Raw genomic sequence first — 144,179 nt, 5'->3', positions numbered from 1 at the left:
CCTCCCCACAAAAATTTTAATTAAAATGAACCATGAACCAAGTGTAACCTCCGCACAAAAATAATAATTAAATGAATTTTTAAATATTGTAACCTCAGAACAAAATTGGTTCCCATTCATAATCTCTGTGCAGAAATGCATTCACATTTAATGTACCCACAAAATTCTTTTCTCATTTAATGTTAAGTTCGAAACAGAAAAATTCCTAAACACCAAAAAAATAAAAAATTCAGTAACCTGGTAAATTTTATGACGACAGCAGCGCTGCGCCACGGCCCTGTACTCCGAATACAAAAAAAAAAAAAAAAAAAAAAAAAAAAAAAAAAAAAAAAAAAATTCTTACCTCAATAAAAACTGCGAATATATCTGCTCTTACCTAAAAAAATTTTTCGGCACAGTTCCGTACAATGCTGGCCTATGCTTTGTGATTCGTGAAAGGAATAATCATCCATTGGATATATTCTTTAAATAGAAATGAATGCTTTTTTTTTAAATTACTTTATATTATAAAAATTATTATTGGAGCATTTTTTAAAAGAAATTGATGACAGTTAACATACATTACTAGATATGTGCAAGGCTGCTTCTTTACCTTCTACAATAATACTCATCGTCCAGAGTCCCGACCAGAGCAGACTGCACACAAGCGCAGACACGCGCAGACTACTGCCGACTCACGCAGACTACTGCAGACTACTACAGACTACCCAAGACTAATGCCGACTAGCGACAAGCAACAACTAACTACATACTGCTCTCTGGTCAGAGACTATCCTATGCCTTGCCTGTTGCAGGCAGCGCATATAGCGCATACCTATTACAACGCATATAATCATTGAAGCAATCATTCCTCCTGCGCTCAATACTCGAACAGGAATTAACCCTAATAACTGGTACAATGAGGTATACCCTCTGCCATGTACCTCACGGTGATTGCAGAGTATATATGTAGATACAGGCAGATGTAGATGTGTTCGGAGGTAGATCCAACAGTGTTAGGTCTGATGTAGTGTCTGGGGAAACCTACACATACACGAAATAATGGGTTTACAACTGGATAACGATAGTTCCTCGAACATTATTTCCATCTGTTACATACATCTTTGATCTTTAAAGTACACTTCTTAGTTTGTCCATGTATGGATGAGGCTGATTCTGCAACTATTGTTAAGTTAATGAAAAACGACTGGAGAGGCTTTTCATTAATTTTAGACTATACGTTGTAATGGATCTTGCCTCCTCAGAATTTTCATACGTCAACTGAAATGTTCGATTCAATACAAACTTTTGCCAGACTTGGAATAATTTTCATACTTAAATTGTATATGCTACATCTGAAGATATTTTTGCATGTATTTGATTACCAAAACACTATTTTCCTCGTAATATAATTTTATTTTTCATATCGATCCATTTCGAAACATTGATTTTGAACCATGAAAATTAGTAACCACAATTGTCAACTTAAATGATCCAAGACCTACTTTACAGTAAAGACAATATTATTATGCTTCAGTTTTCATGCAATCAAAATTTCTGCTTTCATTTACAATTTTACCAATTTTATTATCCTCTATGAAGTCGATTGCTTACTATTACAGGAAGCTGCTATTTTTCCGATTGTCAAAATTTGCAACCTTTCTTATTAACTATTAGGCACATATATCTTTACATAAATAATTGTTTCGGGAAATTATTATGTAATTGATGTCTGAAAAGCAATTTTAGTTGAGACAGTCAAAATAATTCTAAATTGACTACTCCTGTTGTAGAAGTATGTGGAAGCTATGTTCGTAATACATATAGAAAATCTAGGCATAAAACATGCCAGTGTGGTTTCAGTGGCTATTGAGGTTATATGCGAAACAATCCCGAGGAATTACGTTCTTTGTCTTGTGTAGAACCATTACACAACGTTGGTTATGAACAAGTACAGTCGTAAAATGTGTTGTAAGATCTTGTAGATAAACGCAGATGACGATATAAAGCAACAGTATTTCAGCGACTTGTCATTAAAACACCTTGGACCAATAATTTTGAAAAGCTTGTACGGAAACAAAGAAGACACCCTAGAAAACGAGACAGCCGTAGCAAGGTAAATAGTATTTTTCTGCTAGTATATTGTATCACCCTTACTAAATTACAAAAACGTCGATTAAACTAGAGGCATAGTTCGTTCAACGTTGAAAATTTTTATTTCGGTGTATAAATAAAAATTCAAGTAAGGGAGGTAGCTTTATAACATCAAACTTTCTGTCATCAACGTAAGAGAGAGTGGAAATGGGTGTCAGCTATGTTCGGCGGTCATGGAGCGAGATATTGTGAGAATCAGTAAGCATAAAGATGTATTTAAGATAGTTAAAGTCTTCATACACACCCGCACAAGGTGTGGCTTTTGTCACTTGGATCTTATGGTTATAGCCACACTTACGTGGCGGAAAGTAAGCCACAATCGTCGTTGTGTTTGCAATTGCACCTGAATTTTCTGCCGCCCGATGACTGAAGACTGCATTTTCTGTAACACCATAGCGTTCCAAGTGCACTGTGTATGTGTTCTTGATGCACACATGGGAACTAAATCTTTCTTAAAATGACCTTGGGGAAAAAAGTTTATAATTTCAAATCTAATAGACTCACATCGATACTTTACAATGGACTCGTAATCTTTTCAGTAATAGCCGTAATTGTTATGAGGTTTCAATTTAAAAAAGCCATTCGTAGTGTCTGCATTTGGCCGCGCGGGATTAGCCAAGCGGACTAAGGCGCTGCAGTCATGGGCTGTGCGGCTGGTCCCGGCGGAGGTTCGAGTCCTCCCTCGGGTATGGGTGTGTGTGTTTGTCCTTAGGATAATTTAGGTTAAGTAGTGTGTAATCTAGTGACTGATCACCTTAGCAGTTAAGTCCTATAAGATTTCACACGCATTTGAACATTTTTTTGTCTGCATTTCCGAGCAGTCTTAGGCGCTGCTGTCATGGACTGTGCGGCTGGACCCAACGGAGGTTCGAGTCCTCCCTCGGGCATGGATGTGTGTGTTGGTGCTTAGGTTAACTTAGGTTAAGTAGTGCGTAAGCTTAGGGACTGAAGACCTTAGCAGTTAAGTCCCATAAGATTTCACACACATTTGAACATTTGTCTTCATTTAAAATGTATTTAATGGCTGCTTTACGCCTGTCTTACTTCAAGTCGTAAATTGCCGCATACAAAATGTGGCTAACATATCGAAGTTACTTTCGAAGCTCAAATCAGACTCTTACATGTTTCCAGTCTTAAATACACAGGTTTTTAATAGTGGAGGTATGCCATGCCACATTGCGCTCGAGGCTGCTGACACAGATTGTGAAAAAGCCATGGTATATGTACTACTAGCTTAGCGCTTGCTGCTTCGCTCATGTTGACTGTATGGTCTGCACAGATTGTGTTTTTGTTCTTCTTTAATAACATTTCTATATTGTTCACAAATTGCAACACCTTCTAAACTTTTCATGCTAATTAAGGCCATGGTCTTTCCCGAATGTACTTCTGATCAAATAGCGATTCCGGTAGCTGTAGTCCAAGGCCTTTGTTAATCATGCCTTTTGCGTTCTTATAGTGATGTTACAAGAGAAACTTTCATACCTAACACATATTTCTTTATATTTAACCGACAAGTGAAACCAGAATTGTCATAGATTTAGATTTAAAAAGATTTTAATACAAAGAAATATTTTTTTAAAGAATTTTCAACCTCTATTTCACCACTTTATGAGCTTAATTTCCAAACACAGTGCAACATATATGCTTTTTAATTTCTAACAGAGAAGCCAAATACAAATTTTCAAAGATTTAACATAAAAATGCTTCTATAATTAAATAATTTCATAAAACTTTTCAGACCCTATTTCCAAAAAAAAACCTCATATTTTTTAATTTCTTACCAAGAAGTCAAATACCGACTTTCATAGATGTATCTTTGAAAATGCTCTAGTAGTTCTTTATTAAAGATTTAGTTTCAAAAAAACTTTCACCCGCTACTTTACTCCCTTAGTGGTTGAATTTCCAAAAACGCTAACTCACGTATTTTTTATTTCTGACTGAGAAACCAAATACTGATTTTCGTAGTTCTAACTTCAAAATTGTCTTAGAAGTGACATATTTTCAAAAAGCTTTTAATGCCCTATTTCATCCCATCAGGAGTGGAATTTCGAATAATCCCTTCTTAAACGATACCTACAGTATAAGATCGAGTTCCTCTCCAATTTTCAAGTTTCTATCCTTAGCAGTTTGGACTGGGCGGTGATGAGCTGATGAATCAGTCTGGTCCCATTTCCTCCCCTAGGGGTTGAATTTACAAAAACAGTGAAACACATAGTGTTTTCCTTTCCAACAGAGAAGTCAAATACAAATTTTCTCAAATTTAACTTAAAAATGCTTCTATAATGAAATATTTCCATAAAAATTTTCGGCCCCGATTTCATTCCATTTGGGGTTGAGTTTCTAAAAACAGTGAAACATGTTTTTGTGCTTCCAACTGAGAAGCCAAATTCAAATTTTCATAGGTTTAGCTTTAAAAATGGTTACATAATAAATATTTCATGAAGCATTCCATCCCCTATTTCGCCCCCTTAAGGGTTAAATTCCAAAAACACTGAAACGTGATTTTTTTATTGCAACTGAGAAGCCAAACACCAATTTCCGTAGACGTAGCCTTAAAAGTACTTCAGAAGTCCTTCAGTAATGATATACACTGAAGCGCCAAAGAAACTGGTATATGCATTCATATTCAGATGCAGAGATATGTAAACAGGCAAAATACGGCGCTGCGGTTGCCAACGCCTACACAATACAAGCGTCAGCGCAGTTGTTAGATCGGTTAGTGCTGCTACTATGGCAGGTTATCAAAATTTAAGTGAGTTTGAACGTTTGGACACAGCATCTCTGAAGTAGCGATGAAGCGGTGATTTTCCCGTACGACCGTTTCACGAGTGTACCGTGAATATCAGGAATCCGGGAAAACATCAAATCTCGGACATCGCTGCGGTCGGGAAAAGATTCTGCAAGAACGGGACCAAAGACAACTGAAGAGAATAGTTCAACATGACAGAAGTGCAACCCTTGCGCAAATTGCTGCAGATTTCAATGCTGGACCATCAACAAGTGTCAGAGTCTGAACCATTAAACGAAATATAATCGATATGGGCTTTCGGAACCGAAGGCCCATTCGAGTATTCTTGATGACTGCACGACACAAAGGCTTACGCCTCGCCTGGGTCCGCCAACACCGACATTGGACTGTTGATGACTGGAAAGATGTTGCCTGGTCGGACGAGTCTTGTTTCACACTTGTATCGAGCGGATGGACGTGTACGGGTATGGAGTCAACCTCATGAATCCTACATATCATCAGGGGACTGTTCAAGCTGGTGGAGGCTCTGTAATGGTGTGGGGCGTGTGCAGTTGCAGTGATATGGGACCCCTGATACGTCTAGATACGATTCTGACAGGTGACACTTGCGTAAGCATCATGTCTAGTCAACTGCAACCATTCATGTCCATCGTGCACTCCGACGGACCTGGGCAATTCCAGCAAGACAATGCGACTCCTCGCAAGTCCAGAATTTCTACATAGTGGCTCCAGAAACACTCTTCTGAGTTTAAACACTTCCGCTGGTCATCAAACTTCCCGGACATGAACATTATTGAGCATATCTAGGATGCCTTACAACGTGCTGTCCAGAAGAGATCTATACCCGCTCGTATTCTTACGGATTTATGGACAGCCCTGCAGGATTTATGGTGTCAGTTCCCTCCAGCAATACGGTATTTCAGACATTAGTCAAGCCCATGCCAAGCCGTGTTGCGGCACTTAAGCAGATGTACCAGTTTCTTCGGCCCATCAGTGTATTTTCAAATAATTTTCGCCCACTATTTCACCTCATAGGGTTTTAATTTTCAAACATGGTGAAATACGTATTTCTTTATTTCTGACCGAGAAACCGAATACCAGTTTTCGTAGATCTATCTTCAAAATAGCCGTAGTAGCGACGTATTTTTAAAAAAATATATCATCCCCTATTTCACTCCCTTTGGAATGGAATTTAGAAAATTCCCTTCTTAAATAACGCCTACAGTATAAGATCAACACCCTCCCCAAATTTTAAGTTTCTGTCCTTAGCGGCTTGGGCTGGGCGATGATGAGTCGATTGGTCAGGACATTGCTGTTTATATGTATAGATATGACGGGTATTCATTCTTGTTATCTGCAGTGTGAAAGCTTTGTTACCAATCGGCACCTAATACTCGTAATTATTACTGGTAGTAACATTAACACCAGAGTATGCGTAGACGAGTTTAGTAAAGTAGATGCACACTATCTTATCTAAAAGGGAAAAATATTAAAAGATGAGAACATGTAGTGCTGTTCGTTTCTTTTATTAGAGTTGTTTTCACAAGATTCAGTTTCCGACGAACAAAAATTTAAAGTAATGTAAGGTAATGAACGGCCACTGAATTTCTAGACACTATCAATTCACGATGACTTGCATCACGTTTTCAATTTGGTTGAAACTTCAGTACACTAATTGTAGTTCATTCTAAAGTAAAGATGAAACTGTTTCCCTTCTACATAGACTTGTGCTAAGAACATACGTTTTACTACTGGTGTTTCTCTACATTTGTGTGCATATGCATCAACTTTTTAAAAAAAAAAATGTCTTCAGCATTTACTGATAACATTTTACGTTTGCCATTACTGTTTCCGATCTGCGGCCTAAACATCTGCCATATAAACGGGTCTGTCTTTCTGCGCTTCATAGCACAGTCGGTAGTATTAACTCATCTTTACAGTCACTAATTCACTACGCCACTTTTCCATACAAAACGGTATTTTCTGTCTCTGTATTCATCTCAACTGTCACGTTCTCAGGAATCACTCACAACGGTAATTATTCATTGTGACGGACAGGCCTTGTCGATGATGGGAAATTGGGATTCGCGCAACTTTTGTTTTTGAGGTAATTTCTATTATTTTTATGGAATAAAAATAACAGTCAGTTGTATGAATTGAGTCTCTCCAAATCGTGGAAACAGTGGAGGTCGAAAGACATGATCCTTTTGACCATCCTGTCAGAATGATGACAAATTTGAGACAGCATACATCGACAGCACATTATACCCAAACTGGAGTTGATAGCACTCCTCAAAAGAGGACAGTCTAAAAGTAAACTCTTCGCAGGTATAAAGGAAAAGAAGTTGTTTTATGTACGCAGGTACAAGGCGCTTGAGCATGACTAATCAGAAATGTTGCTTCCGTCAGCATCTGGAGATGGACTCACAAACTGAGGGTCATATGTGAGAATTCATAACACATAAAGCGATTGTTTTCCAATGGTATATATCTGCAGAAGATTTACGAGGGGTGTTTTTTAAGTAAGTACCGTTTTGAAATTTAAAAAAAAGACGTGCTAACAATATCTTAATAATTTTGTTTTTACATAAAAGCCTGTACCTTAATCTACTTTTCTACATAATTTCCGTCAATATTGAGGCACTTGTCATAACGTTGTACCAGTTTTTGAATACCCTCCTCATAGAAGTCTGCCGCCTGACTTGTTAACCACTGCATCACCGCTGTTTTGACTTCGTCATCGTCTTGAAGACGCTGACCGCCCAGGTCAGTGCATGAACAATTGGTAGTCACTGGGTGCAAGATCGGGGCTGTACGGAAGATGATCTAGAGTTTCCCATCGAGAAGATGTGATGAGATCTTTGGTCTGATTCACCACATGCGGACGGGCATTGTCTTGCAGCAAAACGATGCCCTTGCCCAACTTCCATGGACTATTGCTTTGATTCTGGTGTGACGTAGGCCACCCATGTTTCATCGCCCGTAACAATATGGTTTAAGAAATCATCACCGTCGTTGTGGTACCGCTCAAGGAAAGTCAATGCACTTTCTAAACGTTTGGTTTTGTGCACATCCTTCAACATTTTCGGTACCCAACGTGCGCACAATTTTCGGTAATTCAAGTGCTCGGTCACAATGCCATACAAAACACTACGAGAAACATTAAGAAAGTCATCCCTCAAGGAGGAAATCGTAAAGCGTCTCTTTTCTCCCACCTTATTGTCCACTTCCTGCACCAAACTTTCATTAATGACCGAAGGACGCCCACTCGGTTGTTCATTATGCACATTTGTGCGGCCATCTTTAAATGCTCTCACCCACTTTCTTACCATTCCATCACTCATTATGTTTTCTCCGTAAACTCCACAGATCTCACGATGAACATCGATAACTTTTAGGCCTTTAGCACTAAGAAATCTTATAACAGCCCGTATTTCACATTCGGCGGGACTCTACGATTATCGGAGGCATCTTAAACACTCAGTACACAACGTAAACAAGGAAAAATCAGACTTTAATGGCGTCAGTGCGTAGATTAGGTACAGGCTTTCATCTACAAATAAAATTATTGAGCTATCTTAGCACGTCTTTTTTTAAATTTCAAAACGGTACTTACTTTCTGATCGAAGTCTATATTTATTAATGGTGTCATTCCATTTACTGTGTGGAACTGTATATACTATGTTTTGTCAAAGTTTAATGAGAGCCCACTTGCAGAGAACCACTTAATGATTTTCTGAAACATATCGTTTACAATTTCATCAGGTAATTCTTGTCTGTTGGGTGTGATAGCTATACTTGTATCATCGGCAAAAGTACCAGCTTTGCATCTTCGTGAATATGGAATGGCAAGTCATTAATATACATTAAGAACAGCAGAGGACCCAAGACTGAACCTTGCGGCACCCCATTCCTGATTGTTCCCCAGTTTGAGAAATCACCAGTTTTTTGGATATTATGTGAACTGCTTATTTCAACTTTCTGCACTCTTCCAGTTAGGTATGATTTAAACCATTTGAGCGCTGTCCCATTCATACCACAGTACTTGAGCATATCTAAATATCTCATGACTTGTCATCTCAGTGAAGTTCAGCGAAGTAGGGCCACTCAGTTGAGGTGTGTCGAAATGGTTGCATATCACTCCGGCATCAAGGAATCAGTGAATAGCTGTTCTGTGCAGGGACACTTTTCAAAAAATGGCTCCAAGCACTAAGGGACGTAACATCTGAGGTCACCAGTCCCCTAGACTTAGAACTACTTAAACCTAACTAACCTAAGGACATCACACGCATCCATGCCCGATGCAGGATTCGATCCTGCGACCATAGCAGCAGCGCGGTTCCGGGCTGAAGCCCCTAGAACCGCTCGGCCGCAGCGGCCGGTAGGAATACTTTTAAAGTGCCCAATAAAGGTGGGCGAGTGTTTCTTGAACTGGGCCTGCTTAGAGGCACGCTTCCCCCTTTTATTCACGCATATGTCAGTGTCCCATCCCCCGCGTTCACGCCAGAGGATGCTGCGAAGTAGGAGGGCTGAAAAAGTATACACACCCTTTGCAGCTTCGTATCATGATCAGATTTCGTCGAATGGCTTTGAACGGTCTCTGTTCGTTCCGTCCTGTACACTGGAACAAAAATTGCAGTTACACTACCATCCAAAGGGCTGCAATCACTCTCAACGGGGTTGCAGGGCCACGATGTCCTTAGGAAAGAGAGAAATCGTCCGGGGAGTGTCAAAAATTGTCAAGACCGTCGTTCTGCTGATCATTGCAATACGAACTGTCGTTTTCGACAGCGAAATGTATGAGTTTCAATGCTCCAAGGGAGGGGATGCTTTCATTGAACCCTTTATGCCACCCTCTGACGTCTTTTCGTATAGAATTTAAGCGGCGGTGTGTTTGAAAAAATTTAGTCAGCCATGGGTGAGAAAACTGCATGATTTCAGTGGAGGGTTTCGCTGTTCAGACCTTCTTCGCAGATGCGCTAAGAGAAGGGGTGACATGTGGGTAAGAGAGGGTATGACGTCCGCGGTGGGACGGGGCAGAATTGTGGTGAAATTTGGTGCCAGTGTGACATCATTAACCCACCTTACACCTCACATCAACTTCTGAGCTTTGGCAATTTTTCGTTTGTGTCGATACCTTGCTATAAAAGCGTCGCCGAGCCCAACGGTGACGTAGTAGGGCGTAAGCTTTTGAACCATTACAGAGGAACGTTGTAGGTACCTCTGAGCCAAATGTAAACTTACGCGTCGCACTGGGAGACAGTCACGGAGTTCCGCAAAAGTGACCCTTAAATTGTGTTGCGCAGAGTAGATAGTATGTGTGAGTATATGTATAAAATTTATAAAACTTTTTTGAACACTACTGTAAATTTATTTTAATTCTAATCTCTTATTCAGAGGAAGTCTAACAGTCATGGTGACGTACACAAACTTTCAACATGTAATCGAGTCTGTGACGAAAGTAGAAGAAAACAGGACACGTGTATGAAGTGTACTTTGTAACTGCTAATTAATTACTGAAATAAATTTACACCGACCTTCGAAAAAGTTATAGAAATGAGCGATAAGCTACACACTGGACGAAATTTGTATGTTTTTCATCTGAAGTGTAGACTATAGCATCAAACATTTTTTTGACATCAATCTTTTTCTAGTGGTGCACTTTCGTAACTGTGTTTACTGTAACACATAATTTCGCTTTACACCCTCCATAGTCTCAAGAAACATTTTCGTTAGAGGCCATCTGATCCTGAGAACCGGTTATTTCGCCCTGTCAATACTATTTTACAACAGCATTGGGCGTGCACTCAACTTTCGTACTAACAAGGGGACCGTATGAACTTCCACTCATCGATATGAATCATATTGACAGCTTGTGTAGGGCATGATTTGGACTTCGACTTATGTAAATTGCAAGACGCAACTCTCAATCGCCGGCTTGTGCGGCCGAGCGGTTCTAGGCGCTTCAGTCTGGAACAGCACGACCGCTACGGTAGCAGGTTCGAATTCTGCCTCGGGCGTGGATGTGTGTGCTGTTCTTAGGTTAGTTAGGTTTAAGTAGTTCTAAGTTCTAGGGGACTGATGACCTCAGATGTTAAGTCCCATAGTGCTCAGAGCCATTTAAACTCTCAATCATTTTCGAGAAAATCGAGTCTGAACATTTTACGCATGCTTAAGCACTTCTTATGGTCGCTAGAAAGTAACAAGGATTCCGCAGCCAAGCGAGTAAGCGCTTACTTTCATGAGCGCGAGCACTAAGGATCATTCGCACATAATTCTAACAACAGACATGCGTGGTACACCGCGAAACTGTATGACGACCGAAAAACCGCTTACGAATGTAACCGAAGTTAATTTTCCAATAGACACATTGAAAAAAGTATGCACATCCAAATATTCGGCGTTCATAGCAGATGCTGTATATTGCAATAAGTATTGTTTCCCACGTTTAGATTATCAGTGTAGCCCTGATTCGTATAGTGCGCCGTAGTTCCACATTATACTTCCCACACATGCAGGAAAAATAATATAAATGAAATGAGGCATAATATAAATAAAATAAGGCAGGGACGTTCGAACCATGGACATTATGTTCCTGAAACTAATCGTTTAACACTTTTTTTCATTATTGTTCGTTGCATTTGGTTGGGCGGACGTCACGTAACATCCGTTCAGGTTCATCGTTGATTCATTTCTTTACTCAGTTTATTTAATTACAGATGGCAGCCAACCGTTTGGCCGAACACACTGAGCCACCGTGCCAGCGACGCTCGGCTACAGATTTCTTTTTTTGTTTTCAATGCAACCGTCATGGCAGCCAAAAGGAGGGTTGGGGACAAAGTGGGCATACGTTGAAATCCGACATCTGGCCACCATGTCCTGTCCCCTCCCCCAGGAAACAAAAGGAAAGTAGGAAACGTGTAGTAGAGGTATACCATGTTGAATACACCGGTTCTCGTCCGATCACCGAACTTAAGCAACATCGGGCCCGGTTAGTACTTGGATTGGTGACCGCCTGGGAACACCGGGTTATACGTTACAAAAAAAAAAAAAGAAAAAAAGGTGCTGTTGGCTCTATCTCATTTTTGCCTGGTTAGATGTAAGAGAGGGCCTGATGGCCCTAATCTTGCCAGGTTAAATAAATAAATAAAGGATATCAATGGGACGAGGTTACTCTTCTTTTATTTAATTTCTTTAACACCACAGAGTGTAGTAGGAAACCAACATCGCGAGCAGGAGGGAGCTGCAATTCGTCACACTCGGTGGTATTCGACGCAGAAGGACGGTCCAATGGCCAGGAATAACTCGTACGAAGAGTGTAAAATGCGTGGATCAACTCCTCACTGCAGTAACGCCCCATCTCCGGGGTGTGTTAAGAAAGACATTATAAAGAAAATTAGAGAAAAATTTTCTGTATTTGGAATTGCGGGTAGCTATACAATGTCGTTCATTAAGGAAGTGCCAAAAGTCAAGGATGTTTTACTCGCCATCAGCAATCAAATAGTGAATCTCGTGTCCACTTCACGGAGTTCGTCTTCGTTTGTGGGAAATATCCCAAGTGTGGAAAGAGGAGTAGGGGAGGAAATATCTGATGAGGAGTCGTATGGGTGATGAAGCCCAGCATCTGTCATAGCAAGTACCAGACGCCTATCGCCAATTCGCACACCAGGCGATGCTCGTCTGTGTCCAGTACATCACAGGTAACACATAACAGGGTGTCTGCAATGTGAATAACGTGAAGGCGTGATCAGCATACTTTCTTCCCATTGACTGTAAGGTACCACGCAGACAGGACGTCAGTGACAAGATAAGGAGCACACATCGATCACCTGATGACACACCAGTTGCTGCCCTCAAACACATTCAGTGACCCATTCTGCTGAAGGTAGCAATAGATCTCCTTCGTGGAAATCAAGTGCACTGGCAGAATCCCAAAAGGGTGACGGGATGTCCAAATGCTGGGTAGGAGCTAAGAGAGAGCATATGTAGGGGCATCCAGCAACAGGCTGGTAACACATGTGGGACAACGACACCACAGCACCATTTCAGTGCTGACGAAATTGGCTATACTTCTGTCAGGGACATGATAAAGCCTAAACCGCCCCTGCGATGTGGGAGAGTGAGGGTCTCGTACCTTATCTTGAGCAGCAAATGGTGGCAAATATATGACGTCAATGCCACTAACGTGTGGCCGGCCATGGATGGTGGAATGGGAAGTGTCTATGCCACGTGAGGGATACATAACGCCAGATATACATTAACATACTGCGTCCATTTCAGGAGATCGATGGCTCGTAAACGATGATCTAGCAGCTCTGCTTACAATTGAGACAGTAGGAGCCGGCATTGGAGGACAACCGTGTGCTGCAAATCACTTACGAAATCGAGTCCTAAGCATCAGATAGTAGGAGCTACAAGCAATGGAGCAGTGCTGTCCACCGAGCGAGGTGGCGCAGTGGTTAGACACTGGACTCGCATTTGGGAGGACGACGGTTCAATCACGCGTCCGGCCATCCTGATTTACGATTTCCGTGATTTCCCTAAATCACTCCAGGCAAATGCCGGGATGGTTCCTATCAAAGGGCATGGCCGGCTTCCTTCCTCATCCTTCCCTAAACCGATGAGACCGATGACCCCGCTGTCTCGTCTCCTTCCCCAAACAACCCAACCCAATCCCTAGCCTTCTACCTATAAACCGAAGTATAAACCAGTGCTGTCCTTAGGAAGTCCTGCACCTATAGCTATAGCGTTACCAGGAGCTTCACCATAGGTGGTAACCCATGCCAATGACTCCCTTACCTCAGCACCACTATGAAGAATGAGGACGAGATCGTACGCATAAGCAGCACAGCAAAATACACAGTCACCAAGTGATGTCCCAGACAGGCATCGGCAGAGGCTGCAGAGCAACGTTTCGATGGCGAAAGCAAACAACAATGCAGACAGCAGTTAGTCTTGACACACTGAACGATGAATCAAAATGGAAGGACTTAAGTGGCTATCGTAGAGTACACGGGACGTCACTCTGTGAAGGGGACACATTGCGATGTCGACTGTAGTATCGGGGTACCCCATATTCCTTTCCAGGTGGTCGAGATTGACCTCATCAAACACCTGGCTGAAGTCAAGAGGAGTCGAAATCTAGGTATACGACGAGTGTGAGCAAGAGAGATTATGTCTCGATAATGACAGAGGGCAGCGCAGACGTTATTGACACCTTCTGCAGAGGGGTGATCATGGGAAACTGTGTGCTGAGCCATCCATTTAAACCATGCAGCCAACAGCCATGTAAAGATCTTGGTGTCGCTGTTGACCAGTACAAGGGGCGATAAATGCATATCTGTGATGTACCTTGACACTTGTGGTTGATACTAAGGAAACCATTGAGAAAACCGTCTTGCATCTGCACGATAGGCGACATAGGATCCCGATAAATTTCCAGCCACACTGGCGCCAGAAGGGACGAAATGTTCGATAAAACTCTACTGAGAGGCCACCATGGCTGAGAACCCACCTGGATAGCATCAAAGACTTCATTCTCTGTTCGACAAGCAGATCCACCATTGCAGCCCCAGGAAATGAGCCAATAGAGAGTTGAGAGACCACCTTAATGTTGGCAGGGTGGTGACATTGTGCAGATGGAGCATAACATAATGTACATGAAGGTCAAACCTTATATTGCATTGGGTATCTAAGTACCGCCCATCATCAATCGTAAGAAAATCAGTCAAAGTCCTCTGATGGTGACACCTTTACACTATCATGCGGTACATAGGCAGATACTCCTGCCCTAACCCATTGCGTGTGCACACTCTGAACATAGCTCCTTGATAGCGAGGTCAAGAGAGGGCAGTGAGCTGTGCGTTGACATGATTCAGGATCACCTGATGCTGCTGTGAATATGGCATCATAGTATAATCCTAGAGAAGGGTCAAGTGAAGATCCTTGGTTAATCGCCACCACACCGCAACCTCCTTTCAGTAACTAATCAAGGCCTTGTGGAGGGTAGGCATTTCACAGAGGACCCACCAAGAGAGGGCAGACTGATATGCATTGCAATGTTGATGACAGGCTGTCTACGTGGTCTTGATCAGCTGCTGGCAGTTGGGTGAAGTAAGACAGATGTTGTTCAGCTTCAATGAACCCTGGCTGCACCACACCCTTTGATGGGAGAGATTGATGGCACAGATATATATGTGTCATGGTCAGAGAACACAATGAGCCACACTTCAGCAGCCTGCACCTCACCAACAATATCACGGGAGATATAAACAAGATAGAAGCAAATGGAGGAATGACTAGTGAAATGCCTAAACCCTGAATGATCGCCATAAACGTGCTCCTAAGAGTCCACTGGGTTGAGTGGCTGGACAATTGCTGCTAGCACTGTGTGTGGAAAGTGGTGTGGTAGTTGGTCTTTCGGGCCTGGGTGGAGTTGAAGTCGTCTCCCATGATCACGATATCTTGCTGACTAAGGAAAGAGGCGTGACCGCCTTGAAGAACAAAGTGGAACTTTTGTGGCGGCGACCCAAGTCTTTGATGATTCTAACGCCACCAAATGTGTGAGCCGTTCCTTCAGCAACCAGGAGGTAGGCAACTGCATCAGTGAGGATGCAGCCACATAAGATGATCACCACCCCACTACCAATAGGGGCAGTGTGGGAGACACATGCCATAAAACCATGGTAAGCATAAAAAGATGCAAAATGCACCTCCTGAAGGAGGGCAACTTCAACGTCAGGAGTATACAGCATTTCATGGATTAATGCCAGTTTATGGTTATGCAAATGGTATTGACACTGACCATGGCTATGTGATAAGTTTGAAAAGCTGCCCTCATCAGGAGGGTGTGTGATGCAAATACAGATGAAGCTTGGAGATCTCCTCGATAGACCCCTGTGCAAGGGCTCACCATTGTGACGGGGGAGAGAGCTGACCCAGCTAATGGGGATCCAGTGCCCTGCAGGCCTCCAGAATGTCTATCCTCAGCATCGATGTTGTCTGAACAAGAGACAGTTGTTTCATCAGGCCAGTTCAGTGGAACACTATCAGAGATTCAGGTTGCATCAGACACAGAATGGGGGAGTGGGACTGCAAAAGATGCAGGTGGGGGGAAGGCTGGTGTCTGTAGGTGGATGCTGACTGGAGATGGAGAGAGACATTGCAACTTCTTGTGCCAGGGCATCAGAGGATATCACATCATCTGTAGGGGAGTCATCATCCTGTGCACACGTCCAATGGAGATAGTCATCAGAAGGGGTTCGGCGGTGTCTCTTTCATTTCCTCGATGATTCTTACTTTCTAAGATGTTGTTCCGTGTCAGATGACTGATGGCTGTCATCCAACATGTGGCCAGACAGCAGAAAAGCAGAGATCTGTATGACTCCATGATCGACAACCATGAGGTCGGGACAGATGACTTATGTCTGCTGATGGCTATTGTTTGTTGGTACTGTCTCCTGGGGCAGTGTAGATGAGACTGGGAAAATGTCCATTGCATTGTCAAGAGTAGTTGACGCCGATGCCAACTGATTCAGAGTAAGTGCAGCAAGCAGTCCCGCCACAGACACGTAAGATAGAGGTAACACAGTGGGTGCCGTTGGAGGAGTGAGGTCTCCAATCTATGTCTGAACGAGTCAACGACAGAGACATTCAAGACAGATATGACTTTCCTGATGACAACCTGAACAAGTGCGCAGCTGGCTATTGTACAAGACAACAGTGCTGCAGTTGGCACTAACAAAGTAAGAAGGCATGTGATGCCTCAGTTTACTTTTTATCTGAGTGACACTACTGAGGATATTATAAGTTTCAAATCTCTTCCACGTTTCAACAACATGACTGACAACATTGCTGTAAGATTTGAGGGCAGCCACCACAGTGTCTAGCGGCACGTCAAACAGGAGCTGGAAAACCCTCAACGTGCAGAGGCCACAACCAGCATGATCAACCACGACAGCTCCTACATGGCAGTGAGAATATCGGAACTTGAGATCGTTGTGATGGGACCGCACAGCGCTTTATTCACCAGCTTTGTGTACACAGTGGTACTAAGGATAGGAAATTGAATTCCGAGAAGGTCTTGTGGCGGGAGATGCGTTTCATCCCATATAAACTGTTATAATACGCTTTTGGTCTTTCACGGTCCACAGGAAACATTAATTCATTCGTGTTTTGGTGACAGGAAGACGCCATGACGTAGACTCGTCCATTCGAGGGATTAGTGTTGGACACCGAATGGATCGTGGGACGGCGCCTGTTGTTTACGTCACAGAGGTGGCGCTGCTGCCTACCTGCGGTTGAAGTTTGGGTAGGAGTACGGCGGTTTACAATTGCGTGCTTCTTCCCCGAATTTTGCATGGAAGAAACAGTATTTATGGGTGGACGTCTGCTCCTGCGAGTGGTCAGACGGCGGTGGCCCAGAATCTTCCGCGGAGTCGGATGTGCTGTTGTTGTGCGGACGTGAAGGTGCCGGTAGTGCGGCGAGCTTGACAGACTTAGGTTTAGTGGGGCGTCCACGTTGGGGCCCTGGTTGTGGTTGGAAACTGGCGTAGCTGCCGGACTGCTGGGCACGGCGTTCACGTAGTAGAGTGGAGTAAGCGTTCGCATGCGTTCGCTATTTGATCTGTTTTCATAGGCGGAGATGGCCGTTTGGACAGACAGAGGCAGCTTTTCCGGTGAGCGTGGCGTCTGGCATGTCGCATTCACCAACAAGAAGTCGAAGGCATCGCCACAGCTGGGACGGAAATCTGTCGCCGAGGCGTTCTTCATAGACGAGCTGTCGAACGTTTTCTCTTCTTGTCTTGGAGACACGTTCCAGTATTGCTTGTTTAGCTGTAGCATATTTCTCGTTCGGAGGAGGTGACTTAACCAGGTCATAAATTAAGTCGACATGGTCGTGGAGGTGGTTCATGAGGCATGTGAAACGGGCATTGTCATCAAGTGCACAGACGCTGAAATTTTGCTCGATCAGGTTGAACCAGAATTCTGGGTGGGCAGGTTTGAATGCTGGAAGTTTCGGTAGATTCGACGAACTGGCGGTCGAAGAATGCAGGCAGCCGCTCGCGGATGCAAGAGTAGGCAAGTCAAAGTAAACTCTGCGTCGTGAGGGCGGTAGAGAGGAAGCAGACGTGCCGGCTGTGTTCCTAGTAGCTGGAGGGGAAGCAAAATCCGTTAGCAGGAAGCCCGGCGTGGAGCAAAGCGGGACCGGTTGTTGCGGTGGAAGGTCAAAGTGGTCACGGCGGTTGCTCGAAAGATTTTTATGCAATTGGTCCTCCACATCTGCAGCGAATTTGTCCATCACAGAGTCACAGATGAGCTTGATGGAACCTGATGCACTCAAATTACTGCACTGATGAACACTCGGAGTATCAGGTTGGCGAATGTCATTCACGTAGTGTGCCACCGGCGCGGAGTGATACAGATGTGGAGCTTGCACATTCAAAAAGGCGTCCTGTTGTGGAACATTATGAAAACTATGCTCCCCACTATTTACAGCACTTGCATTAAAGCTAGGTATCAGTGTGTAGTGGTTTCTTGTACTGCTGTGCAGCGAAAACTGAAGCACTTCAGGTCTAACAAAGCCGGAGTCGGAGATCGCCGGCATCATGTTCAAAACCACTGCAGCTGACGAGGCCCCTGGGTTCTCGAGGCTATAGGACTGAGGAATAGGACGTCGAGCACTGACTACAGCTGGCGTGCTTGAATTTAGTTGCTGTTGCTGGTGAAAGCCGGGCAGTGGCAGCATGTTGCAGAAGGCCATAGTGTAGCGGACAAAGGTCCATGTGAAACGTGGAAGCTGGCATTGTAGTCGCTTTGTACTCGGTTTGACGGATTATTCGAACTTCAGGGTCACCACTGAAGGAGCTATTAAGGTGGTAAGGTAATGACCACAGTTCTCTCTTCTAATCATCAATACTTTTATTACACGACAAACACACAGATCAAAGACTAGGTGGGAACTGAGGTCCCGGAAGTATACAAAAGCAAAGATCCACTTGAAGAAATAATACACATATCATGTTTTGGCCTATCGATCCGTGGATCGACACCACAGGCTTAAGTGATCAGTTACTAAGGAATTTGTTAACATTTATTATCTTTTCCAAAAAAATCATTTACTGTGTAAAAGTTTCAGTCCAAAAGAATTTTTTTAAAAGTTGTATGTGAAAACCCTTGCTATACCAGTCTTTTTTTAAAATTTCATCTGGTAGGTTATAATACATCCATACCCCAGTATGTAGGAACTTTTTTTGGTAACAAGTTTTTCTGGACTGAAACATAAGTAGGTCATACTGCTGTCTTGTTTCATAGCTATGAATGTGTTCATTTAATATTAATGGGCTGTCTTTGCATAATAGATAGGTTTTAATAAATGATATAATACTATAAGTATAAACAAGTTGAATGTCATAATGTGAAGTTTCTTGAAATGTTTCCTGCATGAGTCATTATATCTCAGAGTGCTTATTATAAGTATTACCTTGTTTTGCATTTTAAAGATATCTCTGTTGCAGGGTGAGTCTCCCCAGAATATAATCCCATACTGCAGTATAGAATGAAAATAAGAATAACATACTTATATGACTAATTTGGTGAATGATTTGCTTAATAACCTTACAGTTGACAGCTTATTTGAGAGATAAATGATATGTGTGTTTCACTTAAGTTTTTCTTCAAGCCATATACTAAGAAACTTAATGGTTCCCACACTGGAGAGCTCTTGGTTGTTTAAAAGCAAGTTGGAGATTTCTCATTTCTGAGATGAGAGGTTGAAACTTATGTGGTTGTTTTTTGCACATTTACGATGAGATTGAACTCATTGAACTATTCCCTCAGGAATGACATAAATGGCTTTTGATCGCTCAGCTTTGATTGCACCTGTTACCAGGATACTTGTTTCACCTGCAAAAAGTGTAGTATGCCCTCAAGTTAGCTTTGTGTCTATGTCATCAATACATAACAGAAACAGTATGGGTCCCAGGATTGAGTCTTGTCATACACCATATTTAACAGGAATTTCCTCAGAGGTGTGCACAATACACTGATGAATATTAGTACTCTTTAATTTCAAATTTTATTTCAATTTTTTTTCACTCTGTTTGACAGATATTATTCTAACACAGGTTTGCGGTTCCTCTCTCATGTTGTTTAGCAAACTTTCTATGGAATATGGTGTGGTCAATAACATCAAAAGCTTTAGACAAGTCTAAAAAAATACCAGTAGTAGTTTCTTTATTATATAATGATTTTAAGGTTGTGTTGAGATATGCTGTGGTTGTTATTTTAGCTTTTCTAAATCCATGTTGGTGCTCCAATATTAAGGAGAATCTATTAATGAAACTTTATAATCTGCTGTAAAACAATTTCTCAAATATTTTTGAAAACGTGTTGAGTTGTGCTACTGGTCTGAAATTTTTTGTGGAGTGGGGTAACTTTAGCAACCCTTAGGGGATCAAGAAAAAGTCCATTACTAAAGAATGCATTAATTATAACAGTTAATGGTTCTTTAATGTATTACCCACAATTCTTTACAATACAATCTGATATGTTGTCACTGCCACTAGAGTATTTATTTGTTAGTCTTTTTGTAACTGCAAGCACTTCAGTGTTTGAGGCATTGTGGAGAAACATTGATGCTTTTATGCTTTTCGTATTTGTTGGGCATTGAGTAGTGGCTCTATGGCAGTTCTTCTTTATCAGATTTTCAGCTATTGTACTGAAATAGTCATTAAAAGCATTTATGATTTTTTCTGGTTCTGATGTCAACTCGCCATTTAGATTCAGTTTCAAAAATTTGTTTATGGCATGGTGCTTGTTATTAGTTTCATTTTTCACAATTTTCCAAATGCCTTTCATTTTATTTTTAGATTCTGTTATTAATTTATCATTATATAATATTTTGTTTGCTGGATTTATCTTTTGTAGACAGTACAGTAAGACTTACAGTATGTCCTAAACACCTCATGTTGTTTCATGTAGTCCTTCAGGCAGCGCTCTTTTTGGCTAGAGATTTTTATCCCTTTTGTTACCCATGACTTTGTGCATTTGTTTACAGTTCTCCTTCAATTTAATGGAAACGCAATATTGAAATAGTGAAGAAGTGTTTTATGAAAGGAATTAAAAATGCTGTTAACATTTTTTTATATATCTCTCAGTCCTTACAAGATAATTAAAAACTCTTATTATTTCTTCATGAAACTACCTTTTCACTTTAGCTTTTATAGGACATTGCTTTTTGCGGTTTAAATTCGCTGCTAGCATCTGGTGTTCATGGTCACTCTAACCTGTGTTATGATTTCAGTTGAGTAGTATTGACTATCTAAGCTTATAAAGATCTGGTCAAGAGCTGATTTTGAGCTTTCAGTGATCCTTGTTGTGGTTTCAAGAGTTGGGGATAAGTGGAATGAATTAGTTATGTTTAGCAGTTGGTCTTTGCTTTTTCCATGTTTAAGGAAGTTGATATTAAAACCTCCACATATTAACAAAATTTTATTAATTGCATAAAATTTATTTAGTAGTGCATCAAGGGAGTGATTGAAAGTCTGAATATTTCCAGTGGGATATCTGAATGAGTTCACTATCAGTATGTCAGAGCCTTGCAAGACAATTAAGGAAAATTCAAAATCTTTTTCTGTTAGCATATTATTACACTTTGTGAGGCATTCGCAGTTCACATTCTTTATAACATAAATAACTGTACCACCTCCCTTACTTTGACTTCAACATGAGTAACTAGCTAGATTATATTCTCCAATTTATGTTTTGTTAGCCAATGCTCAGTGATACAGAGAACATCTAATTGTAAATCAGTTTTCAGGAATAGAGCTATGTCTAACAACTTACTAAACATTGACTGCTCATTATGGTATAATATTTTAAGAGGTACTAGTGTCTGTTTTCCATTGGGACAGATGACATTTTTATGTACTTTAGACTGTAGCTAAAGTTTTGGGGCACCACTCACCAAGTTCTCCTCTAATTGTATGTGGAACTTGGTTTAATTGCTATTTTTGGGCTAGATGCTGTTGCTGGTATCACATCTTGGTTTGGTCTTTGATAGTTTTGTTTTGCTGTGTCTTCTTTGAGCAGTGAAGATGGAGTATTGATCTTTCATGTGGTTCCTGGTCTTTCATTCATCATTGTCAAATTGGGTAAGTCAATTTTTGTTGTGGATTTTTCTTCTGTTTTTACTTCCATATTTGCTGAAAAGTCTTCACATTGTATGTTTGTTAGAGCTGGTGTTTGCAGATTGGTCTCTAATTCTATCTGTAAATGTCTACATAATTTCTCTTTGCCTTCTGTTCGTAAGTGAAGTCCATGCTTTTATAATTGCTTCTGCTAAGAAACATATTGATGTCCATTATCATAACATGCTCGTAATTTTTTGCAGTGCTCACTGAGAATTTGTTTGCAGCATAGTTTGTGTTGTTCAGTTTTTGCACATTTTACTGTATGGAACTGTGCACAAGATTACTTTTGTGTGGACTGTCTTTTGAAGAGACTCAGTTAGGGCACATTTCAAATCCTCAAATTTCTTTGTGACATTGTTTTGCCCATCTAGAATGATGACACTTTTTTTTCCTTGTTTGTGTGTGTGTGTGTGTGTGTGTGTGTGTGTGTGTGTGTGTGTGTGTGTGTGTGTGTATTCATTCATTCTCCCATCTATGTTACAAACAACAACCTTTAACAGAGTGTTAGGTTTTATAACAGAAGAGATGTAGTGTTTTGACTTTTGAAAACTGTTCATAATTTTAGCACAGTGATGTCCATGGCTGCCAGAAAGAATTAATACATTCTGACTCCTGTTTTCACCGTGTATCATTTTTTGGGGTGCTGGTCAACAGTTTCTTTCATAGTTTTCATTTGTATTAACACTGTTGCTTTTATCAGGGTATTTCATAACACAAAGACTTGAGACTGTTGGTGTAGTATTTTTGCTTCTAATCCCTTCATTCTGAGTTTCTTCCTCACTGTTTAGAGTTTTTGTAGGTTTTGTTTATAATGGTGCACTAGATATTTTATTTTGAAGTTTCATTCGATCACTCTTTTAAGTACGAATTGCTGATTACGTACTTATGATGCTCTCTTTTGAATGTTCAGTATCAGCTACACATTTAATATGTGGCATATTTTCACAGCAATGGCTGTATTTCTGTTTGGACATAACACACATCACACTTAGAGCCATTTCTTGGGTTAATACACCCACATCAAAAAAAGTTTTCATCACCCCAGTTCCCAGAACTCCTGAAGATAGACATTGAGTGTGGATATTGTATCACAGACACAGTCCCTTTCACTGTTCTGAGATGTCACTAACCCACCCAAAGATGTAAACAACCATGCATGGGCAGCGCCTATTAGACGGAGGGGGTCCAACAGCCGATCATTCCCAGTCATTCCACCAGAAAGGAGGTACATGGCTCATGTTGTCAGAAGTTCAACTGTGCCTAGATGGTGGTCAATACCGTGGATAGATCACATCCGTATTGTTACTTTGTGTCAGGAAGGGCTCTCAACAACGGAAGTGTCCAGGTGTCTTGGAGTGAACCAAAGCAATGTTGTTCAGACATGGAGTAGATACAGAGAGACAGGAACTGTCAGTGACATGCCTCGCTACTACTGCGGTGGATGACCGCTACCTATGGATTATGGCTCAGGGGAGCCCTGACTGCAATGCCACCATGTTGAATAATTCTTTTCATATAGCCTTAATGTTATGACTCAAACTGTGTGCAATAGGCTGCATGATGTGCAACTTCACTCCCAACGTAATTGGTGAGGTCCATTTTTGTAACCATGACACCAAGCTGTGCGGTACAGATGGGCCCAACAACATGCCACATGGACTGCTCAGGATTGGCATCATGTTCTCTTTACCAATGAGTGTCACATGTGCCTCCAAGTAGACAATTGTCAGAGACATGTCTGGAGGCAACCTGGTCAGGCTGAATGCCTTCGACACACTGTCCAACAAGTGCAGCAAGGTGGAGGTCCTCTGATGTTTTGGGGTGACATTATGTGGGGCTGATATACAACACTGGTGTTCATGGGAGGTGCCGTAATGACTGTACAGTACGTGAATGCCGTCCTCCGATTGATAGTGCAACCATATTGGGAGCATATTGGCAAGGCATTCGTTTTCATGGATGACAATTCGTGTCCATCTTGTGAATGACTTCCTTCAGGATATGACATTGCTGGACTGGAGTGGCCAGCATGTTCTCAAGACTTGAACCCTATTGAACATGCCTGGGATAAATTGAAAAGGGTTGTTTATGGATGACATGACCCACCAACCATTCTGACGGATCTACACTGAACCGCCATTGAGGAGTGGGACAATCTGGACCAACAGTGCCTTAATGAACTTGCGGATAGTATGGTCAACAAATACAGGCATGCATCAATGAAAGAGGATGTGCTATTGGGTATTAGAGGTACTGGTGTGTACAGCAATCTGGACCATCACCTCTGAAGGTCTCACTGGGTGGTGGTACAACATACAATGTGTGGTTTTCATGAGTAATAAAAAGGGTGGAAATGATGTTTATGTTGATCTCTATTCCAATTTTCTGTGCAGGTTCCAGAACTCTCAGAATCGAGGTGATGCAAAACATTTTTTTGATCTGTGTACATACCAGTAGTTAACTATTTCTAGACACTTTTTCCTGACACTTGATTGATGATATTACACACAGTGCATTTAAGATAACATCAAAAATTAATTTTTATGTATGTCATACATTTTTCACTCAGTTTACATTTATATTTCTAGAGCTAACACACTGACTGCCACGTTGTTACCTCTAAACACGTGACGGTGGAAGTATTAAGCAACTATCTGCACACAGAGTGACAGTACGCTGCACAAACTCACTGTTGTACAAGGACAAAGCCCATACTGTGAATTCAATCAAGGTGGAAGAGGAAGGTAAATATATGTCATTTGGCAGGAAACCAAATAAGATGTATAATTCTGAGAAACATAACACAGAAGCAAGATATTGCACGAGAAAAGTTCTTTAATTCTTAGAAGAATGAAAATATAATCAATATGGTGATTTACTTACTAAAATATGCTACATTATAGATAAATGACCATATATATTCATTAATATGATGTAACAAATTAAAATACTTCTTACCTATGTGGCAAGGTGAATACCTCATACCCACTGAACTTGAGCACCATCTTTGGGTATGTGGGAAGCTAGTGCTCTGTAGCAGAGGGACAGCAGGGATGAGAGCTGTGTGGCTTGTGTGGAGTCTTGGAGAGGATTGCACATGAAGCAAAGAGTACTTTTTTTAGGTTAGCAACATCAGCTTTTGTGGTGTGTACATGTTCCAGCAGCAGGTCCTGTGTGCTAGTGCTGTTGGTATAGAGCTCTGTGCCAGTTATTGCAGTGTGCCAGCTATTTAATGTGTAGTTTGAGTGAACATTTGCTCAGCTTGTTTGCCATGCTTAATTGAAAACAGAGCTTGGGATTTGCCACTACCTGTTTTAATGGTGAGTGTTCTTTGACATTTCTGTACCACTCATTTTGGCTGGTGGCTCTCATGTGTGCTGCACCAGTTTAATGATTATTGACTACTAGGTGCTTAATGATTATTGGCTAGTAAGTGCTCAACTCTCCTCTGCCCCGAATGTCTATTTCTCTCCTTTGTAGACAAGCTACTGGATCTATTATGGCTACTTCTTCTTAAGCTAAAAGGGAAATTACTCCAGGGAGATCAGTCTACATTCAAGTCTTTTCGGGTTATTCATGTATATTCTTTTAAAGGGTCTTGCAATCTGTATGTGTTGTTGTGTTGTTTTATTTTATTTTATTTTATTTTTTTACTAGAAGGAAGCTATCCTAGGTGGTAATAACAACCTTTATGCAGAAGCATTAGTGATTTGTAATTCTTGTCAAGTTTTAGTTAAAAGTTGCCTGAGTGATCCTTCGGATATACAGGAGTTCTTCTTACTTGTTAGCATTTTTAACTCACATTCTTTAGCCGAGCAATTCTTCATGATTGAGGTAATTGGTAGCAGATGCAATGTGTCATGAAAAGAGACCTTACATTGTTTGGTATACTTGGAATTTTTTTGGAGATTAATGTTTGTGTTTTGATGCTGTTAATTAGTCTTCTTGGCTTCTACTCTAGCCTTGAGTACAGTGATTTTTGATATGGGCCAACGAACTGTTGTTTTATCCCTGCTTTATTTAAGCGAGATTTTACGTATGTTTTAGTTGAATTAATGTTAACTTCAAGCCTGTCACCACGGATCAAGTCCCGAGCTTTACCTCGGAGTGAAATGTGCCATCCACAAGCTTGTACCCTGACCTAACATTTGGCCGATTCCTTGTAATTCATTGTGAGCTAAGGACCTTTTTTAAGGAAATTGCTTTGCTTGAAATTCTGGAAGCATTGTTACATTGGTAAGGAAAATTATCTTAGAATGATGATATGTAGCCTCATACTTTGCTGCCACGATAACACACTCACAATCTCTAATTTGTGACTACATGTATTCAGAATTGGTAGTGAAATAGTAACTGCAGGCTCTGAAAAAGTTTGCTACAATTCGTAGCAATCTGCACAAGATCTAGAAACTGATTGACAGTTGTTAGTCACAAGCCTTTATCCCAGAAAGCGTTACAAGCACTTGCTGAAACTGGAAGCATCGGTTTCTCAGCTGTGAATGTGGTGATTACATCTCTTAAAATAAACACATGTACACCATTTCCAACTAATACAATTATTATTAACTAAGAAATACAGATGCTTACATAAACAATGTCCAAGACAGGATTGAATAGGCTAGCTGAAACAGAAAGAAAAAATGTATCAAAGCGAGTGACAAACACGAAACTTCTTAGCAGATTAAAACCGTGTGCAGGACTGAGACTCGAACTCAGGACCTTGGCCTGTCACAGGCAATCTTAAAGGAACTTTCATATCAGCACACACTCTGCTGCAGTGTGAAATTTTTCATTCTGGAACAACTTGCAAAAATTTGGAGAACATTTTGTTGATTTTTATCACAATTACTGATATATATTAAGTTTGCCTTCTCTGGCTGTGCATTTAAATGTCATTTACTTACAGATTCTTAATAGCATTTGTGGTACAACATATATACAGCTTCATGATTCATTTGTCCCATCTGATTGAGGCAAAGATTTTTCTTTATAAAATTACTTGATGAAACCAAATGTTTCTTTGACTGTTTGGAGTGTCTGTGTAGGATGTGTATTTCATACTTAAAGCCACTTTTATACTCATGAGAGATAGGCTTCATGCATTTCACTCAATTTTAGTCTGTCCACTTAACGTACATTAGAAAGTAGCAAAAAAATTACTTCAAATATTTTTCTAGAAAGAGAAAAAAATTGAGGAATAGTACTTCATCATTTGAGTTAAAATGTAGTTCACTCATATTGGATTGTGGTGATGCTTGTACAGCTGAACCAGGAATCTCCAGGAAAGCTTTGCAGGACAATTGAGTTTGATACTTCCCGGTCACTTTGTGTAGGACTCCGGGAAGTTTCATTGATTGTACTGTATTTTTATTGATCCAGGCAATCATAGTATTGTACAGCTGTACATATGATATTGGACAGGTCAAGAGAACTATTTACAAGTAATTTTTACAAATTGATTTTTACATTATTTTGTAGCAAGGAAATTATCTGTCTTAAACAAAACAGTTAATACAAATATAGAATTGTACGGTTGTACATATCATATTGGACAGGTCAAGAGAACATATCTGCAAGTAATTTTTAATAAATTGATTTTACATTATTTTGTAATGAGGAAGTTAGCTATTTTTAACAAAACAGTAAATACAAATGTTGTATAGTAAAATACAAACAGCCAATACAAACGTAATAATAAAATAATCCAGTATATTTCATAGAAATGCACAGTATATAATAATCCAGTATATTTCATAGACAAGCACAGTATATAATTTTCAGACCTAATTGAACATTTATCATAAAATTGTTTACAATTTTAACCCCTTTCAAAAAAATAATCAACTGCATAAAAGCAATGGTCCAAGAGATATTTTTTTAACTTATGCGTGAAGGCTCGTGAATTCTTTGTTGCTTTGATTTCATTTGGTAAATTATCATAGATTTGTATCCCAACATTTAAAACACTTTTTGGTAGCAGGTAGTTCTGGACTGAATCATATGTAGGTCAGATTGCTGCCTTGTTGCATAGTTATGAATATCTCCATTGAATTTTAATGTGCAGTCATTGTTTAACAGGTATGATTTGACAAATGAGACAATATTATAAATGTAAGCAAAGGGCAGTGTCATAATGCCATTTGTTTTCAAATGTCGCCTGCATGATTCATTATGTCTTAGGTTACATATTATGCATATTGCCTTTTTTTGCATTTTGAAAATATATCTACCTCCAGGTGAGTTCCCCCAAAATATGATTCCATACTGTAATGTTGAGTGGAAGTAAGCGTAATATACATGTACGAGAACAGATTTTGTGATTGATTTTTTGAGTATCCTTAAAATGTAACACACAGTTGATAGCTTTTTTGAGATGTAATTTGTGAGTCTCCCACCTAAGATTTTCTTCAAGTCATATGCCAAGAAATTTGACAGAGTTGACGCACATAAGCTCTTGGCTATTTAGAGTCACATTGGGCATTTCTTGTCTATGGGATGATAGTCTGAAGTTGATGTACATTGTTTTCTGTATATTTTTAATCAGTTTATTCTCGTTGAACCATTAGCTGAGTGACGACATAAGTGGTTTAATTTTTTGGTTGTGGTCCTCTGTATCAGTACCTGTTATTAGTATACTCGTGTCATCAGAAAATAGTGTGGCATGTCCTGTAGCAAACTTCGTGCTTATGTCATCAATGTATAGCAGAAACAGTATGGGTCCCAGGATTGAGCCTTGTGGCACACCATATCTAATAGGCATTTTGTCAGAGGAGTGGATAGTAGATTGATGGGTGGTTGTATTCTTTTTTTTCAAAATTAATTTCAACTTTTTTGAAATCTATTTGATAGGTAAGATTCTAACCATTTGTTTGCAATTCCTCTTATACCTTTATTTGATAACTTCTTAAGGAGTATGGTATGGTCAATTACATCAAAGGCTTTGGACAAATCTAAAAAGATACCAGTAGTGATTTCCTTATTATCCAGTGCTTTTAAGGTTTTGTTGAGATCCTCATAAATAGCTGTGGTAGTTGTCTTTTGCTTTCTAAAACCACGCTGATATTTTGTTAATAAGGATAGTTTATTAGTAAAGTCTTACAATCTGGTGTAAAATAATTTTTCAAATAGTTTTGAGAATAAGCTGAGTTGTGCTATGGGCCTGTAATTGGCTACATCATTTTTAGGGCCCTTTTGTGAAGTGGGGTAATTTTAGAAGTCTTTAGTAGGTCAGGGCAAACTCCATTTGTAAAGGATGCATTTATTTTGTGGGTTAGGTGTTCTACAATGGATTCTCCACATTTCTTTACAATTAAATCAGGAATGTTGTTACTTCCATTGGAGTACTTATTCTTTAGTCCTTTTATAGCTGTAATTACTTCAGTATTGGAGACTTTGTGAAGAAACATTGATGCCTGTACTGGTATGGTTTCTATTAGTGTTTGGTGTTGAGTCTTTGGTCTGTGGCAGTTTTTCTTTATCAGGTTTTCTGCTATTTTGCTAAAATAGTCATTAAAACCATTTACTATTTTTTGGGGATCTGATGGGACTTCATCATTTAGGTTTAGTTTTAATGTTTTGTTTATAACATGCTGCTTACTGTTTGTTTCATTTTTTACAACTGTCCACAAGCCTTTTATTTTATTGTTGGATTCCTTTATAAATTTATCATTGCATAATTTTTTTGCTTGTTGGATTACTCTTCTGTAGATTGCAAAATAGGTCTTACAGTATGACCTAAACTGGTCATAGACTTCATGGTGTTTCATGTGATTTTTTAAGTCATTCTTTTTTTGGCTGGAAATCCTTATACCTTTTGTTACCCATGAGTTTGTGGGTTTGTTTCCGATTTTCCTGGATTTCAGTAGAAATGCAGTATTGAAGTGGCGGAGAAATGTTTCATGTAAGGAATTAAATATGTAGCTTACATCATTTTCTTTATAGACCTCTGCCCAGTTTTCAGACCTTGACAGATAGTTAAAAAGCCTTATATTATCATCATGAAATTGCCTTTGGATTTTAGTTATTGTGGGATATTGTCCTATGTAATTTAAATTCGCATCAATATTTGGGCTTCATGGTCACTGTAACCTGTGCTGATGACTTCAATTGAGTGGTGTAATTTGTCTGTGTTTATGAAAATCTGATCTAAAGCTGTTTTTGAATTTTTGTGATCCTGGTTGGTGTGTTTACAGTTGAGGGTAGGTTGAATGAATTTGTAATATTCAACAATTCATCTTTGTTTTTTCCAGGTGTGAGGAAGTCAATATTAAAATCTCCACTTATTAATATATTTTTGTTTAGTGAGTGAATTTTTGTGAGTAGTGCTTTGAGGGAGTGATTGAAGGTTTGAATGTTCCCATCAGAGGCTCTATATACATTTGGTATCAATAAGTTATAGTCTGTTAAGATAATTAAGGAGAATTCAAAGTCTGTTTCTATTTGCATATTATTGTACTTTGTGAGGCTTTTGTAGCTCAATTTTTTTTGACATAGATTGCTTTACCACCTCCCTTACTTTTGTTCCAACAAGAAAAACCGTTGTTGTTGTTGTTGTGGTCTTCAGTCCTGAGACTGGTTTGATGCAGCTCTCCATGCTACTCTATCCTGTGCAAGCTTTTTCATCTCCCAGTACCTACTGCAACCTACATCCTTCTGAATCTGCTTAGTGTATTTATCTCTTGGTCTCCCTCTACGATTTTTACCCTCCACGCTGCCCTCCAATACTAAATTGGTGATCCCTCGATGCCTCAGAACATGTCCTACCAACCGATCCCTTCTTCTGGTCAAGTTGTGCCACAAACTTCTCTTCTCCCCAATCCTATTCAATACTTCCTCATTAGTTATGTGATCTACCCATCTAATCTTCAGCATTCTTCTGTAGCACCACATTTCGAAAGCTTCTATTCTCTTCTTGTCCAAACTATTTATCGTCCATGTTTCACTTCCATACATGGCTACACTCCATACGAATACTTTCAGAAATGACTTCCTGACACTTAAATCAATACTGGATGTTAACAAATTTCTCTTCTTCAGAAACTCTTTCCTTGCCATTGCCAGCCTACATTTTATATCCTCTCTACTTCGACCATCATCAGTTGTTTTGCTCCCCAAATAGCAAAACTCCTTTACTACTTTAAGTGCCTCATTTCCTAATCTAATTCCCTCAGCATCACCCGACTTAATTAGACTACATTCCATTATCCTTGTTTTGCTTTTGTTGATGTTCATCTTATATCCTCCTTTCAAGACACTGTCCATTCCATTCAACTGCTCTTCCAAGTCCTTTGCTGTCTCTGACAGAATTACAATGTCATCGGCGAACCTCAAAGTTTTTATTTCTTCTCCATGAATTTTAATACCTACTCCAAATTTTTCTTTTGTTTCCTTTACTGCTTGCTCAATATACAGATTGAACAACATCGGGGAGAGGCTACAACCCTGTCTTACTCCCTTCCCAACCACTGCTTCCCTTTCATGTCCCTCGACTCTTATAACTGCCATCTGGTTTCTATACAAATTGTAAATAGCTTCTCGCTCCCTGTATTTTACCCCTGTCACCTTTAGAATTTGAAAGAGAGTATTCCAGTCAACATTGTCAAAAGCTTTCTCTAAGTCTACAAATGCTAGAAACGTAGGTTTGCCTTTCCTTAATCTTTCTTCTAAGATAAGTCGTAAGGTCAGTATTGCCTCACGTGTTCCAGTGTTTCTACGGAATCCAAACTGATCTTCCCCGAGGTTGGCTTCTACTAGTTTTTCCATTCGTCTGTAAAGAATTCGTGTTAGTATTTTGCAGCTGTGACTTATTAAGCTGATAGTTCGGTAATTTTCACATCTGTCAACACCTGCTTTCTTTGGGATTGGAATTATTATATTCTTCTTGAAGTCTGAGGGTATTTCGCCTGTTTCATACATCTTGCTCACCAGATGGTAGAGTTTTGTCAGGACTGGCTCTCCCACGGCCGTCAGTAGTTCCAATGGAATATTGTCTACTCCGGGGGCCTTGTTTCGACTCAGGTCTTTCAGTGCTCTGTCAAACTCTTCACGCAGTATCATATCTCCCATTTCATCTTCATCTACATCCTCTTCCATTTCCATAATATTGTCCTCAAGTACATCACCCTTGTATAGACCCTCTATATACTCCTTCCACCTTTCTGCTTTCCCTTCTTTGCTTAGAACTGGGTTTCCATCTGAGCTCTTGATATTCATATAAGTCGTTCTCTTATCTCCAAAGGTCTCTTTAATTTTCCTGTAGGTGGTATCTATCTTATCCCTAGTGAGATAGGCCTCTACATCCTTACATTTGTCCTCTAGCCATCCCTGCTTAGCCATTTTGCACTTCCTGATGATCTCATTTTTGAGACGTTTGTATTCCTTTTTGCCTGTTTCACTTACTGCATTTTTATATTTTCTCCTTTCATCAATTAAATTCAATATTTCTTCTGTTACCCAAGGATTTCTACTAGCCCTCGTCTTTTTACCTACTTGATCCTCTGCTGCCTTCACTACTTCATCCCTCAAAGCTACCCATTCTTCTTCTACTGTATTTATTTCCCCCATTCCTGTCAATTGCTCCCTTATGCTCTCCCTGAATCTCTGTACAACCTCTGGTTCTTTTAGTTTATCCAGGTCCCATCTCCTTAAATTCCCACCTTTTTGCAGTTTCTTCAGTTTTAATCTACAGGTCATAACCAGCTAGAGTGAATTTGCCAAGTGGCATTTTTTTAAATTTTGTCTTCTGTTAACCAGTGTTCAGTAACTTATTAAACATTGACTGCACATTATGGCGTAATATTTTAAAGGATAATAGTGACTGTTTTCCAATGGAATGATTTTTGACACCACTCGCTGGGTTTTCTTGCAGTTGTGGTTCATGAAGATTTTGCTCTGCATCTGTTTTCCTTTAGTTTGCTGCTAGCAGGGAGCTACTGGTGTTCTTGCCCATAAAAAATCCTGGCTGTAGGCTGGAGGTCTGCATTTTTGTGTTGAAGATCTTGTCACACTTTCCAGTGGTACTGATTTGGAGTGTGGTTGCACATTTTTTGCTGTCTCCACTTGGATGTCATGGGCTGACTGATTTGTGGCACTTGACGAGATTTTTGCATAGGATGTTGGTGGTGACTTGGTGCTGACTGTGGATACCTTCTTCTTTTCTAACACTGTTTCTAATGTTTTCCTTGATGATCCTGACTGCATATTCACTTTTGTTGTCGTTACTGATGGCTCTTCAGCTCCAGGTGTTGTTGGTTCAGCTGCAGTATTGCTCATTCTTCTGAGATTCTCCACCAAATTAGCTTCATTTGACCACAAATATGTTTGATGTCCTGGTGTAACACGTTTTATGGCACTTCTTGTTACGAGTGGACTTTTGATGGCATTCAGCAGATTAACACACGGTTTCTTTTTCCCATTTTTATGTAAATGAAGCCCATGGCTAGTGAAGTCTTTCCATTGGAGGAAGCTATTTACATCTAAAACTCTGATGTGTCCACTGTAAGATGCCTTCTGCATCAAGTAACTGTTCATTTGGTAGATTTTGCAGTTTTCATTTGGCATGTTATATCTATATGGTATTGTGCATAGAATTAGTTGGGTGTGCCTAGTTTTTGCGATGGTTTCATCTAGTGATGTCATAAAACCATGTTTTGATCCATTAATATTGTTTGCACCACCTAAGACCACAACATAATCATTTTGTCCTAGACTACACATTTTGTTTTGTATATTGCATGTTGTTTCTTTGAATATAGCATTTGGCTTTATCAAAGATTAAATTTATAGCTGGTTGTTGAAATTTCGTTCAGTACTTTTGCACAGTTCCTACCATGACTATCTGAAAGTAACAGTACCTGTTTTTTGTTATTTGTAAGGTGACTCATGTTCGTGTTTGTTTCAACTTACTACAGTCATTTTTCTTAACCATTTTTAAATTACACGAGAAGTGTTCCGAAGCACTTTGTAGGTAACCTTTGTTTACTGTTTCACATTTTTCATGTTCACTCTTCTTCAATGGAGCATCATTTCATTTGTTAGTACAAATATTTAACATGTCACTGTACAAATTTCGAACTTTTCCTTATGTTGCGGTGGTTTACATAGAAGAGACATATAAATGGGAATTATACTGATTTTATGTGTGAGTTACTTGTGTGCACAACAAAATGCATATCCCTAGTGTATTATTTATCTTTAATGATACTAGGCATTAAACTTTATTTTTGATATATTGGTTGATATGCATGTGATTCTCGTGAATGCAATAGAGGCTGTATTATCATTAGATAATTGCAGTGATTTCACACTGTCCATATATGTTGTTTACAAAGTACTGTACATAGCTCTTGAACTAGTTCATTCACTTGATAGCAGATAAAAGGAAAATAGCAAAACAGATGCTGTAGGCGGCATTGCCTTTATATATCATTCCATAGATTACAAAGCTATCTCCATTCACGCAGTTAAACTTCAGGAGTGCAGACTCCATGTCTAAGGCATTGTCAACAACTGGAATTAAAATACCTCAAAGACTGGTTTGTTGCTCATGCCACCATATTGCTAGTCAGTGGTAGTGCCCAAACTGCATGATACACTCGTAAAGCTTAGCACATGTACTTTTCAGCTGCAACTTTTGCTATAACATCAATTGTCTCTTGTATGGATGATGAGGACTCATCTCATGATCACCACACCATATTATATGTGTGCAAATGAACTTTACTGTTGCATAAAAAGTTCTCAGTTTACTTGCCGCATCAAATTTGGATAAAATCCCAAGCTTTTGATGACTACCTCCGTCATCTTCGTCATCGAAAGCTTGGGATTTTATCCAAATTTGACACGGCAAGTAAACCGAGAACTTTTTATGCACGGACTCCGTCGCGAAAGACTTCGTAGTCAGAACATTACTGTTATTTACAGAGGTCTATGCTTTACCAGTTACCTTGTTAGCTTTTCAAGTGCATTTTTGTATCGGTTGCTTGAAACTGACACCATCATAATTCCTCTCTGCATTGCCTTATTTGCACCAGTTACTGATGTTCTTAATGGTTTACATGTCATAACGATTTGCACATTTACAGATTGTCTGCATATCTCATTCTCATTTTACAGAAACATAATTTTTTTTCAGCTGGTGTTCTCATAAATTGTTCCTAATAGGGCAGAATCACTCAGTAATGTTTGGCAAGTCTCAGTATCAGAGATATGTAGTAAAATCGCTATACTCATATCTCCTTTGGTAAGGGAAAAGAATAATTTCATGAGTCTGAGACCTGTTTGACATTAATTTCAGACACAGCAGACAATCAGTTAGTTGGCTGGTTGATTTGGGAGGAGTGGACCAAACAGCTAGGTCATTAGTCCCATCAGATAAGGTAAGGCAGCAGAAGGAAGTTGGTTATACCTTTCAAAGGAATCATTCTGTCATTTGCCTGAAGCAACGTAGGGAAATCATGGAAAATCTAAATCAGGATAGCCAGACGTGTGTGTAAACTGTCGTCTTCCCAAATGCAATCTAGTATACTAACCATCCCACTTGGTTGGACAATTAGTTAAATCAAACCTTGTAGAGGATAATTGATTTTTCATTCCCTCTTACCCACTAGAATATGACAAAATTGCTTTTACTTCCATGCTCAATGGGCCATGCCCCTTGATTCTGATGCTCTTAATCAATACTTAACATAAGATCACAGTGGCCACACTATGCAAACATGTTCTTGTGACACATCAAATGCATGTTTTCACTTAAATGGAAGACTAGTCATCTATGCCCTAGCTCCTGTTACCACACCAACAGCATTTGCATATGGGTTAGATGTACAGTCTGGGGTACTTGCAGTCAAGGTGTTTCCTGTACATAACCAAAACTTATTGGGGCATTGTAATTTCTGTTCCCAATTTCTTAACATTATTAACTGAGCAGAAAATTATACTCACTGTAATTAGTACAGTTGCATTATTAAAGCCTATGCTCTCCCTATTTTATAGGTTCTGTCAATATATGCATTCAGTTATTGGAAATATCTCTTCAAGTCATGATAAGGATACAGACCTTTAATTTTCCTTGTAGTCCAATAGGCCAGTAGGTAATGTAAGCCACAGTATATTTAACATACCCACTGCATACTACTGTCAAAATTGGGGGCTTGAATGTGGCTGAAACTAGTTTGTTGAAATAGCCACTACAGGGCGAGTCTAATTTCTGACTTTTACAACATTCACAGTGGGATACTGATTATGCCAATGAGTGTGAACATCATGATTTACTTCAGGATTCTGCTGTGGATAAGTGTTTCCATTAAAGGTTATCTGATTTTGCTGACTGGAATGCAGCTGGTTCTTTGAATTACTTTGTGCTGCACTGAACTGTAGTGTGTTTTGAGCATTGGAATACCATGGATTACAGTTATTGTGATTATTCTAGGGGGTGTGCTCCATTATTTTTATAACCCAGATGGTGCCTATCATTAGTCCTTCATCTTCTCTTATGATTTGGGGAGTCAGTCTACATCTACATCTGCATTCTGGGGGTGTACTCCATTATTTTTATAGCGCAGATGGTGCCTGTCATCAGTCCTTCTCCTTCTGTTACGATTTGGAGAGTCAGTCTACATCTACATCTCCACTCTGCAAACCACTGTGAGGTGCATGGTAGAGGGAACACCCCATAGTACTAGTTAGCATGGTTTCTTCCTGTTCCATTCACATATGGAGTGTGGAAAGAATGATTGTTTAAATGCCTCTGTGCATGCAGTAATCATTCTAATCTTATCCTCATGACCCCTATGTGAGCAATATGTAGGTGGTTATAGTATATTCCTAGAGTAATAATTTAAAGGTGGTTCTTGAAATTTTGGTAATAGACTTTCTTGGGATACTTTACGTCTATCTTCCAGAGTCTTCCAATTCAGTTCCTTCAATATCTCTCTGACACTCTCCCAAGAATTAAAAAAGAACCTGTGACCATTCATGCATCCCTTCGTATATGTGCATACCCACCACCACATGACATCTGAGGCATTGGCAGTGAGGCAACAAATCCAGTATGAGCATTAGCTGATCAGTTGTGATTCTTGTCATACTGCTGACATGTCAGCACTTCCTGATTCATTCCATTCCCGTTCCTATGATTATTTCCATTGCTAATAGCCCTTCCAACTTCATTTATTAAATCAGTGGAGTAGAGTGCTCATTAAAAGTATTCCAATTTGGAGTCAAGTACCTGCACTAAATTTTCTGTAATGGGACTCACCAACTTGCCTTTCAGAACATAACAGATCCTATCTGCAACTCTTATTCAAATATTTCTCAAAATAATTCCTTAGGCTTCATAATCTAGGACTATATAATTCTGGATTAAGGCATTCTTTTCTCAGTTTTGTTGAGCACATTTTGACCAATACTTTGCCAAAAAGGCATTTTCAAATTTCTCATATGTGTGACAATGTTCTGCCGTTGTGATAGCCAATAGGGCGGCCCCATCCTGGACAAAACTTTTGATGAACTGAATCTTATGTGGGTCAGATACCATTTTAGGGATTATATTTGTAAAGTATTTAACAAAAAGAACACAATGTATGGTTTTCTTTTCTAGTATGAATACCTAAATTGTCTATGTTTGAGGAGATTTTCCTCCAATAAGACAGATAAAAGGGTGGGTCCTCACACGAAACTCCTACTGGTATAGTTTTGTGGTAATTGTCTACTGAAATGCCACGTTTAAGAAATGGTTAATGCAGGAGAATCATATAAACATACTGTCATTTGACCATTGCACACAGTCTCGTACAGATGACACAGTAATAAGCATCCCTGGCATAGAGAAACAAATGAAAGGGTTGAAACGAAATAAGTCACCAGGTCCAGATAGAAGCCCAATTTCTTTTTACAAAAAGTACTCTATGGCTTTGGCTCCTTACTTATTTTGCATTTATTGTGAATGTCTTGACCAATGTAAAGTACCAATTGATTGGTAAAAAACACAGGTAACTTCTGTATATAATAAGAATAAAAGAACAGACCCACAAAATTACAGACAAATATCCTTAACATCAATTTGCTGCAGAATTGTAGATCATATTCTGAGTTTGAACATAATAAATCTCCTACAGACCAAAAAGCTCTTACCTATGAATCAGCACAGCTTTAAAAAGCATTGCTCATGTGAAACCCAGCTTGGTCTTGGTCTTTTCTCACATGATATACTGCAAACTTTGGATGAAGGGAAACAGGCTGATTCTGTATTTCTTGATTTTCGGAAAGCATTTAACATGGTACCCCACAGCAGATTGTTAATGTAGGTATGTGCTTATGAAATTGGCTCCCAGATATGTGACTGGCTCAAAGACTTCGTAAGTGATGGAACCCAGATTGTAGTCCTTGTCAGTGAGTGTTCATCGCAGGCAGGGCTAGCATCAGGTGTGACCCAGGGAAGTGTGATAGGACCATTATCATTTTCGATATACATAAATGATCTGGCAGGCAGGGTGGGCAGCATTCTGTGGTTGTTCATTGATGATGCTGTGGTTTAAAGGTGCTGAAATAAGTGTCTGTAGGTTTATAAAAAACCACATTTCTAATTGGTGTTATGAATGCCAGCTGGCTATTAATTTAGAAAAATATAAGTTAATGTGGTTGAGTAGGAAAAACAAACCCACAATGTTTGGATACAGCAGTAGTAATGTCTTGCTTGACACACTCATGTGTTTAAATATCTGGGTGTAACATTGAAAAGCATGTGAAGATTGTGGTAGAGAAGGTGCATGGTGAACTTCAGTTTATTGGGAGAATTTTAGGAAAGTATGGTTCATCTGTAAAGGAGACTGCATACAGTATGCTAGTGCAACCTATTCTTGAGTACTGCTCAAGTGTTTGGATCCACACCAGGTTGGGTTGAAAGAAGACAATGAAGAAATTCAAAGGTGAGCTGCTAGGTTTGTTACCAGTAGGTTCAATCAGCATGAAAGTGTTACAAATATACACTGTGAGCTCAAGTGGGAATTCCTGGAGAGAATAAGACATTAATTTCAAAGAACATTACTGAGATAGTTTAGAGAATTGGCATTTGAAGCTGACTGCAGAACGATCCTACTGCTGCCATCATGCATTTCAGATAGGGACCATGAATATAAGATACAAGAAATTAGGGCTGATACTGAGGTACACAATCACTTTTCCCTCACTCTATCTGCAAGTGGAACAGGAAAGGAAATGACCAGTTGTGATACAGGGTACGCTCTCCCACACATCATACAGTGGCTTGCAGAGTATGTAGATGTAGATGTATCTGAACATTCATCATCAATGCATGCATTGTTTTGCAATATAGGACTATGATAGTCGTCAAAGGCTCCATCTGCTTGAGCTATATGTGATGTGTTATCACCAATTTGACCTTTTACGATATTTAATTCCTTTCCACAGAATCAATTTGACCAGTTAATTTATCTTGAATCTCATGTTGCCGTTTGGGCAGTTACTGAATCAACATTTTCCTCATGGAACTAAGTTAGCTCTTGACAGCTTGCACATGGTATGCTGTTCAGCATGTACCTCTGTGACACTCCAATCTTTCACTTTCCTTAGCTCTAGTTCAAATTTTTCAATAATTTTATTACCCTATTCTTTTAGAAGTTCCTCTATTTTGCTCTCTGTCTCAGCTGATAGACTTTTTATGCACAATGCTACTTGTTTCACTGTGAGCTTTAGTCTATTTTACTCTAGTTGCCAAGTGTTAAGACTTTCAGACACATCTTTTACCTTTTCAGGAAGGTCCATGATGGTTTCCTGTAAGCCTAATATTTCACTATTTATGTGATCCAAATTGGATATTAACACTTCTGTTACATGGTTAACCACTTAATTGTTTCAGGTGCATCAGTTTTATTCAAGCTTGAACTTTGGACTTTGTAGTGAAATAAGAGCTGCAGGCTCTGAAAAAGTTTGCTACCATTAGTAGCAACCTGCAGGAGATCTAGAAAAAGTTCAGCAAGCCATTATCTGGAAAGTGTTACATGTACATACAGAAACTGGAGCTCCCATTTCTCAGCTGTGAAAATGGTTATTATTACTCTTAAAGTAAATGTGTGTACACCATTTCCAGTTATTCCAGGTATTATTAACTAAGAACTACAAATGCTTACATAAATATTGGTTAAGGCAGGAGAGAGTAGGCAACCTGAAGCAGATGGAAAAAAAGTATCAAAATAAGTGATGAACAACTTACAAAAATTAAGAGATAATGTTTTGTTGATTTTAACACAATTACTGATATGCGTTAAGTTTGTCTTCTTTGGCCATGCATATAAAAGGTCACTTAATTACAGATTCTTAATAACATTTATAATACAAAATAATCGTTTGATATAACCTTTCATACTTCACTAAAAAGAGCACTTGATGTGAATTTTTCATAAAAGTATCACTCATTCATCTTTTGCATAAAATACTTCTATATCTAATATTTGCTGGCTGTATTTCTTTTTTCCAGTTTATATCATCTGATAAGTTTGCTGAAAACTGGTGTCTGGTTGGTCACAGTTTATCTTGGATACTGCTCATCAGCTGCTCAGAAAATAGATATCATGCAGCTGAGTAATAATGATGAACCTATTCATGTCATGGATACCAGCACAAATGTTTGGAGCACCATAAAGGACATTGCAGACTCAGGAGTATGTAGTAAAGTCCACTTAAATTAAATTTATTTTATTGTTCTCCTCACAAATAAACTGCATTCATTTCATATTTCTCTACATTAAACACAATTTACTGACTGCCTAACATTGTCCTACATGTTTTTTCCCCCTTAGCTACAGGAGGACCCATTCTGTGTTTGTGATGTTAGTGACATAATAAAGAAACACGAGGAATGGATAGTTAAACTGCCAAGAATCCAGCCATTCTATGGTATGTTTCAGTCAGTTTTTCAATCAGAGAATTGAGTGTTTCTTAGTAAATGTAAAATGTTTCCCCTAAGGATTATATTTTCACACATTGAATAACTTTTGACTACTTTATTTCTCTAAACTCAATCTATAAAAATTTTAATAACTTACATTTTTACAATTTTTTATGAAATTTTCAACAATCTCTGCTACTTTTACAGCAGTGAAATGCAATGACAGTCTGAATGTGATCAGAGTGCTGGCTGCACTTGGAACTTGCTTTGACTGTGCTTCAGAGGTGAGTGGTTTCATATCATTTAACTCTTGTGAGAGTGCTGTATCAGATATGTTATACTCATCAATAATAACTTCTGTAATTACTGCATTAATAACTCTGTTCACAACCAGAGAACTAGATCTACACTGGACTTAAAATACATATACCAAGAAAGAATAAGTATAAAACTCAGAACTGCTTTTCTACCAAGGAATAAAATTGTACAATAAATTTCCCGAGGAGATTAGACAGATTACTGGAACAAGCAGTGCATTCTGTACAGTAAAGGATGACTTGGATAACACAGACCAGGAATTTGGTGAAAATGTAAAACAAGTGAAAACAACAACATCAATAGCAGTAGTAATTTACTAATATTAAAAATAAGATAAAACATTTTACTACACACTTTCACTCTATAATGTTTTTACTTTCATTTCTTTCCTTTGAAACCCTTTATCAAAGCTCTGCAGTTGATATGCTAACACCTTACCATATTTTTGAGATCAATGTCTCACTCATTAGGGGAGGATGCTGACTCAGTTTATCAAGCAAGCGAAAAGAAAGTTACAGTACTGAAACTGGAAACCATGGTGTCAAGTTTTTGATGTCAGCTGTTGGAGTATGAAGTAATGCGTATTTAGTGACTGTAGTGTCTGTGGTGATTGGTATTGAGTAATGAACAAGTAGTGAAGCACTAAATTTTATCTTATGAAATAAATTCTTTGCAATAATATCCAAACAGAACACATTAGAGATAAACTGAATGAGTTTGCATTCAGGAGAATGGAAGCTCCAGTCTCCATTTGGCATACCTGATTTAAGTTTTCCATGGTTTCCCTAAATTACTTTCTTTTTTATGTATTTATTTTCTTGTTTTGGCATCTGAGCAGGACTCATACAGCCATCATAATACATAGAATGGATAAAACATTGAAGGGCAACATACACATTGCATTTAATACATTTGCACAACATCATAAACATAGAATTACAGTCGTATCATATTAGAAGTTGAGCTGCTTTTTCATCAAAAAGGCATATAAAAGGCAATATGTTCTCTGGCCTTTCAAGCAGAGTTGTATCATAACACATGTCGGCAAGCAGCAATCAATGGTGGTCAGATGTTGTAGAAGGTATCTTGTACTGTTGAATCTGTTTATGCAGCCAAAAAAAGATGTTATTGACTTCCTCTTCTTTGCCACAATGCGAATATAACCAGACCAGTACAGTATAGATGGTTCCTGAACCAGCCATAGTGAATGTGAGGCATCTTATAGTGTTTGTGAGACTTCTGGAGCATTGATTTTTCTTGTACCTGAAGTTAGGAAACAGCACCATGTTCTCTTTTGCATAATCATATTTGGAGATCAATTCCTATTCTGTGTTCCTTGACTCTCTGATTTTTGGTTTAATAATGTTTCAAAGGTCTGGATCTGATAATTCCATGTGTCTCCCCACTCTGCCACAGACAGCTTATTTGTGTAACATGTCTACTGTTTTATTGCAAGATATGCCAAAGTTCCCTTTTACCCAGCTCTTGGTAACTTGCTGATACCTACTTGTGATCTGTAACATCAGATTCTGATGTCATATGCTATTAGATGATTCGATCTTCCACTGTGCAGATGTCTTAATAGTTCCAGAGGTGATCAGGAGTCAGAAAGGATAATAAGCTCAGCACTCAAGTACCTATTGGCATATTAAAGAGCTCAACGAATAGCCAAAAGCTCCACTGTCATAATTGTGAGTTTGTTAGTGAGCTGGGATTTCATTCCAATATGGCAGCTGTTATGCCAGTAAGCACAACCACATCCATCTTCATTTTTTGAAGCATAGGTGTAGATGAATTTTGTATTCTTATTTTTGGAGAGATACTCCATCAAATTGCATTTATCTGGATAACTACAGCCAAAGTCAATGTCAAAAACAACTTGTGGATCCAATACAAAGGTGCAGTAGTCTGTTTCAGAGCAGAGTAATTATTGTGCAGACATGCTTCATTTGAGAAATTGACTAGTATCCATGTATGCAGCAATAAGAGGAGTAAGACTTTGTTGAGCTAGTACCTGGATGCATAACACAATCCTTGTAAGGTATAGATGTCATGTACTAAATGGTCTTGTGCAAAATTGTGACTGTTTGAATAAAAATTTCGTATGTAGGTATTCATGACATAGATGTAGGGGAGGGTTATTTGCTTCAACCAAACATCTACATCTACGATGTATGCCACAAGCCACCTCATAGTGCATGACGAAGGGTATTTTTGTTACCACTAAATGATCACCCCCCTTCCCTCTTCTACTCGGAATGTGGGAAGATTGATTATCAGTAAGCCTCTGTATTAGCTCTAATTTCTTGAATATTCCTGCTTCTGCTCCTATAGTTTCATGAATTCCGATAGGTGGCAGTGCTATATGTAGTCTTGAAAGTGGCATCTGTAGTGAAGGTGCGAGAGCTGTCATTGTAATTCCTTTGATGAAAAACCAGAGCATTTAAGATATTAGTAGGTGCTTGCAGAAAGTCTACAGAGAGCTAGAAGTGAAAAAAAGCACAGTAAGTCATTGAGCGAGGCGTCTGACATCATCACAAAGAGGTCATGCAAACCGATCCATTTTCCTGTGTGCTGGCTGGCTGCACACAGATGTGACTCCTGCAGTGGAATTCAGTGTGTTTGTTACCCATAAAATGCAAACAAACTTCTCTTTTTCTGTGATAATGCAAGGCCTCACAAAACTCTGAAATGTGTGAAATCTTATGGTACTTATCACACAATTCTGCACAACTGAGAGGAGCTCATAAAACTTTATTGGACTGTTCTTCCTCATACACCCTACAGTTCAGACCTTGCATTTTCCAGCTTCCATCTCTTTGGCCCATTGAAGGATGCACTCCACAGTAAGCAGTACATGGAAAGGTTATTGATGCAACAGTGTATTGGCTCTATTGTTGCCCAGTAGAATCGTACCTTCATGGCATATAGGCCCTCCCAGTAAGGTGGGTAAAGCTGGCACATTGACAGAGATCGTGTTGAAAACAGATGTTTTGTAGCCTAAAGAGTGGGAAATAATATGGTGTATTGGAATTTTGAATAAAACCAACCTGCTTTCACAAAAAAAGTGTGTTGCATTACTTATTGAATGCTCCTCCTAGTTGTAAAGTAGTGGATTGCTTTTCCTTTGTGTGCACAATATATTGCATTTATTTATGTTTAAGGCCAATTACCAGAGCCCGCACCATTCATAAATCTTTTTCAGGTCTTCTGTAAATCGATACTGCCTTCTGGCATCACTGTTTTCTTATAGGCAACTGTATAATCTGCAAACAATCTTAAAGGGCTTCTGAAACTTCCTTCTAGATAATTTATCTACATTGTAAACAGTAGAATTCCTATCACACTTCCTTTCGGTACTCTGTAAATTACCTTCACATCTATTGATTTCCTTCTGTTAAGAGTAATGTCTTGAGTTCTACCTGTAGGGGTGTCTTGTACCCAATTGCAAATCGGTCCAATACTCTGTGAGTTTTTTTTTCTTTTTTTTTTCATTAATTAAACAGCTTTGCTGGATGGGGTCAAATGCCTTCTTGAAGTCAAGGAACATGGCATTAGCGTGAGTGCTGTGCCTACAGTGCTGCAGTACTATGAAGTTTGGTGAAGAGTAGAACTGAAGACTTGCTGAGTGGTATATCAAAACCATTTTTAACCAAACCACTTTTCACCAAACCACTTTTCACCATTTATGTGTGTAGGCTAGACATAGCTTGATCTGTATACAGCAGGCCGCTAAGAAAGGCACCATTTGTTGAATATATATGCAGGTCATAAGCATATTGTAAAACTGTTAGTGCTTTTTGTGACAGATTACTATTTGTCATTTTCAGCCCTGAATAATGATTTCCACTTCTTACTACCAGTGATCAATTGGAATGTAAGTTGTAAACCTCTCTCATATGTAAAAAGTATTAGAGTGCTCTTCTGACAACAATGACAATACATATGTTTACATGCCGAAGCTTGTAGTTATATGACGAGAGAAATACATTCAGTTTAACAATTCAAATTCTGGTACTTATCTGGTTGGTGCACCTATCTGCTTCTACCTCCTCCAGCTGTTTTCAAAAGTTTGGTGGTGGGTCATTTAATTATCAAACTGGACAAAAGGTGTTTTCCATTTGACCTATCAGTCACAGTTTAAAAAAACACAGCTTGTTGTGCAACATTGCCAAGTGTCAGCACATAACAGGCTATTATATTCCTCCACTGATGTCTCTCTCTGACCAACTGACAAAGCACTTTATCCTTCTTTGTACACAAAAACAGATGCTTTTTTATATGTGGTAATGCCACATTTACTAGTCAGTTCAACAATTTTATTTTAGTAATTATTTTGGAATTATATGATTGTTTGGTTAGTTGTATTTCGTTTTAATAAAGCAGATAACCGAAAACATATGAACAATTGACATTTTTATGTCTTTGATTTGGTCATTTATTGATCTTTGAACTGATGTGTAATAGAGGTGATTTAGAAATTTAAACACTGTTGTTCAAAAATGCCTTTTGTTTGCATGCACCAATAAACATTTAAATAAAGTTAGAACCCATTCTACGTTTCCTTTGAACATAAATGCAAAAATTGTAGAGAAATTATTTCACAGAGATATGGCATTTTCTATTGTGTGATTAAATTGGTTTAATTATAATGTGGATTATGTCTCCTTGCACTGACAAAGTTGTTAGTGTCTTTTTGTATACCTCTTTTGCCTAAATTTGGAAATTTAGTCATTATGTAAAAAAAAAAAAAAATGGTGTGGTATCGATCTCTTCATCAATGATAAAGGAGATTTTTCCAAAGGCTTGTTTCATTATAACAAGGATAAGTTTGCTCACAAAGCTGTTAGGAATATATTGCCACTGCATTTTGGCAGCAAGCATCAATAAGGTGACATTATAATGTGTTGTTTATGTCAGTAAAAACTGCAGTGACATATCCATTGAGATTGATACTTATCTGAATATCATTTACTAATTTTATTACTGTTCTGTTCATGCAAAGTCCTCTCCAAAAAACCAAAATTTATTTTGAGGAATAAGTTGTGTTGGTCATACCAACTCTCAAGTCTATTTTTCTACATCCTTTCCAGCATTTTTTGTACACAGCTCAGAACTGTTACGGTCTATATGAGGTTGCTTCATTAGGTAGTTTATCGTGTTTTCCTATTGACACTATTTGCAATTCTGAAATTTTATTTTTGCATAGATCCACAGCCTCAATGTGTTTTGAGAATGAAAAAATCTCCCAAGTGGGCTGTATTCTACAGCCTGCTTGGATCATGTTTTCATTCTCAAAACTATTTGTGATGTGTTCCATTTGAGGATATTAGTTCCTTTACTCCAAGTGTTATTAAAAATGCTACAAAGATGGTTCCTTTCTTTCTGTGCTAAAGAAGGGAGTGCATAGTAATTTATACGATCAGTTCATGAGGCACAACTTTTTCCAGATAAGAGGACTGTGTTGAGATTCATAACAGTAAAGCTTTCATTCAGGAAATAGTTTCCTGCCTCATCAATGTATTGTTCAACTGGGTCTGATGCCAAATGTTTCAAGAAGTGATCCACTAACTTGTTTGGAAGCACTGGTGTACTATTGTTGCTCCAGGTTCTATGTACATGTTTAATTTGTTGCCAGATGGTAAAGCTTGGTATGTCTTCATTAAGACTGTTTATCTATGCAGATTTCTTCTTATTTTTGAATAGTCGCTTTACTTTCACATGAAATCAATTGGAATTTATGTAATTTTCTTCTGAAGCGTGCCTTCTGCATAATTACATTGCTTCCTTTCATTCCAGCAATCAGGACTGATGGCCTTTGCAGTATGGTCCCTTCAACCCCCACAAACCAACCAACCATTCCAGCAATTATTGCATTTCTCATCCCACCATACTGAAATGTTTTGGTTTTTGGAAGAATGGCTTTGTTTTGTGCAATAGATACCATTGCAGCTTCTTCAACAGAAGACATAAAATTCATGTAGTCTGTTCTTGTTTTTCCACATTCTGGAAATGTCTATATCTTTTCTCAAAGCATATTAGTGCACTTGTTCCAGTCTACTTTCTGACTATTCCACTTGCAGGCTGGCTGTATTAAACCATGTATTATCCCTATGTAACACCTGAGAGTGGTGGGAAGGTGATCAGATCCAGGAGGTTCTGTAATTATCTCCCATGTGACACCTAATGTATATATACAGTGCTCAGTTGTTGGTTCAGTGCAGTTATCCTCATTGGGGAACCATCATTGAAAATGATTACATTATCTTCATTGAAAATCTCTGCTATCATTTTACCAACACTGTTTTCTTGATCTGAGCCCCAAGTGGGGTGATGAGCATTAAAATTGCCTAATATTATCTGTGTAACTGGATAGATCAGAAATCTACTGATTAAGTGGCAGCAGGAGAACACGCATATAAAAATATTAAAGTCTGCCATCCTTTAGAGCCAGTGGCTTCTTTTTCTGGCCGGAGGTTTGAAGGGGAAGGAAGAGGAATGAAGATAAAGGACTGGTGACATTTAGGAAAAGAGGTCTCAGGCACAGAACCCTATATCAAGGGAGACTTAAAGGAAACAATGAGAAGGAAAGACTGAATTCTACTCTACACATCCAACCCTCCTCTCTTACAATGATGAATTCTGTCACATATTGCATCTATTCCTTTTGAAAACATGATCTTGCACTATCCTAACAAAGGTTCTACATTCTGTTTCTTGAAATATGCTTGTCCCTGGAAGTTATTCCCAATGCCCTAACATTGAACGTCCCTATCTGTGGATGTAATTCTGCTCTACAATCAGTCTTTCCTTCTCATCCTGCACAGTTAGTCTCCTCTGACCTGAGGTTCTGAGCATCTTTTCTGAACTTAACCCCTTTTTTGTACACCTCATCAGTCCTTTTCCTTTGCCGCTATTCCTTCCCCTTCAACCTTTCTGCCAAAGGAAGGAACCATTGGCTCTAAAAGACTGCAAACTTTAATAGCTTCTTACATGCCTTTCCTGCCACCACTTGGTGAGTAAATTTTTTATCCATCCAGTTACAATATAAACTGTAAATTGTCATTACATTTATTTCATTGCTGTTCGAATACAGTGTAGCTGCAGCAGTTTGAAATGGTAACTTTTGTCTCTCATATCACTGAATTTTATATAGTTATCCCTTTGTTTATGAGAAGTGCACTCTCCCCATATTCACCATTTCTGACACCCTCAATCTCATTAAATGCAGGAAACAGAAATGGTTCCTTCGGCAGCAACTATGTTTCAGATATCTGGTTGGTGTGTAAGATATGTAGGAAGCTGTGTTTGTTTCTTTTAATGAAATGAGCATTCCAGCATCCTATATTCTTAACGTATCCTGTCATGTTTGAGATCCAGGCTCAGTAGTAATTCTGTGATGAATTCTTTTATGTCATTGTTGTTTGATTCTGCATATGGCCTACTGTCTAACTTCTTAATACATTTATTACCATATTGTATGCTATATTCTTAACGTATCCTGCCATGTTTGAGATCCAGGCTCAGTAGTAATTATGTGATGAACTCTTTTAGTCAGTGTTGTTTGATTCTGCATATGGGCTACTGTTTAACTTCTTACTACATTTATTACTATACTGTAAATTGTTTTGATTAAGCCATTCTGAATTTCTAAGCCATCTTGAAGCTACTGGTGCTGTGGTGGATATGGGTTGTTTCCCATCAGAATTATATGAACTCTGTTTGGCATCCATTATCTGGTACTGAATGTTCTCTTCATATGCAGTTCTCTGCAGCACTGTTACTGTTTCTGTCTGGGCACTATTTGCTTCATTATTGCATCTTGACTTGTTAAAAATGTGACGTCTTTCACTGGTATATGTAGCTGACATTGGTAAAACATGTGGTGTCTGTTGTAGCAGCTGACTCACTTCATTATTGCCTCTTGGATTATTACAACTGTGATGCCTTTGACTTGTATATGTAGCTGACATCAGTAAAACATCGTATCTGTTGAAGGGGCTGACTTGTGGAAAAACTGTTCATTTCATTTTGTGGTTCATGGTGTCCATATGCATCAGGTGACTAGCTGCACATGGCTGAAAGTGAACAAATGTCTGAGAAGGCACCAAGTTCCCCATGACTGTGCCTACATACATTATGAAATTTGCTTCTGAAGCCATTGAAAGGTCATGAAAAAGGCCAGAGGATATTTTTTCTTATTTAGTTCCAATAGAACTTGTTTATGTGGTGATACTTTGCTTACCGTACAGAGATTCTTCACTGAAGCCCACATAAGCATTTGTTAAATACCTGTAGTCAGAAAAATGGTTCTTTATTATCTTATACACTGCCATATCAAAAAGTTTTCAGAACACAGGAAGGAGGAAGATGAGTATATTGCTTGTGTTGTGTGTGTGCGTGTGTGTGTGTGTGTGTGTGTGTGTGTGTGTGTGTGTGTGTGTGTGTGTGTAACAAGGCCTTGGCACTTAGTTTGAAATACCATCACTGATCATAGCCACAGGAGTTGTTGGTTTTCAGTTATTTAATGCTTTTGTGGTCTCTTCAGCGGTTGATTTAGTAAGATTGAAGTATGCTGATGGAGTATGCAGTACCTATCTCAGTAAATGCAACAGATCTGAATTACTAACTGCTCTCATTAACACAACAGATATTAGTTGGGGCAAGTTATTTTAAATGCACAAACTTTGGTACATTCATCACTCAGTAGCTGTCATTTTATGGTTGCAGCTCAACAGTGGTGTGTTACTGACCTATGTTTATCTGGAAAAGTTTGCACAGTTCAGTGTTCTCTGCCCTGCACTGACCTCATCAGATTGTTCTTCTCTTTCCTGAATTTTCATGGATTGGAAGTTTGTGGCTGAAAATAGTTGATAGGATTATTGTAAGATTTTTGAATTAAACAATGGAAACTCCAGGTTAGGACAGAACAGGACAGGAATAGGACAGATTGTTGCTCACCATATAACATGACCTGCTGAATTGGAGACAGTGCAACAAAAATCCTGTTACACATGCAGTTATTGGCCAAAGCCTTCCTCAGAAAAGAAAACATACAAACATTCACACAAGCAAGCACTCACTGACAGCTAAGACAGGTCAGGTGCTGGCAGTGGTGGCCAAGTATGTGTGAGGTGTGCTTGCTTGTGTGAATTTTAAATTAGCTGTACAAGTTAATGCAATTACATAGGAGTAGTGGCAGAATCCCACTCATAATAAATTATGACAAATTCTGTAATTGCCCTGGAAATGGAAATGAGCGTTTGGCGTCATTGGCCGGGAGGCCCCTCGCGGGGCAGGTCCGGCCGCCATATCGCCGGTCTTATTACATTCGGCGCCACATTGGGCGACCTGCACGCTGGATGGGGATGAAATGATGATGAACACAACACAACACCCAGTCCCTGAGCGGAGAAAATCTCCGACCCAGCCGGGAATCGAACCCGGGCCCAGAGGACGGCAATCCGTCACGCTGACCACTCAGCTACTGGGGCGGACTGTAATTGCCCTAATCAACATACATAAAGATAATCAAATAAATTACTGTTCTTTAATGTTGCAACAATTCTTATATGATTTTGTCCATTCATCACAGTTTCTGATGGTACATTTATATGACATATTTAATATTGTAATGAATGATAATTTTGAAACTTCTTGACAGATTAAAACTGGGTGCTGGACCAAGACTTGAACTCGTGCTTGGGTAGCTCAGATGGTAGAGCACTTGCCTGCGAAAGGCAAAGATCCCGAGTTCGAGTCTCAGTACGGCACACAGTTTTATTCTGTCAAGAAGTTTCATATCAGTGCACACTCCACTGCAGAGTGATAATTTCATTCTGGAATGATAATTTTGTTTGTCATTTCATGTTCTTGATAAGACTGGCTTCATAACACATTATAAATGTATTCCATTCATTGTTTTGTTGTGGATGGTGTAACTCAGAATTTTAGCAGTTCTTGATGAAATTTGCCAGAGGTCATTACCAGCAGTTTTGAGACAGTTTATCAATATTCTGACTGTAAATTGATATAACTTCTTCATGTTGTTGTTGTTGTTGTGGTCTTCAGTCCTGAGACTGGTTTGATGCAGCTCTCCATGCTACTCTATCCTGTGCAAGCTTTTTCATCTCCCAGTACCTACTGCAACCTACATCCTTCTGAATCTGCTTAGTGTATTTATCTCTTGGTCTCCCTCTACGATTTTTACCCTCCACGCTGCCCTCCAATACTAAATTGGTGATCCCTCGATGCCTCAGAACATGTCCTACCAACCGATCCCTTCTTCTGGTCAAGTTGTGCCACAAACTTCTCTTCTCCCCAATCCTATTCAATACTTCCTCATTAGTTATGTGATCTACCCATCTAATCTTCAGCATTCTTCTGTAGCACCACATTTCGAAAGCTTCTATTCTCTTCTTGTCCAAACTATTTATCGTCCATGTTTCACTTCCATACATGGCTACACTCCATACGAATACTTTCAGAAATGACTTCCTGACACTTAAATCAATACTGGATGTTAACAAATTTCTCTTCTTCAGAAACTCTTTCCTTGCCATTGCCAGCCTACATTTTATATCCTCTCTACTTCGACCATCATCAGTTGTTTTGCTCCCCAAATAGCAAAACTCCTTTACTACTTTAAGTGCCTCATTTCCTAATCTAATTCCCTCAGCATCACCCGACTTAATTAGACTACATTCCATTATCCTTGTTTTGCTTTTGTTGATGTTCATCTTATATCCTCCTTTCAAGACACTGTCCATTCCATTCAACTGCTCTTCCAAGTCCTTTGCTGTCTCTGACAGAATTACAATGTCATCGGCGAACCTCAAAGTTTTTATTTCTTCTCCATGAATTTTAATACCTACTCCGAATTTTTCTTTTGTTTCCTTTACTGCTTGCTCAATATACAGATTGAACAACATCGGGTAGAGGCTACAACCCTGTCTTACTCCCTTCCCAACCACTGCTTCCCTTTCATGTCCCTCGACTCTTATAGCTGCTATCTGGTTTCTGTACAAATTGTAAATAGCCTTTCGCTCCCTGTATTTTACCCCTGCCACCTTTAGAATTTGAAAGAGAGTATTCCAGTCAACATTGTCAAAAGCTTTCTCTAAGTCTACAAATGCTAGAAACGTAGGTTTGCCTTTTCTTAATCTTTCTTCTAAGATAAGTCGTAACGTCAGTATTGCCTCACGTGTTCCAGTGTTTCTACGGAATCCAAACTGATCTTCCCCGAGGTTGTCTTCTACTAGTTTTTCCATTCGTCTGTAAAGAATTCATGTTAGTATTTTGCAGCTGTGACTTATTAAGCTGATAGTTCGGTAATTTTCACATCTGTCAACACCTGCTTTCTTTGGGATTGGAATTATTATATTCTTCTTGAAGTCTGAGGGTATTTCGCCTGTTTCATACATCTTGCTCACCAGATGGTAGAGTTTTGTCAGGACTGGCTCTCCCACAGCCGTCAGTAGTTCCAATGGAATATTGTCTACTCCGGGGGCCTTGTTTCGACTCAGGTCTTTCAGTGCTCTGTCAAACTCTTCACGCAGTATCGTATCTCCCATTTCATCTTCATCTACATCCTCTTCCATTTCCATAATATTGTCCTCAAGTACATCGCCCTTGTATAGACCCTCTATATACTCCTTCCACCTTTCTGCTTTCCTTTCTTTGCTTAGAACTGGGTTTCCATCTGAGCTCTTGATATTCATACAAGTCGTTCTCTTATCTCCAAAGGTCTCTTTAATTTTCCTGTAGGCGGTATCTACCTTACCCCTAGTGAGATAGGCCTCTACATCCTTACATTTGTCCTCTAGCCATCCCTGCTTAGCCATTTTGCACTTCCTGTCGATCTCATTTTTGAGACGTTTGTATTCCTTTTTGCCTGTTTCACTTACTGCATTTTTATATTTTCTCCTTTCATCAATTAAATTCAATATTTCTTCTGTTACCCAAGGATTTCTACTAGCCCTCGTCTTTTTACCTACTTGATCCTCTGCTGCCTTCACTACTTCATCCCTCAAAGCTACCCATTCTTCTTCTACTGTATTTATTTCCCCCATTCCAGTCAATTGCTCCCTTATGCTCTCCCTGAATCTGTGTACAACCTCTGGTTCTTTTAGTTTATCCAGGTCCCATCTCCTTAAATTCCCACCTTTTTGCAGTTTCTTCAGTTTTAATCTACAGGTCATAACCAATAGATTGTGGTCACAGTCCACATCTGCCCCTGGAAATGTCTTACAATTTAAAACCTGGTTCCTAAATCTCTGTCTTACCATTATATAATCTATCTGATACCTTTTAATATCTCCTGGGTTCTTCCATGTATACAACCTTCTTTCATGATTCTTAAACCAAGTGTTAGTTATGATTATGTTGTGCTCTGTGCAAAATTCTACCAGGCGGCTTCCTCTTTCATTTCTGTCCCCCAATCCATATTCACCTACTATGTTTCCTTCTCTCCCTTTTCCTACACTCTTATAACTGCCATCTGGTTTCTGTACAAATTGTAAATAGCCTTTCGCTCCCTGTATTTTACCCCTGCCACTTCTTCATATATTCACATAAAAATATCTACGGAGGAGAGACTTTCATGAGAATGGCTTTCAAAAACTCTAATGAGACTGTCCCAATGTGACTCCAAGCATGGTGCCTTAAATAATATTTTAACAGTTGAATGCCTAACATGTCATTATTGAAACAAAACAGTTATCATATTACAATAAATAATTCATGAGTGTGTTGAAATCAAGTAGACATTAACTAACAGAATTCCAAATCCCATCTTCTCTGATTAGAATCTCATCAATTGTACAAATATTTTACATAAAATTATATAAGATTACATTTGTCAATTTTTTTTCTGATAATTTTTAAAATGCTGCTGGTTAACATTGTCCAAGGAATACTAACAACAAAATAATAATTATAATATACATGTTGTTGTTGTTGTCTTCAGTCCTGAGACTGGTTTGATGCAGCTCTCCATGCTACTCTATTCTGTGCAAGGTTTTTCATCTCCCCGTACTTACTGCAACCTACATCCTTCTGAATCTGCTTAGCGTATTCATCTCTTGGTCTCCCTCTACGATTTTTACCCTCCATGCTGCCCTCCAATGCTAAATTTGCGATCCCTTGATGCCTCAGAACATGTCCTACCAGCTGGTCCCTTCTTCTTGTCAAGTTGTGCCACAAACTCCTCTTCTCCCCAATCCTATTCAATACTTCCTCATTAGTTATGTGGTCTACCCATCTAATCTTCTGCATTCTTCTGTAGCACCACATTTCGAAAGCTTCTATTCTCTTCTTGTCCAAACTATTTATCATCCATGTTTCACTTCCATACATGGCTACAATCCATACAAATACTTTCAGAAACGACTTCCTGGCACTTAAATCTATACTCGATGTTAACAAATTTCTCTTCTTCAGAAGCGCTTTCCTTGCCATTGCCAGTCTACATTTTATATCCTCTCTACTTTGACCATCGTCAGTTATTTTGCTCCCCAAATAGCAAAACTCCATTACTACTTTAAGTGTCTCATTTCCTAATCTAATTCCCTCAGCATCACCTGACTTAATTTGACTACATTCCATTATCCTCGTTTTGCTTTTGTTGATGTTCATCTTATATCCTCCTTTCAAGACACTGTCCATTCTGTTCAACAGCTCTTCCAAGTCCTTTGCTGTCTCTCACAGAATTACAATGTCGTCGGCGAACCTCAACGTTTTTATTTCTTCTCCGTGGACTTTAATACCTACTCCAAAATTTTCTGTTGTTTCCTTTACTGCTTGCTCAATATACAGATTGAATAACATCGGGGACAGGCTACAACCCTGTCTCACTCCCTTCTCAACTGCTGCTTCCCTTTCATGCCCCTCGACTCTTATAACTGCCATCTGGTTTCTGTACAAATTGTAAATAGCCTTTCGCTCCCTGTATTTTACCCCTGCCACCTTTAGAATTTGAAAGAGAGTATTCCAGTCAACTTTGTCAAATGCTTTCTCTAAGTCTACAGATGTAGGTTTTCCTTTCCTTAATCTGTTTTCTAAGGTAAGTTGTAGGGTCAGAATAGCCTTGCGTGTTCCAACATTTCTACGGAATCCAAACTGATCTTCCCCAAGGTTTGCTTCTACCAGTTTTTCCATTCATCTGTAAAGAATTCGTGTTAGTATTTTGCAGCTGTAACTTATTAAACTGATAGTTCGGTAATTTTCACATCTGTCAACACCTGCTTTCTTTGGGATTGGAATAAGTATATTATTCTTGAAGTCTGAGGGTATTTTGCCTGTCTCAGACATCTTGCTCACCAGATGTCAGGACTGGCTCTTCCAAGGCCGTCAGTATTTCTAATGGAATGTTGTCTAATCCTGGGGATTTGTTTTGACTTAGGTCTTTCAGTGCTCTGTCAAACTCTTCACGCACTATCGTATCTCCCAGTTCATCTTCATCTACATCCTCTTCCATTTCTATAATATTGTCCTCAAGTACATCACCCTTGTATAGACCCTCTATATACTCCTTCCACCTTTCTGCTTTCCCTTCTTTGCTTAGAACTGGGTTTCCATCTGAGCTATTGATATTCATACAAGTGGCTCTCTTTCTCCAAAGGTCTCTTTAATTTTCCTGTAGGCAGTATCTATCTTACCCCTTGTGCAATAAGCCTCTATATCCTTACATTTTTCCTCTAGCCATCCCTGCTTAGCCATTTTGAACTTCCTGTCGATCTCATTTTTGAGACGTTTGTATTCCTTTTTGCGTGCTTCATTTACTGTGTTTTTATATTTTCTCCTTTCATCAGTTAAATTCAGTATCTCTTCCATTACCGAAGGATTTCTACTAGCCCTTGTCTTTTTACCTACTTGATCCTCTGCTGCCTTCACTATTTCATTCCTCAAAGCTACCCATTCATCTTCTACTGTATTTCTTTCCCCCATTCCTGTCAATTGTTCCCTTATGCTCATCCTGAAACTCTGTACAACCTCTGGTTTAGTCAGTTTTCCAGGTCCCATCTCCTTAAATTGCCACCTTTTTTCAGTTTCTTCAGTTTTAATCTACAGTTCATAACCAATAGATTGTGGTTAGAGTCCACATCTGCCCCAGGAAATGTCTTACAATTTAAAACCTGGTTCCTAAATCTCTGTCTTACCACTACCAGACGGCTTCTTCTTTCATTTCTCTCCCCCAATCCATATTCACCCACTATGTTACCTTCTCTCCCTTTTCCTACTCTTAAATTCCAGTCACCCATGACTATTAAATTTTCGTCTCCCTTCACTACCTTAATAATTTCTTTTATCTCATCATACATTTCATCAATTTCTTCATCATCTGCAGAGCTAGTTGGCATATAAACTTGTACTACTGTAGTAGTCATGGGATTCGTGTCTATCTTGGCCACAATGCGTTCACTATGCTGTTGGTAGTAGCTTACCTGCATTCCTATTTTTTAATTCATTATTAAACCTACTCCTGCATTACCCCTATTTGATTTTGTATTTATAACCCAGTATTCATCTGACCAAAAGTCTTGTTCCTCCTGCCACCAAACTTCACTAATTCCCACTGTATCTAACTTTAACCTATCCATTTCCCTTTTTAAGTTTTCTAACCTGCCTGCCCGATTAAGGGATCTGACATTCCACGCTCCGATCCGGAGAATGCGTTTTCTTTGTCTTGATAACGACGTCCTCTTGAGTAGTCCCTGCCCGGAGATCCGAATTGGGGACTATTTCACCTCCGGAATATTTTACCCAAGAGGACACCATCATCATTTAACCATACAGTAAAGCTGCATGCCCTCGGGAAAAATTACGGCTGTAGTTTCCCCTTGCTTTCAGCCGTTCGCAGTACCAGCACAGCAAGGCCGTTTTGGTTAGTGTTACAAGTCAATCATCCAGACTGTTGCCCCTGCAGCTACTGAAAAGACTGCTGCCCCTCTTCAGGAACCACACGTTTGTCTGGCCTCTCAACAGATACCCCTCCGTTGTGGTTGCACCTACGGTACCGCTATCTGTATCGCTGAGGCACGCAAGCCTCCCCACTAACGTCAAGGTCCAGGGTTCATGGGGGTAGGATAATATACATACAAAGTACATTTCACTGAACAGCTGCTCTTTACAGTGGAAACATTATGAGATTAAATATCAGCAATGTTTACATCCTCACGATGACCACATGTTTTCAGCATCAGTTAATTTCATAATTATATTACTTATTTGATCTCCTCAACACGGATCTTTGGAATGAAAAACTAATCTAATCTAATCTAGTTACTTAGACAAGAAGAATTATAAACATTACCATCAGTACCAGAAAATCCAGGATGGAATGCAATGATATTACAAAAAGGATAGTTTGCACTCACCATATGGCGGAAATGCTTAGTCACAGATACGCACAACAACAGAAAATGGGCTTTCGGCCAACAAGGCCTTCCTCAGAAATAGAAAACACACACACACACACACACACACACACACACACAGACTACTGAATCTGGCTGCTAAGGCCACACTGAAAGCAGCAGTGCATAATGAGAGAGGCAACTGGGTGGTGGGGGTAAGGAGGAGGCTGTGGCGAGGAGGGGAAGGGATAGCAATGGGCGGTTGGGGATGGTAAAATGCTGATTCTTGGAGCATACAGGGATGAGGTGGAGAGAGGTTAGGGCAGCTAGCTGCTGTCAGTAGGTTAGACAGAGGGCGGGGATGGGGTGAGGGGTGGAAAAGGATAGAAGTAAATAGACTGTGGGTCTGTTAGTGGAATAGAGGGCTGTGTAGTGCTGAAATGGGAACAGGGAAGGGGGTAGATGGGTTAGGATAATGACTAACAAAGGATGAGGCGAGGAGTGTTATGGGGATGTAGGATATATTACAGGGAGAGTTCCCACCTGTCCAATTCAGAATAGCTGGTGTTGGTGGGAAGGATTATATGGTACAGGCTGCAAAGTTGTTATTAAAATGAAGAACATTGATTTGCACCACATGCTCAGCAATGAAGTTGTCCAGCTGTTACTTGGCCACAGTTTGTCAGTGGCCATTTATGCAGACACTTAGTTTGTTGGTTATCATGTGCACATGGAATACAGCACAATGTTTGCATCTTAGCTTGTAGATCACATGACTGGTTTCACAGGTGGCCTGCCTTTGATGGGACAAGTGATGCTTGTGATTGGACTGCAGTAGGTATTGGTGGGAGGATGTATGGGCCAGATCTCACATCCAGGTCTATTACAGGGATAGCAAGGGGTTGGGAGCTAGGGTTGTCTAGGGATGGGCAAAAATATTGTGTAGGTTTGGCAGGCTGCAAAATAATACTGCATGTGTGCTAGGGAGGATTGTAGATAGGCCATTCCTCATTTCAGGGCATGATGAGAGATAGTCATACCCCTGGGGAAGAATGTGATTCAGTTGCTCCAGTCTGAGGCACAAGGGGAATGCTCCTCTGTGACCAGACAGTGGGACTTTGGGAGGTGGTGGGTGACTGGAGTAATAAGACAAGATCTGTTTCTGAAAAAGGCTGGAAGAATAATTACAGTCTGTGAAGGTCTCAGTGAGACTCTTGGTGTATTTTGAGAGGGACTGCTTGTTACTGCCAATATGATGGCCATGGGTGGCTAGGTTGTATGGAAGAGACTTTTTGGTGTGGAATGGGTGGCAACTGTCTAAGTGGAGGTATTGCTGGTAGTTGGTATGACTGATATGGATTGGAGGTATTAATGTAGCCATCTTTGAGGTGGAAGTCAACATTGAGGAAGGTGGCTTGTCACATTGAGTAGGACCAGGTGAAGCAATGGGGGAGAAGGTGTTGATTTACTGGGGGAACATGGATAGGGTGTACTCACCCTCAATCCAGATCACAAACATGTCATCAGTGAATCTGAACGAGGTGAAGTGTTTGGGATTCTGGGTGTATAGGAAGGATTCCTCTAGATGACCTATGAACAGGACGGCATAGGATAGTGCCATGTGGGTGCCCATTGCGGTACCTTGGATTTGTTAGTAGGTAATGCCTTCCAAGGAGAAATAATTTTGGGTAAGGATATAATTGGTCATGGTGACTAGGAAGGCAGTTGTAGGTTTGGAATCTATTGAGTGTTGGGAAAGATAGTGTTCAATAGCAGTAAGGCTGTGGACATTAGGGATATTAATGTAAAGGGAGGTGGTATCAATAGTGATGAGCAGGGCACCATATGGTGAAGGAACAGGTACTGTTGAAAGTCAGTGGAGGAAATGTTTAGTATCTTTTACAAAAGAAAGTAAGTTGCAGATAATAGATTGAAGATGTTGGTCTACAAGAGCAAAGATTCTCTCATTGGGGGCATAGTAACCAGCCACAATGGCGCATCCTGAGTGGTTGGGTTTATGGACTTTAGGAAGCATGTAGAAGGTAAGGGTGCACAGGATGGTATGGGGGAGGAGAAAGATGGACTCCTGGAATAGGTTCTGGAATGGGCCTAATAATTTGAGGAGAGACTGGACAAACTGATAGATTTCTGGAATGGGATCACTATGGCAGGATTTGTAAGTGGATGAATCCAGCAGCTGGCAGAGTCCTTCTGTCAGGTAATCCTTACAGTTCAAAGCAACAGTGGTAGAGCCTCTGTCAGCAGGCAGAATTATAAGGTTGGGATCAGTTTTTAATGGTAGATTGTGGTTCTTTCTGTGGATGAGAGGTTAGTCTGCATGTTGAGGGATTTGAGGAATGGAGGTGGGGCAAGATTTGAGGGGGACTGGGTTCTGGCTAGAGACAAGAAAACTTTTCTGTACTGATGCATATGGAAGGAGCACCATGGTGGTGGATACAAATGCATAAAAATAGGTAACTAACATAGAACCACATTCCAAAAAATTTGTAAAACACACCCAAACACTTGGGAAAAATCATGAAATGGACGAAATCTGAGAGATCAGGGTGATAGTGAAAGGCAAAAAACCAACTGAAATTGGCTTGAAGGCACAATGAGATCAAATAAATAAATAAATAAAAAGATTATAATGTAGGTTGCACGTCTATGAGTGGAAGAGTGTGAAAAAGATGGATGGCAGAAGTGACTAGATTAGGTGAAGCTACCATGTGCGAACTGGAATAGAGAAGAGAAGGAATGGGGCTGTGGAGGGGTTGGTAGGATGAGATGCAAGTTCATGTGGCATTGGAAGGTACTGGAAATAAGACACAAAAATACATGAGAGTGATGCAGGAAGAGTGATCAGTTTGAAGGTACAGGATTAATGATATTGGCGGGAGTAATGTGGGACATGAGATGCTGCACCAGCAATGTAGCTGTCTGTTGCAAGCAGCCAAGACCGTTGATGCAGTGTGGCTCATAAATGGAGTATACACTGTGATTTGTAAGATAACAAGAGGAATCCAGGTAAGAAGAGAAAAAAAGGAGGGACACTGAGTACAAGACGCATTACTACACCATGGATCCTTGTTGCTTCCATCTGTGTCAGTACAAAAAAGTTTCCTTATCCCTAGCCAGAACCCAGCACCACATACAGTTCCTGCATTGTTGCTTGGCTCATGGATTCCCTCCAGATGGCCTTACTATCAGATTACCCAGCTCTGGCTATCACCCTTCCTCCCACAATGTCCTCCATCTGTTGCAGATTCTGCCAATCCTTAACCCCTACCCACATAGTCCTACAAAAACGTATCAGTCATACTCAAACCTCCTTGCAATACCTCCTCTCCACTCACAAAAGTCCCTTGCTATGCAATCCCAAATTCCTGGATCCTATATCACACACTGAAACTCTTTCTCTCCAGGAACTAGAGCAACATGCACAATGCCACCCTAAAAAACTATACATCCTATTCACTTCCTACTTCTGCCTTGGGCTACAACTAACCACCAACTCTACAACAACCTTCAACCGCTATTGAACTCTACCTTTCCTAACACCCAACAGGTTCAAAACCTACAACCTACTTTCTAGTTGCTAAGATGAACTCACCATTATTCCTCCTTGGAAGGCATTTCTACAAACAAATCAAGGGCACCACTATGGGCACCCGCAATACACAACACTATGCCAACCAATTCATACACCATCTAGAGGAATCCTTCCTAAATGCCCAGAATCCCATACCCCTCACTTGATTCAGATTCACCGATAACATGTTAGTGATCTGGATTGAGGGTGAGGACACACTATCCACATTCATACGGAACATGAAAACCTTCTCCCCCATTCACTTCACCTGGTCCTATTCAACACAACAATCCATCTTCCTCAATGTTGACCTCCACCTCAAAGACGACTATATTAGTACCTTTGTCCATATCAAACTTACCAACCACCAGCATTATCTTCACTTCAGCAGTTGCCACCCACTCCACACCAAGAAGTCCCTTCCATACATCCTAGCCAAACATAACTGTCACATTTGCAGTGACAAGCAGTCCCTCTCAAAATACACTGGGGGTCTCACTGGGGCCTTCACAGACCATAATTACCTTACCAACCTTGAGCAAAACCGGGTCCTCATGTCTTATTACTCCAGCCACCCACCACCTCCCAAAGTCCCACTGTCTGGCCACAGAGGCACATTTGCCTTGTGTCATTTGCCTTGTGTCTCAGACTGAACCAACTGAATCACATTCTTCCCAGGGTTTTGGCTACCTCTTGTCGTACCTTGAAATGAGGAATGATCTACCTACCCTCCTTTCCATCCCTCCCTCCCACTTTAATATTCTGCCACCTCCAAACCTATACAATACTCTCATCCATCTCTAGACAACTCCAGCTTCCAACCCCTTGCACCATGGCTCATATCCCTGCAATAGACCTATATAAGAAATAATAATAAATATTATATTATATTATATTATATTATATTATATTATATTATATTATATTATATTATATTATATTATATTATATTATATTATATTATATTATATTATATTATATTATATTATATTATATTATATTATATTATCAGAGATAATATATAATATATGTAATAATAAATAAATAATAATAGACCTAAATAGTAATGTAATAGACCTGTCCTATACATCCTCACGTAACCACCTATGCCAGTTGGTTACAAGCATCACCTATCTCACCAAAGGCAAGGCTACCTGTGAAACCAGTCATGTGATTTAAAAGCTAAGATGCAAATAGTGTGCTGCATTTTAAGTGGGCATGATAACCAACAAGCTGTCAGTCTGTAGAATGGCCACAGACAAATGCCACCAAGAAATAGTTGGACCACCCCATTGCTGAGCACACCGCCCAATGTGACTTTCTTAATTTCAGTGACTGCTTCACAGCCTTGTGCCATCTGGGACCTTCCCACCAACACCAGCTTTTCTGAATTGGGCAGGTGGGAATTCTCTCTGCAATATATCCTACATTCCCATAACACTCATGGCCTTATCCTTCATCAGTCATTGTCCTTACCCACCTAGGCCTTTTACTGTTGTCATTCCAGCACTACACAACCCTCTATTCCACCAATGCACCCAGTCTTTTTACTTCTCCTATCCTTTCCCCCTCCCATCCACCTTCCCCCCCCCCCCCCCTCCCCACCAATGAACCTACCAACTGCACCTGCTGCCCTATCCTCACTCCACCTCATCCCTGTATGGGTGTTGTTGGCCAAAATCTCACTTTCTGACAGTTTTTTTATTTTTATTGTGCCTATCTGTGACTCAGTATCTCTGCTATAGGATGAGTAGCAACTGTCATTTTCATAATATTGTTATCATCAGTATTGTAACGGACAGATACCAAATAATGTGAAAATAGGCTGATAATAATGTTTTCAAAGCACAACATGGCTTCATATTCTCATGTTGATGTTATGTTGATGTAGTCAGAACATGTGGTCCCATTCTGCCGTATTGCAAGTTTATGTGGGGACAACAACATTATCAAATTATTTATATAATTAAAATTAGTTACAGTTAACAAACAAAGTGTTTTGTTATGTGATAGACCATTATTAAAGTAGAAAAATAAATATTTTTCTTAGAAAATACTGTTACTTTAAACTTTTTTAAGTTAATTGTGATACTTTAACAGAAATCGTAACATAACATTTTCACATTCCATATTTCATTAATACTGTAAGAAATCTGTAAATTGAAAATGGAACTATCTACAAAGATGTTAACTTTAATCAAAATACCAATGAAAAATGAGAGATTGTAACATTAAAGATAATTACAAAAAAAAATCTTGTAAAAGTAATGTTGAACTTCTTTGTCTGCGCTTGTCCCCAGTATAGGTCAGTATTTCTCATTGAGGGGTCTTAATGGCCTGCCCATCCTTTCTAAACTTCCCCAAACTATCCCTCTCATCTTGCCAGGGAAGAAGCTATTAGTTCTGAAAGCTAGGCAGTATGTCACAGTTTGTCTCTTGGAGATGAGTGCTAGCCAACAATTCTGTCAAATAATTTAATGGATAATGTAATTACCTTTTTGCTATGGTGTGTATTACAGTTTTTTTGTGGTGACAGGGGCTAATAAAAATCAAATCAAATATTCCTGTTTACCAAATCAATCTTTATTTTAACATTGTCAGTAACATGTGCACCAATGAATGTTTTATATTTTTTAAAGACATTTTATATTAATGAAGGTTCATCTTAATTTAGAATTCACAGAATATAATTTTTATGGAGACTAACTTTATCATATTGGTTTGTCACAGGCTGAAATCAATAAAGTTCTGTCTGTTGGTGTCGATCCCAGACACATAATTTTTGCACATCCTGCAAAACCATTATCCCACATTCGCCATGCAGCAGCTGTAGGTGTCAGTCTAATGACTTTTGATAGTGAATGTGAGCTTCATAAAATAAAGAACCTGTTTCCTACAGCCAAGTGAGTAGTGTAGGGGGTAAAAATTCACTTAGTGTAAGGAATTAAATATTTCAGGATTCATGTGTTTTATTTCTTGTTCCATAGATATATAATAATCCATTTGCAGAATTTAGAATTAAGATGATAATTACAATAAAATCACACTTAATTGTTCATTTTACAGTCTAATTCACATAAAGATAATTACATGAATGCAGATATACAAGCTTTAAGATGCTATGTTCACATGGCAATGCTTTAAGTTTATCACATTATAAAAGTGTCAAACAATGGCCAAAAAGTCTATAAGAGTAGAAAGAATTATTCAAAGCTAAACCTTTAGCTATATCATTAAATTTAGTGAAGTCATCTGCAACCATGAACTGTTAGTGTATTGCATTCCCTGAACACAGAAGAAATGAGTTTTCTTGATTTACTAAGGAAAAAATTTCATGGCATCTAAAGGAATAGAAATTCTATATCATGCTCTTTATGATCTGTTTGATATATTAATCTTTGCTTATGAAGAGTCTTTGTTATTTCTCTTCTTTCTTGTACAGTATACAGTATACTTACATGAATGTGAAACATTGCATTCTTTATTTTTTTTTCAGTGAATAAATCAGTTCAAATTAAATGTCTCTTGCTTGTAATCACCCTCTGCAAATGCCTTTCTTGACAGCTTATGGGCTCAGAGATGGAAAGTCAGTAACTGGAAGTTTAATTTAATACACAGCTATGATGCAAGCAGTTTTGTATTTCTGATTTATGAGTTTGGAATGAAAAAAAATTTGGAAAAATATAAAAGCAAATATCATGTTCCACTTTTTGATGGAAGCAATTTTGGAAACTGGAAATCTCAATTGCAAGATATGTTAGACTAATTAGATTTATTGGATTTCATTGCGGAAGAATACAAAGCAAAAGTGAAGTATCTACAAAGTGACATGGAAAAGGAACAAATTGCAAGAGACAAACAACTTGAAAGAGTCAAAGCATGATAAAAAGTGTTGTTCAAGAATAAAGAACGGTTTGTGAACAGCCATTTGGAATATGTGAAAGCTTGTATCATGGAATTTCATACACGGAAACCTTTGTGACACATGTTAAAGAAAAAGCATCACTAGCCCATTACTTCCATGTAAATTGTTACTGGAAATGAAGTGCAGTCCCACAAAAATTACAGTGACTGAGCATTTTTTTTAGAATTTGCAAGTTGATATGTGATCTTCAACTGAATGGTGCAACAGTTATAGAAACTGATGTCATGTGTCAACTTTTTCTGACAATGCCACAATAATATGTTTGTGTTGTAACTACAATTGAGACATTATCCATGGAAAATCTGAAATTATGCTTAAGGAAAAATAGGGTCGCAGCTCCTGAAAACAAGCATGCAAAGAATAAAAAGAAACCTGCAATATAAACAAAATATGTACAGGAATGATTTCAGTTAATAGAATAGAAAAGAAATTCACAAATGTTAGCAAAATTGATAGGCACAATTCAGGCAGAGAAAAACAGCTTCATTTTAAATGCCATAACCACAGTGAATTTGGACATGAGGGAAATGAATGTAATAAAAGAAACAAAAATGAGAAAAGCTCTGTAAATTCATTAAGTTGTGTCTCTCAAGAAGCTTCTGTGAGTTCAGATGCAAATTGCTTTTGTACTGGTGTCGTCTGAGCTGCTGGAAGTGTCAGTCCTGTGTGTGAAGTTGTGCTTGCTTGAGTGAATGAATATGTGTGCATTTCTTTTTATTTTTCTGATGGAGGTTGTGACTGAAAGCTAACGTGTAAGTGTCTTTTAGTTGTGCCAGTCTGGAACTCTACATGTCATCTTTATGGTAAATAGCAATCTATCTTTTCCTTACATTGTTTGTGTTTTTAATGAATCTGTTTAATAGTATTTGGACTCTGGTGTGAGTGACCACTTTTTGAATGACATGATAGGTGTTGATAATGTGGAAACACTTGAAAGACTGGTAATGATAAAACATTACTAAATCTGGATCTTTTTTTAATGCAACACGCTTTGGTGAAATGAGTGTTGTCATCTATATCAACAGAAAGGTGATTCCAATTTTGATTAAAAATATTTGAATTCTCAAGGCCTTCCCATTGATGTGTTGTCATGTTAAATAATTGGGATTCTGCCAATTATTCATGTCCACATACATTTCCTCCCAGTAGAGTCTTCTAATGTAATTCTTCAGGCTTTCCTTGTGAGGTGTTGAGATGTTGAATAACCAGCTTTCTGCTAGTTATTCGAATAACTGGTGAAAATATTTTATTTGTTCCTGGCTGGCTCACAGTTCACTGCCAGTGCACAGACTGGAGGCAAATGGTTTCAGAGTCATGTCTGAGGGCAGAAGAGCAACTATGTCTAAATGAATGGATGTGGAAGGCAACAACACAACCATGTATGTGGAAAATATAGTGACACCAGCTTGTACGAGGTACTACTCACAACATGATATTTAATGACAGGCAAACATTACACGTTGTACCATTTGGTGTCACTATATTTTCCGCATGTATGGTTGTAATGTTGTTTTGAGTGATTATTTGTCTGGTATTCATTACTGTGCAGATATTCAAAAGTTTCCTCATTCTGTGTTTTTAGTATGTGTACATGGTTCCTCCCCCCCATGAATCGTGGACCTTGCCGTTGGTGGGGAGGCTTGCATGCCTCTTGCCTCAGCGATACAGATGGCCGTACCGTAGGTGCAACCACAACGGACGGGTATCTGTTGAGAGGCCAGACAAACATATGGTTCCTGAAGAGGGGCAGCAGCCTTTTCAGTAGTTGCAGGGGCAACAGTCTGCATGATTGACTTGTAACACTAACCAAAACTGCCTTGCTGTGCTGGTATTGCAAATGGCTGAAGGCAAGGGGAAACTACAGCCGTCATTTTTCCCGAGGGCATGCAGCTTTACTGTATGGTTAAATGATGATGGTGTCCTCTTGGGTAAAATATTCCGGAGCTAAAATAGTCCCCCAATCGGATCTCCGGGCGGGGACTACTCAAGAGGACGTCGTTATCAAGAGAAAGAAAACTGGCATTCTCCGGATCGGAGCGTGGAATGTCAGATCCCTTAATCGGGCAGGCAAGTTAGAAAACTTAAAAAGGGAAATGGATAGGTTAAAGTTAGATACAGTGGGAATTAGTGAAGTTTGGTGGCAGGAGGAACAAAACTTCTGGTCAGGTGAATACAGGGCTATAAATACAAAATCAAATAGGGGTAATGCAGGAGTTGGTTTAATAATGAATTAAAAAATAGGAGTGCGGGTAAGCTACTACAAACAGCATAGTGAATGCATTGTTGTGGCCAAGATGGACACGTAGCCCACACCTACTACAGTAGTACAAGTTTATATGCCAACTAGCTCTGCAGATGATGAAGAAGTTGATGAAATGTATGATGAGATAAAAGAAATTATTAAGGTAGTGAAGGGAGATGAAAATTGAATAGTCATGGGTGACTGGAATTCAATAGTAGGAAAGGGGAGAGAAGGAAACATAGTAGGAGAATATGGATTGGGGCAAAGAAATGAAAGAGGAAGTCGTCTGGTAGAATTTGGCACAGCGCATAACTTAATCATAGCTAACACTTGGTTCAAGAATCATAAAAGAAGGTTGTACACATCGAAGAATCCTGGAAATACTAGAAGGTATCAGATAGATTATATAATGGTTAGACAGAGATTTAGGAACGAGGTATTAAATTGTAAGACATTTCCAGGGGCAGATGTGGACTCTGACCACAATCTATTGGTTATGAGCTGTAGATTAAAACTGAAGAAACTGCAAAAAGGTGGGAATTTAAGGAGATGGGATCTGGACAAACTGATTAAACTAGAGGTTGTATAGAGTTTCAGGGAGAGCATAAGGGAACAATTGTCACAAATGGGGGAAAGAAATACAGCAGAAGAAGAATGGGTAGCTCTGAGGGATGAAGTAGTGAAGGCAGCAGAGGATCAAGTAGGTAAAAAGATGAGGGCAAGTAGAAATCCTTGGGTAACAGAAGAAATATTGAATTTAATTGATGATAGGAGAAAATATAAAAAGTAAATGAAGCAGGCAAAAAGGAATACAAACGTCTCAAAAATGAGATCGACAGGAAGTGCAAAAAGGTTAAGCAGGGATGGCTAGAGAACAAATGTAAGGATGTAGAGGCTTATCTCTCTAGGGGAAGATAGATACTGCCTACAGGAAAATTAAAGAGACCTTTGGAGAAAAGAGAACCACTCATATGAATACCAAGAGCTCAGATGGAAACCCAGTTCTAAGCAAAGAAGGGAAAGCAGAAAGGTGGAAGTAGTATATAGAGGGTCTACACAAGGACGACGTACTTGAGGACAATATTCTGGAAATGGAAGAGAATGTAGATCAAGATGAAATGGGAGATACAATACTGCATGAAGAGTTTGACAGAGCACTGGAAGACCTAAGTCAAAACAAGGCCCCGGGAGTAGACAATATTCCATTAGAACTACCGATGGCCTTTGGAGAGCTAGTCCTGACAAAACTCTACCATCTGGTGAGCAAGATGTATGACACAGGTGAAATACTCTCAGACTTCAAGAAGAATATAATTATTCCAATCCCAAAGAAAGCAGCTGTTGACAGATGTGAAAATTACTGAACAGTCAGTTTAATAAGCCACAGCTGCAAAATACTAACGCGAATTCTTTACAGACAAATGGAATAACTAGTAGAAGCCTACCTTGGGGAAGATCAGTTTGGATTCTGTAGAAATATTGGAACACGTGAGGCAATACTGACCTTACGACTTATCTTAGAAAATAGATTAAGGAAAGACAAACCTACATTTCTAGCATTTGTAGACTTAGAGAAAGCTTTTGACAATGTTGACTGGAATACTCTCTTTCAAATTCTAAAGGTGGCAGGGGTAAAATACAGGGAGCGAAAGGCTATTTACAATTGGTACAGAAACCAGATGGCAGTTATAAGAGTCGAGGGGCATGAAAGGGAAGCAGCGGTTGGGAAGGGAGTGAGACAGGGTTGTAGCCTGTCTCCGATGTTATTCAATCTGAATATTGAGCAAGCAGTAAAGGAAACAAAAGAAAAATTTGGAGTAGGTAATAAAATTCATGGAGAAGAAATAAAAACTTTGAGGTTCGCCGATGACATTGTAATTCTGTCAGAGACAGCAAAGGACTTGGAAGAGCAGTTGAATGAATTGGACAGTGTCTTGAAAGGAGGATATAAGACGAACATCAACAAAAGCAAAACAAGGATAATGGAATGCAGTCAAATTAAGTCGTGTGATGCTGAGGGAATTAGTTTGGGAAGTGAGACACTTAAAGTAGTAAAGGAGTTTTGCTATTTGGGGAGCAAAATAACTGATGATGGTCGAAGTAGAGAGGATATAAAATGTAGACTGGCAATGGCAAGAAAAGCATTTCTGAAGAAGAGAAATTTGTTAACCTCGAGTATAGAGATAAGTGTCAGGAAGTCGTTTCTGAAAGTATTTGTATGGAGTGTAGCCATGTATGGAAGTGAAACATGGATGATAAATAGTTTGGACAAGAAGAGAATAGAAGCTTTCGAAATGTGGTGCTACAGAAGAATGCTGAAGATTAGATGGGTAGATCACATAACTAATGAGGAGGTATTGAATACAATTGGGGAGAAGAGCGGTTTGTGGCTCAACTTGACAAGAAGAAGGGACCAGTTGGTAGGACATGTTCTGAGGCATCAAGGGATCACAAATTTAGCATTGGAGGGCAGTGTGGAGGGTAAAAATCATAGACGGAGACCAAGAGATGAATACATTAAGCAGAATAAGAAGGACATATGTTGCAGTAAGTACTGGGAGATGAAGAAGCTTGCACAGGATGGAGTAGCATGGAGAGCTGCATCAAACCAGTCTCAGGACTGAAGACTACAACAACAACATCATCAACAACAACAACAACAACAACGTGGTTCTTATGACTTTCCATGCCAGAGTGAATTTGTATTTAGTTTCAGAATTATTAAATGCTTTTGTTTTCAGATTTTCTGTGGTGCCTGTGTAAATAGGTTATTTTTGGTGGACAATGTAAATATTGTGTTTATGGTTAGTTCCAAGTGGCTAGTGAGGTTAGGGGGGGTTGGGGGGTGGGTGGGTGGGGGGTGGTGGTGGGGGGGGGTGGCGGGGGGGGGGGGGGGGCGGGAAAGGTCCCTGCAGTTCTCAAGTGTGTGGTATTGGTATGGTTGTCCGGACCAGTTGGTCTGGATATTTAACAAACACTTCAGGTTTTAAAGGGATGTAAGCATGTCATTAATTTGCCCCTTTCATTATTTTGTGTTTGTTTGTGCAATGTTCAATTGTGATTTTGTTGCAGCTGATGTAAAGCTATATAATTAATGACTTCAACTGCCACTTTCATTTTTGTTTTCCGTGTGTGGTTGTGTCTGGTACATTAGTAACTGTGAGTGGGGTCAGTGTCTATTTTTATGCACCAAAGGACTTTTGGGCACACAGTTTGGTTACGCTGGTGTACTGCTACCACAGTGTAGTTTAGGTGTATAGAAGTGTAAGATACGAATTATGCATTTTGCCTGGGACATGTATGGATGCACTCGACGTCTGAGTAAGTTATTACCTGGGTTCCCATTATTATGGAATCTTTGGAATTCTTTGTTTCATTCTAATGGGTTAATATGTACACGTTCTTGGTTTTATACTGCTGGGTTTTAGTATGGGTGTTTCTTAGTTCATAGTCCAGTATGTGCAGTAGCACATATGTGTCTATTGGTTTTACTGATTGACTTTCACTGGGTTACTCATTGTAGCCTATTGTTATATGTAAATAGTAGATTTGCAACATGAGATGTTCGCCAGCAGTAGTTTGTTGACATATATCATGTGCACTACTTTTAACCCTGTGGGTAGATATTGACAGTGGCTGTTAGGGATATATGTGACTACGATCAGTTTGCTGGTGTAACTCTTTGTATGTGTGGGTTCCCCTCAAGTCCATTAAGTCACTTAAATGTAAGTTAGATGCTAATTTTGTTTTGTGTGTATAACAATACCATATTTTTGTCATGTAATTTTATGATGTGATTTATCTCTTTTTAGTCACAAACTATGATTTATGTTGTCTGTCTTCTCAAAGTCTTCTGTCTTGTTATGTATGTTTCATATGCAGAGGCCTGAAGATGACACCATGTGGTGTCTAGACTGGGAGCATGTTTTAAAAAGAATAATCGATTTTAGATTCAAACACAGCCACTGCTTTTGTCATCATTATTCCAGTACTATCAGATTCTATATTGAATTTGTGGATTTGTTGAATCTTAGAACATATTCTGATCTCAAACAGAATGAAACATCTCATATGTCTCTCACGTCCAAAGTTACTTTTGTAAAACTTGCCTGATGCACCCACCTACTACCACTTACTTCAGCCACATCACTTGCAAATACTATAACAAAAGGGCAAAACAATATTTGAGACCATCCATGTTGTACACCACGTAACATGTGATGACTGCACAGATTTTCATATAGTGCTGATGACCAATAGTCTTCCTGAATGTGTCTCAGAAGAGTGAAATGGGCAGTTCAAGGGGAAAAGCACTAAAATGTATACAAGAAGCAATGTATCATAGACGAAGGCAAATTACAGCTACTTCATGCCCTCCAAAAGAAATTAAGAATGTAATTAAGTCTTTCATAAGCAAAGACTCTCACAGAGTTGACAAGTGGTCAGCACTGCTGATTCTCATGCACTAGACCAGGGTCCAATTAGTGGTACTGCCAGATATTTGTCCATGGGGGGAAGGACTGGAATAAGGTACACTCAGCCTCATGATGCCATCTGAGGAGCAGCTTGACCAAGCAGTAATGGCATTATTTCTGCTAAACTAACAACAGCGGGGAGAGTGATGCACTGACTTCATGCCCCTCCATACCTCATCTCGATGACACCATTGTCTGAGGATGAAATGGAAGTCGCTCAGGCCCAATTGGTCTATCTTTGGCAAGAAAGCATTGCTTTCCTTCCTTTACATGAAAGCTACAAAGACAGATATTTATAATTACTAACCAATCTGACTAATTATCTCTTTCTTGAAGGTGCTAAAAAAATTATGAGTTCTAGAACCATTCTACACCTCTCCCAAAATAAGGTACTTAGTATCAATTTGGATTTCAAAAGTATCTCTCCACAGACATGCTAATTTCCAATTCAGATTCACATTGTACAAAAGTTAAATAACAAAATATTACCAACTAGTATTTTTTGTGACATTCCAAAAGCATTTGACCACGCAGATCACAATATTCTCCTAAGTAAGTTCAAATATCACAGTATCAGATATCTTACTGGTGACTGGTTTGCAAACTATCTAGCTAAAAGGACGCAGAGTGTTGCATTAAGAAACTCAGGGAGTGTGCACAATGAAACAACATCTGGAGAATGATCACTAAAGGTGTACTGCAGGAACTGATATTACATTCTTTCTTATTATAGAGAAATAATACTGCCTCATGTATCCAAGAAGCAGAAATAGTTCTATCTGCTGATGATGCAAGTACTGTAATGAAGCCTAACTAACTTCACTTAACAAAGGTTTATTCAACACTTGCACATACAATAGCATGGAGCGAACAGCCTCCAGCCAGAACACATAAAGTATATATACAGCTATAGAACATTCCAGTATAATTATTCTTGACACTTGTGGATACCTCTAGAATGTACTTTTCTGAAAAATTGCTCCCTCCTTAAGACAACAGCATCTTGGTGTTACATCCTCCTAGTCCAGGAATGAGTCATCAGTACTGCATACTCTGACTCCTGATGACTGATTCTCGCTCTGGTGGTGATCTTCTTAGAACTTCTTTTGTTGCTATGCTCTTTGTCGCCTTTTCGCTTGTTGCCTGTCACTGGAGCTTCGAATTTACCCTGGGTTGCTGGATCCTTATAGGGCTTCATTCAAAGGATGTGGACCGTATCTCTGATCTTTCATCGTCTTGTGTCGGGGTCAAAATCTTCAACTTCATAAGTAACATCAGACAACTGTCTTACAACCTTATAAGGTCCAAAGTAGCGCCTGAGGAGCTTCTCACAGAGACCAACCAACCGAACAAGAGTGAAGATCCAGACGAGGTCACCAGGCTGGTAGACAACGGGGTGGTGCCTCACATCATACTTTTGGCAATCATTTCCTTGAGCCTGCGGTGTGCAGAGTCGAGCTAACTGCCGAGCTTCCTCAGCTCTGGTTAACATGTGGCCAATGTAGTCATCATCCATGTCATCAGGGTGTAACGGAAACACAGTGTCCATAGTCTTGGTCTTATTTGGCAGTGTTGTAAGCAAATGTCACGAAGGGTAGCACCTAATCCCAGTTGCTCTGTTCAACATTGACAAACATTGATAGCATGTCAGCCAAGGTCTTATTAAGGCATTCAGTAAGGCTGTTAGTTTGTGGATGGTAGGCAGTCATCATGTGATGAGTTATGTTGCACCGATGGTTTATCTCTGTCACAAGATTCGATCGAAAAACTTTCCCTCAATCCGTAATTAATGACCTTGGGGCACCGTGTTTTAATACAATGTCTTCCATGATGAATTTGGCTGCCTTGGATGCTTCAGCTGTTTCCACAGCTTTTGCAATGGCACAGCGTGTCAGATAATCAGTGCAAACAATAATCCGTCTATTGCCACTAGCAGACATTGGAAATTATCTGAGGAGGTCAATCCCAACACACTGGAAAGGCATTTCAGCTGGTGGAATTGGTATGAGTCGGCCAGGTGGTTTCTAAGGAACTTCCTTTCTCATCTGACACTCTCGACAGTGCGACACATAATGACGGACACTCCTAAATAAACCTGGCTAGAAAAATCTCTTGCAGATTCTAACATAGGTCTTAATAAATCATAAATGTCCAGCCTCAGGTGTGTCATGGAATTTCTGTAGAACATCTAAGCGCATGTCTTTGGGACTCAGTGGTAGCCACCTCTTTCCAAACAGATCAAAGTTTTCTTGTCCTTTCACATCCTCTGACTGATTTAAGGCAAGCATAATTTGAGATATCTTGATGTCCTTCTTCAGCTCAGCAGGGAGATAATGGAGAGCAGTGAGACAGTCACTATCTTCATCAAAGTCTTGATGGTCTTGCACAGGGTTTCTTGAGAGACAGTCGGCATCTTGGTGTTTTCTTCCACTTTTGTACACTATGGTAATGTCATACTCTTGAAGATGTAGTGCCCACCTAGCAAGTCGTCCTGTTGGATCCTTAAGACCTGTCAACCAACAAAGTGAATGATGGTCTGTAACAACTGTGAATGGTGTTCCATAGAGATACTGTCGAAATTTGCACATGGCCCAGATCATAGCAAGACATTCTTTTTCCATAGTTGAGTAGTCTCTCACGGCTTTTTGGTTTATGTTCTCCAGTGCTAATCTAGTGCTCCACCATCAATTTGTTTAATTTGCACTTCAACTGTGGATTGAAGCATTCAGAGAACTCTTGAAGAATGACAAGTAGCTTCTTCTGTTGTTCCTTAGTGAAATCTGGTGATAGTCGAGCTATAGGATCTTGTCTCATAGTGGTAGCACTAAGTTTTTCCCGCAGACTCGGCCTGGAAGGTTTCTATGATGCTCAGCTGTTCTTCAATTAACAGCTCAGCATTTGCTATGCACATGCATCTTGGAAGAAACTGCGGTTCTCAGTGACAGTTAACTATCCACAAATCACCGAATCCATTCTTAAACTAGACGACAGAGGCTGGGATGACCAAGTTATTCTTCAGTGGTATGCTTCTCTTACATTCCACTACAAGATCCATGGGTTGATGCATGGCATGAGACATGACAGTTACCTTTCTAGCACTGACTGCAGGAATGATCACTTCATCCAGCACACATGGTCTCCACACACTTGGATGCACGTCTTCCTGTCCACAGTATCTCATCTCGTCTAGCATAATCTTTGAGTGACCACAATCTATAATTGCCTGAGAAGCTTTCAAACAGTCCCATACGAGAATGATGTAATTAATGTATGAATGTATGAATTGTAAGGACTGTGTATGGCCACTTATACCCAGATGAATGGTACATCTTCCTGTAGGGTTTACATATTTCCCATTAGCCACCTTCAGCAGAGATGTTTTGTTGTCGATGAATACGGTTCTCTGCAGCTGGCAATGGTACTTCTCTGAAATGACTGAATATGATGCTCCAGAGTCCACAAGAGCTTGGGCTGGTTGGCCATCCATGAGGATATCGATGTAGTTTCCTATCATTTTTGTAGAGATCGACGGTGGAGGATTTTTCTCTTTGGCGGCCTCACCTCCACAGAAGGTCGCACCCTTTAGTTTTTCAGGTTGTGGCAGCTAGGTGATCAGCTGGAGCTTCTAAACAGTGATGAAGACCTTGATTGGCATGTTGGGGAGCATACTCTCCAGCAGCTAGCTTGTGGCGATGGTGACCTACGTCATCCTGCACCCACATCTTCTTCTTCATCTTCATCGTCCCAGAGTTGGCATCGGCTAAGATCAGTCTGCTGTCTTCTGGCACAGGCATCATCAAATATCTGCCACCTTTCTCGACAATCGCACACCACATGTCCTGGTCATCCACAGTGGAAACATACTGGTTGGTTATCCTGGTTCCTCCAGACATCAGTCTTACTTGGTGCCCAAACAGGTTCCTCATGCAGCATTGAAGGGACGTAACTTTGCCTGGTTCTCAACTTTTTTACTGTTTTAAAGGGAAATGAAGATCAAGAAATTGATTTCAATGTCTGTTTCACTCCCTCCCTTATGACCTCATGAAGTGTCTCAGTTTTTTGCTCACTGTGCAATCCAAGTGCCTTCTGAACTTCCTCTCTCTCTCTCTGATGAAGAACACTTGTGAAATCAGTTGCTTCCTCCATCACAGCCGGCCGCGGTGGTCTAGCGGTTCTAGGTGCTCAGTCCGGAACCGCGCGACTGCTACGGTCACAGGTTCGAATCTTGCCTCGGGCATGGATGTGTGTGATGTCCTTAGGTTAGTTAGGTTTAAGTAGTTCTAAGTTCTAGGGGACTGATGACCACAGATGTTAAGTCCCATAGTGCTCAGAGCCATTTGAACCATTTGAACCTCCATCATAGACATCAGTATGATGTTTGGAAGCCATTCAAACTTCTTGTGTGTAATTCTTTTTTGATACATTGTCCTGATATACTACTGTTGAAACCTTCTTCAGGAGTAGGGCTTGATATGTGTCCTCAGCAACACCCTTCATGAGATGTGTAACCTTATCTTCCTCCTTTATTCTGGGATCGACTATTCTACACAGCATCAATACATCTTGAATGTAGGATGTTGTAGTTTCTTCTGGACACTGTGTCCTGCACTTTAATTTATTTTCAGCTTTGCACTTACGTCATTGTGTGTCGCCAAAATACTTGCTCATTTCCAACTGGAATAGTTCCCAGTTTGTGAACTTCTCCTCATTGTTCTCATACCATTGCTTGGCAGTGCCCTCCAAGTAGAAAAATACATTAGCCAAACACACAGTGTCTTCCCATTCATTAAATTTGGCTATACACTCATATACCTTCAGCCACTTGTTTGGATCTTGGCCATTGTCACCAGAGAACCCAGAAGGATGTCTCCTGTGGTGGCACACAGTTGCTGTCATTGTAACATCCTCTTCTTCTTCTGTCTCCGATAGATTGTGATCTGTTGAATATGGCTCAAACTCGGGTTTCTCACCATGTAAACAGTGATTCTGTCGTGGCTTGATGGGAGCCAATGTGTCATCGATAATGTGTGATATCACAAGTTCCAATGCCTGGCACCTCCACCAGAATAATGTCATGTAGAGAAAGGTGTAATTAGATGAATGATGAACACTACCTTCACATAACGAAGGTTTATTCAACACTTGCACATACAAGAGTGCGGAGTGAACTGCCTCTGGCCAGGACACATACAGTATATATACAGCTACAGAACATTCCAGTACAATTATTCTTGACATTGGTGGATACCTCTAGAATGTACTTGAACTGAATATAGAAATTAAAATTGTACAGTCCATGTGAGTTTTGAACTCACGACCCTCCTTGCAACAATTTAGTATCATAACCACCACACCACGGAGCTACTCAGCTTCATCTGCAACAATATTATTGAAACTTAAATAACTGATTCTCTGCAAATGGACTGTTAATGAAATCAGATAAAATGCAATACATTTGACTTAGTACCAGTAAAGACGGACCACATAATAGAAATAATAAACAGAAGTAAATCAATTAATTAAACACAATATTCAAAAATTTTGGGTATTTATGTTGGTAAGAATCTGAAGTAGAAGTCACATGTTAGAGATCTTCTTAAACATCTAACCTCTGCAGCTTTTGCGTTGTTAATATTAACAGATTTTGGAGAGAAAAATACCTAAGAAGCGACATACATTTTCTATTTTTATCCACTAGTGTCTTATGGCATCATAATCTTAGTAACTTGTCAGTGAGGAAGAAATGTTTATTGCACAGAAGAACAATATGAATAATATGTAATGTCCACTCTAGAACCTCTTTTAGATATTTCATTAAACAGTTAGGCATACTGACATCAATCTCACACTATATTTACTCCATTATGAAGTTTGTTGTCAAAGAGCAATCTCAGTCTGAAGAAAAAAAACAACAGTAACATTCATAAATATAATGCCAGGAGGATAAAGGGCTGTTCACTGCTCATCCTTAGTGTGGTACAGAAAGGAGTGAGGTAGCCATCCATAGAAATCTTTGGCCAACTACTGATTGATGTAAAAAATTTAATAAAATTAATGTCAAGCACATGCTGAAGTCATACCTACATGACAACTTCTTCTACTGCGTAGAAGGATTTCCAAATGTCTATTTGTACGATGTGTGTGTGTGTGTGTGTGTGTAAAACACTGTGGGTAGGGGGAAAAAGAGAGAGAGAGAGAGAGAGAGAGAGAGAGAGAGAGAGAGAGAGAGAGAGAGCACTATAATTGTGAAAATGACCTGTGAAAGTGTGTGATGTAATCATGATCCACAGAACATTCAGGCAGCTGAACTAAATTGTGGCTACATGACTGAACTCAGCAAAATGTTCTACCTAGAGAGCACCCAGTACCCATCTGCTGAGCATGTTGTACTCCATGACTCAAGGGACCCGAGTGCATGTTGTCCTAGAGGGTCCATTTGGATCCTCCCCCCACAGTACTGACTCCAGAGACATGAACTTGTTGTCCATGATATCTTTTTATCCTACTGGCTCTGTAACAAACCTCCATTAAGAAATCTCTTTTTTGTTTATATTTCATTAATTGCTCAATCATTTACTGTTTTTTCTAACTTCTTTACTCACTCCTCCCCCCCCCCCCTCCCCCTCTTGTTTCTACACTGTCTCCTTTTCCACTTTTGTACTAGCTCTTAATTGCACTTCTTTATTTAGATTTAATCCATAATTACTTCTTGTTCTGTATGTCTGTCATCCTTTGAATGTGCTATCTTTGAACAACTCTCTCTGAAATCTCCAGTTCTTTTTCTTTAAATGGTGTATATCACTGGAACTTAGAGTTTCACACTCTGAAGGTAAGTTCTAGCCACTCATTCTCTCACCATACAATTTTCAGTTTTCTAATGCCAACTTTCCTTTTGTTGTAAAAAAAAATAAATGTTCTGTCAAAAACTCATGAAAGAAATTGTTATTCTTGGAAGACAATAGGGGCCAAGAGATTAGCTTAATCTGTTAATTGGTCTTTTATGTTACAGGCTGGTGATACGGATACGATGTGATGCAGCTGTAGCAAAATGCTACCTGGGGAAGAAGTTTGGTTGTAACCCAGAGAAAGATGCACCATGTCTAATGACTCTGGCCCATTCACTAGGATTAGAAGTTGTTGGTGTCAGCTTCCATGTTGGTTCTGGCTGTGATGATCCACCTGTTTATCAGAAAGCTATTGCAGCAGCCCGTAAGGTTTTTGATCATGGGTTGTTTCTGGGATTTTCCATGAAACTGCTTGATATTGGTGGTGGTTTTCCTGGCCACAAGGGCTGCTCTATAGACAGGGTAACATTATTATTTATCTCAGTTGTTAGGAAACTTCTAAGTGCTTGATATTGGTGGTGGTTTTCCTGGCCACAAGGGCTGCTCTATAGACAGGGTAACATTATTATTTATCTCAGTTGTTATGAAACTAAGTTTCCCTCAGACCTTGTTTTTCTTGCTGAAAGCTAATTTTTTAAATCTCATCCAGATGGAGAACTTTCACAGATAAAGAACAATTCAAAAGCTATAATAGTGCAGAAAACTGATAACTGTAATACAATGTTATACAATATGTCATTTTCCCTCCAATTTTACAGATAGCAGAGGTGGTGAATAATGCTCTGGAAGAATTCTTTCCTGACTGTGGGACACATGTTATAGCAGAACCTGGACGTTTTTATGTTGCTTCTGCGTACACACTTGCTGCAAATGTCCACTCCAAAAGGGAGCTTAGGAATGAAAAGGATGGATCCATAACATCTGTCATGTACTACATAAATGATGGAGTGTATGGCACATTTAACTTCGTATTGTATGAACCTGCTGAAGTGAGACCAATTCCTCTTAAAGTAAGTCTGGTGCAGTTGTTACACAATTTTCCTTACTGGTATTCTCAAAAATGGGTAAATCACATACGAAATTTTCCTGTACTGTTTCTGTAAAATAATAAAATGTATTAAAATGTAGTAAAAGAAACTGTAATTGGCAGCATGAACTCTGCACTGTGCTGGAGTTGTCCCATTAACTTAGTAGATGAGGCAATGCCATGAGGAATGGATGTGCAGATTTGCTGATGCCTGAGTCACGTTCACACAACCACATTTTTTTTCAGTTGAAACATCAAATTGTATGCAATTTACACCTCTATAATATGGTACCTTGTTATTTATTTCCCCATTACCTTTATTTAAACATTTACACATAACATGAACTTCTTACAAACATAAATGACTACTTTGTTTTGTCCATGACACAGATAAACTGTACAGAAAATAATTTTGTATACAGTAACATTGTCTGCATCTAATGAGGTACAAAACATACAATAGATGGCACATTATGTTATGCACAGTAATTCCATAATGTATCTTTGATATTCAGGCTTTACAGAGCTGGTACAAACATGTACAAGCAATGTTACTTTAGAGAAGATGTTCGAAGCAACCAACTTGTATTTGCAAACACTTTTCTACTCATGGCTCATAATTTGCTGGAACATATGCAACACACTTGCAACCATCATTCTTGAAGGGGCATCCATGTGAGCTATTAGGTTGAGTACATCCATGTGTGGTGTACTATAAACTTATTCCTTTAGGTGACGTCACTAATAAAAGTCAAGTGGATTAAGGCACAGGAAATGCGGAAGCCAGAACAATGGACCTCCACAACTAATCCCTTTTGCTGGAAATGATTCATTTAAACTGTTACACACATTCATTCCAAAGAGTAGAGATGCATTATCATGTTGAAACCATGGCTATCACCAAACACCATGTTGAACATTTTGTAATGTGTCAGGCAATGTATTGCAAAGAAACATATGATACAATGGTGCATCCAACTTGTCCAGCAACAGTTAAGGGCCCAAAAGCATTCCTACCATGATTCCAGTTCACAGGTTTGTGCCAAAGTATGCCAGAAGCCACATTTATGTGTGATATGTGGGTTGTGTTCCAGCCAACAATGGCTGTAGATGAAATGTATTTGCAGAGTGAAAATAGACAACCACCAGCTCCATAATGAAATGTCAACAGTGAAAATTTCTGCTGGACTGGGGCTTGAACCCAGATTTTATGCATATGGCCAGCAGTCACCTTACCATGAGGCTATCAGAGCATAACTCACAGCCAGAGCAGAACTCCCATATGTAGTCAACCATATTTCATAATAATTAATGGTAGTTATGGAAGTTGAAAATACCTTAAAAGTAAAACTAGATTTGTCAGTCACATTATTTATAAAATGTTCATTATCTTCCACTTGGTGCAAAAACTGTTCACAAATCTGTACTCATAAAATGCAGCTTTCTGGTCACTGGTGTTGAACTAATGTGCAATTTTCAATGCGATAGGGTCTGTAGCTGTGATGAATTTTTTGTATGATTTCTTGAAGCCTTCAGGTGCTATTTTTTTTTTATTTCCTGTACAATTGTACAGTTTCAGCCTTAGGCAATTATCTATATCTACATCTAAATCTACATCCATACTCTGCAAGCCACCTGACGGTGTGTGGCAGAGAATACCTTGAGTACCTCTATCAGTTCTCCCTTCTATTCCAGTCTTGTATTGTTCATGGAAAGAAAGATTGTTGGTATGCCTCTGTGTGGGCTCTAATCTCTCTGATTTTATCCTCATGGTCTCTTTGCGAGATATACGTAGGAGGGAACAATATACTGCTTGACTCCTTGGTGAAGGTATGCTCTCGAAACTTCAACAAAAGCCCGTACCGAGCTACTGAGCATCTCTCTTGTAGAGTCTTCCACTGGAGTTTATCTATCATCTATGTAACACTTTTGTAATTACTAAATGATCCTGTAATGAAGTGTGCTGCTCTCCATTGGATCTTCTCTATCTCTTCTATCAACTCTATCTGGTACGGATCCCACACCGGTGAGCAGTATTCAAACAGTGGGTGGACAAGTGTACTATAACCTACTTCCCTCGTTTTTGGACTGCATTTCCTTGGGATTCTTCCAATGAATCTCAGTCTGGCATCTGCTTTACTGACAATTAATTTTATATGGTCATTCCATTTTAAATCATTCCTAATGCCTACTCCCAGATAATTTATGAAATTAACTGCTTCCAGTTGCTGACCTGCTATGTTGTAGCTAAATGATAAAGGATCTTTCTTTCTATGTATTTGCAGTACATTACACTTGTCTACATTGAGATTCAGTTGCCATTCCCTGCACCATGCGTCAGTTCATTGCATATCCTCCTGCATTTCAGTACAATTTTCCATTGTTACAACCTCTCGATATACTACAGCATCATCCACAGAAAGAGAAAGCCTCAGTGAACCTCCAATGTTATCCACAAGGTCATTTATATATATTGTGAATAGCAACAGTCCTATAACACTCCCCTGTGGCACACCTGAAATAACTCATACTTCGGAAGACTTCTCTTCATTTAGAATGGCATGCTGCATTCTGTTATTTAGGAACTCTTAATCCAATCACACAATTGACCTGATAGTCCATATGCTCTTACTTTGTTCATTAAACAACTGTGGGGAAATGTATCAAATGCCTTGCAGAAGTCAAGAAACACAGCATCTACCTGGGAACTAGTGTCTGTGGCCCTCTGAGTCTTGTGGACAAATAACGTGAGCTGGGTTTCACACGATCATCTTTTTCGAAACCCATGCTGATTCCTACAGAGTAGATTTCTAGTCTCCAGAAAAGTCATTACACTCAAACATAATACGTGTTCCAAAATTCTACAACTGATCGACATTAGAGATATAGGTCTATAGTTATGCTCATCTGTTCGACGCCCTTCTTGAAAATGGGGGTGATCTGTGCCCTTTTCCAATCTTTTGGAATTCTACGCTCTTCTAGAGACCTGTGGTACACTGTTGCAAGAAGGGGGGCAAATTCACTCATATACTCTGTGTAAAATCAAACTAGTATCCCATCAGGTCCAGCGGCCTTTCCTCTTTTGAGTGATTTTAATTGTTTTCCTATCCCTTTGTCATTTATCTTGATATCTACCATTTTGTCATCTGTGTGACAAACTATAGAAGGAACTACAGTGCAGTCTTCCTCTGAGAAGCAGCTTTGGAAAAAGACATTTAGTATTTTGGCCTTTAGTCTGTCATCCTATGTTTCAGTACCATTTTGGTCACAGAGTTTCTGGACATTTTGTTTTGATCCACCTACCGCTTTGATATAAGACCAAAATTTCTTAGGATTTTCTGCCGAGTCTGTATATAGAACTTTGCTTTCGAATTCATTGAATGCCTCTCGCATAGCCCTCCTCACACTACATTTCGCTTCATGTAATTTTTGTTTGTCTGCAAGGCTTTGGCTTGTTTATGTTTGCTGTGAAGTTCCCTTTGCTTCCGTAGCAGTTTTCTAACTTGGTTGTTGTACCACAGTGACTCTTTTCCATCTCTTATAACCTTGCTTGGCATGTACTCATCTAATACATATTGTATGATGGTTTTGAACTTTGTCCACTGATCCTCAACACTATCTGTACTTGAGATAAAACTTTTGTGTTGAGCCGTCAAGTACTCTGAAATCTGCTTTTTGTCACTTTTGCTAGACAGACAAATCTTCCTACCTTTTTTAATACTTCTATTTACGGCTGAAATCACCGATGCTGTAACCGCTTTATGATCACTGATTCCCTGTTCTGCATTAACTGTTTCAAATAGTTCGGGTCTGTTTGTCACCAGAAGGTGTAATATGTTATCACCACGAGTTGGTCTCTGTTTAACTGCTCATGGTAGTTTTCAGATAATGCACTTTACAAAATTTCACTGGATTCTTTGTATCTGCCACCCATTATAAATGTTTGAGTTTCCCAGTCTATATCTGGTAAATTAAAATCGCCACCCAAAACTATAACATGGTCAGGAAATCTACTCAAAATATTTTCCAAATTTTCCTTCAGGTGTTCTGTCACAACAGCTGCTGAACCAAGGGGCCTGTAGAGACATCCAATTACCATGTTTGAGCCTGCTTTAATCATGACCTTTACCCAAATTATTTCACATTTTGGATCTCCATCAATTTCCTTTGATACTATTGCACTTTTTATCACTATAAACACACATCCCCCTTTACTGTCTAGCCTGTCTCTGTGGTATACATTCCAATCTGAGTTTATAATTTCATTATCGTTTACATCTGGTTTCAGCCAAATTTCCATCTCTAGTACTATATGGGCATTGTGACAGTTTATTTTCAAGTATTTTATGGGGGATATTTTGGTAACAGATTATATCATATATGTCATTGCTCCTGTGACATCATGTTATGCTCATAAATTAGTTTGAGATGGTCATGCTATTTTAGGAGCATGTAACTCTCGAGGCGTTGTTGCAAAGCTATCATCCATAAAATACTTGAAAATGGCCTAAGGCTGAAATTGTACAATTGTAAAGGAAATAAAGAAAATGGCAGCTGAAGACTTCAAGAAATCATTCAAATAATGTGCAGTTATACAGATGCAGTTCTGTATCATGCAACACTTCAACGACCAGCCTTTGAGATATCTGTAACTGCCTTGCAATATCATATTTACTCCAGTGGCATGACTGGTGAATGATCTCTGTCCATTACTTGTGGACAAAGATTACTGAGTTCCCAAAGGTGTTGCTCCAGGTGATGAAAAACATTCTTATCAGGATTTTGCCTTTGAGGGTACCATGCAGCATACACACAAACAGCAGTAGCAGGAGCTTGGTTTTGGATGTACGTAGCAGCAAAAGAGTACTGACATACTCATCATTTGTGTACTCCATCAGAAAGTCAACCTACATGAATTTGAGATGACCAGTTATGGTTGTCCACTGCATGGTTAATAGACATATGTTTGCAGTTTAATGGATCCTGCTATCATGTGATGAGATGTTTCTGAACTGGGTGTAGTTACCCTAAAGCAGCTTAATATGCTGTTGAGAGGTAGGGCTGCGCCAGAAAGCAAGAAATTATGAGTTCACAGTTGAAAACATGTATAAACTTTTATTTAAATAAAACTCAACAAAAGCTTGTGACATCAGTAAAATAGCTTTTAAAAGCAAGAAATTAAACAACTCGTGAAATATTAATGAGGAAATGAGATTATCAGTTGACATCAACAAAAGATGTTTTAAACAATTATGAAAAAAAGCAATTTATCAAGCATTAGCAGGTATCTAAAGTGAGCCAAGCTGCATATTAATAATCAAAACCTCACTATTTACAAAAATTTTCAAATGGCTTTTAAATATAAAACCTCAAATGACTGCAGCAGATTTGGTAACACAAATCATTGCATCATGTCCATTGGTGACATAATTTCAGGATCAAGAGAACATATACAGATACAATTCAGCCTGGCAACAGGTGGGGTAATTGTACAGACAGGGTGGGCATTGTGAATTCGCCACCGTCTGGTGTGCTGCTGGATGGAGCAGGTCCTGTACAACATTAACTACAACAGACTAAGAATTAACCTTAGTAAACTAGTAACAGTGTACTGGTTTACACAGGGCAGCACATATTTCATTATATTACCATTTAGAAGCCAAACATAAATAAATAAAAAACAAACATCTGATCAATCAGCGAATATGGTGACAAGCAACAAATCACTTAAATACTGGGTAGCACTCTTATTACAGGAACAAGAAAACCAATAAAGCTTACTTGCCCCCACAACTAATTGGAAAACAGTTACTTCTACTAATTATGCAGTGGAAACAGTCATTAAACACTATTTTGAAATGGAAGAAAATTCAAACTCAATGACTTCTAACATGTTTTGCAGTAAGACACTGGCTAAGCAATGAAATCTTGATTTACCAGGTTGTCTGAAAAAAACTAGAGTGGAAAAGTGCATTCTTATTTTAGCAGAATTTATCATATAAAATCTGATGGCTGGTCAACTAACAACCCCACCAAAATGTTTTACAAATACTTAACTAAAATTATTTCAGTGCAAAAGGCACTAGAAATATGACCAATTTAAACAGATATTTATGATTAACGTAACTCCACAAGCTCTGTAACACAGATCACACAACTTCCGCACATTTCACAAAAAGTTGCAACTAACATCTGTAATGAAGCAGACTTGCTTCCATTAATGTAAACTTCAGTTCTTTCAGACTGAACCCCTACAAACAGCAAACACAGCAGACCTTCCAGGAAGGAGAAGCTAGTTGCCGCACTGTGGCTTTAACGAAACAAGGTGGAGAAGCCACACAAAGAGTCTCACCAAAATATTTGATGAATCAGTAGTGAAGTGGCACTCAAAATCTCCACATGCTCAGCACAGGAAAATTTTCAGAGTCCCATTGCCACCACAGCCAACCCAAAACTCCATCTTCACAGGATGAGGTCTGTGCACCGCAAAAGCTGTTTACCATTGGCTAAAGACACTGGAAGTAAGCTGGCCTCGTGCCCCACAAGTGCTCCTTCCAATTCAGCCCCCAAATTCTAACTGACCTCCTTCGTGCCAGTCAAAGCTCTTTGCATGGAGAGCCACCAAATATTGTGCATCGTTACTGCGGTCTAGTGATTGGCTGATCAATGCACACTGACGTGGTATAGTTATAATGTGAAAAAATGATGTCCAGTTTATAAATGAGGAGATCTAGGAAATGATAAATACAACATAGAACAGAATGGAGAATTGATAATCCATTTCTGGTACCTTATATTATTGTCACACTACAGTAGTACTTGTGCCTCATAAAATATGTAGGCTTAGTTCAACAACCAAGTGTTCTCCAATGTTTCATAATGTGGCTCTATAGGAAAATGGTGTGTATGACCTTTCATTGGCTTATTTGTCCAATGTTATTATGTTTCTACATTTATTACACACAGTGATGGGCAAAACTTAAGAATGGGTGTAGCTTTTGCATGTTATGTTACTTCAAAGTGGCATACCTTGATGAAACTTGAACCATATATAGAAAGTACTTCTACAGTACAGTGTGGGAGGTCCGTGAAACAAATATGCAAAATGATGAACACAGTTAACACTTTTATTCAATGACAATAATTAATTGAAGGCACTGCTGTTGATGATAGTCAACTGGACATCACAAAAGGTGGGACATGGTTCTTAATAGGTTGTGTGATCATCACAGATGCCACGCATGGTCTGCATAGTGCTCCCTTGTTGGCCACAAGGTTGGCAAGGAATTCTTATGTAAGGCGTTCCATCCATCCACCAGCACGGCTGACAACTATGGGACGGTCGTTGTGTAATGTAACCATATTTACCTTCACTAGTATGCCTCTGTCTAGCTGTGACCCCATCTAATCTGACTGAAAAGTGATTGTCAAAAGTAGGCTATTTCAAATGATGATGTCTACACCAGGTTTGCAGTTTAAACTCTTTAATTGCACTTTGATGTTGAACAACCCACTGTTTATGGCCAGATCATGTCTTATCTATCATAATTTATGGACAGGTAAATGGCTAGCCACGAACTGCATTTGGTTGATACTCTATAGCATGATTGTCTGAGTGCAGTAACCTAACACTAAAGTGACACAAAAGTTTACATTTGGCAAAAATATAAGTAACACTGTCACTGATTAAAGTTCTTTAATCACTGTCTCAGAAATCTGACAATCAAATCAACTAAAAAATGATGTGCACAATAACTGTCTTTTGGAAATGACACACTTCACAGTCTGATCCTGCTGTCACAGTAAACATTATCAAAGATTAACACAGTTCATTAAATTAATTACTAGTCCATCATTACAAAAATGATCATCAAAAGAAGTAATACCAAAGTGTATGTGGTACTTTTCCTCATTTTGGTGGATGTAGATGTTATTCCTTTTACAACTCTCCATGGTCTGACTAAAATGACTTCTGAGCAACTTCTTTTATAAGTTTGCAATAATTAGAACTACTTTTATGTATTGCTGGTCACTGGCTTTTTACAAATTGCAATTAAAGATTTACATTTCTGATTAACTGAACAGTACAGGGAGAGTCTTCTGAATTAGAACTTTAAGATACAACAATAATTGCTACTGAATTATACTGTCTAGTTTGCCAAAATATGGTAGTCTATTTCAGTAACAATGTAGCTAAACAAATGTAACCATCCTTTGTAACACTTTTTTATCTACTTGATCAAGAAGTTAGCAAATAGGTATATGTTCAAATATGAACAATGATAACAAAGTTTGAAATTACTCCTATTTTGTAATAAGCACAGCTTTTTTGATAAACTAGTCACACTGATGGACTATAATTAACCAAATATAATGGATAATAAAGTTAAGTTGGATAAGCCCTCAGTTAATATTCAAGATTTTTGTACTGTACTCATGTCATATAACTGATTGTATCAATGACATTTGCAAAAAATTAAAAAGACAGTGGTGGGGGCAGGGGGCAGGAGGAAGAAAAGGGGAACAGGTATACCAGTCCAATTGCAGAATATCCTTTTGTTCCATGAGATCATTCACGAGCACTGTTCGATGAGGTTGTGCATTGCCATCCATAAAAATGAAGTCAAGACTGAATGTACATGCGGAAAAAAAAGAATAGTGTCACAATACTGTTGACTGCCAAGTGTATTGTGCTGAAGATTTGGAGGTCAATACTCCAATCCCATGCAACACTATGCCTTCCCACAGTATAACATCTGGACCACCAAAACCATCATGTTAGACAATGTCCCTGGGTCTTCTCACTTCTCGCCATATGAGGCTACATTATGCACCAAGCAACACTGTCAGACATGATTGTTTTGGTAGTCCAGGTATTATAGTGTGGGGAGACATAATCTTGCATGAATGTACTGATCTCAAATCTTTGAACACAGTACACTCACTAGTCAATGCTACTGTAAAACTGTACTATTTCCACATGTGCTTCTTTACAACAGTGTACCTGGTGCTTACTTCATTTTTATGTATGACAGTGCATGACTACATTGAACAGTGCTGGTTGAGGAGCTCTTGGAACGAGAGGATGTTTGGTGAATGGACCATTGTACTCATTCTCCTGATTTAAATCCCATCAAGTACATGTGGGATGCATTGGGGAGATTTACAGCAGTATGTTGCTTGAGGCTTTCCCGACGGACATGTTGTATATATGGTTCTCAGGCGAGACGTCGGATGTCATAGTGCAAACTCCACAATATTTCGTCAGCGCAACTGGCCGACATCTTCAGGTGCGATGAACACACTGCTAAGGCAGGACCAGGGCCCCCTATTTATACCAGTGTTAGGCAGGAAGTGCGCATGCGTGGAGGCGCCAAATTTGATGGCCAATAGCGACGATATCAGCTGGTAGCTGGAAGGACAGTAACGCCACCTACAGGATGAAGAACCAAATACTTCGGTGCACACGGAGAAAAGAAGATGGCACATTGGGTCACACAGTGTACTGTAAACCAACGCATACGGACTTATACTTACAGGCCACCAGCTGTCACCATCCTTCGCAACAAATTGGCATACTGAGGACGTTGGTCCACAGAGCACGAGCCATATCAGACTCAGACAGCTTATCCAATGAACTATTCCATCTGCGTACTGTTTTCCAACAAAATGGATATTCCGAACGGGAGATTCGCCATACCTTACAACCAAAGCGGGTTACCCAACGCGAGGAAGTGGAAGAAGGCGAAGAACAAAGGAGAATGGTCATCTTGCCATACATCGGCGGTGTCTCTTCAAAAATAGGAAGATTATTGAAGAGGCATAAAGTTAAATGTGTTTTTCATCTGCCGGCAAAACTCAGAGCTCTCTTGGCCTCATCTAAGGACAGCCTTGGCCTAAGAAGACCTGGTGTTTACGAGATTCCTTGTAGCTGCGGCATGTCGTACATCAGACAAACTTATTGCACTGTAGAAGAGAGATGCACTGAACACCGAAGCTACACTCATCTGGAGCAACCAGAAAAGTCTGCAGTGGCCGAGTATTGTCTCAGTACAGGCCATTCTATGAATTATCAACATACAAAAATTCTCGCATCGACGAGTTCGTACTGGGACAGTGTTATGGAGGAAGCAGTGGAAATACATAGCTCGACGAATCTTGTAAACAGAGACACGGGCTTTCAGCTTAGTACAGCTTGGGATCCAGCACTGGCCAGATTGAAGTCGCTTCGAGCAGAGAGGAATACTATTGGTCATGAGACTGACAACGATTCGCCAGCAACATAAATATTCTGCTGACAACGGGAGAATAATCAAGGCGCCTACGTGGACGCGCAGTTTTGCTTGCGGCTTCCATCAGAGGTCGCTGGGGCAGCGCAGAGTAACAGCGGCAGCCTCCGCGCTTGCGGCTTCCGACAGAGGTCACTGGGGCGGCCAATGGCAGCGCAGAGCAGTGGCGGCAGCCTCCGCGCATGTGTCAAAGTATTTGGTTCTTCATCCTGTAGGTGGCGTGACTGTCCTTCCAGCTACCAGCTGATACCGTCGCTATTGGCCATCGAATTTGGCGCCTCCACGCATGCACACTTCCTGCCTAAAACTGGCATAAATAGGGGGCCCTGGTACTGCCTTAGCAGTGTGTTTGTCACACCTGAAGATGTCGGCCAGTTGCGCTGACAAAATATTGTGGAATTTGCACTATGACATCCGACGTCTCACCCGAGAACCATATATATTACAGCAGTATGTTCACATGCAACAACAACTATCTAGCAGTTGTCAACTGCACTGGTGGAGGAATGAAACATCCTACCATAAGAACTTCTTGCAACCTTGTGGCCAGCAGGGGGGCACATTGCAGGCAATGAGTATCTGTCTGTCTTAATCACACATCATATTAAGGACCATGTCCTGCCTTTTGTAATATTTAGGAGCCATCTTAAATCATAGTGACTTCAGTGTAATGCTTATATTTTAATAAAAGTGACATTTCTGTATGTCTCACTGTGCAGTTCTTTCAGTTACCTTCTGTACTACGCTCTAGCAGTTCTTTCTATGTATGGTCCAGGTTTCATCAAGCTATATCACTTGTCAGCAAAACATGCGAAAGTTACTTTTGTCCTTACATTTTACACACCAGTGTACCAGGACATACATCATATTCTTCTTTATAAAATATATTTGTTTGTGTGGTTAATGGTTTGATGTACTATATGGGTTATAACTGGAACAGCCATTTCTAGTTGATGCCATTATTACAGCAGATGCACACTGTTTCTTAAGTGGTATTATTTAGTGTAGTGTAATTAGTACACGTGCCATACAAAGTTGTGTTCCTTGTTTTGCTGTTGCTGCAGTTGTTGTTGTTGTTGTTGTTGTTCTTGATGATGAAGAGAAATTAAAGGGAAAGTAGCCAACTCCTTGTAAACAACACCCAACTTTACTGTTCTTGACCAGCAGACATATTACCATCAAGAGCAATACAAGCCTTCATTTTGTGAGATGGTTAAAGAGCATAGGTCTAAAAGATTGATGGCCTAGTTCCACCAGTCATACAGGCTAACATTTTCTTTGACAGTGGACAACAGACAATGATGACTGACATTCAGATGATTCACGTGAGAAGGTTTCCAACATGATTATGGCTGGATGATGGAAATTAAGACTTTCAATGCTGAATGTTAGTTGGAGCTAGATGCATGGGACATGCCATTTCAGAAGTCCTTAGGAAATTCAATATTCCAAGATCCACAGTGTCAAGAATGTGCCAAGAGTAAAGAGTGTGTCGAGAAAACCAAATTTCAGGCATTACCTCTCACCATGGTCAATGCAGTGGCTGATAGCCTTCATGACCAATAGCAGCAGTGTTTGCATAAATTTGTCACTGCCAACAGACAAGCAACACTTCATGAAAAAACCACAGAAATCAATGTGGGATGTACAACAAATGTATCAATTAGGGTAGTGCGGTAAATTTTGGAATTATTGGGCTATGGCAGCAGACAATGGAAGCAAATGTCATTGCTAACAGAATGTCATTGCCTGCAGCAACTCTCCAGGGCTCATGACCATATCAGTTGGACCATAGAGGAACTGTGTTGTTGTTAAATGAGTCCCATTTTCAGTTGGTGAGAGCTGATGCTAGGATTTGCGTGTGGCACAAATGCCACGAAGCCATGGGCCCAGGTTGTTAAAAAGGCACTGTGGGAGCTGGTGGTGGCTCCAAAATGGTTTGGACTGTGTTTATGTGGAATGGATTAGGTCCTCTGATCCAATAGGACCAATCGTTGACTGGAAATGGTTATGTTCAGCTACTTGGAAGCAATTTGTAGCACTTTGAAATGGAATTTTTAAGCATGACAATGCACCATGTCACCAGGTCACAATTGGTAATGACCAGTTTGAAGAACATTTTGCACAATTCGTGTGAGTGGTTTGGCCACTAAGATTGCCTGACATGGATCTCATTGAACATTTATGGGACATAATTGAGAGCAGTTCATGCACAAAATCTTGCACTGGCAACGCTTTTGCAATTATGGACAGCTATAGAGGCAGCATGGCTCAGTATTTCTGCAGGGAACTACCAACAACTCGTTGAGTCCATGCCATGTTGAGTTGCTGCACTATGCTGGGCAAAAGGAAGTCCAGCACAATACTAGGAGGTACCCCATGACTTTTGTCAACTCAATGTATATTACACTTTATGCTGTTTCATTCATAGAGAGAGTATAAAAAGAATAACAGATCACAAGGAATCATATTTAGTCTGATCTTATTTTTAAAATCCTTATGGTTATATGCATAGTAGACAAAAGTCTCAGTTTATTCCTAAGTTAATAACTGAAAATGATTTCTAAATGTTTTTAAAGTGTGTTTTTATGAGGTAATAAACCTTTTCCTTTGACTACCTGTTAATTTACATATCCTATTAGGATAATCTGTAATGGACCCCAACACACTCAGATATAATTAAAGACTGTTTTGGTGTTTTCCATTATCTTACCAATAACACTAATCAGTTGATACGAGCACACACTTTACTTACAGCTGGGCAGTGTGGTCAGTTTTTTTATTCTGTAATATTAGATGACTCATGGATTTTCATTGATGGAGGGTGAAATAAGATGTCAGGCTCATGGCAGATTTGTTTAATTAACATCTTTATCCTGGCCCTTAGTCATAGTACACCAAGAACAGATTGATGGAGGTGACCTGTTGCTCATCTTGTGAAACAATAGATGTCTGGAACTGCTGACAGTACAAAGAGCGGCGCTGACTGTGAAATCACTAGACTGCCACTGTCAGCGATGTCTCCAGCTGCAACCGTGATGACAGTTTGTCAGTGCAGCTGACAATACTTTGAAGGGTGCCATGACCTCCCTCCAGTGAGCAGACAGCTCTCTGCTCTGGTGGCGGCTCTCTCATGAATTATGGCCAGCAGGCAGCCATTTGTCAAACAGTGGACCCCATCCTGCATTTCAGGATGTTCCTGCCGGTGTCACAGGCTTGTGGTGTAGGCTGTGATACCAAGATGGGAACATTTTAGTATATGAATGACTGACTACATATACACTCCAGACTACGTTCATTTAGGGCTTCAGGCATTTATTGTGAACATTTTTGTGGTGGCAAGTGAGGAAAGGCTTCCTCCTTCCACTAGCATATTGCAGCATCAGCAGTTGCTATACCATGCCCAGCTGGCTCTGCTTTGCAATGTCTGTCAGCAATGTTTTACTTCACAACACATGAAACTCTTGCCTGCCTGCAGCTGGCACTGTTGCAACTCACTTCTGCTCTGGCGCACTTTTTGCCCTCATTTTTATCAAGACCCAGTCCCTCGTGTCAACCAAACTAGATTATCCTTTACATAAGAGTTTCTGCCGACCAGTCCTTCTGGTCCTGTTTCAACTCTTAAGAATAATTCTAACAATTGGTTTCCTCAACCCTGTTACTTAATCTTACACATTTCTACAGAGCCCCTTGCCCTGTTCCTTAACTCAAACACTATGGAACTTATATCATTACTAGGCTTCTTGCACAATAATTTCTAGCTTCCTATTCCAACCTTACAAGCTAAAATGAATCAGTTATCCTTTATACTACATCTTTTTGTGTTCATCTTCCTTCTGTTGCTTTTAAGCTAGCAATATCCAATTCCAATCCACTGGAACCTAAACAATGGCTGGTGTTGAACTCAGTCTTGTGCTTCACCTTCTACATACCAAAACAAGGACTACACTCAACACCACAGTGGTTAGTCAGTATTGTCTCTTCCCAGTACTGATATTCCCAATATAAATTCACATGCTGCAATAATGTTTCCAGGGATCATTGTCCCTCCTATTAGTTCAGAAGTGTGTTTATAGAGTACATCTGTTCCTATCCTAGGGTTTGATTTAAGATGGTTAGATTTTATGCAGGTAGCATTACCATGTGCTCTTCTTGCTATTACAAACAAGGTGCAATATATTCAGGTGAGTTATCCCTGAAATATGGCAGGCAAATGGAAAGTATGCCCCATTATACCACGCACAGGTCCACTTGATAACAAATCACTCACATTTAATTCTGTCCTGTTTGCTGAAGCAAGCTTCCCCTGCTTGAAATAACTACCCAAAACTACAATCTTGTCAAAGGTAGAGAACAACCAATGTGGTGAAAGTACAGTTTTGGCTGAATCACTTTTTTATTGCATTCTCTTAGGTCCTTTTGTCCTACTAGAAAGTTCACTATGAAGGCATCGTGCCCCTCTCATATTACCATATTTGGACAGACTATGATTTCCTCTCAGTAACATTTTTGTAACTTTGCTTCATCTTTTTCCACATATCTTCCCTTGTCTTTTGCAAATAATAATAGTTGCTGCATTTTTACTTTTACAAATTTCTGTGATATCCTTCACTTGACAAGACATGCATGAACTTTGTAGCACTCAAAATGTGCTTGTTTCCCTGGTACTGGTATAGATATGGAAATGTAAACTTTCACTCCATCAGTTCTCAACAATATTGTGGCTAACTTGAATTAAAATGTAAATTTTTGTCCTCAGGTTCTAAACCAAACCCCACCTCCAGTGGTACTTTCCGTAGACACTGTAAATACTGCTCTGGTGACAACAATTTTACCCATAACTGACCTCTTACAGCGTGCTATATAGCCTTTTGTAGTTATGTTACTTTCCCTCATGCTTCCCAGAGCCTAGCTTCAACAGACTGCAACCATATTTGTCATTACTACATCCTCATCTAAGACTTCTACTTTGGTTCAAAGTTCCCTGGTTTTCTGATTAACTGCCTCTTCTGTAACTCTGACATACTACATTACTTTCCCAGTCAGTTGTTGTAATAGTCATGTGTTATTCAATACATCCTTCCCTAAGTTTGCAGTCTGCAAAGTGTGCCAATCACTCATGGCTTTGCTACCTTTTGCTCTCTGCTTAACCTCTTCTACTGTGCCATTCACCCCTCAAACGTCTTCCTCATCAGCAGTGTCAAATATTGTTTTCATAAGCTGGCCTCCAGTGTCAATTCAACTCCTCTCCCTTTGTGTATCTAGAATAACCCCTATTACCTTGGTCATCTCACTCCTTAATTTGTCATATGCTCCATGTACTCTCTCACCCTGGTGCTTCCTTTGAGTATTCCATACCTTTCCATTCCCTGATGGAATTTGTCAAATGCTTCTTCCAATCTTCTCAGCTTGTTACACATCCCCTATGCTTTGAATACCACCTGTATTACCAAGTGATGACTGGTGATTACTATGTCTTCCTGTCTGGTGAACAGCACTCCCCCTTCCAGATGCTGGTTCTGTAATGCTTCCACTCTAATGAAGATAAGTAGTCCCACTATGAACTGCATCGTCTCACCCTCTTTGCACCTTGCCTATGGACAGGAATACCTATTACTTTCCTCTCCCTTAAATTCATTGCTGCTCCACAGCTGCTTATACTAATTACACTAAATCTATACCTAACCTAAAAAAATATTAAATGACTATCTCCTAAGCTTTAATGAATATGGGTTCCTTATTACTGTTTCATTCACAACCTCCTGTTTATCTTCCAATACCTTTCTCCTCACTCTCCCTTTCCAGTTTTCGTCACCTATCCCTGGAACAAATTCTAGACTTGCTTAAAAAGGTTTCAACTGCCCTACATACACAGTTGTCATTCTCATTGACAACTGAATCTTGACATAGTCTCTACCATTTGGTATGGCCTCTGACACTTTGCAAAAAACTTCATCTTTCCCTTTGGCATATACAAAATTGATAGCATCGCCCTTTGACCAACCTTATACCATGGCATTCTCACTGTACAGTCCACTGATTCTTCTGGTTTATCCAGTGCTCATGTATTTGACCTCCTTACTCTATTCCAGATTTCCCTAATCACTCTGGCCAATTCAACAGACTCTCCAGTCTTCCATTTCTTCATTTTAAATATGTTGTGAATGTGTTGGCATTTATGACCATTTACTATTCATATGTTGATAATCCTGTATTTGTATGCTGCTTTGAGTTGTAGTGGGATATTATGTACTTCACATAGACATCCCTGTTGGTGTTACATGATGAAATATAGTATCCAAGCATTTTCCCAACTGTTCTATACATTCTTTCAGTCCTTACATTGGCTTGTGGATTGAGAGGATCCATCCTTAACTTCTTCACATTCAATAACTTACACAACTCCTTGAATCAATCTGACATAAAGTTTATTCCCTGGTCTGTTATTATTGTTTCAGGCACTCCAAACTTCAGTATCCAATTATTCACAAGTGCTTGTGACACAGTTGCTTCCTGCTAATTTGGCATCATGACCATTTCTACGTTTCTTGAAAAATGATCTATGGTTGTGAGTACATTCTTATTCACTGCAGGTGTTTTAGCAACCCCAGACATTCAAATGGTGATAATGCTTCAGGTAACCTCTACAATGGTACTCTTGTTCAACACAGATCCACTATTTGTGTGCACTGTATGAAATTCCACACATACTGATTTATGTCTGTTGTTCTATTCCTCCACCAATACCTTTCTGCTACCCTTCTATTGGTAGATCTACAACCTCTATGACCTGCTAATATGTGATCATGAGCTTCTTGTAGCATTTTATTCCTTAGCTTCGCTGGTGCCACTACCCTTGGCCCAACTTTGTTCCTCTGTATAGCAACCCATCCTGTACACGAAACTGTGACTGCTTAAAGTATGGCTTACGTTCGTCATCTGTTCTCTGTGCAGTTTGTCATTCCTTATGCTCATCACCCTCAATACGTAATTCTGCTACTTTTATATTGAAGCCATCCACATTTTCATGCTTGTTCCCTTGTTTATGTGTGATTTCAAAATCAAATTCACTTAGTCTTACTGTCCATCATGTCAGCCTGCGAGAAGGCCCCTCTAACCCCAACAGTCATTTTAATGACGTACGATCTGTTAGTACTCTAAACTTTTTACCATACAGATAACATTTGAAATATGTGATTTCGTAAATAAGGCTTAACATCTCTTTCTACATTGTGGAATAATTTCTTTCTGCAGTATTTAGTTGTTTTGATGTGTAAGCTAATGGATGTTACATGCTTTCTATCTTTTGTGACAACACACAGCAAAGTGTATGGTTTGATGTAGCACAAGATAAAACAAATTATCTATTAAAATCCAGGAATACCAACATCAAACTTGATGTTAAAGCTTCTATGAGCTCCTCAGAAGCATGCTGGCACTCTTCTGACCATACAAATTTAGTACCCACTTTTTAAAAATTGTGTCAAGGTCTGGCAATATCTGCAAATCCTAGTACAAACCAGCAGTAATAGTTCATGACTCTTAGGAATGATTGCAACTCCTTTACACATTCTGGTACAGGAAATTCACTTATAGCTCTAATTAATCTCAGTGCCTGTCTTAACCCCATCTTTACTTATTATAAGACCTAGGTATGCTACCTCTCCCATCACAAAATTACACTTTTCTTTGCTCATTGTTAACTTCACTGCTTTTAACCTAATAAATACTTCCGTTAATCACCGCATATGCTGTTCCATATCACTCCCACAAACTATTATGTCATCAAAACTTATGAGTACTCTGTCCAACAGCCTCTGAAATGTTAAAAGTGCATTTTTAAATACAAATGGTATCCTTCAGAATTGGTAGTGTTCCCAGGATACCAAAAATGCCGTTTTGTGTTAATCCTTTAGTGCAACCTTTAGCTGATGATAACTGCTCTTCAAATCCAGTTGAAAACTATTTGCACTCCCGTAAATGGTCCAAGATTTCTGCAATGTTTGGCTAAGGGTAGATGTCCATTATGGTTTTCACATTTAGATGTCTGTAATCACAACAAAACGTATACTTTCATGTTTCATCCATGATTTTTTTTGGCATGACAATGATTCCTACCCCCCATGCACTATTACTTTCTTCAATTATTCCATCTTTCAGCAGATGATCACTAAATTGCTTCAAAATTGGCTGTAAGTAGTAGGTATTCTGTGTGGTCTGTGGTAGATTGGTGATTCATTTCTCATTGGTAGGCTGTGCTGTGTAATGTGCGTAGCTGGTAAGGGCCATTTTGGAATAAATAAATTCTTAAATTTAAAAGTAAGTTTTCCATCTGTTCCCTATTGCTTCCCTCTAGGTGTCTCACTCTTCCTCATAATGCAGTTCCAATGGCATCTGGTCATTGTTCTTGGCTGATACACCCTGTATCTCATTCTTTTTCCTTCAGGATATCCATATTAGCAATTAACAACCCCTTTGTTAATCCTATGTCCTCTACACTAAAATTATCTATAAAAACAAATACCTTCTTTTTACCCTTCTTTTCTTGTATACCTCTTTGAACTAAGCAATCTGCCTGATCTAATATTTCATTCTCTTCTAAGTGTTCCACCACACATAAAATTCATACTGGCAAACTAGACTCAACATTGACTCAGAGTAATATCTCATTATCCTTTGGTGTACAATCATGCAAATCAAGTCATGGTGCAATTGTTTGTGGTTTAATCATTTCACCTTTTGTGGCAGACTCCCCCGTGACATTGCTACACTGGAAATGGCTCCACATGACTGAAACATTTTTCCATCAAGTTCCACCCTATGCTGCTGAAGATCAATTATGGCACAATGCTGATATAAGAAATTTAATCCTTGAATCATTTCATAGCCCTCAATCACATGTGGCACCATCTCTACATGTTGTTAAAATTGAATCTTATCCAGGAAAAAGTCTATGACTACTGATCCTAATGGTGTGACAACTTTATCCCCCACTCCATGCAGTCTGTATTATGGTGGGTCTCATTGCTTCCGTTTCACCAGATTACTACTGGAGAACGAAACATGCACCCCTATGCCCAATAATATCCTGCAGCCCTCTTATCCTACTAGTCCTTGTATTGCACAGTGCACCTCTGCATACGATTTCATAGCATCCAATATTACTGGGAATGACTGTAGGTGGATCTGGGGTTCCCGTTGGTATTTAACACCTTATTCTTTCCTGATCCTCCACTTCTAATGCTATTACTTCCTCTCACTTGATTTACATCATGCTAAAGCTGGCAACAGTGCCTCCATACATGTCTCATTCACCCACATCTGAAACATTTTATACTAGTTGCAAGCACTGTCTATTTACCCAGCATTCCAGATGACAAATCTATCTCCTCACACTCTGCAGCTAACCACACCACTACGTGGAAGTCTGTTGGACCCCTTGTCCATACATGTCTTGACATTTCTACAAGGCACCTTCTTAAAAATGCATCAGGTGCCCTCTGCCCAGTTTCTTGAAAAATAATTTCATTGACGACAGCATCCTGTCCTAATTCAGAGGTACACTCTTTAATTTTCCTTATCCTGTCCATAAATTGTTCCACAGTTTCTGTATTTCTCTTACTTATTATCCTAACTGCTCCTATAGTGTCTGGTACTATTTCATTTCATATATGTCTGAATCAAACCTTCCTCAAATTCTTCGAATGTCATGGCTCTCTTGAGAGCTTCTGTATGCCCCTTTTAGTCTCAGTTTTGCAACACTGAATTATTCCTTACCAAACCAACCTTCCATCTCAGCCAGATTTCCAAGGACTCCCACAGAGGACTGCGCATTCTTGGTTGCCTTACCAGAAAAAGGAGGAATTAAACTTGCAACTGACAAATCTACATTCAAGTCTGTCCGACTAGCTGTGCGGTCTAACGTGCTGCTTCCCAAGCAGGAAGGCAAACCGGTCCCCGACATGAATCCGCCTGGCAGAATAGTGTTGAGGTCCAGTGTGCTGGCCAGGTTGTGGATGGTTTTTAAGGCAGTTTTCCATCTGCCTCAGCAAATGCAGGCTCATTCCCCTTTTTCCGCCTCAGTTATGCTGTGTTGGCAATGCTGCACAAACACTGTCTCCACATATGCATACACCATAATTACTCTACCATGCAAACATTTGGGGTTGCACTCATCTGATATAAGATGTTTCCATGGGGGTCCACTGGGGGCTGAACCACACAATAACCCTTGGTTCAGTGTGGTGGGGTGGGGTGAGTGAACTCCTGTAGCCTGTTGTGGGGTTGTGAACCACTGAGGGCTATTGCGGGGACAAAGCCTCTCTGTTGTTCCTAGGTCCCCAGTTCAATACACAATACACAGTACACAATAAAATCTGCATCCTGTTGTAATGATCATGATTCTACTGACCCATGCAGTTCTGTGTTATCCACAGTAATTGTGTTACCTTTTATAAAAATGTGCTTACTGCTTCCGGCTCTGACACACTTTTCATCTCTGGTTCTGTTGAAGCTTTTCCCTTGACAACACTCATTTTGAGAACTAACACACACAAGATAAGAAAACAAAATACATTAACTTAATTGTTACACCGCATCATGAGCCACCTCAACTCCTGGTATTGCCTAGCCATATACTTCCAAGAGTTACATGTATAAAATTTTATTGCAACTGATTCTGTACATGGTGCTGAGTGCCCCTCATGGTTAAACTGTGCACATCTAACAGGCATTAACCAATTGTGACTTCCATTACCACTGGTTCTCTGCTCACAATAAAGTCTACTTTACAAAATACATGACTGTCAAACCTTTTCTCCATGACCAAAATACAATCAAAATTTTTGGATTCATTGTGCCATAGATTGTAGATTCAGACAGTGCGCTAAGAAGGTGATGTCAATGAGCTGACATGAGTGTTAGATGATCCATGGATCATCAACTGTGGTGAGCGACATGATATATCAGGGAGACAGTAGACTTGTTTAATCTACAAATCTTTAATGTAATGCAGTGCTTCAGCAACTGTGAATTGTTCAGACAATAAGAAACTCAGCCTTCAGTTGCAAGGTAAAATTTTTCAGTTTACCTACATTTTGAAGCTAATAATGGTATCTTCTACAGAACCTATAAATTAACCCATATGGACGTATATTAAACATTGAAATACATCATCAATCTAATGATTTCATAATAAGAAAAATCATGATACTTGCAAAAATTAAATTATTTTGAGGGCCAAACATAAGCCATGTCACAGAATAAAACTAATACAGAATAAAGACACATAATCATAAGATTCTGTGTCAGTATTTAACATGTAAGGAGAGTCTATTTTCTTTTTTTCAGTCTGTTATAGGGTATGAATTAATACTTTGGGGAAATAGCAGATAAATAAATAAAATTCTTTAAATTCAGAAGAAGGAAATCAGAACAATTGCAAGGGTAGGTTGTACAACACAATGTAAACTTTTGTTCAAGTATAAGATTTTAACAGTAATTATTTTATATGTACTTGATAATATTAATTACATACTTACCATACTACTTAATGTGATTCTGACACATTAAAGACTGATTACAATACAAGAATATGTACTTTTCTGCTCTTATCATCAAACAGATTAGCAAAATCTAATAACAGGCATGTGTATCTGTCAATCAAAATATATAAAAATTGTCCAGACAACCCCACACATGCCAGTCAAACAATTCAAGAAAATGTTGTACAGCTTCATATTAGTTAACCCATTTTATTCTCTAGAAGAAGTTTTAGAAATGCCCACTTTTGTCAAATTAATAAGTGAAGTGCATTGACAAAGTCTGTTGTATATAATGATTCTAAATGATTAATAAAGAATCTGTATCAATACATATACTCCTTGTTAACAACAAGAGTGAATTTAGGATGAACTCAGAAGTTCATAATCATAATACAGGAAGCAAAAAAAATTTCCGCATGAACTATACATCCCTTTCTAGGCTTCATAACGGAGTTTTATATTCTGATGAAAATTTCTTTTTCATTTATTGAAGACTATTTCTGTAGTGTGTGGAGCACTATGTGACCTGCTGTACTGAGTCTTGTCAAAATTCACTGCTAATTCATTTGCCTGCAGCCATCTGTATATTTTTTCAAATATTTCATTAGCTGTCTTTTCAGTATGGGGACTGTTACTACAGTAATTTTTACTCCTGTACTTCTGTAACCTGGAAAATGTACAAAATTTGTGTAAATAAATTATGGATATAAGCAACCATTTGCATACATCAGGAACAACAGAAGAAGTAACAAAGAAACCTGTGGTGCACCATGTCTGAATGTTTCAAATTCTAAGTGCCTACTGTAGTATGACTGATGTACACTTCCTGTCATATCTATAAGATTAAAACCATTAACCTGCTGTACCTACCATTCCATAAGATCTGACTTCAGCATCGTTCATACAAACAAAAATGTCAGCCAAGTCACAAAATATTCCAAATAGTAATAATTTTTTACAGTCTCATTCTATTATATGATCTTTCAAAGTAAATATAGCCTGCTCAGTTGACAGTTTTTTTAAATTAAAACTGTTTGCTATTGAGAATATTTTTATATGTTGAATGTTTATGAAGAATATCACATGTGAGCTCTAAGTCTTTTGAAGTTACTGATAATAACAACATGTACAGGTAATCCTTTTCCAATATTTCAATATTTTATCTCCTTTCTTATGAATCAATTAAAAAACACCTCGTTTAAGTTTGTCAGGGGAATAGTCACTGTTAATATATTCATTAGATACTGTATGTACACTATGTGATCAAAAGTATCTGGACACCTGGCTGATAATGACTAACAAGTTCGTAGTGCCCTCCATTGATAATGCTCAAATCCAGTATGGTGTTGGCCCACCCTCAGCCTTGGTGACAGCTTCCACTCTCAAAGACTTACATTCGGTCACATGCTGGAAGGTCTCTTTGGGGAATGACAGTCCATTCTTCATGGAGTGCTGCACTTGAGGAGAGGTATTGATGTCAGTCAGTGAGGCCTGGCGTGAAGTCAGCATTCCAAAACATCCCAAAGGTGTTCTATAGGATACAGGTCTGTGCTGCCAGACTATTACATGGAAGTTATTGTCGTGCAACCAATCAGTGACAGGCCGTGCATTATGAACAGGTGCTCAATCATGTTGAAAGATGCAGTCGCCATCCTCAAATTGCTCATCAACAATGGGAAGCAAGAAGGTGCTTAAAATATCAATGTAGGCCTGTGCTGTGATACTACCATGCAAAACAATGAGGGGTGCAAACCCCCCTCCATGAGAAACACGACCACACCATAAAACCACCGCCTCCAAATTTTACTGTTGGCACTACACACACTGACAGATGACATTCACTGGGCCCTTGCCATACCACCACCCTGCCATCAGATTGCCACATTATGTAACATGATTCGTCACTCCACACAATGTTTTTACACTGTTCAATCATCCAATGTTTACACTCCTTACACCAAGCGAGGCGTCGTTTGGCATTTACCGGCATGATGTGTGGCTTATGAGCAATTGCTTGGCCATGGAATCCTAGTTTTCTCACCTCCTGCCTAAATGTCATAGTACTTGCAGGATCCTGATGCAGTTTGGAATTCCTGTGTGATGGTCTGGATAGATGTCTGCCTATTACATATTACGACCCCCTTCAACTCTCAGCAGTTTGTCAGTCAACAGACGAGGTCAGCCTGTATGCTTTTGTGCTGTACATGCCCCTTCATGTTTCCACTTCCCTATCACAATGAAAACAGAGGACCTAGGGATGTTTATGAGTGTGGAAATGTCATGTACAAACGTATGACACAAGTGACACCCGATCACCTGAACACGTTCAAAGTCTGTGAGTTCCATGGAGCACCCCTTCTGCTCTCTCACGATGTATAATGATTACTGAAGTTGCTGATAAGGAGTACCTGGCAGTGGGTGGCAGCACAATACACCTAATATAATAAACATATGTTTTTGGTTGTGTCTGGATACTTTTGATCACATAGTGTAACTTACTACATCACAAAATTTAGATAAACAACATATCATTATTTTACTATTGATTACATCATAAGCAATTGAACATTTTTTTAATCTTAGCTTCTCACATTGGGTCAATAAGATCTGCAAGTTTTTTATTTTGTTGCTGATTTTTGACATTATGAGGAATATATTAGAGATTAGATTAGATTAGATTAGTTTTTCATTCCATAGATCCGTACTGAGGAGATCCTTGTGGCTGTGGAACATGGCACATTTTTTTGTTTTTGTTTTTTGTTTTTCAAAGCTGAAATAACAATACTAATAGTATGAGTATATACATCATTTGTTTCTATTAAAAAAATTGTCAATAGAGTAGAAGGACTTGGCCTCTAGTAAGTCTTTCAGATTCCTTTTAAAATGACCTTTATTTGTAACTAAATTTTTTATGTTCGCTGGCAAATTATTGAAGATGAGTGTCCCTGAGTAGTGGACCCCTTCTTGAACTAAAGTAAGTACTTTTAAGTCCTTGTGCAGATCATTTTTGTTCCTGGTATTGTATGTATGGACTGAGATGTTTGTTGGAAAAAGAGATATATTGTTTAGGATTGCTTAGGACAAATTTCATTAAGGAGTAAATATACTGAGAGGCAGTAGTTAGTATACCGAGTTCTTTGAAGAGGTTTCTACAGGACGTCTGTGAATTTACTCCACAAATAATACACATTACATGCTTTTGGACTCTGAAAACTTTTGTTTGACTTGAAGAGTTACCCCAAAATATTATGCAATATGACATTATGGAATGAAAGTAGGCAAAGTATGCAAGCTTTTTCATTTTTATGTCACCTATGTCTGTTAACACTTGAATTGCAAATACAGGTATGTTAAGGCATTTCTGCAGTTCTGTGGTGTGCTCCTCCCAACTGAATTTATTATCAAGTTGTAATCCCAGGAATTTAAGACTGTCAACCTCTTCTATCTGCTCTTCTTCATACTTTATGCATATGCTGGGTTGAAACCTCTTACAGGTACTGAATTGCATACAATGAGTCTTTTCGAAGTTTAATGTCAGTGAGTTGGCTTTATACCATTTATTAAAATCCATGAAAATATCATTAGCAGATCTTTCTAGAACTACACTCGACATACTATTTATTGCAATACTTGTGTCATCTGCAAACAAAATGAACTCTGCTTCTGGCAGTGTAACTGATGAGAGATCATCAATGTACCCAAGAAAAAGCAATGGCCCTAAGATGGACACCACATGTAATTTCTTCCCATTCTGATGATGACGAATGACTTAATTCACTAGTCCCTTTCACTGACACCTTTTGTTTCCTGTTAGCGAGGTATGACTTGAACCATTTTGCAGCACTGCCTGTGACGCCATAGAATTCCAATTTATTTAAAAGGATGTTGTGGTTCACACAATCAAATGCCTTTGACAAATCACAGAAAATACCTGCTGCTTGTAATTTGTTATTTAATGAATTAAGCACATTTTCACTGTAGGTGTAAATAGCCTTCTTGATATCAGAACCCTTCAGAAATCCAAACTGTGTTCTTGATAATATATTATTTGTGGTCAGATGGTTGAGAAGCTGCCTGTACATTACTTTTTCTAAAATTTTTGAGAATGCTGGCAAAAGTGAAATCGGTCTGTAGTTTGATGGCATCTCTTTATCCCCTTTCTTGAATAGGGGCATAACATCTGCATATTTTAGCCAGTCAGGAAATGTCCCAGTTATAATTGACTGGTTACACAAGTAACCTAGAATTGTACTAAACTCACAAGAACATGCCTTAATTAACTTTGTTGATAGTTCATCATAACCAGTAGAATGCTTTGTTTTTAAAGATTTTATTATGGAAGTTATTTCTTTTGGTGAAGTGAGTGACATATTCATGTAGCTGAAGCTATTTGTAACGGCTATTTTCAGATATTCAAGGGCATTATTTACTGATCCTGACAATCCCATTCTATCAGTAACAGATATAAAGTACTTTTTAAATAGATTTGGCACACTATGCCTATCAGTTACTAAAGTGTCATCTACCCTTAATGCTATTTGCTCTTGTTCCTTTCTAGTTGTACCAGTCTCCTCTTTCACTATATCGCATATCGTTTTTATTTTGTTCCCTGACACTGCTATCTTCTTCTCGTAGTGCATTTGTTTAGATGTCTGAATTACTTTTTTAAATATTTTACAGTATTCCTTGTATTTAGCTAAATCATCAGCATTGGAGCTATTCTTGGTTGACAGATACATTTTCCTTTTTGTCTTACAGGAAATATTTATTCCTTGTGTAATCCATGGTTTTATTATAGACTTCTGTTTAATTGGAGTAACTTTTAGAGGAAAACAGTTTTCAAACATGGTACTGACATTGTTCATGAATGTGTTACGTTTGTCATTCATGTCATGAGCACTGTAAACATCTTTCCAGTTCATACCTTTGAGCAGTTTTCTAAAACACTCAATTTTTGATTGATTGACTACTCTCCTATACTCAGATTTAGCAGTCTTGATAATCTGCTTAGGATTTACATCTAAAACAAGGAGCTGCATGCCATGATCTGATAGTCCATTTATTACGGGTTTTATGATATGATTTTGTTCCTTTGATTTGTCTAAAAAATTTTATCAGTGGCTGTCCTTGAGGATTTAGTGATCCTAGTTGGAGTGTGAGTTAGATTGAAAGACAACATTACTAACTGCAGTAAATGTTTACTGGAAGATTGCATTAGAAAATCTGTATTAAAGTCATCAGCAATCAAAATTTCTTTGTTTCTTCCTGTTAAATAACCCAAAAGAACTCCTAGATGATTTTTCAATAGATTATAATTTCCTGCAGGTGCTCAGTAAATAGTTACTATTGTATAGGATCTGTTATGGAACTTTACTTCTGTCGCACATGCTTCTAGATGCTGCTCTAAACAGAATTAATTAATGTCAATGTTCATGAATTTATGGCAGTTTTTAGTAAATGTGGCAACTCCTCCTCAATCGATATCCACTCTGCAGAAGTAGGAAGCTAGCTTAAATCCTGAAATGTCTAACATATCTATACCAGTGGACACTTGATGTTCAGAGAGACAGATTATGTCAATTTGGTTGGATGAATTCATTTCATCAATACAAATGAGTAGTTCATCAACTTTATTTCTGAGTCCCAGAATGTTCTGGTGTAATAAAGATAACTTATACTGCATACTAATGAGATTAGAACTGCTTTGGCAAAGATGAACTGGCAGTTTCTGATTACTTTCTGTTAAACATTGTTTAAATGGAGGCTGTATGCTAAAATCTGACTCCTGTTCATCTGTTTTCTCAAACTGAGTGTATCTGCCAATCTCTCTTAAAACTCGTTTTCTTTCCCCCTTCCCTATCATAAAAAAGACATCCCTCTGACATCTGTGACCACTGGTATTTTACAACTTGTGACAGTGTCCCCCCTTAAGTTTTCTGCAATCAACCCAGACAGTTTTCCCTTGCTTTTCATATCGAGGTGAAGGCCATGCCTAGTGTAGTACCACTTATCGATAGCATCCACAGGAATCAAACCAATATGGGACCCTATATCTGTCCTAAGCAGCCACTCCATCTCCAAGATCACCCTCCTGACGGAAGAGTTCAAATGAGGCCGATAATGGCGTCTCAACACAGACGCAAATCCCACACTCGTATGCTTCGTTGCTGATGCTATCTTCACCAGGTCACTCTCTATGGAATATTCAGAGTCTCTGTCAATGCTATTTCCCGGACCACCCACTATAAGCGCGGCATCATCCTTTGTGAGATCCTTGCATAAAGAACCTACATCCACAGTTATCTGACCCAGATCTGCACTAGGCTTGAAAAAGTTTGTGACCTGGTACTCTGGACCTAGATTTTCCTGCCATAGTTGGCCAACACCTCTATGATGGGAACTACCTAACAACAGAACTTTCTTTCTCTTTACAAATTTCCCTACCTTTTTCAAGTCCTTGAAAGCTTTTTGTGCTCTTTCTACAGCTTCTGCTACATGAGGCTCATCCGATTCTGACTGAGGCAACAGGTCAAATCTATTTTCAAGATTTATGACAAAGCTGTCTAATGCTCACCTTTGCCTGTTCCTCCTATTACATGTTGCCACTTCCCACCTCTTTTCACCCTTCTCCCTCTTTAACCTGTCAAGATCCTCCCTTGCCTTGTCTAAGTCAGCTTGAAGAGCTGCAATTTTCCCTTCCTGTTCCAGTATTTTCCTATCTCTACTACGGATCCTACAACACCACTGGTGAGCCTCATTTATGTCCCCATTTCCCACACCACTACATTCGCCCCAATGAAAGAAACTACAGCACCCATCACACCACACCCCAGAACTAACGATCCTACAGCATGTCACACACTTCTCACTCATGGTACAAAGAAATTGTATAAACTGATTTAAGTACTGACAAAAACATAAACAAACGACCCTAGAAACTATTCAGGCAAATATAAATAAATTGGAAGAGTACTGAATAAAAAAACTGGTGATTACATATAAGTTTAAGTCACTGTTTACTTACGATACGTGCACATGAAATTAAGCCTAAAATCCGTGCTATAGGCGGGAGAAGGAAAATAAACTTCTTACCCCGTTTAATCTTATTTCATACTTCACCAACACTTCCACTAATTTAACAACACTTAAATTATATTTATAACAACTGTGAACATTTAAAAACAGCTTAATAACAACGCTTTTTATAATTATTTATTGCAGAAAATACTCAGAGAGTCCGCGTCGGCGCAGTGTTGCCAATGGAGGGTACTTGGTCCCATGTAAATTCCTCTGTTATATAGCTGTCTCCTGAGATTAATTTAAAATCATTGTTGCCCTCTTTGTTTCCATGTGCTGCATGTTCTGACCTGTATTGTCAGCTGATCCAAGCAGAAGACTTGCTTTGTTGCTGCTCCACAGTTTTTGCAGTTTTGAATAAGATGAACTGATGTTGTAGTGTTCATCTACAGCATGCCAGTGTAGAAGTTGTCATATAATTAGCTAAGTAAAAAATCCGTGCAATTTTCACATTTATTTATGTATAAAAGGCAACTTCTGAAATTTTCTTCATGTGGGACAGCATGTGCACTATTTGTTTGTGGAATCAAAATTCTAGATTCTAATATTTTATAGTTCACATTGCTTCTGCATAATCTCTCATTAACTGTGTCAAGATGTGACGAAGCAAGCTGGGACATTTTTACTTCCACTTTTGTTTTGCCATCTGCCTTCTTAAAATTAATTTTTTTCATGTCTGACTAATTATCATTAACATAGGTGAGTATAATCTGCATTTCCTAAAAAGAGAAAGGTTGGCCCTTAGTTTTAAAGAATATAACACCAGATCTAATTTTGTGCTTAGTTTTATGTATGTAATTGATTTTCTAATATATTTTGACTAGTTAATACTTTTATTATAGGGTGAAATCAGTAATTGATTCATAACTTAAATTCTATTGTTGATGTATAAGCAAATATAAATTTTGTAATATTTATAAACATTTGGAGGAACAACTAATAGTATTCTTAAAGGATTTATTTGGCTTTATTCAAAAACATGTTAACAAAGCCAGCCCTTAATTAATGCCAAAGTAATTACCTGTTTGTCAGAGGTATTGTTTGTGTGGTTATATCTGTTAATTTCATCATTTAAACAAATAATTTGGCCTAACTCTTGTAGTAGAAGAAACTATTAAAAAGACGTAATTTTTCAATGTATTCAGTTAATTGAATGAGTTAGGTCTTAATTGTAATTTCTGTAAATTAAAAATCGAACAGTGTGTAGTGTCAGTGCCTATTATTGTGAGGATATGTAAGGACATGATTTTTGGTTCCGAGACAGTCAGTCCACATCCAAGTTTCAGGCAAGAAACCTGTGTTGGGTAGAACAATAACAATGCATCAACGTAACAATGAAATAAGTGTAACAAAAATAGGCCATGTGTTAAAACAATAACAGTGTCTGTTAAATTTATCTGAAAGACTGTAAACAGTGTGGTTAGGTTGTTACTGCTCATAGATATTCAACAGTAAACTACAGTAGCAGTATGTGGATGTTTGCCCGCAAACTATTAATGAGGCTTGTCAAAAGTTAAACAGTAGTGCAATGGCCATATAACTGTGTAATATTGGGGGGTTGTGAACAGTGAAAGGAAAGAACTGTGAAACACAACTGTGCACTTGTCGGCTACACCACTACACCATTTAAAGTAGTAGTGTTGAGCTTCACCCCCCCCCCCCCCTTTTTCAGCCAGTTGCTTTTCTTGATTCAATACAACTTTCATGTGCATAATTTTAGTCATATCAAAACTAATTACAGTTAATTTCCTTTTTACAGTAAATATCCTCCCAATGTTAGAATAAGGGGAACGAGGGTTATGTACATGATAGCAGTCATGATTGAGGAACAGAATAAGAAGTGTCAGAAAGAGGTGAATTTGAATCATCAAAAGAAGTAATTCAAGAGGATGTATTTCTTTTATGAAAAGATGGAAAGCTAAAAGGAGGAAAATTAAATATCCTACCAATGTTAGAATAAGAACTAGTAATGTTATTACACATTTACCTGGACCAAAAATTTAAACTCATATAACAAAGAAAACAGCGTTGAATGAAAACAGAGTACCCACTGGTGCAACATATACTAATATTTACATCAGTGAAGCTTGTGGTAACTTTTCTAGGGAAAGGGATGCTAAAGAAATTGACGTTATAGAGATCAGAGCTTTATTGGCCTGTAACACATGTGTGCATCTCTGATATGTTTTAGAAAGAGTTTATCAAACTTGTGGAATAACTCTGAGGGCAATGGATTTGAACCATGCTTCTTGTACATAAGTGAAAACCGATTCAGCTTGCACCTGAGATGTCTCAGGTATGATAATATCCTTGATAGAGGTGTTTGCGGAGAGAGTAACAAGTTGGCTGCTATTTAGAGGCACTAGAGTTATGTATGAACAACTACCAAAAATGTGATGTTTAAAGCTTTCTCAGCGTACTGATTGTTCCATACAAACGCGGTAGAACTGCCGGATGTCAGTAATGTCCTGCCACGATATTTTGGTGCAGAGTCTTCTGGCCATCTTCAGGTGAGTACCACTCACTGTAGTAGTACTGGCAAGTACGCGCTGAGCTCTACTATTTAAAGCCATACTGAGGTGACATTGCACATGCGCTGCTCAGCATGCATTTTCATACCAACTCCATGTGCTGCACCTTGCACCCTCCATGGTGAAAGCTTGGCTTATCGATATCAGGTAAATTTTCATCTTTCTGCAGATAACTACGTCAACTACGAAGTTTCTCTATAACAGGATTCCAAGCAGAGTTTGGTTGGTAACCGCTATCTCGATTGATGAGAGTCTCATTGTCAGACAATCTTATTTCCACAGTTTGATGTATGGGCCAAAATTTTTGTGTCATTGTAATTCATGGAGTGGTCTGTGGAATTATAATGTTCGGAGATTGTGGACTTGGTGGCTTGGAGAAGGCGAATATGCTGTTGGTGTTCCACAATGCATTCCTGCACAGTTCGTGTTGTTTGCCCTATATATGATTTGCCGCCTTCACACTAAATCTTGTAAACACCTGATTTACGCAGGCCCAGGTCATCTTTAATGGATTCCACCAGTGATGAAATTTTGGAAGGAGGGCGAAAGATGACTCTCACTTGATACTTTCTCAATATTCTGCCTATCTGTGAAGAAATACTCCCAAGAAATGGTAGATAAGCAGTCGACCTGAAGGCCTTTTCGTCTTCCTTGTTCCGTTGTTTGTAGGTCTGCGTCTCTCTGTTCACTTGCCTAGTTGAAAAGCCATTCTTCAGAAATACTTTTTGCAGGTGTTCTAGTTCCACTTGAAGACTGTCGGCGTCAGAGATGGTATGGGCAAGGTGGATTAAGGTTTTGAGAACGCGCATTGTTTGTGCTCGATGGTGGCAACTAGTAGCTTGCAGATACAGGTCTGTATGAGTGGGCTTTCTGTACACTGCATGACCAAGTGTGCCATCACTTTTACGTCACACAAAGATGTCTAAAAATGGCAAGCAACCATCTTTTTCTAGCTCCATGATAAACTTTATGTTTCCATGTGTGGAGTTCATGTGACGTAAAAATTCTTGGAGACGGTCTGAACCATGAGAGCACACTATAAAAGTGTCATCATAGTATCACCAAAATACTGTTGGTTTAAAAGTTTTAAAAGTGGCAGAGTTGAGTGCTCTCTCCTCAAAATCTTCCATGAAAAGGTTGGCCACCAGTGGAGACAAAGGACTCCCCATGGCGATACCATCAGATTGTTCGTAAAATTCGTTGTTAAATATAAAATATGTAGAGGAGAGAGTGTGCTCAAACAATGCTGTAATGTCTGCACCAAACATATTGCCAATGAGATGTAGTGAGTCCACAAGAGGCACCTTTGTGAAAAGAGAAACCACATCAAGACTGACCAATAAGCCATTACTTTGCAGCTGTAGTGACTGAAGTCGGCTGATAAAATCACTAGAATTCTTTATGTGATGTTCACACTTGCCTATCACTGAGTTGAGCAAAGATGCCAAGAATTTTGCTAGGTTGTAGGTGGCTGCTCCGATGTTACTCACAATTGGCCATAATGCCACATTTTCCTTGTGGGTCATAGGCAGTCCATATAGCCTAGCTGGAACTGAACTGTTTGGTTTCAGTCTCTTGATGGCCTCCTTCAGTAGAGCACTATTTGATAAAAGTTCTGCTGTTTTTCACACCACTCGGCTCATGGGATCTTCATCAATTTTACGATATGTTGAGTAACATAATAAAACTTTTATCTTATTAATATAGTCATCCCTTGGTATGAGGACAGTAGCATTTCCTTTGTCAGATTTTAAGACTACTGTATCCACATCTGCTCGTAAGTTATGGAGGGCTATCCTCTCCATGGGGGAGATATTACTCTTCATTGGTGCACCTCTGGTCAACACACGGCAAGACTCTCGATGAGCTTCCTCTGCTTTATCTGTATCAAGACGGCGTACAGCTTCTTCGATGGCACTGATGAAATCCACTAGTGGCTGTTAAATAGGTGTGAGAGCAAAATTCAGTCCTCAAAATTCTGTGCTCATACCAAGGGATGACTATATTAATAAGATCAATGTTTTATTATGTGACTCAACATACTGCAAAATCGATAAAGGGACTCAGAAATATCTTTAGCTCAGCAGACTGAAGGTTAATCAACAGGTTTCATTTAAAATTATTTGTTCATTATCCTGTAAAACATTGAACCAGTTGCAATGGAGCCCCACTGTGAATGCTGTTCTGAAACATGGGATGAGTTAGTTCATGTTTGTAAACATCTGGAAATTGCCCTCACTACTGTCAAATGATTAGCAGCTACTGCAAATGGATGTGTTGGGAGAGCTCCCAAGGGCCATGTATCAGAGGTACCAAAGGTACCTCATGTACTATCATCTCCTGTGTACTAGTCCTCTCTCTGAGAACTACAAGATCTATCATTACTCAGCCTCGTGACTGTGAGTGGTGTGTCTGTGATAGGTCTAGGCATCCTGTAAAGGGTAGATAGGGACAGTTTCAAGGTGGCATCTTTCACTGAAACTGAAACTCTTTCATTTCACCTGTTAGGAAACCTGCTCTGTCCTGCATCAAGAGGAGACAGATGTAAAGGGGTTGGGGTCTATTAATTGTTAGCATTCAAATGCATGGAAAATAACATTATCTCTTAAGGAAATGGCAGCAAGATACAGGAAGGAAACACCAGGTACACTCAGTGTGTATGCATTGGGGCCCCATTCAACATGTTGAAGAGGCAGTTCCAGCAGCCATTGAGGGATTACTGTGCAACCAAATGCAGATTGTGGTGATTGTTGGAACAAACCATCCCTGTTGTCTGGGCTCCGAGGTCATACTTTGATCATTCCAATGACTGGCAGGGAAGTTCGAGAAGACCAGTCTTAGGCATAGAGTTTCTATGAAGCTCACAATTTACAGCATTGCCCCCAGAATTGATCATGAAACCTTGGTTCTGAGTCAGGTGGAATGACTGAATCAGAGTCTTTGAGAGTTCTGTGACTGCCTAGGTTGCGACTTCCTGGCTTTGTGCCATAGGGATGGGACTGTAGGGTACCCTAAATGGTTTAGGTGTACACTATACATCAGAGGCTGGTATTCAAGTAACTGACTGTGTGTGGAGTGCACACAAGCTTCCATTAGACTAGGCAACTCTCCATCTAGTCCAGATAATGACAGCTGTAGGAGATCCAAAGGTGCGCCCCTGCAGGCACGAATATTAAAACCATAGTGTTAACTGTTGAAGCATGCACAACAAAGTGCCAGGGTTTGAAGTGCTCCTGAAAAGCAGTGAAACTCACATAATACTAGGAACAGAAAGCTAGCAACAAGATTCCTGGGGAAAATTTAAGTGTATATTGGAAGGATACGCTAACACAAAATGGAGCCGGTGTATTTGTTGCAGTAGAAAGACACTCAAATCCACCCAGATAGAAATTAAAGCTGCATGCATGGTAATTTAGGCAAGACTCAGTATCAGAGGTGGACACCGAACTGTATATGGATTCTTCTATCAATCAGCAGACTCACCTCCTAGTGTAACCAAAAACTTTAGAGAAAACTTCAGTTTGCTTGTATGTAAGTTCCCTAACCATACTGTAATGAGTGGAGATGTTGTTCACCACACAATTAACTTGGAAAATTACAGTTTTGTTAGTGGGGGGCATGACAAGACATTCTGTGAAATATTAATAAAGACCTTCTCTGAAAACTACCTAGAACAGATGGTTTGAAACCTCATTCATGATGGATATATTTTAGATCTAAAGCAACAAATAGACCTGATGTTTTTGAGGATGTCCACACCAAACTGGTATCTATGGCCATGACATGGTTGTGGCATCAATGGTTACCTAAAAGCAAAGGGAAACTGAAACAAGTAGAAAGAATAAAAGATCTACTCACCAAGCAATGGCAGGAGAACACAAATATAAAAGGTATTATGTCTTCAAGCTTCTGGAGCAGTGGCTCCTTTTTCTGGTAGAAGGGGTGAATGGAAAGGAAGAGGGGTGAAGGAAAATGACTGGTAAGGTTTAGGAGAAGGGGCAGAGTTTGGAAAATTCACCAGACAGGATGAGAAAGAAAGACTGGCTATTAGGGATTGCAGTGGACAGGATTTGAAAACCTGAGAGCTTAAAGGTGCAAGATAGGCTAATTTGCAAGACAGTGGCTACTGCTAAAACACCATACACTAGGTAATATGAGCAAAAAGCTAAGTGCATCATTTGATATAGAGGAGGACAGTGCAAAATAGAGAGGTCAGAAAAAGAAAGATGTAGATAATAAAAACAGAGTGAAGAAAGGAATAGTTACTGTGAAGAAATGCTGAGACCAAAGAAATTAACGTAAATTGAGGCCAAGTGGGTGGCAAGAACCCAGGACATACTGTAGTACCAGTGGAGTTATGAGAAACTTATATCTGTGGGAAGAATCCAGATGGCATGTGTGGTGGAACAGGCCCCAAGGTCACAGCTGTCATGTTGCAGTGCAATCTCTGCAACAGGATAGTGTGTGTTGCCAACAACTCCTATGCCTATTTATCCAAACTGATAACTTGGTGGTAGTCATGCTGTAAAAGGCTGATGGTGTTTACATAACAGCTGGTACATGCACTCCAACATGTCCTTGGATCTTGCCCCCCCCCCCCCCCCCCCCCCAGTTGGCCTCAATTTACATAAATCAAAAAAAGTTTTGCATCACCCCGGTTCCCAGAACTCCTGAAGGCAGACATTAACTGTGGATATTCTATCATGGACACAGTTCCTTTGACTGCTCAGAGATGTCACTAAATCCACCAAAAGATGTAAACAACCAGGCATGAGCAGCGCTTGTTAGACATAGGGGATTCAACAGCAGATCAGTTCCAGTCATTCCACCAAGAAGGAGGCACACAGCTCATGTTGTCTGTAGTTCCATCCACACCTAGATGGTCAATACCATGGTTCAATTGTGTCCACATTGTTACTTTGTGCCAGGAAGGGCTCTCAACAAGGGAAGTGTCCAGGCGTCTCGGAGTGATCCAAAGCGATGTTCTTCGGACATGGGGGAGAGACAGGAACTGCTGATGACATGACTCTCTCAGGCTGCCCAAGGGCTACTACTGCAGTGGATGACCCCTATCTAAGAATTATGGCTTGGAGGAACCCTGACAGCAAAGCCACCATGTTAAATAATGATTTTTGTGCAGCCACAGGACGTCGTGTTATGACTCAAACTGTGCGCAATAGGCTGCATGGTGCACAACTTCATTCCTAACATCCATGATGAGGTCCATCTTTGCAACCATGACACCATGCAGCATGGTATGATGGACCCAACAACATGCCAAATGGACTGGTCAGGATTGGCATCACATTCTCTTCACCAATGACTGCAGCATATACCTTCAACCAAACAATCGTCGAAGACATGTTTGGAGCCAATGTGGTCAGGCTGAATGCCTTAGACACACTGTCCAATGAGTGCAGCAAGGGGGAGATTCCCTGCTGTTTTGGGGTGGAATTATGTGGGGCCGATGTATGCCATTGGTTGTCATGGAAGGCGCCATAACAGCTGTATGATACGTGAATGCCATCCTCCAACCAATAATGCAACCAATTTGGCAGCATAATGGTGAGGCATTTGTCTTCATGGATGACAATTCGCACCCCCATTGTGCACATCTTGTGAATGACTTCCATCAGGGTAACGACATTGCTTGACTAGAGTGGCCAGCATGTTCTCCAGACATGAAACCTATCAAACATGCCTGGGATAGATTGAAAAGGGCTGTTTATGGAGGATGTGACCTATCAAATACTCTGAGGGATCTACACTGAATCACCATTGAGGAGTGGGACAATTTGGACCAACAGTGTCTTGATGAACTTCTGGATAGTATCCCATAATGAATACAGTCATGCATCAATGCAAAAGGATTAGAGGTACCAGTGTGTATAGAAATGTGGACCACATTCTCTGAAGGTCCCTCTATATGGTGCTCCAACATGCATTGTGTGGTTTTCATGAACAATAAAAAGGGCGGAAATAATGTTTATGTTGATCTCTGTTCCAATTTTCTGTACAGGTCCCAGAACTCTTGTAACCAATGTGATACAAAACTTTTATTGATGTGCTTTTATTAATTTCTTCAGTCTCAGTGCTTCTTCACAGTAAATATTCCTTTCTTCACTCTGTTTTTCTTTTCTATATCTTTCTTTTTCTAACCTGTCTATTTTTCACTGTCCTCCTCCCACCTCTATCATAAACAATGTACTTAGCATTTTGCTCTTATTAACTCATGTATGATGTTTTAGCAGTAATCTATGTCTTGCATATTAGCCTATCTTTCATCTTTAAGCTCACAGGTTTTCAAAAGTCATCCATTGCAGTAACAACAATCAGTCTTTCTTTCTCATCCTGTCTGTTATGTCTCCCCTCACCCAGTGTTCTGGGTGACTCTTCCATACTTTACTCCTTTTTTCCAAACATCACCAGTCATTTTCCTTCACCGCTATTCCTTGTCCTTGACCCCTTATATCAGAAGAAGGAGCTACTGGTCCCAAAAGCTTGCATACGTAATACCTTTTATATGTGTGTGCTCCTCTTGCCACTTAATGAGCAGATGTTTTTATCTATCCTATTACATTACATTTTCAAAAATTGATTATTTTCATTGACATAAAACAAGTAGAAAGATATATATTTCAATAAACTAGAGAAAAAAAGCAGTAGTGTCATATCTCAATGAGGAACTTTTAACTCTTAGCACATAGGAGCATGTAGAGGAGGTATGGCTCTAATTTGGAAGATTGGTTGACCATACACTAGATATATATTTACCCAGTAGAACAGTTCATAATGGGTTGGACACTCCATAGTATACAGTCACCATGAAGAATCTTCTAAAGAAACAAAGACAACTCCACAATAAGTGCAAAACAAAGTATAGGGCTATAGATAGAGAGATGCCAAACAAAATGCATTTATCTGTCAAGAGAGCAATGCATGAGGCCTCAGTGACTATCAAAGCAGAATTTTGTCAATGATCTTTCTAAATGCAAAGAAAGTCTGGTCATACATAAGGGCTGTTAGTGACATCAATGTTAGGGTCCAGACAGGAACTGAAACAGAGGGTAACAAAGCAAAAGAAGAAATGCTTAATTCATTTTCAAATGCTCCTTTACAGACAAAAACACAGGAAAACTGTCCCACTTTAATTTTTGTGTCTCTGAAAAGATTAATGGTATAGATATTAGTGTCAGTGGTGTTGAGAAAAAGCTAAAATCGTAAAAATTTAACAAAACTCCAGGGTCTCCTGATTTTTGCAGCTGAGTTAGCCCCTCTTTTAACTACAACCTCTCACAGATAATTCAATCAAAACCCTATGCCCAGTAGTTGGAAGAAAGCATAAGTCACACCCATTGACAAGAAGAGTGTTAAAAGTAAGCCATAAAACTACCATCCAGTATCCTTGGTATCGATTTGTTTTAGAATATTAGAACATACTCTGAGCTCATGTATAATGTGATATCTCATACAGAATGATCTCCTCCCTGCCCACCAGCGTGGATTCCAGAAACACTGATCATGTGAAACCCATCTCACACTTTTCTCACATGACAAACTTAAAACTTCAGATCCAGACAGTCAGGTAGATGCAGTATTTCTTGATTTCAAAAAGCATTTGATTCAGTATCACATCCATGCTTATTATCAAAAATGTGATTACGTGGGATATCAAGCAAAATTAGTGACTGGATTGATGATGTCTTGGCAGGAAGGCTGTAGCAAGTTATCCTGAATGGAGAGTCATTGACAGATGTAAAAGTAACTTCGAGTGCTTCCAAGGGAAGCATGATGGGACTCCTGCTGTTCATTTTGTATATTAATGCCTTTGTGGGAAATATTAATAGCAACCTTGGGCTTTCTGCAAATGATGCAGTTATGTTCAATGAAGTGCTGCCTGAAAGATGCTATATAAATATTCAATCAGACTTTAATAAGATTTAAAAGTGGTTCAAGATCAGCAACTTTCTTTAAATGTTCTGAAATGTAAAATTGTCCCCCCCCCCCCCCCCCCCTCCCTGCCTCTCCCAACAAAAAAAGGTAGGGTTCTATGGATATAGAACGAGTGGCTCATGTTTGGAATCTGGAATCTGTCAACTTGCATAAATACTTTTTTTCTTTTCTTTCTTTTATTGGGATATAACTGGAATGATCACAAAGACTCAGTTCTGGGTAAAGCAAGTGGTACACATTGGTTTATTGGTAGATTACTGGGGAAATGAAATCAATCTACAAAGGAGATTGCTTACAAATCACTCACGTGACCCATTCAAGAATGTTGCTCAAGTGTGTGGTTCACATACCTGGCAGGACTAATAGCATATTTTGAACATATGCAGAGAAGGGCAGTGTGAATCATCACAGGTTTGTTTGATCCATGTGAGAGAGTCACAGAGATACTGAAGACTCTTAGAGAAAACCTTCTTATTAAGTTTCAAGAACTGGTTTTAAATGATGACTCCAGGAATATACCCCACCTCCAATGTGATTATCCCATAGGGATTTTGAGGGCAGTATTAGATTAATTACAGCATGGAGGGAGATATTTAAACAGTAACTTGTCCTACATTGCATAAGTGAATGGAATGGAAAAAAACCTAATAACTGACACTGGGACACACCCTCTATCATACACTTCACTGTGATTTGCAGAGTGCATATGTAGATATGATCACCTGAGTTACTCAGTATTTCAGTGAAGTGATGTAGCAAGAGGATTCACATATGACCATCATCGCTGTCTTTCATGTGTATCAATCATAAGTTAAGTCATCATTATCACCTGTCTGGTGAGTCACGTATTTTAGGAAGTGTTCTTGTTGACATAGACAGTTCCAACATTGTTTCTCAGATCCTGTCAAAAAAATCCAAGTTCCTCACAGATGAGCAAATTATGTCAGAGCTGCTATGAACTGATGACAAACAGTTCCTGTATGAGAAAGTTCAGAAGCTGACAATGTTGAAATTAGTGAGCATGTTATTGATTCAGATGTGACTGCCTCTTTAAGCAATAAATCTTCAAATTCACTTGTTACCAAAGACTGCAATGTGAGCAAATATGGGCAGATTGAAAGGCAGTTGAAACCAGTTAGTGATAAGGGAAGACTCAAAAGCCATAACACAGTTTCTTACAAGTCAGCAAAGATGCCACTGGAAATTCTGTCATTATTTTGATGATAAACTGATCTATGGCATCGTTATGCACACTACTGTGCACATGATGAATATTCATGGTCTGACAGATCTCATGACACACAAGATATGAACTGCGTGGACATGAATGCCTTTTTGGGTCTCCTAATATGTGGGTTGGAACCTAAATAGTGACAACTATTTATTCACAACTGATACAAAAGAGTTATATGTTTGCACCTGGTACTGTCCTTCAAAGTAGTCACCAGCATTGTGTAGAACCCACTGCCAGCAATATGGATGGTGTAGTATACTGTTAGCAGACCTGTTCTGTTGATGGAGTGGTCTAAAGTTATGGTGATTCTCGTGTACAACTGTGATGGTGTTATCCTAATGCATTATGTTCCTTATGGCAGACTGTCAATGCACAGTGTTACTGCCCATTTTTGGTGCATCACCTGCAACCAGCTTTGCGAAAGAAGTGGCGACACTTTCTGCGCAACCCACCCATCATTTTGCATGACAATGTGCTGGCGCATACAGCGCAAGCTGCGGCTGCTCTGTTTGATCGATGGCACTGGGAAGTACTGTAGCATCCATCATACTCCCTGGGCTTAAGTCCTTGTGACTTTTATTTGAATCTGAAGATGAAGGAACCATTTTGTGGCATTTGCTTCACAACTGTTCCAGAGATTTGACAGGCAGACCACTCCATCCACACCATCAACAGAACAGGCTCTGCTATCGGTATACTACACCTTCTGCATCACTGGCAAAGGGTTCTACACAATGCTGGTGACTACTTTGAAGGACAGTAACAGGTGCACACTTGTAACTATTTTGTATAGGTTGTGAATAAATAGTTGCCACTATTTAAGTTCCAACTCTCGTATATGCAGTAACTTACTAAGATTCCCACTTCCATTTCAGAGATCTGTGAGATGTATACTGTGTGATAAAAAGTATCCAGACACCACCAAAAACATATGTTTTTCATATTAGGTGCATTGTGCTGTCACCTGCTGCCAGGTCCTCCGTACCAGCGACCTCAGTAGTCATTAGATATCGTGAGAGAACAGAATGAGGTGCTCCGCAGAACTCACGGACTTTAAATGTGGTCAGGTGATTGAGTGTCACTTGTGTCAAACGTCTGTACATGAGACTTCTAGACTCCTAAACATCCCTAGGTCCACTGTTTCTGAAGTGATAGTGAAGTGGAAACTTGAAGGGACATGTACAGCACAAAAGCATACAGGCCAACCTCGTCTGTTGACTGACAGAGACCACTGACAGTTGAAGAGGGTCGTAATGGGTAATAGGCTGACATCTATCCAGATCATCACACAGGAATTCCAAACTGCATCAGGATCCTGCAAGTACTATGACATTTAGGCAGGAGGTGAGAAGACTAGCATTCCATGGCCAAGCAATTGCTCATAAGCCACACATCATGCCGGTAAATGTCAAATGATGCCTGACTGGGTGTAAGGAGCGTAAACATTGGATGATTGAACAGTGGAAAAATGTTGTGTGGAGTTGCAAATCATGTTACACAAAGTTGTGGTCCGATGGCAGGGTGACAAATGCCTGGTGAACATCATCTACCAGCGTGTGTAGTGCCAACAATAAAATTCGGAGGTGGTGGTGTTATGGTGTGGTTGTGTTTTTCAAGGAGGGGAGTTGCACCCCTTGTTGTTTTGCATGGCACTATCTTAACACAGGTCTACACTGATAAGTTAACCACCTTCTTGTTTCCCACTGTTAAATAGCAATTTGAGGATGTCGATTGCATCTTTCAACATGATTAGGGACCTGTTCATAATGCATGGCCTGTAGTGGAATGGTTACACAAGAATAACATGCCTGTAATGAACTGGCAGCACAGAGACCTGACCAGACTCCTATAGAACACCTTTTGGATGTTCTGTAGTGCTGAGTTTGTGCCAGACCTCACTGACAAACATCAATACCTCTCCTTAGTGCAACACTCCATGAAGAATGGGCTGCCATTTCTCAAGAAACCTTCCAGCTCCTGATTGAATGTATGACTGCGAGAGTGGAAGCTGTGATCAAGGCTATGGGTAGGCCAACACCATATTGATTTCCACCATTACCAATGGAGGGTGCCATGAACTTTTTAGTCATTTTCAGGCAGGTGTCTGGATACTTTTGATCACATAGTGTAGGTGGGTCTGATGTATTTGCAGTAACTATGCAGTATACAATAACATTTTTAACGTTGTTATACTCGTTTTGATGATACAAACACCAGAGACAAGTGGAAAAGGTTGACAAGTTAGTTGAGGTGTGTGAACTTGTTGCACCACTGCAGCCTGGCTCCAGGCCCAGATACTGTGGTCTCATGTGTGTGTGTGTGTGTGTGTGTGTGTGTGTGTGTGTTTTGTCTGTTTTTCACAAAGGCCTTGTTGGCCAAAAGCTAACTTCCTGACAGTCTTTTTGTCGTGCCTTTCTGCAATTCAGCATCTCTGCTATATAGTGAGTAGCAACTATCCTTTTCATTGTATTGTTACATTGCGAGATAAGTTGTATACTTCTGGAGAATATGTAACAGTTGACAAACAACTCATATGTCTTCAAGGACAACGTTCCTTCTGACAGTTACATTATATATATATATATATATATATATATATATATATATATATATATATATATATGGTTATAATAGAGGGAAACATTCCACGTAGGAAATATATATCTAAAAACAAAGATGATGTGACTTACCAAATGAAAGTGCTGGCAGGTCGACAGACACACAAACAAACACAAACATACACACAAAATTCAAGCTTTCGCAACAAACTGTTGCCTCATCAGGAAAGAGGGAAGGAGAGGGGAAGACGAAAGGAAGTGGGTTTTAAAGGAGAGGGTAAGGAGTCATTCCAATCCCGGGAGCGGAAAGACTTACCTTAGGGGGAAAAAAGGACAGGTATACACTCGCACACACGCACATATCCATCCACACATACAGACACAAGCAGACATATTTCAGGAGATCTGGTATGAAAAAATGCGAAAAAGTGTTGGTTAAGTTGATCCTGTGGTGAACTTGGGTTGGTAGACAGCGATGTGCATGAAGGTTAGGTGGTTGTGTTGCCGCTAAAACACGTTAAAGGACGGAGAAATTCGGGAAAATTTCGAAAAAACGTGTAAATGTATTAAAAGGCGTGGTGTTGTGGTGAAAGATTACGAAAATGGGGCTAACAATTGTAAATAATGACGTTAAAACCTGTGGAGAGCGGCTAAAAATGATCAGTGATGTACGAAAAACGGAAGTGGAAATAAAGTAAAAGTTATTAGAACTAGCCGAAATGGTTATTTAATACGTGAAGGCAGCTGTTATTGAACTAGAAACGGTTGGCGGTATTGTTGAAAGCGCAAAATAAAAATTTTTTGGTTATGGTTTGGAAGTGGGTTACGTATTATAGAGTATATATAGGCGGGATAAATTTGTATTACGGTAAAAAGGGAAGGTGAATAGAAAGTGAGACTACTGGTAAACGCAGAAAGAGAAAATAAAGAGAAAATAAGACGACAGGAAAGATTTCGAGATGCAACAGCGACAATAACAAACGTAATTGTTGGGTTCAAATTAATGATATGGTTATAATAGAGGGAAACATTCCACGTAGGAAATATATATCTAAAAACAAAGATGATGTGACTTACCAAATGAAAGTGCTGGCAGGTCGACAGACACACAAACAAACACAAACATACACACAAAATTCAAGCTTTCGCAACAAACTGTTGCCTCATCAGGAAAGAGGGAAGGAGAGGGGAAGACGAAAGGAAGTGGGTTTTAAAGGAGAGGGTAAGGAGTCATTCCAATCCCGGGAGCGGAAAGACTTACCTTAGGGGGAAAAAAGGACAGGTATACACTCGCACACACGCACATATCCATCCACACATACAGACACAAGCAGACATATTTTTAGATATATATATATATATATATATATATATATATATATATATATATATATATATATATATATATATATATATATATATATATATATATATATAGAGGGAAACATTCCACGTGGGAAAAATTTATCAAAAAATAAAGATGATGTGACTTACCGAACGAAAGTGCTGGCAGGTCGATAGACACACAAACAAACACAAACATACACATGAAATTCAAGCTTTTGCAACAAACTGTTCCCTCATCATGAAAGAGGGAAGGAGAGGGAAAGACGAAATGATGTGGGTTTCAAGGTAGAGGGTAAGGAGTCATTCCAATCCCGGGAGCAGAAAGACTTACCTTAGGGGGAAAAAAGGACAGGTATACACTCGCACACACACACATATCCATCCGCACATACACAGACACAAGCAGACATTTGTAAAGGCAAAGAGTTTGGGCAGAAATGTGAGTCGAGGCGGAAGTACAGAGGCAAGGATGTTGTTGAAAGACAGGTGAGGTATGAGTGGCGACAAATTGAAATTAGCGGAGATTGAGGCCTGGCGGATAACGAGAAGAGAGGATATACTGAAGGGCAAGTTCCCATCTCCGGAGTTCTGACAGGATGGTGTTAGTGGGAAGTATCCAGATAACCCGGACGGTGTAACACTGTGCCAAGATGTGCTGGCCGTGCACCAAGGCATGTTTAGCCACAGGGTGATCCTCATTGCCAACAAACACTGTCTGCCTGTGTCCATTCATGCGAATGGACAGTTTGTTGCTGGTCATTCCCACTAGAAAGCTTAGTTTTAATGTAGGCAGGTCAGTTGGTAAATCACGTGGGTGCTTTCACACGTGGCTCTGCCTTTGATCGTGTACACCTTCCGGGTTACAGGACTGGAGTAGGTGGTGGTGGGAGGGTGCATGGGACAGGTTTTACACCGGGGGCGGTTACAAGGGTAGGAGCCAGAGGGTAGGGAAGGTGGTTTGGGGATTTCATAGGGATGAACTAAGAGGTTACGCAGGTTAGGTGGACGGCGGAAAGACACTCTTGGTGGAGTGGGGAGGATTTCATGAAGGATGGATCTCATTTCAGGGCAGGATTTGAGGAAGTCGTATCCCTGCTGGAGAGCCACATTCAGAGTCTGGTCCAGTCCCGGAAAGTATCCTGTCACAAGTGGGGCACATTTGTGGTTCTTCTGTGGGGGATTCTGGGTTTGAGGGGATGAGGAAGTGGCTCTGGTTATTTGCTTCTGTACCAGGTCGGGAGGGTAGTTGCGGGATGCGAAAGCTGTTGTCAGGTTGTTGGTGTAATGGTTCAAGGATTCCGGACTGGAGCAGATTCGTTTACCACGAAGACCTAGGCTGTAGGAAAGGGACCGTTTGATGTGGAATGGGTGGCAGCTGTCATAATGGAGGTACTGTTGCTTGTTGGTGGGTTTGATGTGGACGGACGCGTGAAGCTGACCATTGGACAGGTGGAGGTCAACGTCAAGGAAAGTGGCATGGGATTTGGAGTAGGACCAGGTGAATCTGATGGAACCAAAGGAGTTGAGGTTGGAGAGGAAATTCTGGAGTTCTTCTTCACTGTGAGTCCAGATCATGAAGATGTCATCAATAAATCTGTACCAAAATTTGGGTTGGCAGGCCTGGGTAACCAAGAAGGCTTCCTCTAAGCGACCCATGAATAGGTTGGCGTATGAGGGGGCCATCATGGTACCCATGGCTGTTCCCTTTAATTGTTGGTATGTCTGGCCTTCAAAAGTGAACAAGTTGTGGGTCAGGATGAAGCTGGCTAAGGTAATGAGGAAAGAGGTTTTTGGTAGGGTGGCAGGTGATCGGTGTGAAAGGAAGTGCTCCATCCTGTCAGAACTCCGGAGATGGGAACTTGCCCTTCAGTATATCCTCTCTTCTCGTTATCCGCCAGGCCTCAATCTCCGCTAATTTCAAGTTGCCGCCGCTCATACCTCATCTATCTTTCAACAACATCTTTGCCTCTGTACTTCCGCCTCGACTGACATCTCTGCCCAAACTCTTTGCCTTTACAAATGTCTGCTTGTGTCTGTGTATATGCGGATGGATGTGCGTGTGTGTGTGCGAGTGTATACCTGTCCTTTTTTCCCCCTAAGGTAAGTCTTTCTGCTCCCGGGATTGGAATGACTCCATACCCTCTCCCTTCAAACCCACATCCTTTCGTCTTTCCCTCTCCTTCCCTCTTTCCTGATGAGGCAACAGTTTGTTGCGAAAGCTTGAATTTTGTGTGTATGTTTGTGTTTGTTTGTGTGCCTGTCAACCTGCCAGCACTTTCATTTGGTAAGTCATATCATCTTTGTTTTTAGATATATTTTTCCTACGTGGAATGTTTCCCTCTATTATAACCATATATATTTATATATATCGGCCAAACCTTCATGAAACATTCCTCACACACAAATAAAGAAAATATGTTATGTGGACATGTGTCCGGAAACACTTAATTTCCATGTTAGAGCACATTATCATGATTTCATACGGGATACTCTACCTGTGCTGCTAGAACATGTGCCTTTACAAGTACGACACATGTGGTTCATGCATGATGGAGCTCCTGCACATTTCAGTCGCAGTGTTCGTACACCTCTCAACAACAGATTCAGTGACCGATGGATTGGTAGAGGCGGACCAATTCCATGGCCTCTACGCTCTCCTGACCGTAACCCTCTTGACTTTCATTTATGGGGACATTTGAAAGCTCTTGTCTATGCAACCCCGGTACCAAATGTAGAGACTCTACGTGCTCGTGTTGTGGACGGCTGTGATACAATATGACATTCTCCAGGGCTGCATCAGCGCATCAGTGATGCCATGCGACGGAGGGTGGATGCATGTGTCCTCGCTAACGGAGAACATTTTGAACATTTCCTGTAACAAAGTGTTTGAAGTCACACTGGTACATTCTGTTGCTGTGTGTTTCCATTCCATGATTAATGTGATTTGAAGAGAAGTAATAAAATGAGCTCTAACATGGAAAGTAATCGTTTCCGGATTTTACCTTATGAAACCTGGTGGTCCTGAAACTTGTACTGCAGGTGGTCCTTTCAACAAACTTAACAAACCTTCATAAATAGTATAACATTTTGTTATTCCTCTACAAGGAACATGTACAATTGAAACTATTGACAACTGGAATACCAAAATGACTCTTGTATGAATTATATTAGAAAAATGATTAACATTGGTTGGAACATTGTGAAACAGCAAATCACACACTCCCTCACAACTTTTACCCAATAAATAAAGAACTCTAGCTTCAAAAGTGTTCAGTTTCATAAAATATGTAAGAATGGACTCACTTGTGCCAGCCAAATTGCAATTTTTTGTACTGATCTCCATAATGGACAGTCATGGATGGAATGATCAGTGTAGATACAAACTACCAGAAAATGCCAGAAGTTATAAAATTTTACTATCATACAAATTGTGTGGTACACACTTGCGATCCACAATGCAATAATTACAGTATTAAAAGGAGGACAAGAAGATGGGCATTGGTAGTGTTTTTTCATTTGGCATAGTTGTCAGTTCATGGGTGGCCAGACTGAATGGGAGTGGTTTTTGTCATGGAAGGGATGACAGCTATCATAATGCAGGTACTACTGGTGGTTAGTATGCCGGATATGGAGAAACATATAGGTGGAGCCATCAGAAAGATGGTCAGCATCCAAGAAGGCAGCATGTTGGGCTGAGAAGGACCAGTGGAAGCAGATTGGAGGGAAGGTGTTGAGGTTATGTAGGAATTAGGATAGCATATTGTGGCCCAGAATTGAGATGATGAAAATATCATCATTGAACCTGAACATAACAGTTTGGGCGGCAAGAAATATTTCTTCTATGATAAATGAAGAGGTTGGCATAAGAGGGTACCATGTGAGTGGCCATGGTTGTGCTCCAAATTTTTTTGTATGCCCTTCCTTCAAAGGAGAAGTAGTTTTGTGTGAAGATATATTTGGTAACAATATAATAGAAGGAAACATTCCACGTGGGAAAAATTATATATAAAAACAAAGATGAGGTGACTTACCGAACGAAAGCGCTGGCAGGTCGATAGACACACAAACAAACACAAACATACACACAAAATTCAAGCTTTCGCAACAAACTGTTGCCTCATCAGGAAAGAGGGAAGGAGGGGGGAAGACGAAAGGAAGTGGGTTTTAAGGGAGAGGGTAAGGAGTCATTCCAATCCCAGGAGCGGAAAGACTTACCTTAGGGGGAAAAAAGGACAGGTATACACTCGCACACACGCACATATCCATCCACACATGTGTCCACCATGTGTCTGTATGTGTGGATGGATATGTGCGTGTGTGCGAGTGTATACCTGTCCACCATGTGTCTGTATGTGTGGATGGATATGTGCGTGTGTGCGAGTGTATACCTGTCCTTTTTTCCCCCTAAGGTAAGTCTTTCCGCTCCCAGGATTGGAATGACTCCTTACCCTCTCCCTTAAAACCCACTTCCTTTCGTCTTCCCCCCTCCTTCCCTCTTTCCTGATGAGGCAACAGTTTGTTGCGAAAGCTTGAGTTTTGTGTGTATGTTTGTGTTTGTTTGTGTGTCTATCGACCTGCCAGCGCTTTCGTTCGGTAAGTCACCTCATCTTTGTTTTTAGATATATTTGGTAATGTGTATTAAGAATGAGGTAGTATTTATTCAGGTGATAAAAGGCGTGTAGAAGGTGGGGAGTAGATGAAAGAAATGGGACATTAGTGTCCTTGATGTGAGATGATAGGCTTTGGGCTGTAGGTTGGACATGTTGTTCAACAAGAGTGGAAATTCCTTTATGAGGACCATAGCAGCCAACTAGAATAGTTTGAATCTGTGGATTTCGGAGAACATGTGGAAGGCATGACGTGTTAGGATGAAGAGGGAAACGGGCTCAAGGGAGAGGTTCTGGGATGGGCTCAAGGGTTTCAATAAGGATTGTAGGTTATCCTGGACTTCTGGAATGGAATCACTGTGGCAGAGCTTTCAAATGTAGGAGTTAGACAGTTGGTGGAAGCCTTCTGTCAGGTAGTCACTGCAATTTATCATAACAGTGGTAGAGGCTTTGACTCTTGGCCTCAGTATCCACTAACCCACTGTCCCGATACCCTCTATCCAACACTTTCCCCTTCTTCTGTCCTGTTACTACCTCCCAATTCAAACCTCTACATATCTTCATTGTGTGCTGAACCTCACTGGCTCCATTACCCCTGAGTCACATACTTAGCCACCAAACCCGCTGTCCTTCTCTGAGCCACAAGCTATCCACCCCAACACCTCTTTCTGCTTCCTGCCTGTTTCTCCTTCACCCAGCACAACATCCATCTCACCCTAACATAGTCCATCTGCTGAAATGCAATCCCAGTATCTTGTATCCAGCCAGCATAATGTAGGGGTACAAAAATGTGTGCTTGCACATGTGCGTGTGTGTGTGGATGTCTCAACACTTTGGTTACTCAATGAATGGTCTCCTTTACTGCTAAATTATATAAAAATCCGATTTGTTGAAACATGTAAATAACAAATACTTGCAAGTTGTAAAACCAACAGATAAAAAGATTTGCTGTCCAATATCTTGAGTATTATGCACATACTGAAAAAGAGATTATATGAACAAACAAATAAATATTGTAAATAGAAGTGTTGCTGGTTACTATTATAATTCATGTTGCAAATTTTTAAGGGGAGTTATATTTCATGAAATGGCAATGATCTAAAAATAAATTAAATCTCCACTTAGTATTACTTTGTGTTGTTTGTAAATTATCAAGTTTAATATGGTATCAAGTTGGTATCAAGTTGTTCCATCACTAGCTCAAAATTACCATATAAATAAAAGTTCTTGATTTTATTTCATTGTGCCCTAAGTTTGGGTGCATTCAGTTTACTTTCAGGCTCAAAATTTTCAGTCATATTTACCTCTTTCAGTATTGATTTGCTGAAATCTGAGTTTACCTTACAAAAAGGTGTTGTCCTTACATCAGTAACTAAAAGGAAGCCACCATGAATGGTAGGTCTCCGTTAAAAATTCTGCTATCAGCCCAGCCATTTCACATTTCTTAATGATATGTAGAACCGTAACTGCCAATAGCATCAACAGAAGCCAAGCACTATAAGTGATAGAAGCAGTTTAATTCCATGCTAACTCAACTCACAGTTCTGATAACTGCAGTTAAGTACTGTGAAAAAAAATTAAAATCAACAAGATGTGGTTCAGAGATGAAGTTATTTTATATTTTCATTACTGTGGCCTGATTCCTACCATTTTTTAACCCACACACTACCACAATACGAGCCTTCTTTCTAAAATCCTTGGCTAAGGGTATACACTTGTCTTGAAGAAATTTTTAAGTTTGTGGCATGGAAGTCATTTCCTTTTTTTTTTCTGAAACAACTGACCCACATGTCTTATGTGTTTACTACATAACAGATGAACTTTTCTCCACTTTCCTACTTTTCTTCCTTAAATAACTGAGACAGAAGGCAAAGGTATTTTTTGTGCCAATGACGAAACTATCAGATTTGTTCTTTGTTTCCTGGCACATCTTTCCACTTCTGATTATTCTCCCCCATAATTTTCCCATTCCCTTAATAGCACTGCCAAGCTTCACTTTAAGGACTCTAACTTTTCCCTTCTATTGAACTATTGTTCCAGCCAGTGCACAGACTCTATCATTGAAGAATCTTGATTAATTCACCCATTGACTGTATTCCACAGTGCTATATCCCACCCCCTTCCTCCTACCATTCATGTAATGAAGTCATCAATCACAACAGCTGGACTGCACCCCAGCAGTAACTTTCCTACAGCAGCTCAAACACTTCCCACCCATGTTTGTTTGCAAACAGTATAGAAACATGGCACAGCTTATAGAACTACGTTTTTATACCCTGCTGTTGATGCTTAAGCCATGTAACATGTACATACAGTTGTTATGTAACAAGACTAATAACTGTAGTTACTACCACTAGAAAATTTATCAGTCTGTGGACAGCAAAAATTTAGGACTAAGGATGTGTATACATGGTACAAAATTCACATGATATTTTATAAAACTGGATTATACAATTAAATCCTTAGTTTCTCAGTCAAATATTATGCTGGTGTATGTATAAAGCACAAAAACTGTTTAAATTTTATACTTTTTATGTATACAAGATGACTTAATTTGTGTATATGAAGTCATGGCGGAGTCACTCAGAGCTATTCATAGTCAGCCAAAGGATCATATAATACCAAGTAGCCCACCCAAAATTCTCAGCTGCTTGCAGTGTGGGTGCTCTGTAGTGTCAGGGATTGCCTCTTCACTCTATTGATTAAATCATCCATCATGCAAAATAAGTAAATGTGATGCTTCTCAGCTCTTACCACTATTTTTTAAATTGCCAGCAATTAGAAGCTACTTTCTCTCTCACAAACGATTTTATCCTGTGTAAATATTATTTACATCCCATTCTCTTCTTTTCTTTGGAATAATGTTCTGAGAAATGCTTTAAAAACAGGAAAGTTTTGGATGCTGCAGAAATGAGCTATGGCACGTGGTGTAACACACAAAGTGTGCAAAAGACAGCTTTACATGATGACTTTTTCTTCCACCCAATTTGTTCCTTTATTATTTTGTAGTTGCCTATGGAAAGCCTTGCCCTCAGCCTGTTTTGCAAATGCCACTCCTGAAGTATGGGGGATTTATTTTAAGTAATTACTGTCCAGGAAAGAAGGAAGGAAGATTACAGTTTAATGTCCCATTGATAATGAGGTTATTAGAGATGGAGCATAACTCAGATTAGGGAACAATGGGGAAGGGAATTGGCCATGCCCTTTGAAAGGAACCATCCCAGAATTTGCCTTATGTGATTTATGGCAATCATAGAAAACCTAAATCTGGATGGCCAGACGCTGATTGAATTGTCATCCTCCCAAATGTGAGTCCAATGTGCTAGCCATTATGCCAGCTTGCTCAGTAGTAATTATCAATACAGGCTGGGAAATCAGACAGAATGGAATTGAGAAGTTGATTGTTCATTACCCTTAATATTGGAGGAAATTAAGCTGAAAATTAGATTTTCTTTTTACATGATATTCTATCAAAGATTAATTATAATCTTCTAACTAGTTTAAAAGAGAAATCAGAAGTTACGAACTTTTAAAAACTCATCTTTAATAAGTTTTTGTTTGTTGTGCACGTGCATTACACACTGATTTCCTTTCCATGTGTGCTATTTTGCTTTAAATATGTATCAGTGCTGGGTTTTCATAAAAACAAAAACAATATTTTTCTATCCAATTCCTTAATTTTAATCTTAATTCACAAACTGAAATAAGCAACTCTGAATACTAATTGTACAATACTAAGCATCCTACTGTTAATATGTTGACTGAGACTGACTATGAACTAACTTATACTGCTCGGTTTGGTACTTAACAAATAAATTGTTTCAACTGAGTTACTTCATACATATTGTTTTTCTTTTTTTAAATATGAGCTCTTAGTATAATACTATTTTAATTTTATGAAAAATAATTTTTAATTAATTAATGTGTTTTCATTGGTTTCAATTTGGTTTTATAAATTTTTTTGTGTTTATTTAATATGAAAATAATACTTGAAAATCATGCCTCACTGTGTGATAAAAACACTGGTTATTGAATTTACTTGTGTTGATAATGGATTTTTTCCCTACATTTGAACTGATATGCACTTATAACAATATAAAATAATGAAGACAGCACTGTCAGTGTTTAAGTTTCAGTTAATAGAAAGTTAATGTCTATAACCACTATTACAGTGACAAGGTTGTCCAGAAGTTTCATTGTTTCTACAAAATAGGTCTGCAATGTACAGAGACTTCCTGGAGTATAACCTAATTACTATATGTTTTCCTTGGTCTACAACTCAACAGAATTCACACATATGAAATTGGCAGTATATAGATACACACATGACAAAGAAAGTTTTGTGATAAAGTCAGCCGAGAATTTTCTAGAATCCAAATTCTTTTGTTTGAGATAGTTAATTATACAGTTATATACTTTATAAAATCTAAGATGTTCTTTTCACAAAACAGAAACAGGATCTTCAGATGGAGTAGGGTAACCTTATCACAAACAATTATTAGCAGGGCCAAATTTTTAAGTGTTCATAATTTTCCTGAAATTTTAATTTTTAATATTCCCTTGAACAAAATGTTCATACACAAAATATTTACACCACTGTCATTGTCCAAATGTAAATTATTTGCTGAAAAAAAGGACACAAAATTACAACTTGAAAAAGAATTTAGATGTTTAATGTACTTGTGCTACAGTTTTCCTCATTCTTTCACCATAACAAGTATCTGGCATTGTCAAAGGATCAGCCTCCATTGGTGGTGATAGACTGGAGTCAAGCCCAAGGCCTGATGTTATATGTACCTATCACACCAACATCTGAGGGCTTGTCCTTGGTAATTACTGCTGTGGTTTTTGCTTTGCTGGCTGGCCAGTGTGGCCGAGCGGTTCTAGGCACTTCAGTCTGGAACTACGTGACCGCTACGGTCGCAGGTTCGAATCCTGCCTTGGGCATGGATGTGTGTGATGTCCTTAGGTTGGTTAGGTTTAAGTAGTTCTATGTTCTAAGGGACTGATGACCTCAGATGTTAAGTCCCATAGTGCTCAGAGCAATTTGAACCATTTTTGCTTTGCTACTTGCAACAGATATTCACTGCAGCACAAGAATCTGGGATCCTTTTACTGTGAGGGTTTCTTCTTTTTTGGGGAAACTGTTTTCATGTCTGCAGATTTCTGTCCTTTCCCTGAAAAAGTCGGCATGATAGCACTTCTCCACAGTGAGAACTTCCATGCTCCACCATGGCCAATTTCCCCACCAGTCGCTACCTGCAGCATTTATGGATACTGGCACTGTTGGACTATTCAGTAATTCCAGCATAGACTTTTCCACATGCAGACAGAATAAAACTGACATTGCAAGTGGGACCCTTTCGTTCTTTGCTGGTATGAGATACTTTCTTTGGCCTTCTTGGTTGGTTTGTAAACAGTTATTATGCCATGTTTGGGCAGTATATGGCTGCTTCTCCCCATCTCCTACAGATGTATGAGAGAATGGCCACAAATGACATTTCTTTTTCTCACATGTCACTTATCTGAGTGTAAGTTTTCACGCCACTTTTGGAAGACATCATCATGGCCCAGTAATTGTCAATTTCTTCATGGCACATGTTGAAAGACAGGTGCTGAGATTGGCATCCTATAAACTTAAGGAGTGGTACGGCTATGTTAATAACATCTTTGTCATGTGGATCTATGGTGGGAACGGATTGGTAACTTCCTAAGATATCTGATCAGTCTCCACGCCAACATAAAATTTATCATGGAGGTACAAAAAGACCAACAGCTTCCCCTTCTCGATATGCTGGTTGTGAACATGGGCCACAGCATGCATCAAAAACTGATACCCATGGTCTATTACCTGCACTGACTATCAAATCCTTACCCAAGTCAGAAATGAGGAATGATTGATATACTCATAAGGAACATGAGATGAGTATATGAGCCACATCACTTCAGACATGAGATGCAACACCAGGAATCGATTCTAAGGAACAATTGGTACTCCACCACTTGCATAGGAAATGTCATGAAACCTAACACTTGGAGAACTGACATATTGGAAGAAGAAATGTCACATACAGCCTTTCTGTCATATGTCCTTGGAGTGATAGATGGAACTGGTTGTATATTGCACAACTATTGTGTAAAAACTTTTGTAAAATGACCAAGAAGATCAAAGCTTATCCCTTGACAAAGGACTCAAGGGACCCACTTGGTATGGCAGAAAGATACTGGAGACCATGTACGTGTGGAAAAGCCTGTGTTGGAATGACTGGATGGTCCATCAGTACCAGGATCACCAAATATAAACAATATTGCAGGTTGAAACAGATGGAGAAATCAGCCATGGAGGAACAGACACTGTCTGAGACTGACCATGTAACAAAATTTGTCAACATGGTGGCTCTCACTATGGAGAAGAGCTACGATGCCCTCTTGTTCAGGGAAACCATAAAAATTCACTAACATGACAATAGTTTCAACAAGAAATAAGAAAATCTCAAGATAAACGGATCCAGTATTCCCACACCACAGCAACCATTCACTGCACGTAGCAAGAGGAGAACCACACTGGTAATGAACTGGAAAAAGTTCCCACATGTTGGTGTGGTAATGTCACATTATCTTTGGTTGTGGGCTAGACTCCAGTCTGCCACCAGCAATGGTGGGTGGTCCTTTGATGATGCCAGCCACTCATACTGGTGAAACATCAGGAAAATTGTTAAACAAATGCTGATTGAAGACATTGAGATAGAATTCAACAGACACTGGTAAAATAAGTAGTACTTATATGAGGACAAGTGTCAGAGCAAGCACAGCTGTTCCAGGTTACTATGACTCAAAGATGAGTAGGGTGATATCCCTGTCCATCCCTCCAACTTCTACTTTTGCTGCTCTTGAGTACATCTATAATAAATATCAGTTTCACCCAAACTGTGATTTGCAAAACCGCAAAAGTAGACATAAAATCGAGTTTCTTATAGACTTCACCTCTTGTCAAGGGTTCAGATTGAAGCTATGTACTCTGGAGCAAAGTCATTCAATAAGCTCTCAGCTAGGATCAAGCAGTTCAAAAGGAAATAAAAACCTTACCTCATTAGCCACTCCTGAAATTATCTGTCTAGCTGGATTCAAGAATTCAAGACTGCTGCTAGAAATGTTCAGAATAGAGTATGAATGAACAAGGGTCCCCTCATTCTGGATTGGTGAAGCCAGTAGCAGTCAGTTGTTGACTTTGGGCGGCAAGTGTTTTGTGCCCAACATTGGCAGTCAAACAATCAAGCTTGTGTGTATCACAGCCTTATGGAGTGATTGTTGCAGCATGTTGTATCAAACCAATAAGAACATTTCTATAGGTGAGGCAGTATGAGGTGATCCCTGACAGTTCTTAGCACTGTTGCCAGTTTTCGACTGTGAAGCATTAATGGCTGCAGGTGGTGAAGCATTAATGGCTGCAGGTGAAAAAAGTAGCTATCTGCAGATCTGTGACAATACTGAGCCATTGCCATGGAGACATTTACAAAATCACATTATATTATTGGTTGAGGTAGGCATGTAAAGCTATCACACACAGCCCACTGCAGCAATCAAAAATCAGCTTATGCCGACTCAACTATAGTGCCAACACTGTATGATGAAAGTGTGGCTTGTTCACCTGCATCAACTCTACTCACACAGTTGCTTATGTGCAGGGAGTCGATGAGCAGAGCATGTTTCCTCACTCCATGCAATCCTCTGAGGATTTGTTTAGAGTGTTGCAAGCAAACTATAACTGTTTTCTGTGTAAAGTTCTATTGTAATCAAGTAAATATTAAGCTACCAGTGGAAATAAATAGCAGCTATTTAATACAACTAACCAAGCAGACCTGTCCCCATGAATCATAGATATTGCTTTCAGTGGGGTGGCTCGCATGTCTCAGTGATATGGATAGTGATACCGTAGGTGCAACCACGGTGGAGGAGTATCTCTTGAGAGGCCAGACAAACATGTGGTTCCTGAAAATGGCCAGTAGTCTTTTCAATAGTTGCAGGGGCAACAGTTTGGATGATTGACTAATCTGCCCTTGTAACACCAACCAAAATGGCCTTACTGTGCTGGTACTGTGAATGGCTGAAAGCAAGGCGAAACTGTAGCTGTAATTTTTTGCAAGGACATGCAGCTCTACTGTATGGTTAACAGTGATTGCATCTTCTTGGATAAAATATTCTGAAGATAATATAGTCCCTCATTTGGATCTTCAGATGGGGACTACTCAGGAGGACATTGTCATCAGTAGAAACAAAACTGGCATTCTATGGATCAGAGCAAGGAATGTTATATCCCTTAATTGGGCAGATAGATTAAAAAATTTTAAAAAATTTAAAAAGGGCAATGGTTAGGTTGAAGTTATATATAGTGGAAATTAGTTAAGTTCAGTGGTGGGAGGAACAGGACTTCTGGTCATGTGAATACAGAGTTATAAATACAGAGTCAAATAGGGATACTGCAAGAATGGGATTAATAATGAATAAGAAAATAAAAATGTGAGTAAACGACTAAGAAAAGCATAGTGAACACATCATCATAGCCAAGATAGACATGAAGCCCACACTTACCACAACAGCACATGTTGAATTGCCAGCTAGCTCTGCAAGTAAAGAGAATGAAGAAATGTATGATGAGATATAAGAAATTGTTCAGATAGTTAAGGGAAATGTAAATTCAATTTTGATGGGGGACTGGAATTCAGTAGTAGGAAAAGGAAGGGAAGGAAATGTAGTAGGTCATATGGACTGAGGGAACAAATGAAAGAGGAAACCTCTTGGTAGAATTTTGCACAGAGCATAATTTAATCATCACAAACAATTGGTTTAAGAATCATGAGAGAAGGCTGTATATGTGGAAGAGACCTGGAGATACCAGAGTGGTGTCACATTCACCATATATTGCAAGACAGAGATTTCAGAAGCAGATTTAAAATTGTAAGACATTTCCAGGGGCAGATGTGGACTCTGACCACAATTTATTGGTCACAAATTGTGGATAAAAACTGAAGAAATTGCAAAGAGATAGGAAATTAAGGAGATAACTTGAAAGACCAGTGGTTGTTGAAAGTTTCAGAGGGAGCATTAGGCAGCAGTTGACTAGAGCAGGGAAGAGAAATACAGTAGAAGATGAATGGGTAGCCTTAAGAGATTAAATAAAGAAGGTAGCAGAGGATCAAATAGGTAAAAATTCAAGACCTAATAAAAATCCTTGTATAACACAGGAGATATTGAATTTAACTGATGAAAGGAGAATATTTAAAAACACAGCTAATGAAAGAGTTGAAAGGGAATACAAAGATATAAAAAAATTAAAGTGACAGGAAATGTAAAATGGCTAAGAAGGAATGGCTAAAGGATAAATGTAAGGATTTAGAAGCATATTTCACTAGGGGAAAGACAGACACCACCACAGGCCTTTGGAGAAAAGAGAAGCAGCTGTACGAATATCAAGATCTCAGGTGTAAAACCAGTCTGAAGCAAAGAAGGGAAAGCTGAAAGGTGGAAGGAGTATATAGAGGGTCTATACAAGGGAGATGAACTTGAAGCCAATATTACTGCAATGGGAAAGGATGTAGATGAAGATGAGATGGGAGATACAAGAACAATTTGACAGAGCACTGAAAGATCTAAGTAAAAACAAGACCCTGGTAGTAGATAACATTCTGTAAGGACTACCCATAGTCTTGGAAGTGAAAGCCACAAAAAGCTTTTCCATCTGGTGTTCAAGAGGAATGAGGCACGTGAAATAACCTCAGACTTCAAGAAGAATGTAGTAGTTAAAATTCCAAAGAAAACAGTTGCTGACAGGTGTGAAAATTACTGAACTATCATTTAATAAGTTATAGTTGCAAAAGACTAATGCAAATGCTATACAGAAGAATGGAAAAAATTATAGAACCTGACCTCAGGCAAGATCAGTTTGGATTCTGGAGAAATGTATGAACATGTAAGGAAATAGTGATCCTAAGGCTTCTCTTAGGAACTTTTGACAGTGTTGACTGGAATTCTGTCTCTGAGATTCTTAAGGTATCGGGGGTAAAATACGGGGAGCAAAAGTCTATTTACAACTTGAACACAAAAATAAGATGGCAGTTATAAGTGTCAAGGGGCTGAAAGGTAGCAGTGATTGAGAAGGTAGTGAGATAGGTTTGTTGTCTATCCCCAATATTATTCAATTTGCCCATTTAGCAAGCAGTAAAGTAAACCAAAGGAAAATTTAGAATAGGAATTAAAATTTAGAGAGATGAAATGAAAACTTTGAGGTTTGCTGCTGACATTGTAATTCTGTCAGAGACAGCAAAGGACTTGGAAGAGTAGTTGAAAGGAATGAACAGTGGAGTATGTGAGATGAACATCAACAAAAGCAAACCAAGGATAATGGGATGTAGTCGAATTAAATCAGGTGATGCTGAGAGGGGGTTTGATTAGGAAATGAGACACTTAAAGTAATAGATGAGTTTTGCTATTTGGGTGGCAAAATAACTGATGGAGACTGAAGTAGAGAGGATATAAAATCTAGATTGACAATGGCAAGAATGGCATTTCTGAACAAGAGAAGTTTGTTAACATCAAATGCAGACTTAAGTGTTAGAAAGTCTTTTCTGAAGATATGTATCTGGAGTGTAGCCATCCATGTAAGAGAAACATGGACAATAGACAATGTAGACAAGAGAAGAACAGAAGCTTTTGAAATGTGGTGCTACAGAAGAATGTTGAAGATTAAGTGGGTAGATCGAATAACTGATGAAGAGATATTGAACAGAACTGAGGAGACAAGAAATTTGTGGCACAGCTTGACTAAAAGAAGGGACTAGTTGCTAGGACACATTCTGACTCATCAAGGGATCACAAATTTAGTGATGGGAGGAAGTGTGGAGGGTAAAAACACAGAAGGAAACCAAGAGATGAATACAGTAAACAGATTCAGAAGGATGTAGGCTGCAATAGTGATACAGAGATGAAGAGACTTTCACAGGGTGTAGTAACATGAAGATCTGCTTCAGACCATTCTTTGCACTGAAGACTACAACAACAATACGCAAGCAGCAACTCTTTTCAAAGTAGCAGCTTTATCTCTCATTTATTAGATTATGCACACGTATTTATTTTCAGTCCCTGTGTACAGAAGACATAAATTACACTTTAAATGAAAGTGAATGGTAGCACATAATACTAACACATCAATGAACAAAGAACCAAAAAATGGAAAATCCAGAATGGAATGTAACAATATTATGAAAAGGAAAGTTGCCACTCACCATATAGCGGAGAAGCTGAGTCACAGATAGGCATAACAAAAAGACTGTCACAAATAACCTTTCGGCCAGCAACGCCTTTGTCAAAAATAGATGACAAACACATACTTACACACATTCACACAAATGCAACTCACACGTATATGACTGTAGTCTGTGACAGTGTGACTTCAGTTGACAGAGACTGCAGTCATGTGTGTGAGAGTTGAGTTTCCATGTGTGTTTGTGTGTGTGTGTGTATGTGTGTGTGTGTGTGTGTGTGTGTGTGTGTGTGTGTGTCTGAAGTCTACTTTTGATGAAGGTTTTGCTGGCCGAAAGCTTATTTGTGGCAGTTTTTTTGTTGTACATACCTGCCACTCAGCATCTCCACTATATGGTGAGTGGTAACTTCCCTTTTCATAATGTACAAAGAATGACAGTTTCTGTAAATGAAATGGCTTAGACTATATGAATCATCTAGTAAGTGATACAAAATAGTTTTATGCCACTATATGTACAGTGATATTACAAAATAGAAAAGCAATAGCCTATATTCAAGATGAACTTTTCAAATAACTTATTTTTATGATTTTGCATATAGTGTTGTAAAGTATTGTCATCTGGTGAGCTGACTGTATTTTCTTATAGTTCTTCTGTGACCAGAAAGGAGTACTGGATGTACCACCATCATCATAATTGAAAAAGTTTCTTCATTTGTAAAAGAGCATGAAATTGGCTTTATTTTGTTTCTGTCAGTAGAAAATCCTCAAGCTAATTCATTAAACACAGCTATCATACAATCAAACCTAAACGTTAAAGGGCAATAGTGACAAAACATAGACCTGCACATATAATATTGTCTTTTAAATATCCTCTGACATTTTACTATTGACAATGAAAGAAGCCATATGATGACTTTTTATTTAACTGTGTTGGTTAAAAATCTCTTAATTTAATTAAATATTTCTTTTACAGGGGACTAAGCACACAACACATCTTAGTTCTATCTGGGGACCAACTTGTAATGACAGGGATAAAATAGTAAACTTAACTTTGCTGCCCGAGCTGGATATTGGTGATTGGCTGGTATTTGAGAATATGGGTGCTTATAATTTGCAGGTGGCATCTCCTTTTAGTGGCTTTCCCACCCCAGTGGTGCACACAGTGATTGATGAACAAGGCTGGTGAGTAACATTTTTCATTAAAAATTAGTTATAGTGTCTGATATATTTATGCACATACCTAGCTCTTCAAACAGTTTCTGTTATTTATAAGTCAAATCTGTCTCCAGGACACTGCTCAAAAACAAGCATCCAATGACAGAAACTCATTTTGTCATTGGAAACAAGCCAGGAAACCTGCCTCTGGGGACTGACAGTGACATCATTAAAGGCAAACCTATCTTCTGATGTTTGGTTGTGAAGCATGACATACTTTCTTCCACAGTGCTTTCAGGTTTTGTATAATAATCTATTGAGGTGGAACATTACAATTACAAGAATTATTACATTCTTGTTGATATGGAACGTTACAGATGCCATTTGTGTGATTCATGAATGACAGAAAGCATTTATTGTGCTCATCTTCTGTGCAAAGACACACAGTTCATTTAAAAATATTGTTTTGAAAATACTGCAAGTAACTGGGTACAGCTCTTATTTGAACTACATGCATTCATTCATTCTAATTCCAGTATCTGAAGGATACTACATGACCACTGGATTTTAATGGAGTGCAGTTCAGAATCCATTGCAATAGCTCAGTGATATCCAGGTCCTTGAATGACACATGTATTGTATTGTCAAACAATGGAACATCCAGGATGGAATGTAACAATATTATGAGAAGGAAAGTTGCTACTCACAATATGGCAGAGATGCCAAGTCACAAATTGACACAACAAAAAGATTTTCACTCTTAAAGTTCAGCCAGTGGCCTTTGTCAACAATAGACACACATACGTACACACACACTCACACAAACACAACTCATGCACATGACTGCAGTCTGAGGAAACTGAAATCACACTGTGAGCAGCACCAGCGCACAGGGCATGATGGGAGTGGCGGCTGGGTGAGGGAAAGGAGGAGGCTGGGGTGGGGAGGGGAAGGGATAGTATGGTGGGGATGGCAGACAGTGATGTGCTGTGGGTTGGGTGGCAGATGGGGTAGAGGTGGGGAGATGGGGGGGGGGGGGTAGAGGGGGGAGAGGAGCAGAAAAGGAGAGAAATAAATAAATAAAAAGACTGGGTGTAGTGGTGGAACGATGGCTGTGTACTGTGTACTGCTGGAAGGGAGCAGGAAAGGGGCTGGATGGGTGAGGACAGCGACTAACAAAGGTTGAGGTGAGGATGGTTATGGGAATGTAGGATGTACTGCAGGGAAAGTTCCCACCTGTGCAATTCAGAAAAGCTGGTGTTGATGGTAAGGGTCGATATGGCACAGGCTGGGAAGCAGTCGTTGAAATGAAGGATATAATGTTTGGTAGCATGTTAAGCAACAGAGAGGTCCACTTGTTTCTTGACCAAAGTTTGTCGGTGGTCATTCATGCGGACAGACAACTTGTTGGCTGTCATGCCTACATAGAATGCAGCACAGTGGTTGCAGCTTATCTTGTAAACCACATGACTGGTTTCACAGGTAGCCCTGCCTTTGATGGGATAGGAGATGTTAATGACTGGACTGGAGTAGATGGTGGTGGGAAGATGTATGGGCCAGGTCTTGCATCTAGGTCTATTACAGGGGTATGAGCCATGAGGTAAAGGATTGGGAGCAGGGGTTTTGTAAGGATGGACGAGTATATTGTGCAGGTTTGGTTGACGGCAGAATACCCCTGTGGGAGGGCTGGGAAGGATAGTGGGTAGGACATTTCTCATTTCAGGGTACAACGAGAGGTAATCACAACCCTGGTGGAGAATGTAATTCAGTTGCTACAGTCCTGGGTGGTACTGAGTTACAAGGGGAATGCTCCTCTGTGGCCAGATGGTGAGGCTTTGGGAGGTGGAGGGAGACTGGAAAGATAAGGCACGGGAGATTTGTTTGTTGTACCAGGTTGGGAGGATAATTATGGTCAGTGAAGGCTTCAGTGAGAACCTTGGTATATTTCAAGAGGGACTGCTCGTCACTGCAGCTGCAATGACCATGGGTGGCTAGGCTGTATGGAAGGGACTTCTGGGTATGAAATGGGTGGCTGCTGTCAAAGTGGAGGTATTGCTGGTGGTTAGTAGGTTTTGATATGGACAGAGGTACTGATGTAGCCATCTTTGAGGTGGAGGTCAACACTAGGAAGGTGGCTTGTTGGGTTGAGTAGGACCAGGTGAAGCAAATGGGGCAGAAGTTGTTGAGGTTCTGGAGGAATGTGGATAGGGTGTCCTCACCTTCAATCCAGATAGCAAAGATGTCATCAATGAATCTGAACCAAGTGAGGGATTAGGATTCTGGTTGTTTAGTAGGGATTCCTCTAGAAGACCCATGAATAGCTTGGTATAGGGTGGTGCCATGCAGGTGCCCATAGCCATACCCTGGATTTATTTGTAGGTAATGCCTTCAAAGGAGAAGTAATTGTGGGTGAGGATATTGTTGGTCATGGTGACTAGGAAGGAGGTTGTTGATTTGGACTCCATCGGGTGTTGGGAAAGGTAGTGTTCAATAATGGTAAAGGCATGGGCATTAGGAATTTTAGTGTACAGGGAGGTGGCATCAATAGTGAAGAACAGGGCACAGTGTGGTAAAGGGACAGGAACTGTTGAGAGTGGGTGGAGGAAATGGTTGGTATCTTTTATATAGGAGGGTAGGTTCTGGGTAATAGGTTGAAGGTGTTGGTCTATGAGAGCAGAGATTCTCTCAGTGGGACACGGTAACCAGCCAAAATGGGGTGTCCTGGGTGGTTAGGCTTATGGAGTTTAGGAAGCATGTAGAAGGTAGGAGTGCGGGGAGTGGTAGGGGTGAGTAGAGAGGTGGACTCCAGGTAGAGGTTCTGTGATAGGCCTAAGGATTTGAATAGTGCCTGGAGATCCTGCTGGATTACTG

General features: G+C 39.4%; 1 protein-coding gene and 1 pseudogene across 1 annotated transcript; both read left to right on the top strand.

Moving 5' to 3' along the window:
• Positions 1–11,807: 11,807 nt before the first annotated feature.
• Positions 11,808–11,922, top strand: LOC124803523 (annotated as a pseudogene).
• Positions 11,923–40,112: 28,190 nt separating this feature from the next.
• Positions 40,113–141,560, top strand: LOC124803226 (ornithine decarboxylase 1-like). The gene is made up of 9 exons (XM_047264406.1): positions 40,113–40,189; positions 40,568–40,751; positions 40,890–40,986; positions 41,186–41,262; positions 63,974–64,146; positions 78,895–79,192; positions 79,489–79,740; positions 141,127–141,335; positions 141,443–141,560. The coding sequence occupies exons 2-9, from the start codon at positions 40,662–40,664 to the stop codon at positions 141,558–141,560; spliced, it is 1,314 nt and encodes a 437-aa protein (XP_047120362.1). The 5' UTR covers positions 40,113–40,189; positions 40,568–40,661.
• The last annotated feature ends 2,619 nt before the right edge of the window (positions 141,561–144,179 follow it).

The sequence above is a fragment of the Schistocerca piceifrons genome, chromosome 6, assembly GCF_021461385.2.
Source record: "Schistocerca piceifrons isolate TAMUIC-IGC-003096 chromosome 6, iqSchPice1.1, whole genome shotgun sequence".
NCBI classification, from domain to species: domain Eukaryota; kingdom Metazoa; phylum Arthropoda; class Insecta; order Orthoptera; family Acrididae; genus Schistocerca; species Schistocerca piceifrons.
Note: the sequence above shows the minus strand (reverse complement) of the source record. Positions and strands in the feature narration are given on the sequence as shown.

Excerpts from the sequence above, each read along its gene's own strand:
- LOC124803226 (XM_047264406.1), top strand. The coding sequence starts at position 40,662 with ATGCAGCTGAGTAATAATGATGAACCTATTCATGTCATGGATACCAGC. Across the intron at positions 40,752-40,889 it reads AGGACATTGCAGACTCAGGA|CTACAGGAGGACCCATTCTG; the intron begins GTATGTAGTAAA and ends TTTCCCCCTTAG. Across the intron at positions 79,193-79,488 it reads AGGGCTGCTCTATAGACAGG|ATAGCAGAGGTGGTGAATAA; the intron begins GTAACATTATTA and ends CCAATTTTACAG.